This window comes from Scyliorhinus canicula, chromosome 17 (assembly GCF_902713615.1).
Source record: "Scyliorhinus canicula chromosome 17, sScyCan1.1, whole genome shotgun sequence".
In the NCBI taxonomy this organism is placed as follows: Eukaryota; Metazoa; Chordata; class Chondrichthyes; order Carcharhiniformes; family Scyliorhinidae; genus Scyliorhinus; species Scyliorhinus canicula.
The window spans coordinates 65,296,033-65,440,211 of record NC_052162.1 but is presented as its reverse complement, the minus strand read 5'-3'; the positions used below and the strand labels follow the sequence as shown (position 1 = coordinate 65,440,211).

The 144,179-nt window shown below is 46.5% G+C and overlaps 2 protein-coding genes across 3 annotated transcripts; both read right to left on the bottom strand.

Annotated features, from left to right (window-relative positions):
* Positions 1 to 40,064: 40,064 nt before the first annotated feature.
* Positions 40,065 to 74,956, bottom strand: zgc:158432 (uncharacterized protein LOC555281 homolog). The gene is made up of 7 exons (XM_038776306.1): positions 74,321 to 74,956; positions 72,651 to 72,747; positions 59,459 to 59,650; positions 55,591 to 55,714; positions 49,103 to 49,194; positions 41,335 to 41,506; positions 40,065 to 40,859 (listed from the first exon to the last, which is right to left on the bottom strand). Exons 1-7 carry the CDS (start codon positions 74,436 to 74,438, stop codon positions 40,734 to 40,736), a joined length of 921 nt encoding a protein of 306 aa, XP_038632234.1. The 5' UTR covers positions 74,439 to 74,956; the 3' UTR covers positions 40,065 to 40,733.
* Positions 74,957 to 86,067: 11,111 nt separating this feature from the next.
* Positions 86,068 to 134,555, bottom strand: LOC119952077 (ADP-ribosylation factor-like protein 13B). 2 transcript variants are annotated; one of them, XM_038775620.1, is made up of 10 exons: positions 134,347 to 134,553; positions 131,739 to 131,873; positions 128,677 to 128,747; positions 120,113 to 120,362; positions 116,620 to 116,725; positions 112,016 to 112,218; positions 100,318 to 100,438; positions 96,766 to 97,015; positions 91,074 to 91,187; positions 86,068 to 88,119 (listed from the first exon to the last, which is right to left on the bottom strand). In XM_038775620.1, exons 2-10 carry the CDS (start codon positions 131,795 to 131,797, stop codon positions 88,064 to 88,066), a joined length of 1,230 nt encoding a protein of 409 aa, XP_038631548.1. In that variant the 5' UTR covers positions 131,798 to 131,873; positions 134,347 to 134,553; the 3' UTR covers positions 86,068 to 88,063. The 2 variants fall into 2 exon arrangements, with proteins under 2 accessions (XP_038631548.1, XP_038631550.1); XM_038775622.1 differs by lacking the exons at positions 86,068 to 88,119; positions 91,074 to 91,187 and adding an exon at positions 94,669 to 95,174 and having other exon boundaries at positions 134,347 to 134,555.
* Positions 134,556 to 144,179: the final 9,624 nt, after the last annotated feature.

Below are 144,179 nucleotides of genomic sequence, written 5' to 3'. Positions count from 1 at the left end.
TCCAATTTTCCGAGCCGCAGAATATCAGTCCGATTCCCTACCCTCTATGGACTTAACAAAGGCTAAGACACTGGTCAGATAATCTAAAGGCTTGACAAGAGTATTTCGATATGACTTTCAGAGTTGTGGGGTAATGCATGACATAATTCATTGTATCTGCTTTGAGTTGCCTTCGATCTTTGTCAAAGGCTCGACATTTCACCTGCGTTACTGCCGAAAAGTCCTGGAAAAAGGAAATTCTTGCCTCCTCATGGAGCCAGGCCTCACCGCTCCTCGCCATATCCAGAATCCTCTGGCTATTTTTTAAATTGTGGAACTAACGATTACAGGCCAGGGACGTTGATTGTCCCTCGGCCTTGAAGACAGGATATGATGCGGCCTTTCCAATTTGACACCCAGCCTTCACATCCAGCTTAAGAAAAGAGCTTAACAGGAGCCCTACCCTCTGATTCTTCTGGCAGACTAACGACCCAAATATTCTTTCTCTGGTCTCTTTCTCCAAATGTTCCATGATTGCTGACATGCCACATAACTGGTTTTCCAAGGATTGACTACGAACTTCAGCTGGAGAAGCAACATTTTCGATGTTCAGGATTCTTTCCTTCATTTCATCAAGCCTTTTATTAGTATTCTGCAACTCGGCCTCATGAGCACTCATATTTTCTGACAACAAGCCAAGTCTCTGATCTGTTACTCGGGTAATGTCTGCAGTCGGCACCTCAGCGAGCATCGGGTCAAGAGACCGCTCGATGATCAAGTCGCCATATTGAAAATGTAGCTCCACCCCTGCCAAATCCGACTGTGTCCTTTTACCGCCAGATTTTTTCACGTTTTTCAGCACATTTTTCTCCAATACTTATCCAGAAGTCTTCCAACGACATACTACTAAAAATTAACTTTCGGATTAGGTGAGCATATGCCGGGCAAACTGGATAAAAGACGGATTATATAGCGATTGGTGCCAGAGCCCGCGGAAAAATCGCCACATTATAGGAGGGATGTGACTGCACTGGAACGGGTGGAGAGGTGTTACACCAGGATGTTGCCTGGGATGGAACATTCATGTTATGAAGAGAGGTTGGATAGGCTTGGGTTGTTTTCACTGGAGCAGAGAAGACTGAGGGGTGACCTGATTGAGATGTACAAGATTATGAGGGGCATTGGGCAGGGTGGATAGGGAACGGCCGTTCCCCTTAGTTGAAGGGTCGGTTACGAGGGAACACAAGTTCAAGGTGAGGGATGGGAGTTTCAGGAGGGATTTGTGAAAAAACCTTTTTACCCAGAGGTTGCAGATAAGCATCTGTCAGAACCAATTTTGGAAAAACCTGTTCTCACAAAATTGTGAGCAGATCCTTCATGTTTGACAAAGTGTCGGGTGCATTACATTCTCATACCTGATTTGCAGTTACCTTATAGTCACCACATATTCTTACACTACCATCTAACATTGGCACCACAACTATGGGAGTAGCCCAATTACTTTGTCCTACCTTAGAGATAATGCCCTCAGCCTCAAGTCTTTTCCAGTTATTGCTGTGCTTTCCTTTTGGAGAATAGGCTAGTGGATGAGGCCTGCAATAAACTGGCTAGTTAGCCTTGTATTGGTTGGCTGGTTTCACTAACTATCTGAGGGTACTTGTTGACCACATCACCTTGCATTGTGGATTTTGCTTTGACACAAAAATGTTTGTGTTAATTTAATTGAAGTCCTGCAAACCAATTTGTTCCTAACAAGGCTGGCTATTTTTTTCGCTCTTCACCACAATGATAGGAAATTTTGCATATTGCTCATGGTACGTGACTGGATTTTCCATTATTGAAATTTTCTCTCCTCCATAATTCATAATTGTTTGTGTGATTTTTTTTCAGCTGATTATAACTCAATGTTTCAAGATACAGTGGCCAGAATTCTCTGTTCATTTACACCGGCGGGAATCTCTGCTCCTGCTGCAGTGAATGGAGTTTTGGCTGCGTACCAAATTCTCCGTTCTAGCTGATAGCAGGACGAACTTGGATTGGAGAATCCAGCCAGGGGAATAATGCTAGGTGATGGACCGTGTCAAACTCCATGTCTGCCAGAGGTCCATCTAATGCTACTTGGGCCACAATGCCATGCAAATTTCCAACTAGACATCCTTGTGCTTGGCGTACATAGATCTTAATCAACTCTTCATTGGCCTGCTGCTGATCAACAACCACATATAGCCATTTCCTCCAGCCAGCGTTTTGTCCATTTGTCTTCTTACGAAATGCCTTGGGATGACTTTTCTTCTTGCAGTTGTAGCACTCTTCTTCACAAAGAGAACTCTGTGCTCAGTGTTGGCCTAAATGCCAATCACAGGACTTTGTAGTAACATTGCTACCACTAACTGCCTTTGTTGGTTCCTGTGATTTACTCAGTTGCTACATTTTTATTTCAGAAAACACCTTGTGAGGAGCATTTAAGAATTCTTGGATTACAATCTTTAAAGAGAAGATTGATTTTGTATTTAGTTAAAGTTTACAAATTGATACAATGTTCTTACAACCTCTACGCCTGTAAAGTTCTTTACTCGCAATTACAGGATTTTGCGTGGGCAGCAGTATGAACTAACGGAAATTTGGTTCACGTCTTAGACTGTTTTGCCTGATTTTGTTGTGAATGCTGAGAATGTATTGCCTTTTAGAAGACTTGTTAGAAACATAGTGTAATTTCTATGTATATGGCAGGCACGATCCAACAGCTATGCTGTGCCAGAAAAGCGGCTCGCCGCGGCGCAGTGTGGTGATTAAAAGCCGGGTGGCCCCACTCCTGGGATCTACCCGGCTCGGAAAGCCTCGTGAGGTCCAATATGATCTCGCGAAATGTTGTGATGTAAATCCCGCCCATTGTGGGTGTGACCACATTTTTGGAAAATCTGCATATTAGAGTGAGACAGCCAGCCTCACTCTAATGTGCAGATTCTCAAGGTACCTAAGGCATTGTGATTTGTTCCCCTTTGTCGCAGAGACCTTGGGTGAGTGCTATTCAGCACTGGTCCCCACAAATGGGGACCAGAGTCATCTGGCAGAACGCCTCATCACAAGAACTTACAAACAAGCACCAAGACCTAGCTTGGCTGGTGGTGGGAAGGGCCCTCTCCGTCAGATTCTTCATGTACACCTGAAGGCTCAGCACCGTTGCACGCTGCCCTCGGATTGGCTGTGGGGGAAATGAGTCGGTCACCCACCTCCTTGTGGAATGTGCCTTTGCAAAGAAGGTCTGGAGAGAGATGCAGTGGTATTTGTCAAATCTCTGAGCAGCTCTGTGACACAGGACTCTGTGCTCTACAGACTGTTTCCAGGGACACACACTGAAACATACAGCAACTGCTGCTGGAAGGTCATCAAGTCGGTGAAAGACGCTCTTTGGTCTGCCCGTTACTTGATGATCTTCCAGTGCAAAGAACTGTCCTCGACCGAGCTGCAGACTGGCACATTCCAAGGTCCAGGCCTACGTGCTGAGGGACGCACTCAAGCTTGGGGCAGCTGCCGCCAAGGCGCAATGGGGAAAGACCACTGTGTCAGGTCTTCCAACAAAGGTACACCAAGAGGTGGGTAACAGTGTAAAACCCCTCGGTATAGGTCATCAACACTCCAATGTACAAAAGAAATATGGCAATGTAAATATTTAAGAAAGATTTGTAACGTAAAGAGGGATATGTGTGTAATGTCATCCCAATTGAATGGACGAAAGTCAAGGGAATGTGTAACTTTGATGGGAATGTACAGTCAAGACAATTCAAAATGTTCTGTAATGTTTATTAGAGATTTTATGAATAAAGTATATTTTTGAAAAAAAATACTGGTCCCCACAAATGGGAACCAGATGAAATGGCACCTCTGGGGGTCTCCCAGGGAATTGGAGGCCCACAGCTGCACACCCTTTGGCAGGGTGGTCCCTTGGCAGTGCCATACTGGCATCCAGGTGGCACTGCCAAGTTGCCCAGGTGGCACTGCCAGCTGGAAAGGGCACTGCCAGGTTGGCACTGCCAAGGTGGCAATTTTTACATGCATGTGATCGGACGGTGAGCCTGGCTTGGGTCTTTGGGGGGGGGGGGGGGGGGTGGCTGGGCGGTCGGCCTCCCACAGTGCGTTCGGGCAGGGGGAGGTCAGGGATCGCTTCGGGAGCCTTGGAGATCAGGACATTTTTAAATGGCCTCCTGATCTCTCGCTACACTGGGGTTCTCCCGGCGAGCAGAGCTCACCACTGTACAAAATGGGGCATGAGTGGCCTTGGCCGTCCATTCCCCATTCAGGCCCCTTATACAACACGAGTTGTGTAGAATAGCCATGTGCTTCTCGTCACTGTGAGCATCGGGAAACACGCAGCTAAACGTACTCGCTGGAGCACTTTGTTGCCTTTTGGGTGAATCATGCCTGTTGTCTGATGTTGTTAATATTCTTGTTTTTAATACTGTGCCTATGTGTTTCGCAATGTAGGGCAATAAAGGTAAATAAATAAATAAAATCTATGTCACCCGCCCCTGATAAATGACCCTTCCACTAGGGGAAACAAATCTTTCCTATCTACCCTACCTAGGCCACTCATACTTTTGTACACCTCACCTTAGTTAGTTCCAACTTAATTAGTCAGCCATAGTTCTGTGAAGATCTGAAACAGACAATTGCATCTGTGCGCTTGCAAAAAGTTCTTTCCTATCTCATCAAGATGGCGGATGGATCATTCAGGGGTTAATTGGAACATTAAAAATTAATTACCTCAGCTAAAAAGGACAAGGGCTAAAGATAAGCTCCTGATATGGGTAAACACTTTCCTTCTAGAATTCACAATTGGTTCCTGTGAACTGCTGTAATCAAATGAGAGAGAGAGAGAAAAAGGAGGGGGGAGGCGTGTCATGTGACCCAGCTCCTTTGTATGCAAATGCTGAATTTGAACTTGCAAAAGCAGATTGATTCAGGACAGCAAGGGTAACTGCGTTTCCCTCCCAATCCCCGAGCTCTCTCTGAATCAAGCTTTGAGTCTTGTTTGTGGCTTGAAAATAGGCCAGAAAAGCTTCTTGCTGCAAACAGATGATTTTAAAAGGAAGAATCCAACCAAGGAACGGTGATTCCAGAAGATGAGGAGACTTACCAGATACCACTACGGTGCAACTGCTTCAGTGAAGAACCACATTCAGACAATCAGTGATTTAAAAAAAAGACAACTTCCTTTACCTTTTTTACTTGGCCTAGACTAAACATTTGTTACTCTAACACTTTATTTATTTTTCCCTGCTTGGCAATTGGTGTGTGATTTAAATTGCATTAGTGGGAAGAGGGGTGTATTTATACATTTAAAAAATATTCTTATTATTTTAACTGAGTGGGTTTTAGCAAGAAAATAAAGCAAGTCCTTATGCGTTTTATCATGATTGTCTGGCTTATTTCTTAGAAAACTGTTCATAGTCAGGTATACATTGAATTGACACTATCACATCCTTTTTTAATTCATACTCTGTCGTAACAAACACGGGAGTGGAAAAAGACAGGAGTCACTTCACCCCTCTACACCTGGTCGTAATAAGATACATCACAAATGGCCACTACAGTGTGCTTTTACAGAGGGGAGGGTGGAAATATGATCAAACCACTGAACTCATATACAAACATTGAAGAGTTGAAATTTGTCTCGGGCAGTGGTGCAAAACGAGCAATTTCAGAGCCGTCACCCATTATAAGCAGCAGCTGATATTCAGTACCATCGCTGAACTGAATCTCGGGTGTTGCATGTAACTGCAGGCTGGTCTGATTTTGCTCATTTAGTGCCCCAGTTACATTTGCTCATTTAGTGCCCCAGTTACATTTTCCCTCCTCTGTGTTGTACTCAAATAGAAGTAGGTAGTTGTTTTATTGAATGAAACCTCCGTTTGTTTACAGCCCTCAGTGAAGATTAATATTAGCTCGGACATTTTTTAATAATCGAGTGTTTGGAGTCTTTGAAATAATTCACTCCCGAATCTTTAAAATGAGCTGTTGAAGCCAAACAATTGCTTAGTTGGTGAGACAGAAAAAGAGAACCACCCTATCAGAAACATATCAGTAACCTAGTTTAGCACAGCAGTTGAATGTTCTGCTAAAATAAGGTGGTAGCTCAACATAACAATTAATGGAAAAATATATGTCAATTAGAGAATTACCATTATTTAATCTTCCAACTTGTCTGACTGGTTATTGCTAACAATTTCCAAACCCAGTACAAACAAAATTTGTCCTGTGAAATGCACCCGACATATGGCTTGAAATGCTGAGTGCCAGCTTACTACAGAAATGGTTATTGTTGTAAGGTATTGGAGACCATTTGCTAGGTCTTAATGAAGTCTTTGTTGTCAGCTATAGATATTTGTTAATGACAAGAACTGTGTACTTGTATGCAGTAAAGGGTTCAAGCTTGGAGCTGTCTCCATGCTTGCTTGTGCACACGGTTCTGTCCAACATTAGACTGACCCCAATTGCAGGTCAGGTGTTCTCTTACAACACCGTCTGGCCTGTAGTGTACTCAGGCCCATGTTAACCCTATGTGTGTCAGATCATTATACTACAGCTGGCTAGTATTGTTTGGAGTTCAGAAGAATAAGAAGTGTTCTCATTGAAATGTATAACTTTCTTTCAGAGCTTGACAGGGCAAATGCTAAGAGGCTGTTCCTCCTGGCTGGACAGTTTTAAAAAAATTTAGAGTACCCAATTCATTTTTTCCAATTAATGGGGCAATTTAGCATGGCCAATACACCTATCCTGCGCATCTTTGGGTTGTGGGGTGAAACCCACGCAAACACGGGGAGAATGTGCAAACTCCACATGGACAGTGACCCAGAGCCGGGATCGAACCTGGGACCTCGGCGCCGTGAGGCTGCAGGGCTAACCCACTGCGCCACCGTGCTGCCCTCACTGGCTGGAGAGTTTGACACTAGGGTTATAGTTCCAGGATAAGGCGTTAGCCATTTAGAACCAAAATTAGGAGAAATCTCTTTACTCAGAGGCTGGTGAACCTTTGGAATTCTCTGCCCAAGTAAGCTGTGTATTCTCCATCATTGTGTATATGCGAGAATGTAGGCAATAGATTTTTGAGAACTGAGGAAATTGAGGGATATGTGGATAGGCCATGAAAGTGGAGGTTGAAGATCAGGCATTAACATTTTGAATTGCTCAGCAGGCTTGAGGGGTCCCTGCTCCTTTTTCTTTTGTTCTCATGTATATTTATTGAAAATAATTTTACGTTATTTAAATCTCATACAGCCTGAAAAATATCTATTTGTGGAATAGAAGGTTGTTAGCAATGATTTGGCAGCAGACAATGCACACTGAATCTCTTTAATTGAATCACAATTTGAATTTAACTTTTAATTTATTGTGCCACATGATAATAGCTGAAGGAAATATTGGACTGGATTCTCCGGTCCCCCAGCCACGTGTTTCTCGGTGGCACGCTGTTCCCTGATGGCAGAATTCACCACTCTTGTCGCTTGTCAATGGGATTTCCCATTGAAGCCAGCCCACGCCGCCAGGAAATCCATGGGCGGGGCTGCACTGCCAGCAGAAACAGTGAATTGCAACGTCCAGAGAATTCCGGCCATTGTTTACTGGCTGAAATGTTACATGGAATATTTACTCTGTCTGAGCTTCAAGCCAATATTAAGATACTGGACATACCTGCAATACTAACTGACTGCAACTGTACCAGTCCTCGAATAAATTTGTGCAAGTGTAAGTTGCTCAAGCCAGCTGTCTGTGGCCTGTACAATACCTTAGCCATTCATTTTCTCGGGTCATTGATTAAGATTGGCCTCTAGGTGGAGGAAGCAAAAGGAAATCACCATTCTTACACTGTGTCTCAGCAGTTTTGGCTGCCTTCAGGATAACAAGACTAAGAGGGGAGATAAAGAAAGAAAAAGTGAATAAAATCCAAGCAAACTAAAAACCCGTAACTTGACTGTATTGCGATGAATGCTATGCTCTACAAACTGATAAATGAGAAACATCTTCAAGGTCACACATACAAGACGGGTAATCTCACAAACCAAACAGCAAGCTGTAATGAGATAGGATTCTAATGGCATGCTGGTGGGACCGCTAAGGTGTGGAAATAAATCTCAGTTGATTTTCAATTTATCACTGCAGTTTTTCTGAGGAGAATTGAGTGGCAATATATACGGTTATGTGAAGAGTTGTGGCATCAGCCAGGCCAAGTAATAAAAACCTTGTTTAGATGGCAGATGCTCAATGCTATAAGTGAAACATGAGAGAATGCTGCAGGAGAACTAGTGGGTCTATTCCTTTGTAAATGTAAACATTTTATCTTCCTTTCTGTTGATGAACTTTCAAACGTACAGTGCCAATCTGTCTTAATTTCTAAAATTGTAATACCTATATATTTAGTTGGCTGATTTAAAAGATTTACTCAACATGGTAGGAATTAGGGCGGTACGGTAGCACAGTGGTTAGCACTGCTGCTTCACAGTGCCGGGGACCTGGGTTCTATTCCCGGCTTGGTCACTGTCTGTGCGGAGTCTGCACGTTGTCTGTGTGGGTTTCCTCCCAGAAGTCCCGAAAGACGTGCCTGTTAGGTGAATTGGACATTCTGAATTCTTCCTCAGTGTACCCGAAAAGACGCCGGAGTGTGGCAGCGAGGGGATTTTCACAGTAGCTTCATTGCAGTGTTAGTTAATGTAAGCCTACTTGTGACACTAATAAAGATTATTTATTATTACCAATTAACTGGAGAACAAATAAATAAAACCTGGTAAATTCCCAATTCTGAATATATTTGTTTGCCACTGCCATATTTTTCCTGTTTTCAAGAAGAAAATGTAAATCACTTTTGGTTAACGTAAAACTGTTGAGTTATAAAATCCTGCTCTGGATACAATTGATGACGAAATATCGGTAAGTACAACTAAGACAATTATAATTGAGTTCAGTAGTACTCAATATGCCTGTGATTGGTTGAGGTAGTGCTGTTTCTAAGCTGAGAAAATCTTTACATGGTCAGTTTTCTGCTATTGGTTGAGTAGGAAGTGAAAAGCCAAGTAACCTCACAAAACCTTTGAGCTGAACATTCTAACTGTGAAAAGATCTGAACATATGAAAAGATGACAAAAGTCTTTTATGTTAGAGTAAGTTGGAATCAGATTTTGTCCATTAGAATCATGTCTGCTGAAAATCATCGTACAATAGGCATTGATAGCAATCATGAGGAATTCATAGCCAAGACTATTTTCCTCTCCTGCATAATGAGAAAGTACGTATGAAGGAAGCTTCAAAATGTTAACAATTGTAGGTTTCACTTTTGTAAATGTTTGGATGTGGGTTCCATTTTTATAACTGTTATGGCCCTTGGATCTGTCACACATATCCTAATAATGCTGAAACACTGGTTTATATCACATACATATATGTATAAAATTTAGAAATCTGTGTTGCCGCTAGAAGAATAAACCACTAAAGTGTGAGTAAAACTAGTTATGATAAAGCATTTTGATTTTGGATAACTAGATTCCAAATGACCATCGGCTGCTCTCCCCTTTGAGAGAGAGGGCCAATTGGTGGTGATTTAACCTGAGGATTGCCACATCTCAGGCAAGAGGCAAGGTTGAGAAGGTGGGGCCTTTATGAATTATCTCAGCTGGTATTGGAATTGAATCCACGCTGTTGGCCTCTCTGCATCATGAACCAGCTGTGCAGCCAACTGAGCTAAACCAACCTCAAAGCCGATGTTTTAGCAGTCTTTCCCTGCGGGTGGAATGCTATGGCCTCCCAGCTTCATGTTTCTTGGCAGTGGGTGGCAGTGGGGTACTCTGCTCCCGCCGCTGTCAATAGGAATTCCCATTGATACCAGCCCACGCTGCCGGGAAACTGGCAGGAGGCAGTGCGCTGGATCTGAGAATCCCACCAGTGCGAACAGCTGGAGAATTCAGGCCCGTATATCAGCCTTAAATACAAACAACCCTTCTGACTTCTCTGTGACTTATGTAGCAATGCAGGAGAGGAGTAGGTTGTTCAGCTCCTCGAGCCTGTTTCTCCATGGCTCACCTGTATCTTAACACCAAGATTAAGGCGGAATTCTCTGGCTGCGCCCGCTCGGTTACTGGAAATTCCAGCCCGAGGTCAATGGACCTTTACATGGTCTGCGTCCCGCCTGTGGCGATCGTGCGGCAGGTGGGGTTGGTAGAATCCAGCCCTAAGTTTGACATTGATCAGAAACAGATACTGCCCACAAGCTTTGTTCACAGAAAAAAGACTACTGGAAACTCCCTGTGAAGTGTTCTTGAACCTGTTGGAGTTTGCAGCAGTTTTACTAGACTCCTTGCTTAATCTGAATAGCAATTTAGGAATATTATCTCCTAGAATTAACTACAAATATTCTTTTCAATGCACATTTAATCTATCAATTCAGAGTCCAAAGTATTTTGTTTTTGGCAACAAATGAAAACAACTGCATGTGCAATATGCTGAGAATTGACAATTTGGGGTACAGATTAGGTCAACCAGATGGTCTGAAGTAAATGACTTAGCAGTAAAGGAGTGGGATTCCACATCCCGCCAGCCCCGTTTTCCGGCGGGTGCGCTCCCGCCGGCAGCGGGATTCTCCATTCCCGCAGCCAGCCAATGGGGTTTCCCATTGTGGGCCACCCGAGGGTGAGAAACGCGTGGGCGTGGTTGCGCTGCCAGCGGTGCAGAGGATCCGGCCGACGGAGAATCCCGCTCAAGATCTGTGAGGTTGGGAGATGGATTATGAGAATGTGATGACCCTCAGCTGAGAGATGTAGTAGACAATCACAGAGATGGATCAGAAAATGATTGTATTCCAATTGGATCCCAATAAATCCAAGAGTCAATTGCTGATTGATTTTGGCAATGTATTCACACTGTCTAGATTTCTTCAACCATCCAGTAATCAGACAACAGCTGAAATTCAGCATTTGGGAGACTAAGGCCGGGATTCCCGCTGCGCTGGTTGGGGGGGCATTGACTGCATTCCCCCCCAGTGAATCCCTCGGCCCCGATCGACCGAGTGGCCGATGAGTTTGACCAAGTTCCGCCGGCCTGGATTACTCACCTCCCACACGGTGGGACCTTGAAGGTGAGTGTTCTGTCCGGGAAGGGGAGGTCCAAGGGGATCCAACCCCGAAGGGGCCCCCCGCCCACAGTGGCCTGGCCCATGATCAGGGCCTATCGATTGGTGGGCGGGCTGGTTCCATGGGAACCTATTTTACACCGCACCGCGCCCCTCTAGGGCTCCGCCATATTGACCGGGGGCCGGCGCGGAGAAGGGAACCCCCGCGCATGCGTGGACCTCCGTCGGCCGTTCCGTGCATGCGTGGAAAGACGCAGGCCATTCCTTGCATGCACGGTATATGCTGGCCATTCTGTGCCGGCTTGAGCTGCGGGGACGACTCCAGCGGCAACCTAGCCCCCTAGAAAGGTGCAAATTCCTCACTTTCGGGGGCCACTGACGCCGGAGTCGTTGGCGCCGGATTTCTCGCCGGCGTGAGGACATAGCCCCATTATTAGAGAATCCCGCCCTAAGTGTTGCTGAGGGAATTGAATTGTGTGCGAATCATGTTCCTGTTGGGGGCGCTATTCGATAAGTGACTCAGGACATACAAATGAGCCAGCACTATGCCGTTGTGAATTCAGAGCAATTCCCATTTCCGCTGGCGTCTGATTCGCTGCTGCCAGAATTAGCACCGGAGAATCTGACAAGCTGGAGCTGCTTATACACACTCCACTCCCCACACAGTCCAGTCAAGATGATGGTTCCATGAAGACCTGCGCCACCCTTCCTGGACAGAAAGCTGGACAGAATGTCGCATGCAGTGGCGGAGAGAAGGGACACTGTCTTCCCCAGGTGGGGCAGAGACTAAAGCCGGCTGTAGTCAACAGGGCCTGGGAGGAGGTAGCAGAGGTGGTCAGTGCTGCTAGCCTAATGAGGAGGACTGGAACCCAGTACTGAAAAAAGATGCATGACCTCCTCAGGCCAGCTTGGGTGAGTCACCACCTCTGTGCTCCTGGGATCACTCCCATCCCTCAAAGAACAAAGAACAAAGAAAAGTACAGCACAGGAACAGGCCCTTCGGCCCTCCAAGCCTGCACCGGCTATGCTGCCCTTCTAAACTAAAATCTACACTTCTGGGGTCCGTATCCCTCTATAGCCATCCTATTCATGTATTTACTCTTCACTCTTCACATCACCCCCACAATCTCCTAGAGGCCAACCGCACCCCACCTTCCTACACCTTGCTTGCAAGCCACCCTTCACCAAAGCACAACACCTATGTTATACCCTTCCAGCAGGAGCCTTGCACACACATGTCACCAGCTCCAGAATCTGCCCCCGCTCCGTAGAACCTGCCTCCATGCATCTCACCATGTCCTTTCTGTGTCCCTGAGGACAGAGCGGCCCATGACAGGTAAGAGCGGCAGATGACGAGGGGGGTCATCCCTGACCTGCGAGTGCAGATCCCTGCAGAGTAGAGACCGATGGAGTTCCCCGGTGAGGCTGAGGAAAGGGCAGTGGCTGAACTAGAGTTCGGCATGCGGAAACAAAATGAGAGCCCAGTGCAAAGCTGATGTCCTTATAGCAAGTGAGCCATCCCTCTCCCAAGGCCTCACCATGAGTTTTGTCATTTGTCTTGCAGGATAACCAACAGATGGGGGTGAGAAATCTGAGATTGCTGCCCCCCAGTCATATCGTCAGCACAGCCCAGAGCACTCGTCCAGGGAAGACACCAACTTCTCGTCACTGCCATCACCTGTACACTCCACCATCACAGAGATTGTCACCGTTGGCCATTTTAGTGAAGAGGCTCCTGGGTCACCTTCTGATTTGCATGTAACACATACTGCAGCACATCAGGTGGAGGCAGCAACTCCCAAGGGAGCGGGCGATCTGAGGGCTGCCTGATCCCAGGAAACAGCTGGAGTCTGGACAGATGTCGCACTTCTGGAAGGTTTGATCCTTTCACTGGCAGAGGTGCAGACACAGAGGCAAGATTTACAGAAGGGGGTGTCAGCAACTTCCCAGCACCTACGGGTGTAGCTGGAGGAGTCCAACAGCCTTCGGGCACAGGAGATGGTGCCAAGAATGCATGGTACCTAGGCCAACACTGAACAGGTGGCACCCGCAGTGGAAGGCCTGGGGCAAGACATCAGAGCCATGGGTCAAGACGTCCAAGGATTGGGCACACTGTGTGGTCAATGGGTGAGGCACAGGACAGGGGAGCCCAGTCACAGGCACACAGGTACCAGACCGACATGGACATTGCTGTGGCGCTCCAGAACTTGGCCCAGTCACAAATGGTCATGGTTGAGGGCGCCGAGAGCATTGGCTGGGCACTGACTGACCTTGGCCAGCCGCAGAAGGATGTGTCACAGGTACAGAGGGTCTTGACACAGTCTCAGAGGGTTTTGACACCGTGTCAGAGGGACATGACCAAGGCAGTGACGGATATGACAGAGTCATTGAGGGACAAATCTCACTCGCTGAGGAACGTGTCCCAGTCTCAGTGCTCCATATTTGAGGGCATCGAAACCATGGCTCAGACAAGAGCAGGCCTCCAGGACTGGCAGCACCAGGTGAGGGTGGATCCTCCAGAGCTCATTCCAGCCTCACCGTTCCATGAAGTAACCCGGGGGCCATTGGGCTTCCTGAGGGAGGAGGAAGTTTTGGGTCCATGCTGTTGCGTACCGCAGGGAGGTGCATCTGATGGGCAGAACAGGGTGACAAATGGTCACCTGTGACACCCGGAAGTCAGCCGGGCCAATCCAGGTTCAGGTCCTTGAGAGGAAGGCCACCAAAAGCATCACAGGGCATCACAGGGCACCTGCACTTCTGACATGCTATCTGGGTAACACCTAGAAGGAACAGTAGGCAATGCAAAATAAGAAAATTAAAGAACACTTCAGTTGGCACAGGTGTAGCATATAGGTGATAGTTACGGGTCAGAGCACAATAATACTCACCATTAAACACTTTTGCCATCCCTCTAACCTCTGTGTGATCGCTGTTAGGGATGGGCTGGGCCTGGATGTAGAGGGTGGTGGTGGGGTGCAGGTGTGGTGGGGGGGGGGGGGGGGTGGAGGTGTGGTGGTCCAGAAGGATGGGGTGGGGCAGGTCCCCCATGAGACATGCTGCACATCTTTGGACTGTGGGAGGAAACCGGAGCACCCGGAAGAAACCCACGCACACATGGGGAGAAAGTGCAAACTCCACACAGTGAGTCACCCAAGGTAGGAATCGAACCTGGGTTCCTGGCATAACCACTGAGCCACCGTGCCGTGTAGGAATGTCTGATTTCAACATGCTTGCCTCAATCTCAAATAACTTAAATGCATGTGAACTGGTGTGATGTGTACCTGCATTAGATGATTTCAGCTTGATTATTTAAGAGACCAGATGGAATTGGAGGAGTCTCACTGAGTCTATGCGTTCTTCTTTCGTTCCTCCTTGCACTGCCCTTGTCCTTTTTCACAGCTGTCTGTGCCAGATGCTTCAGTTGCATACATTCTTGAAAAGTGTCACAAGAACACAGAAGTCATCCAGCACAGCTACTCGATAGTGAAATAACTCAGCAATCCATGCAAACACTTACATACTTACATGCTGCTCCGCAGCCCGCTGCAACAATCTTCAATCAGACGGAACTTTAAAAAAGTTCTTGTGGTAGTCGGTATTAGGGGTATTACGGTACCCTGGATAATGCTGTAAGACCATTGGTGTGGGAGGTACCTGAGACTGCTATGTCATTGGTGAAGCCTGCCTGCTGGTTCCACTCAGTAAGGCGGAGTATAAGAGCCCATGTCTCCCTAGCAGCTGCATTCTGTACCTGCGCTGCTGGGGGAAACATCTAGTACAATAAAGCCTTCAATTGTCGTCCAATCTCATTTCTGGAGTCATTGATCGAGCATCAGTTCTGTTCTATTATCCAAACAGCCCAATGCATCATTCCTCTTTTACATGGGAAATACGCTGAAAGTTCTTCAATCTCTGCATGCACTAGCCCAGGATGTTTTGGTGTATTCAGCTTGTTATGCTTGATCTTGTTAAAGGTACTTAATTCTGGTTGCATTTTTATGTTATTATTCTTCAATAATTTTAATTTTCCAGGAACATATTTTATTATCAGAGAACACTTCCATTTATGGGTGGCCCAGTTGTCAGCACTGCTGCCTAATAGCACCAGGGACCCAGGTTCAATTCCAGCCTTGGGTGACTGTCTGTGTGGAGTCTGCATGTTCCTCTCCATGTCTGCGTAGATTTCCTCCGGGTGGTCCAGTTTCCTCCCGCAGTCCAAAGATGTGCAGGTTACGTGGATTGGCCATGCTAAAATTGTCCCTTAGTGTCCCAGGATGTGCAGGTTGGCTGGGGTTGTGGGGATAGGGTCGGGCAGTGTGTGATCCTCAGCACCCACTGGCACCCACCAACACCAGCCTTTCATGCCCAGTTGCAATGCCCACACATGCCACCTGCTTTTGACTTCCTCCCTGATTCGTCAAGCATGGAGATCACAAATCCCTCCCTTTAGCCTCACAGGAAGAGAAAGCCCATAATAAGCAGGAAAGGGCCAAGACAAGGCAGAGTTCCAGAGATCCGAGTCCTCCCCCACATGAGGAACTGGCTATCACAGGGTTGACCGAGGAGAGAGCAGTCACCGACAGCGAGGTTTGTCTGCGCCACAGAGTTAAGGATCTGCTGCCCTTTCACTCAGATGACCTGCCTCAAGTGAGTTCATGTCAGACAAAATGATCCTTCCCTCTCACTGGCCACATGCCCATTGTCTCTCAGGATCTCCATTAGATGGGGCCGGACCATCCGGAGTCATCCCTCCCGCTACAGCCCACCTTGGAGGAGAATTCTGAGGAGACCCCATCGAGGCACGCACCTCGGAGGTTATAATTAGTGGACAGGCTTCTGGGGCACAATCTGGTGGACACCACACTGATGCACAGCCGGAACATCCAAGGGGGTCATCAGTTGGAGCTCTCCTGGATCCCAGGACTCTGCTGCGCCCCAGTCAGATGCCGAGCCTCTGAACAAGGTTATCCCAAAGCTCATGCAGATGCCAGGACACGGCCATGAGTTTCAGGAGGGGATGTCAGCGACATTCCAGTGAGTGCGTAGCTGATTGGAGGATTCCCAAAGGCTAAGGGTGCAGGAGATGATGCCGACAATGCATGTCACTGAGGCCACCGGTGGTGACCGCAGTGGAAAACCTGAAGCATGATGTCAGCATCTTGAGTGGTGGTGCCCAAGGCATGGCTCAGTCTGTGATGACCATAGCTGAGGGCCTCGACATCATGTCCCAGTCACTGAGGGATGTGTCCCAGACAGAGGTGGACATTTCTGGGGCACTGCAGAGCGTGACACGGTAACTTAGGAGCGGTAACTTAGGTAACTGAGGAACTCAGGGCCGCAACATCATGGGGCGGATAACGGGGAGGAATGGCAGTGCCAAATGACAACGAGGGGGCTTGTTCCAGCTGCCCCTCCATGCCATGAGGCCCTTCAGGAGGAGGAAGCGCTGGAGGCCGACTCGGGGCCTGCCACCAAAGAGATGATGGCAGTTTTCAGTTTTCCAAATCCCCCATCTCCAGGGCAGTGGGCAGAACAGGATGGCACAGAGACGCAGCGCCGGCCCTAGGGTTGCTGGCGCCCCGGGCAAGCTGAACTTCGGCCCCCTTGGGGGGGGGGGGGCTGGGGAGGGGGAGGGGGGGCGGGGGGAGGGGCGGGGGCGGGGCCGAGGGGGGGGGCCGGGGGGCTGGGGGGCAGGCCGGGGGGGGCCGGGGGGGGGGGGCGGGCCCGAGGCGGGGGGGGGGAGGGCCCGAGGCGGGGGGGGGGGTGGGCGGGCCCGAGGCGGGGGGGGTCGGGCCCGAGGCGGGGGGGGGAGCCCGAGGGGGAGCCCGAGGCACGGGGGGCGGGGACGGGGGGGACGGGGGGGGGGGGGGGGCGGGCGGAGGGGGCCGCCCACCGCGCATGCACTGTTTGGCACCGGCCCAACTGCGCATGCGCGGGACCCGAGTCTCTGGCGCCCCCCAGCACATGGCCACCCGGGCGACTGCCCGAGTTGCCGGTGCCTTGGGCCGGCCCTGCAGAGACGCCAGTGACACCGGTAAGTCGGCTGGTGCCTCCCAGCTTGGGGCCCTCCAGAGGACGTCCATTAAAGGCATCAAAGGCCATAGGGCACGGAAACCTACTCCTCTGATGTGAATCCTGGGGATACATCTAGACATAGCACTGAACAAGTAAGATCAAGAAGATTGAGGAGCACTGAATGGGCACTGGTTGTGGGCGGGGGGGGGGGGGGGTGTCACTGTGTAGCATGGGGAAATGGAAATGTCCAATGTTCACCTGATACATGTGAAGCCTCTGTCATGTTGATCTTCACAGCGGGCCTGCCTGCACCCCCACCCTCTGTTGCCCTCTACTCCCCCCATCTTCACCCCCGGCAAAGTGGTCCAAGATCAAATGCCCCTGATGCAGACCCCATTCTGTGGGTGGGTGTGAGAGTACTATCATCAGAAAGACAGGAGTCAGACTGGCATAAACTGAGGAGCACCAGAGCTTTCCTCACAGCGAGTGGTCATCACTCTCCTGCCTTTTATATTGACCCACTAACAGTGCCGACACAGGCCTATCACCCTGGGGTGATGTTACACAGACCCTGGGAGGGAGGAACAGGTTAGTTGGAGGGTGGGGGGGTGGAGTAGATGGGGGGGGGGGCGTGGGGGTGATCAGGCGAACAAAGCCTCGTCCTATGAGAAGTGGGCAAGGATGAGGGTCTCCTTGGTCCTCCGGGCATGCCGGACCCTTGCCGTTGCCTGCTCTCCATCCTCCGGCTCCCCTGCAGGTCCTGCCTTTGCTCATCCTCCTGTCTCCTCCTTTTCCTCCGCAGCCGAGGCCGCTTGTCCTTCCTCCTCCAGCAAGTCGGCCACTGCTGTGCCAGGTTGTGGAGGGCACAGCAGACCACCACAAAGCAGGAGACCCTCTAGGTGTAGTACAGTGCACCAATAGAGTGGACCAGGCAACCGATCCGTATATTCAGTGGTCGACAAAACCCTGGCAAATGGAGTATAATGTGGGCAAATGTGAAATTGTCCATTTTGGCAGGAGGAATAAAATGAAGCTTTTATTTAAATGGTGAGAGATTGCAAAGCTCTGAGGTGCAGAGGGATCTGGGTGTTCTTGTGCATGAATCACTGAAGGTGTAGCAAATAATTAGGAAAACTAATAGTACATTATTGTTTATTGTGAGGAGAATTGATTAAAAAGGTAGGGAGGTTATAGTTCAGTTGTACAGGGCATTGGTGAGACCACATCGGGAATATTGTATACAGTTATTGGCCTCCTTATCGAAAGAAAGATGTAAATGCATTAGAAACAGTTCAGAGAAGGTTGATCAGAGTAATATTAGGAATGAGCGGGTTGTGTTATGGGGAAAGTTTGGAGTGGTTATGTTTGTATCCACCAGAGTTTCGAAGAGTAAGAGACGACTTGATCGAAAGGCAGGGCTAGGTAGATTCTCGATTAACAAGGGGGTGATAGGTTATTGGGGGTACAGGCAGGAATGCGGAGTTGACATTGCAAGAAGATAAGCCATGAGCTTACTGAATGGCGGCGCAGGCTTGAGGGGCCAAGTGACCTACTCCTGCTCCTAATTCGTATGTTTGTGTGCACGTTCATATAATCATATGGTGTACAGGCACCCATTGGGAACATTTTTTTTAAAAAATTCGAGTCGCCAATTCTTTTCTTTTTCCGATTAAGCGGCAATTTAGTGTGGCCAATCCACCTAACCAACACATCTTTGGGTTGTGGGGGCGAAACCCATGCAGACATGAGGAGAATGTGCAAACTCCACACGGACAGTGACCCAGTGCCGGGATGCGGTGGGAACATTTTTCATGCTATGGCCTCTGCATCTCTGCGTGGGTAGTCATGGTCACTGGCACATGTTCTCTGGATAAGGACCTGGAAAGGTGGAGGAACAGGGGGGTGCTGAGGTGCTCTCAATACATTCAGCCTCCTCAGTGACCTGCGCAGCCCTGGATTGACCTTCAGATAGGGTTGATGGGGCTGGCTGCTGGTGTTTCCAGCAACTGTTAGGTTTCCGTTATCTTTACACCCCAACAAGGTAAATGTATTCAGTTTAATTTATCATTAGCTTAAGTCCTCAACTGAACAAAATTTTTAATTATCATGTGAGCTTAACCAGCTGTGCTAACTATTCATGTGGCCTCAAGATAGAATATCTTTCCTTCCAGGCGTATTTACACTATACATCGATAATTCAAAAAATAAAACATACATGGTACATTATAGAAGAATCTCTCCTATTAGAGAATAATGTCTCAGAATGTAGAATCTTACAATAAAGAATTCTAGGATCCATGAGGTTTACAGACTGAGTCTGTCTTTTATAATGGTTATGACATAATTCTCTATTATAAGCTTAAATCCTGAATTATGTTACAGTAATGTTTTGAATATCACAGAGTGCAAATGCAAAATAATGTAATTCATCGCTAAAAAGGAAATACAAATCAAATCCACTAAGAGAATAACAGTAGGATGTTCAAACAAATGCAAACTAGTTTTATACTTGTAATCGAAAGAATAAAGTGCTGATTTTGTTTCAGCAATGGGGAAACCTTTCTTCAGCCTCAAATCCATGATGTTCCTGTGAAATCTGACTGACCTGTGTGTGTATGTGTGTTGTGTGTGCGCTTATGTGTGCATGTGCGAGTGAGAGATCCGGGTACTGTGCACAAGTATCTCTTACTCTGACGTGATGACGTTTACCTATGCCACTGACTCCACATGCTCTACATCCCTTTGCATTGCTTGTATATGAGTTGGTGGTATGTGAGCTAGTATGATGTGATGCTGCCTACTCTGACATCTCTTCCTCAACTTGAAGCTCGAGTGATGATCTGGCCCAGTGAAGGAGCAGAGCTAGGACATGTGCGAGGCAAAGAAAGAGTTACTTAATGCATAGTGAAAGTATTGTCTGCTGAACGCCATTGCCTTAACCATGCTCATGCTGCCCTTCTGGCACAACTCCACCCTTGCACACCCTCTCATGCCAACATCCTGTTGTGCTCAGTGAACTAACCATCATTAACACCATGTGCCTAGATGATTTCAACACTGTCTTTATCACCTGGTAATGGTGATTCACCACCACCAACTGACAGCTGAACAGTCACCCTGCAAATCTCCAGGGCCATTTGTCCAACCGGTCAAATGTGTCTCAGCCAGGCTGCTCCATCCCCAGTCCGGGACATCTCTGTGGTGTTTTTTACCCTTTTCAACTGCAACAACAAGATGCATTTGTTAGGCTGATGTATATAGATTGAGTGCATGGAGGGATATTCTTTTCACTGTGGGGGCGATTCTCCTGGTCCCCCCGCTGGATCAGATGGGTGAATTCACCATCCTAAGCGCTTTTTTCAAGAAATGGGATGAAGAATCGAAAAATCAGGATGGGCGTTGGCGGGCGCCAATCTGAACTTGATGCTCCAATCCCCACTGGCAGCACGGCAGCACGGTAGCATTGTGGATAGCACAATTGCTTCACAGCTCCAGGGTTCCAGGTTCGATTCCGGCTTGGGTCACTGTCTGTGTGGAGTCTGCACGTTCTCCCCGTGTGTGTGTGGGTTTCCTCCGGGTGCTCCGGTTTCCTCCCACAGTCCAAAGATGTGCAGTTTAGGTGGATTGGCCATGATAAATTGCCCTTAGTGTCCAAAATTGCCCTTAGTATTGGGTGGGGTTACTGGGTTACGGGGATTAGGTGGAGGTGTTGACCTTGGTAGGGAGTCTGCACCAAGAGCCGGTGCAGACTCGATGGGCCGAATGGCCTCCTTCCGCACTGTAAATTCTATGATATCTATGATGATTGAGATTCATACCTGCGCGCCAGCGGGAGAATGTAAATTAATGCAAATGAATGCAAATGATCCATTTGCATCCATTTAGCGGGCCCGGAACCCTAATCTCCAGTTCTTTGTGATCCACTGGCCCCCTGAGCCGGAATCACATGGGCTGGGATTAGTACAGGTCTCCCATCAAATGTGAGCCTGATATGGTGGTCCTCGCTATGGGCCAAGGGGGTAACTCCTTAAAGGAGTTGCCCCCCAAAGTCCATCTGAGGGACCTCCTCCCCTCCAACAAAGCACCACCCACCCACCCCTTATCTACCAGATCCCTCCCATGCTTTCCCCAGAATCCCCCCAAAGTGGGAGAACTCTCCAAGAGACCCCCTTAATAAGGGGGGGGGGGGGGGGTCCACATTTGAGTGTGATGCCGTTGAGGGAACATAAATTGGTTTCAATTCTCCTCCAGTGGGAGAACATAGGGATGGATGCACCACTTTTGAGGCTAAGTGCCGACACTGACGTGGGAACTGTGGCGTATTACGACGACAAAATCGGCACCGAGCCCTCACTGATCTTGCAATCGATGAGGGACTAGCACCCGCGCCGGGTAAAACTCCCGGCTCCATGATATAAATGGCTGGAGAATGGCTGGGTCCGTGGGTGTGCATGCGTATGCCGACGACTTACAGCAGTCGTGCCATAAAACATGGCGCCAGCTGTGCGCGGACCTGACCTGCTAAATAGCGTCTCCCTGGCCACACCCTGTCCACCGCCCACCAGTTCCCCAGCCCTCGCGGAAGCCCCCCCCCCTCCCTCGGGCAGCAGAACTGCTTGGGCCGACTGTGGTGGCGCTGGACACAGTCCACAGCCGCCATGCCAGATTCCTGACTGCTGAGATCACACAACCCCTGTGTGGTCGGGACCTCGGCCCATCAGGGGCGGAGCATCGAGGGTGGGTCTTTAGGTGACTTGCCAACGCCGTTACAATTGCATGTGCCGCACGACACGATTACACCATTTAGGAGAGGGCGGAGGATAGAAAACTGCTGTCAAAACGGTGCAGCCCTGATTTGGGTATTGGCGGGGATTCTCTGCCTGATTGCCAATTACGATATTGGCATTGGGGAACAGTGAATCCCACCCATAGTCTCCCAAACGATGAATCCCGCCCAGGATTTCCAATCAGCTAGAGAATCCCGTGTTGAGGCAAAATTGGGATTTTCGCCAGGCAGAAAATCAATGATTCTCTGCACCTGCCCTGCCAGCCATAGCAGGTTTCCCAACATTCCAGCTGGTCTCACTGCCTAGACTCAGTGGGACCATGCAAATAACTCATTAGAGCTATTTTGCATGTCATTGGCGGACAAGAAGCACCATTCACAAGCCAGCTGGGATGCTGTGGCCCACACAGCCAAGAGTCTCGCTGGCGTGCAAGTATTGAGGAGAGTGGATCTGATGGCTTGTAGTCCGAGGGGTGCAAGGTGGTAAGTACCCTCTCAACAATTGCCACCAGGGTGCCTAGGGGCTACTTTATGAGAGGTGTGGGTCAGGGTGGCCTGTGCTGAGCTGATGGAGCTCAGGTCAGGGGTGTTTCTTGGGTTGGTGCTTCTTTGGTTGCTCTCCTCATCTGCAGCCATCAAACCCATTCATCAGTTTTCCATCTTAAAGTGAAAGTGACCCCCTCTGTACCCCTAGACCCTTTAAAAAGTCTGTCAGTGTGGTGTTTAAAGGTCTACCTCTTTGTTCTCAAGTGCTTCCCAGGAAACACAGTTGTGGGGGCTGCCCTTTCACTTTCTAGGAAGCACACGGGTTTAACGGCATGGTGGTTAGCATCAATGCTTCACAGCTCCAGGGTCCCAGGTTCGATTCCCGGCTGGGTCACTGTCTGTGTGGAGTCTGCACGTCCTCCCCGTGTGTGCGTGGGTTTCCTCCGGGTGCTCCGGTTTCCTCCCACAGTCCAAAGATGTGCGGGTTAGGTGGATTGGCCATGCTAAATTGCCCGTAGTGTAAGGTTAATGGGGGGATTGTTGGGTTACGGGTATACGGGTTACGTGGGTTTAAGTAGGGTGATCATTGCTCGGCACAACATCGAGGGCCGAAGGGCCTGTTCTGTGCTTTACTGTTCTATGTTCTATGTTCTAAATGGGAAGAGCTGCCAAAGGAGACCCCTGGTCTGAATCCCTCCAGCCCAGCACAAGTCTCCCTGACCTGTACCTCCCATGAAGGACCCTCCCTGGCACCCTGGGGCAATTGTTGGGAGGGTATTTAGCACCGTGCCATCCCTTTATCTGCAAGATGCCAGGTTGGCACCACCAAGGGACGGGGTCTGAGGGGAGATTGAGGGGCGGGGCCTCTGGATGTTGAGGGGCTGGGGGACACTGAATTGGAGGCCTGGGGGGAGAGTTGTAAGGGGGTCCTGGGGGGTGGGGGCCTTGCCAGGGATTAGGTTGGGCTGGTGCCCTGCCTGCAATCCAGAACGTGGGAGCTGCAGCAGCTATTTCAGATTGGAGTGCGCTGTGCAGAACCTGTCAGAGATTAGGTCCCACCCCTCTTTGTTGCAGGACGGTCCCCAGTATGCCATGGAATGGCACGGGAAAGACGCTTTCACCGAGTGCTATTGAATCGTGGGCAGCACGGTGGCTTCACAGCGCCAGGGTCCCAGGTTCGATTCTCCGCTGGGTCACTGTCTGTGTGGAGTCTGCACGTTCTCCGTGGGTTTGTCTGCACTGTCTGCGTGGGTTTCCTCCGGGTGCTCCGGTTTCCTCCCACAGTCCAAAGACGTGCAGGTTAGGTGGATTGGCCATGCTAATTGCCCTTAGTGTCCACAAATGTTGGGAGGGGGTTATTGGGTTATGGGGATAGAAGTGAGGGCTTAAGTGGGTCGGTGCAGATTTGATGGGCTGAATGGCCTCCTTGTGCACTGTATGTTCTGTGTGTATCTGTGTGAAAGGCACATCAACATCATTTCCAGCAGCAGCAGGAATCATTTTGGTTTTCCCGCTGGTGGGAGCACCTCGTCGATTTTTGTAATTATTCAAAATGAGCAGAATTGCCATTACTTAAAGTTTCTTTGTCTGAATGTCCTGCGCGGAAATATATAGGACAAGCAAAACCATCTCCAAATTGTCCCAACAGAGAAACTTCCAATCTAGATGAAATATTATAACGACCATCTAGTAAAGTTGCCATGCCCTGTGTCTATGCATCACACTGCTCATTCACATGTGTTCTGCGCATACCTACATGAGTAGCTTACACATACAAGCCTCAGTGCTGAAGCAGAGCTATATGCTGTGACTCACACTTTAACTGCAGCATGCAGATATGACCATCCCCTTGCAGCTCTGTGTGGCTGAGCCAAGTTACTTACCTTGCTGGAAAGCAGCAGGTCATTGAATGTTTTCCTGCACTGAATCCATGAGTGCTGATGGTCCCCTGCTGCAGTCACTACAGCTGCAATTTGAATCTAGGCCTCCTTGGTTGCTGCAGGTGTATGACAGCAGCCAGCTGGGTAGAGGACTGGTCTCCTCCTCTGGACTCCTTGCACCAAAACGTGAAGGTCCTGTTCAGGAAAGTGTGAGGCAGCTAGACCCACCCTTTCCTCCACCTCCTTTGTGTTACATTCTATCAATAAAAATGTACAGGGTAGTGAGTCACTCAGATTATAACGCTCTCTTTCACATTTGTGTGATGATATGCACTAACCATTTTCACCGTATCAATAATTATTACTGGGAAGGTATGGTGGATAAAATGGCTGTGATGCCAAGGGAGCATGTTGTGCTCTAATCACTGACAGCCCTTGTGGTGAGATAACCACTGTAGTTATGTGTACTGCAGTAGGGGGATGTATGCCTGTACCTGTAATACAGGTTCCTCCGGTCAGCCCCTGCCGGCTAGCTCCGCCCACAGGGAGCTTATGTATAAATGTATGAGAGCTGCTCAGACCCTTAGTCTACTGTTGCAGATGGAGGGACAACATCGTACAGCAATAAAGCCTCTATTGTACTAGTCTCTCGGCTTTGAGTATAATTGTTAGCGCCACAATTTATTGCTGTACGATTTCCCAGTCACCATGGACATCAGAGTCAAGCCTGACCGTCTGCAGCTGGATCCGCATTCGCCTCACGCCAGAAAAGACTTTGATCACTGGCTCGCAGTCTTCGAGGCCTACATCTCTTCAGCAGACCCTCCCCCGACGGAGGCTCAGAAAAAGCAACTCCTGTACTCCAGACTTAGCTCCAGCGTCTTTCCGCTCATTCGAGATGCGACCGACTACACCGCAGCTATGGAACTGCTCAAGGAGAACTATGCACCATCGGCGAACACCCTGTTTGCGAGGCATCAACTTTCTACTCGCGTCCAGCAGTCGGGTGAGTCGATTGAGGACTTCTGGAGGGCCCTTATACCTCTGGTACGAGACTGCGACTGCCGGGCCCTCACAGCCACGGAACATTCTGATTTACTCATGCGCGATGCCTTCGTTACAGGCATTGCATCGGACCCCATCCGGCAACGACTGCTGGAAGGGGTCGCCCCCGACCTCGCGGCCGCAAAGGCCCTGGCGCTCTCCATGACAGCCGCCTCCCGTAGTGCGCACACTTACTCCGCTAGCCACTCGGCCCACCCGTCCTACCCCTCGTGGACCCCGCAAACGGCTCCCCAGGCCCATCCGTCCTACCCCTCGTGGACCCCGCAAACGGCCCCCCCAGCAGCCGCCCCCTCGCACTATGCCTGCGTTGCCCGCCGCATCGCACCCCCTGGGGGTCCCCACTGTTACTTCTGCGGCCAACAGAAGCACCCTCGCCAACGCTGCCTGGCCCGCACAGCGACCTGCAAAGCTTGAAAGAAAGGCCACTTTGCAGCGGTGTGTCAGTCCCGGACGGTCGCCGCTATCGCGCCGCCGGTCCCCACGCCTCAGCCGCTCCCTCAATGGGCCCCGCCGTCCGCTTCCCCCGACCCCACATGCGATCAGTGGGCGCCGCCATCTTTTGCCGCCCCGCCACTTGCGCCCCATGGGCGCCGCCATCTTCATCCACCACAGCCATGTGCGTTCCATGGGTGCCGCCATTTTGTTCCGACCCCATAACGTGCGCTCCATGGACGCCGCCATTTTACCCACAGGTACTGCGGATGCCGCCATCTCGTCTCCAGGGGCCGCCATCACGGGACACGGGTCGCTACCGCTCCTCGTCGGACTCATCTGACTCAACCACCGACCAACCACTGCTCGCCTCCGTTACGCTCGACCAGTCCCGTCCTCGCAACCTGGCACCCTCTTCCACATCGGTGCTGGTCAACGGCCATGTGACCTCCTGCCTCATCGACTCCGGGAGCACCGAGAGCTTCGTCCACCCGGACACGGAAGTCCACATCCGGAGTGTCGCTCCCGACTTGGCTCACGACTCCAGGCCCAGTCCTTCTCCGTAGGCATGTACGGCACCACAAGGCGGAACCCCTGGTGGACAAAGTACGCCTTCTCCACGCCAACCCTCAGTATGCCTACGTGGAGTTCCCCGACGGCCGCCAGGACACAGTCTCGCTCCGGGACCTGGCTCCCTCAGGTGCCGATCCCATGCCCACACCCCTTCCTGTGCCAACCCCAGCGCCCCCCTATTCGTCCCCATCAGGTCCATCCCTCATCCCCCTGCCCATCCTGGAGGACAGGGAAGATTTCGGCTTGCTCTCGGAGTCATCCCGCCAGCAGCCAGCACCAACACCGCCAGCACCTGCACCATCGGGGCCATCACCGCCTGTGCCGACGTCACCACCACAGCTACGCCGATCACAGCGGAACGTCCGACCACCGATTCGGCTCAACCTGTAACCTGCTAACCGGATGGACTCTTGATTTTCCTTGTTGGACCCTCTTGTAAATAGCATCCTTTGTATTAGAGTTACATGTCACCCTCGCCGGACTCATTTTTTACAGGGGGTGAATGTGGTGAGATAACCACTGTAGTTATGTGTACTGCAGTAGGGGGATGTATGCCTGTACCTGTAATACAGGTTCCTCCGGTCAGCCCCTGCCGGCTAGCTCCGCCCACAGGGAGCTTATGTATAAATGTATGAGAGCTGCTCAGACCCTTAGTCTACTGTTGCAGATGGAGGGACAACATCGTACAGCAATAAAGCCTCTATTGTACAAGTCTCTCGGCTTTGAGTATAATTGTTAGCGCCACAGCCCTATTGGCTTCCTCTCTCTTAGTCACACTGTTATGCTATGACAGCGTGCAGCTGTGAGAGACCTGGTCAAGGGTCAACAGTGTGGGTGCATCCTAACGAATGGGTGTTAAGAGGCCAAGTGGAGGGGATAATTAGCAGTGTTCATTATTCATCCATCCTCTAATACTTGGCAGCTTAATTACATGACTGCATAATATCTATACCTGGTAGCAGAAGCAAGACTCTGCCATCTCCATATCTGTGTCTTCAGAATCCACTCCATTCTTTCAGTGGTCCAGCAGAGTGCACTTGGATTAGGCAGCAATAACAACAATTCCCCATGATAGGCCATCCATTACAGGATCTTGTAACAGTTGGCAACATTTACAGTTTTGAAACTCACCTGACAAGGCAATAACATCTCCTAGAAGACACAGACAGGGACTTCAACATTAATGACTGTTACAATAGGGAGATGTTAGGAAACTGGATCAAAGATGTGGTGGGCAATTTAGGGGTAAGCATACAGGGGGTAAAACTACTAGCAATGAGTCAGAGGTACAGACCCACGCCTAGCCTGAGTTACATTGTCCCATTCAGGCTTAAACTCGTTAATGGGAATAGACAGGATACCCCTATCCAGCCGGAGTGATTCACTCAAGATCCATTGTCCTCTGGGACACTCTGATCTGACCAGCCATTAGCCTACTACAGAGCCTTATGGTCTCATTTGTCTGTAAATTGGAGCATAATTGCATATTCATAGCATAGCCCTGTTCTTTTGTGTAAACGGGAGTGGACAATCAAAAGCTCAGAGAGCAATGTTGAATTCAAGTCTGGACACCCCAAGGCAGAACCATTGTTTAAGGGGCTCAGCAGAGCTCAGAGAGAGAAAACAAATTCTGTTTAAACAGGTGGGGGAGAAGGATTCGGAAAGCCACCAGCTGAAGTCATGAAAAGCTACCATGGAGACAGGCTTGCGGAAAGGGGTCTGAAAGAGCTGCATTAACAGCAGGAATATGTTCTGTAAATTGAAGTATTATTTTTGCCTGCGTACATAAGTGGAGTTGAGAGCTATATGTTCATTTTACGTGCTGTTTAATGGGAAATTGTGTGTGTTGAGGTTAAGAGATACATCTAAGCTGTTCTTGTTGGTTTAGAAAGTTTCAATATTGTTTTTCTTTTGTTTTGATAAAGTTTTGTTCGTAAAAATAACCAAGCCCTATTTCTCATGCAATCAATTCTGAAATGAATTGATCTTGCGCCCAGTAAACAAAAACATTGTGTTTCTGGTCCATTATCTGTGTCTTCTGCCACTGCTGGGATCTGAGCAGGTGTCTGTAATATGACCCCTACTACCCAAATGGGCCTTGCTGAAGGGCCACTTTTTATCTATGCCCAAGTTGCCCAACCACACTGGGCTCGCCTCTGACCCTCCTATACGTCTGCAGTTGGCAGCCCTAATTCCTATTCAAGCAGCTGGATCTCACTGGACCAAAAATCAGAAGTTCGGGCAGATATTTCTGGAGGTAAGGGAAGGTGATGGCATAGTGGTATTATCACTGGACTGGTAATCCAAAGACCCAGGGTCATTCTCTGAGGATCGGGGTTCAAATCCCACCAGGTCAGATGGTGATATTTGAATTCAGTGGCTAAAGATGACCATGAAAACATTGCTGATTGTCCTAAAAACTCATCTGGTTCACTAATATTGTTTAGGGAAGGAAATCTGCCATCCTCACCTGGTCTGGCCATAAACTGTCCTCTGAAATGGCCTGACGAGCCATTCAGTTCAAATGTAATTAAGGATGGGCAATAAATGTTGGCCTAGCCAGCGACGCACATATCCCGTGAATGGATAAAGAAAAAAGATCGGGTTTGCAGAATTGGGAATTCTCCTGCCCTCGTGCACTGGACCAAGGACCAAAAATCTAGACAAGGGAGATCGAATATCAGGGCAATGTCTGTAAAAATAGAGTGGCTTATACCCACCATTTGCACTATGGGCTTGGTTAATTCCCCTGGATTCTCCAGTCAGAATCTGTAATTTAAAGAAATCGACATATTGCTCTTTCTTGGCAATTTTAGTTTTGCTGTAACATGTCAGTTGTTGTTTCAAGGCAGCATCTGATCTAGACCCTTAATCAATATTGATTTAATCATGTGTTATTAAGAGATTCTTTCATTAATGCTGAAGTGCAGTATTCTTTATCCAGAATCCTTGGGGCCGATTGAAGAAAGGTCTTGTGCCCTTCAGTGGTATGTGTGGTAGTCACCACTGTTGTATATATATCACATATGAGGTGTAATATGGTAAGGCTCCTGTACTACAGGTATGGGGGTAGATCCCTGCCTGCTGGCTCCGCCCAGTAGGCGGCGTATAAATGTGTGGGCTCACCGAGCTGCAGCCATTTTAGCAGCAGCTGCGGGAGGGTACACATCTCTGCCTAATAAAGCCTCGATTACACTTGTCATAATTGATAGTGCATCAAATTATCAAGCAGAGATTTTACAACAATGGATCTCCGCATCAAGCCGGATTGCCTGCACCTGCACCCTCAAGTAGACAATGCCAAGTCGGCCTGCGCACATTGGCTAGCTTACTTTGAAGCCTACATCGGATCTGTGACAGAACCACCCTCAGAGGCACAGAAGCTCCAGATCCTGTATACGCGGCTGAGCTCCGATATCTTTCCCCTCAACCGGGACGCGCCTACCTACGCTGAGGCCATGGCGCTACTGAAAGAGAACCACACTCAGCAGACCAACAAAATCTACGCCAGGCACCTCCTGTCCATGTGGCATCAACTGCCCGGTGAGTCTGTGGAAGATTTCTGGCGTGCCCTGCACGCCCTGGTGAGGGACTGCGATTGGCAGGCCGTTTTGGCCGTTGAACACAGGGTCGGCATACATCCATCAGCGCCTCTTAGAAGGGGCTACCCTTGACCTCGCGGCGACCATGAAACTCGCGATCATACTAACCGCCCCCCGTGATGCACAAGCGTACACCCCCGACCGCACGGCGCCCCCCTCCTGGACATCATGGACCTCACCAGCGACCACCCCATTGTGGACCCCACCAGCAACCGCCCCCAGCCAACCCCAAGCCTGCGCCGCACGGCAGCCAACCAACCCCGGGGGACCCAAGTGCTACTTCTGCGGACAGACAAAGCACCCCCGGCAGCGCTGCCCGGCGCGGAGCGCGCTCTGCAAGGCCTGCGGGAAGAAAGGACATTTCGCTGCTGTGTGCCAGGCCCGCTCGATCGCCGCTGTAACCAGGCCCATTGTTCCTGCACCCCCCGCGCCGCCATTTTCGCCACCGCAACCTACGTGCGGCCTGTGGGCGCTGCCACCTTGCTTACCTCAGGATACGTGCGGCCCGCGGGCGCTGCCATCTTCCCCCATCAGGCCTCGTGCTGCCCATGGGCGGCGCCATCTTTAATGCCGCCCGCCACGTGCACCCCGTGGGTGGCGCCATCTCCCCCGCCTCAGGACCCCTGCTCGTCGGGCACCTCATCGGGCTGCTCATCGCCTGCAAAAGCCGCCGACCAGCCAGGGGCTGTCCAACACCAGCCACGCCTCACCTCCATCACGATCGACCAGTCCCGACTGCACAACCTCGCGACCACGTCGACGACAGTAAAGGTCGACGGGCACAAGACGTCATGCCTTCTTGACTCTGGGAGCATTGAGAGCTTCATCCACCCCGATACGGTAAGGTGCTGCTCCCTCGCGGTACACCCCATTAACCACAGATTCTCCCTGGCTTCCGGATCCCACTCTGTGGCTATCCGGGGGTACTGCACTGCCAACCTCACTATCCAGGGCGTAGAGTTCAGCGACTTTCGGCTCTACGTCCTCCCCAACCTCTGCGCTGCCTTGCTACTCGGCCTGGACTTCCAATGCAACCTGCAAAGTTTTAACCCTGAAATCTGGCGGGCCCCTACCACCCCTTACTGTCTGCGGTCTCACGACCCTTAAGGCCGACCCTCCTTCTCTGTTTGCAAACCTCACCCCGGATTGCAAACCCGTCGCCACCAGGAGCAGACGGTACAGTGCCCAGGACAGGACCTTCATCAAGTCTGAGGTCCAGCGGCTTCTACGGGAAGGCATTAACGAGGCCAGCAACAGCCCCTGGAGAGCCCAAGTGGTAGATGTGAAAACTGGGGAGAAAAACAGGATGGTTGTTGACTACAATCAGACCATCAATCGGTATATGCAGCTCGATGCGTACCCACTCCCATGCATATCTATTATGGTCAATCAGATTGCACAGTACCGGGTCTTCTCGACAGTGGACCTGAAATCTGCCTACCACCAGCTCCTCATTCGCAAAGCGGTCCGCCCGTACACAGCGTTTGAAACGGACGGCCGCCTTTACCACTTCCTTAGGGTTCCCTTCGGCATCACTAACGGGGTCTCAGTCTTCCAACGGGAGATGGACCCATTGGTTGACCGGTATGGACTGCGGGCCCCCTTCCCATACCTGAGGAGAGATTATCGGTAAGGTTATATTTGCTTTCGTTTAGGAGAATGAGGGGGGAATCTCATCGGAACCTATAAAAGTCTAACAGGCTAGACAGGGTAGATACAGGAAGGATGTTCACATTGACAGGAACGCACAGACAGGTTACAGAATAAACCAATTAGGATTGAGATGAGTAGAAATTTCTTCACCCAGTGAGTTGTTAACCTGTGGAATTCTCTCCCACAGAAAGCAGTTGAAGCCAAAACATTGTATATTTTCAAGAGGTATATCTCTACGGGCTGAAGGATATGGGGGAAAAGTGGGAACAGGTTATTGAGTTGGATGGTCATCCATGATCATGGTGGAGGGCGGAGCAGGCTTATAGGGCCGAGTAGCTTACTCCTACGCTTATTTGCTGCTTGTTTCGAGATGATTGCATGGCAGTTGTTGAATTGAACGTTTAATGTATCATAAACCTTCATTTGCAATGCCCATCTGGCTACCAAAGTCAGATTATATAAATGATAAGCAGGATTCTCCGACCCCTCACCGGGTCGGAGAATCCCCAGGGGCAGCGTGAATCCCGCCTCGCTGCTCCGACGTCGGCTGCCGTATTCTCCGGCACCGGTTTTCGGGCAGGGTGGGGATCACGCCACGCCAGTCGGGGGCCGTGGCAATTCTCCGGGCCCCGATGGGCCGAGCGGCTGTCGGTTTCTGGCCAGTCCTGCCAGCGTGGATTGGACGTGGTCGCACACGGCTCTCGGGGGGGGGGGGGGGGGGGGGGGGGGGGGGGATGTTGCGGGGGGATCTGTTCCCAGGAGGGGACCCCATGGTGGCCTGGCCGGCGATCAGGGCCCACCGATCTGCGGGCGGGCCACCGTGGGGGCACTCCTTCCTTCTGTGCCGGCCCCTGTAGGGCTCCACCATGGCCGGCGCGGAGAAGACACACCCGCCTGCGCATGCGCCAGAATATGCCGGCCGGTCTGCGCATGCGCTAAACCACGCCAGCGGTTCTGCGCATGTGCTAACACGCGCAGTCCCTTCGGCGCCAGTTGGCACGGAGCCAACCCCGCCAGCACCAGCCTAGCCCCCGGAAGGAATTCCGCAACTTCCAGTTAGCATGACGCCGGAGTGGTTCACGCCATTCTTGGTGCCAGCATCAGGCCAATTCACTGATTGCGGTGACTCTCGCCCAATATCTCCAGAAAGTAACTTAATTTGGTTCTGAATCAATGTGTGGGAAACAGTGACTTGTATAGCAAATTAATGACCAGAGGATGCATTCACCGCCCAAAATGGATGACAGGCAGGTTCTTGAAACTCAATGGCCAGTCAGAGGTCTTCGAGCTCGAAAACAGCAGCAGGATCTGGCATACACCATAAGTGAGGGAGAAGGTGACCCTAAATGGAAGTGCCCTCTCTCCAACAATTTATAAATTTAAAATGAAAAATGGATTTTGCAGCCAGGCACTAACACTGTTAGGAGGGGAGGGTGGCCTGCAGTTACTGCTGCACCCAAGCAAGCAGGGTGGGTCTGCCAGGAGCCCTGGCCTCCTACTGAGGGCGCCACCTGCAGGCAGAAAAAGTTATTCCACCTGCCTGACTGCAAAATCCTGGTCAAAGTCCTTGAATTTGCCTGAAGAGGCCCTGAACGAGCTTGCTTGGATACATGCTGCATGGTCCTGAGGCCCCTGCCAACCCTGCTTCACAAATAAGCTGAGGCAGGGACGATGCAGGGAATTAGCACATACGTTGCATTTGTAGCAACCGCCCTCTGCTTCCAGCTCCAGTAGGGGATAAAAATCAAGCCCCTGACCTTAAAGCAATTATATCGAATCAATGAATACACTGCCTTGGGAACTTGAATTTTGAAATAGCAACAGAAAATGCTGACAATATAAAGCAGGCACGCTCAACATCAGAAAGGTGAAAAGAAGGACAATGTTTCAGGCTGAGATGACTCTGCACAAAATGTTATTCCTTTTTAAAAATGAATGTGCTAATAGTCATTCTGTTTTGATCCTTAGTTGTGTCTAAAAGTGCATTCACATTGCATCCACTACCCTGAAACCAGTAAACATGGTCTGAATTTCAGCTCCTGAATGTGACTCCTGCCCAGGGTAAGGTTTGGTGCAAAATGTTTTACTCAGATCCATGGAACTCCTCTCCCAGTATTTTTTTTTTATAAATGTTTTTTATTGGATTTTTGAACAAAGTATATTTGCCGTTATGTACACAGGATATGATAAATAAATATATAAGAGAGAAGGGCACACACACACACAAATCACAAAGGGAAAGAAAAAATAAAAAAAAAGGAAAAAAGGTGACAACACGAGAGAAATACAAAATCAATTATTTACACACATAAGTAGGCATCTGTTTGTGGGGGGTGGGGGTGGGGGTGGGGGGTGGTGGGGAGACTGGGGCGGGGGGGGGGGGGGCAGATATACATTTGGGTGCCGGAGAGACAATTACGGAGGGCAATACGCGAATGGGTCTGGTGCTGGTGTTGTCCCTTGCTTCTCCCGGACGGATTTTGCTGCTGTTGGCGTTCCGTGCTCACTTCCGCTGACCCTCCGTCTTCGGACTGTATTCTCCTTTTTTTCTGTTCCTGTGGATGCCAAGTTTGTTAATGTTTCCCTGCCTCCCCCCCCCCCCCCCCTCCAACCCCCTCATCCCCCCCTCCCCCCCCCCCCCACCCCCTCACCTCTCGGCTCTCCTTTATTGTTCCCTGTCTCTTCCCTCTTCCCCCCCCCCCCCCCCACCTCCGCACCACCTCCCCCCCCCCCTCCCCCCCTGTGGTTTGCCTTTCCTTCCTCTTAGATTTAGCTCTCCCGTCCCCGTCCCCCCCCCCCCCCCCCCCCCCCGCCCCCCTCCTGGTCTATCTCTCCCTCTCATGCTTTAGCTACTTTCCGCTGGTTCTTGGCTACCTGGCTATTCTTCTGCTTGTTGTTGGTCCCGGAACAATTGGGTGAATGGCTCCCACGTTCTGTGGAAGCCGTCGTCTGACCCTCGGATGGCGAATTTGATTTTCTCCATTTGGAGAGATTCCGAGAGGTCAGACAGCCAGTCTGCAGCTCTGGGTGGTGCTGCTGACCGCCAGTTGAACAGGATTGTACGGTGGGCGATCAGGGAGGCAAAGGCAAGGGCGTCTGCCCTCCTCCCCAGAAATAGATCTTTCTGGTCTGATACCCCGAAGACCGCCACTTTCGGGCATGGCTCCACCCTCACCCCCACCACTTTGGACATTGCCTCGAAGAAGGCTGTCCAGTACTCCACAAGTCTGGGGCAAGACCAGAACATGTCGGCGTGGTTGGCCGGGCCTCCTTGGCATTGTTCACATCTGTCCTCCACCTCCAGGAAGAGCCTACTCATATAGGTTCTTGTTAAGTGGACTCTACGTACCACGTTTAGTTGCATCAGGCTGAGCCTTGCGTTAGTGGAGGTGGAGTTGACCCTATGTAGTGCTTTGCTTCAGACTCCCCACCCTATCTCGATCCCCAGGTCCTCCTCTCCTTTCATTCTTGTTGCTTCCAGTACGGTGTCGGCCCCTTTTACCAGTCGGTCATACAGGTCGCTACAGTTTCCTTTGTCTAGTATGCTTGCGTCCAGTAACTCTTCCAGTAATGCCTGTCGTGGCGGTTGTGGGTATGTCCTTGTCTCCAGTCGTAGGAGGTTTTTGAGTTGCTTATACCTTAGCTCGATCCCCCTGGCTAGCTGGAATTTCTCCATTGTTGCGATCCTGCTGTCCGTGTATAGGTCCCTGACTGTCAGTATCCCTCCGTCCTGCCCCAACTTTTGAAGGTGGCGTCAGTCAGCGCTGGTGTGAACCTATGGTTGTTGCAGATGGGAGCTTTGTCCGACATTTTTGTCAGGCCAAGTTGCTGCCGTAGTTGGTTCCAGGACTGGAGGGTGGCTATCATCACTGGGCTGCTGGAGTGTTTTTTGGGTGGGGATGGGAGTGCCGCCGTGTTGAGGGCCCAAAGGGAGGTCACCCTGTAGGAGGCCTCTCCCAGTATTTACAGTTTAACCAATTAAACATGATGCATGGCAGTGCCTGTGGTATTAGTGTTCTGAGGGTTAATGTGTCGGACTTTGTAAATAGCATATCCCTTAATGATGATGTAAGAGACTCATGACCAAGAGTTGAGAGGGGAGATATTCTTGACTTCAGCTGTATAACACCTAGTCATGTATATCTGTATGTAGTTCAGAAATATCTAATAAACAAGTTATTATTTAGACATACTAATGTTTCAGCAATCATTCCTCAGCCAGTCCAACCAAATACAACAGTGCCTAGACTTCTTAATGGTTAAATTAATCTCAGATAGGTGTAAAATGTGTCCAGGACATAGACTTTAGTCCCATTTTAAACTGCTGTCCCAATCTCTCCATTCCTCAATGCAACCCCCAAATCCCAACTCACTAATAAGGGGGTCCTCAGGCCCCCCCAACACCCCACTGCACCTACACAGGGCACCCAGGCAGTATACACAGTGCAGGTAAAATGCCAACCTGGTACCCTGGTAGTGCCAGCCTGGCATCCTGGCAGTGCCCCTGGCATTGCCACAAGGGCACTTTGGCAGTGCCAGGCTGGCACTCAGGTGGAAGTGTCAAGGTGCCCAGGTGACACCAGACATACCAGGGTGATAACCTGCTCAGTGGACAAACACCTGGGGGATTCCCTGGGAGACCTCCATGAGTGCCGTTCCCTCCGGTCCCATTTGTGGAGACCAGTACTGAACGGCACTCACCCGAAATCTCCAACGCGAGGGAGCTGGGTTCCAACGCCTTGGGTAGATCGTGGGAATGTATATTAGAATGAGACTAGCTGTCCCACTCTAATATGCAGATTTGTCACAATGGCGGATTCACATTGCGACGTCATGTGAGATTGCGTTAGATCTCTCGAGGCATGGCGAGCTGGTTAGACCCCAGATGAGGGATCACCCAGCATCTACCCGGTGCGATGTGCCACGCTGCCTTTCGGGCATAACGTGGCCAGTAGATCTCGCCCATTGACTGATAAGCATGCACTCCCTCTATGTCCCAAGTGTTAATATTTATTTTGTTTTTACCATTGTAAGTCCTATTAATATATAAATGGGGGGGGGGGGGGGGATGGTGGTGGTGAGTGATGTTGAGAATTTGAGGGGTGACAGGCAGAACTGATGCCTGGAGAGAGGTGATAACTTACCCTTGCAGCTCAGTGGAGATTGGTGGTCTTCTTCAGCCATTGGACACTGGTCCTCCTGGTCATGCTGCCCGCACTGACAGCTGCTGCCACTGCCTCCTAGGTGGTATCAGTGGCCCTGCTGCTGGCCCTCCAATCAAGAACACGATACCCCGTCTCCCGTTGACAGTATTGAGAAGCCTGTCCAGGTCGGCATCCCCAAAGCGAGGAACAGAGCAGCGCATTACCAAGCTTGTGTGTTGAATAGGATATAGTGGTGAGGGAGCGTTTAAAAGCAGCTCCCCCTTGTTAGCGGTGAGATGGTGAGGCTCGACTCTGGCGAATCAGATGGCCAGACAGCCAATAATGGCGAGGCACTTGTGAGTGGATAATTTCTGGCACTAAGTGTCGTTACATATGGGTTGCGATCTTACCAACACGGCCATCGAGAAACACCCCGTCAATCCCACCCAAAATGATACTTAGAAATGTTTCCATTCAATCATGCCCATTGGAGTGTATACATTTGTTTCTTATGGTCTTATCGATTCCACCTCCTCCGCTCTGTAACCTGTTTCGTTTTTGCATGCTAGTGTGCTTCTGTGTATATTGCGGAATTCGGTGTGCAATCTTATATTTCTACTTCAGTGATTTTTTAACATGAAAACTAACGCCTTGTTAACTCAAGAGACTGGGTCAGATTATTTCTTTGTACAGTTTTCATATGGTCAAGTATATTGGGAATTGAAAAATCAACATTTTCAACATTTCAAACTTCGTTAAATCCAACCTTAGTGGTGAAAAAGAGATGAATTTGTTCACCCCTCTGGATCTGGTCAGAACAGACTGTAGCGACTATTATTTTTCAGGTGAACAAAACAGCCAAGTCTCACATAGCAAGATTTCACAAAAAGCAATGGGATAAATAATCAGTCTATTTTTGGCAGCAGAGGTTAAGAACTAATTAACGGTTCTGAATTGGGTTGATAGCTGATTTTAATCAGATAAGACAGGATCTGGCCAAAGTGGAATGGAAAGAGCTACTTGTAGGAAAATCCACAGAGCAGTGGGAGTCATTCAGAAAGGAAATAGAGAGAGCACCATGCCATCATGTTCCTGTTCTCAAAATTCCAGAGAACCCTGCATGTCAAGGGAAATATAGGATTGAATCAGGAAAAAAAGAAAGGCTTATGGCAGATACAGAAGACTGAAAACAGTGGATGCCTTAGAGGAGTAGAGAAAGTGCAGGAGGGCACTTAAAAAAGAAATCAGGAGAGTGAAGAGGGGCATGAATAAACACTGACAGGGAAAATAAATTGAGAATCACAAGGTGTTTTATAAATATATTAAGGGCAAGAGGGTAACCAGGAAAGAGTAGGGCCCATTAGGGTCAAAAATGGTACCTTACCCAAAAGACTTAGGTGAGGTATTAAATCTATTTTGCATCTGTGTTCACTGTGGAGAAGGATGATGTGGGTATAGAAAGCAGGGAGGGGTACTGTGATATAATTGAACAAATTGACATTGAGAGGGAGGAGACATTAGTGGTTATAGCGGGCTTAAAAGTGGATAAATTCCCAGGCCCAGATGAGATGTAGCCTAGGCTGCTGTGTGAGGGAAGAGAGAAGATGGCAGGTGCTCGGATGTTAATGTTCAAATCTTCTCTGGCCACAGGAGAGGTGCCAGAGGATCGGATGGCAGCTAATGTGGTACTATTATTCAAGAAGGGAAGTAGGGAAAAAAACAGGTAAAGCCAGGTTATTACAGGCCAGTGAGTCTGACATCAGTGGTAGTGGTAGGGAAATTATTGGAAAAAATTCCGAGGGATAGAATTAATTTCTACTTGTAGAGGCAACATTAATCAAGGATAGTCAGCATAGCTTTTACAGGGGGTGATAATGTCTAACAAATTTGATTGATTTTTTTCAAGGAGGTGAAGAGATGTGCAGCTGATGTAGTCCAAATAGATTTCAGTAAGACTCTTGACAAGGTCCGCATGGGAGAAGACTGATCAAAAAGTTAAGAGACCATGGAATCCAGCGCAATTTGACAAATTGTTACTGTGAAAAGCTACATTCCGGCACCTTTTTGGGGAGGCTGGTACGGCAATTGAACCCATGCTGCTGGCATTGTTCTGCATTGCAAGCCAGCTGTTTAGCCCACTGTGCTAAACCAGCCTCTTATAATAATCACTTATTGTCACAAGTAGGCTTCAATGAAGTTACTGTGAAAAGCCCCTAGTCGCCACATTCTGGTGCCTGTTCGGGGAGGCAAGTAGGGGAATTGGACCCGTGCTGCTGCCTTGTTCAGCATTACGAGCCAGCTGTTTAGCCCACTGTGCTAAACCAACCCCGAAAGTTTGTCAATTAGAGGAAGCACCAAATGCAGATGGAACCATACCCCACTACTTTCAGGAAACAAGAAAGAAATTGTGATTAAAATGAGTGTGATGTGCATGTTTGAACAATGTAATTTTAATAGTCAGTATGCTTACAATTAAATACAATTACATTCAGAAGATGATAGATTTATTTATGGTTATTTAATTTGTATCAATTGATACTCATGCTTCTCATTGGTTATGTTGTAATGATTACATTGCAGCTCAAGCAAGAGATTAAACTATTAACATTTGTTAGATCTTAAAAAGGATTTACTTTTTGCAATTGCAAATTGTGACCTTGTTAAAATTTTCTTTGGTCAAGCAATAGTTTCATAAAAAAGGACAGCCTTGAAAAGAGACCAATGGCATTAACTAATGCAGCAAAAACTATTCATGAAAGAAAATAGGAGTTATATAATTACTGTGAATTTCGCCTACCTCCCCCACCCCTTCCCGAACACAGCAACAATATACTTTTTTCTTCGAGTGCCCAATTATTTTTTTTCCAATTAAGGGGCAATGTAACCAAAATTTGCCCAAAAAAAGGTTAGGAGGGGTTATTGGGTTACGGGGATAGGGTGGAAGTGAGGGCTTAAGTGGGTCGGTGCAGAATCGATGGGCCGACTGGCCTCCTTCTGCACTGTATGTTCTATGTTTTATGTTCAATCCACCTACCCTGCACATCCTTTTGGGTTGGGGGGGGGGGGGGGTGTGAGACCCATGCAGACACGGGGTGAATGTGCAAACTCCACATGGACAGTGACCCAGGGCGGGGATCGAATCCAGGTCCTCGGCACCATGAGGCAACGGTGCTAACCACTGTGCCACCGTGTCGCTCCGAGCAACAATATTCTTAAGAGTACATTTTAACTTTGTCATTGAGGCAGGAGGCTGACGACAGAAGATTGGTTGTGTGCTCTGCACCAGTCCAGATCCCCTTATCATTCAAGTATTTATCGTCATCTTTTTCCTTTCCATCTGGATTCTGAAGAGCAAGAGTACCCCTCTAGGCCCCACACGGAAAACCTGGGCCTTCCTACCCTAGGCTTCCCTCCCCAAACTGCAAAGGCCTCTTCACCCACCATGCCCTCCTAAACACATGACCGACTGCAATAGGCCGTTCCTCAAAGTGTCAGTCAAGCAGCCTCCTTCCTCCATAACCCTGCTGTCAACAGTCAACCAACTGGCATCTCCCACTGATGGACTCATAAACAGGTGTGGCTCATGGAGATGAAGCCCTGCAGCTAAAATTTCCCAAGCTTCATGCTGTGGAGGGGTGGATGGTTCCCCTTCTGTCTCAGGTCTAACCCAAACAGTTCCCATTGGAATTTGAAATTGATGCTTCTGTACCCAAAACGGCAAGGAATTACATTCCCGATGCTAACTCCTTCTTAATATGAGTGCATAACATGAGTGCAACGTTTGAAAAGCAGAACATACTGAAAATCTTTATTTGTCACTATTGATTTCATTAGAGCTCTGTTTCATGATCTCCAGCATGGCACTTCATTTCACAATCCCAACAATTATTGATGGTTCGTTTATGTATTGATTTTTAAAAATTGAATTAATCTGCTATGTGAGCAAGTGCTGCTGGCAATGCCTATGCTGAGGTCAGATTCCCTTATATATCGTATCTTCGCTCCTTAATATTGAGCCCTTCCATATCTGGCAGGGTTGTGGAATTGCTGATATCCTGGATCTTTCTGTAGTTGGCCCACTCCAAAACTTTGTCCAGATCCTATTGGAGGCAAAACCCTTATCCCGTTTATCTGCAAAGCAGAAAGACAACATGGTTTTCCAGAGCAACGCAGCATTTTGATTTTATGCCTTACGTTGTTTCTGAGGGAATAAGACAAATGATCAAATAGTGTATCTAAAAGTTCCATGGAGTGAAAGTCTCGGAAGCATTGCAGAGCTAGGCCTACCATTTGGTACTTTAATTATACTTGTGTTTTTAAAATTATCTCATGGCTTTTGCAGCACAGCACGCTAATATTTCTTCAGCACTGAAACACTTTTGTTCAAATTTGAAGGTAGCAAAGCTAAAATGAGGAGCATTGTATTTTCTTCAGGGTATATACTCAGCAGCCAAAAAATGCAACATCAGCATAAAGTAGGATTGATAATGCTTATCTGAGATGTCGGTATTGCTGTGGAAACAATGGTGTGGAAGATTCCAGGAATTGGGGCTAAAAGCAGCTCAGGTGCATAATACTAATGCAGGGATTGATTGGATTGACTTACCTCAGGCCTCTTAAAAGATATGGCAGGAGCTACCCAAGTGTCCTGCTCAGGATATCCATTCACTGGGCGGAATTGGGGAATGGAATGCTGATCTTCATAGTATGACGAACTTGCATGCCTCATAGAAGGTGAAAAATTCTCTTCGACAATATTTGGTTCGGGTTGATGGTAACTAAAAAGAAAGTACATATAGGAAAGGCTTACTGGAGCAAATATGCTTTCAAAACACTTTGGGCACGATCTCCCGGCCACTCAAAGCTGGAAAAGCAGTGGTAGCATGCCTACCGCTGGAACAGAAGCGCTGGGTTCAAGTCCAACACCTGGACTTATTGGCCACTCGAAGAAGCTTTTATATAGTGGTTTAACGGCTGATAATCAGCTCGGGAATCCTTCTACCGCTTACCCCCACTATTCCCCAAAGGGTAAAACACAGTGTAGGTGTGAAGATATGCTAAAAGAAAATAAACAAGATATTAGGTCAGATGACCAGAAGCTTGGTCAGAGGGTAAGATTTTTAAAGCCTTAAAGAAGGAAAGTGAGGTAATGAGCCGGAGAGGTGTAGGGAGGGTATTCTAAGGCTTGAGACCCAGGCAATTGAAGGCATGGACACCAATGGCAGAGCAATTAAAATTGGGGATGTACATGAGGCCAGAATTAGAGGTGCGCAGATATTTTGGAGACTTGTGGGGTTCGAGTAGGGAAATTTGAAAACAAGGAAGAGAATTTTAAAATCAAGGTGTTGCTTGACCAGGTGTCAATGAAGGTCAGCAAGCACAGGAATGACAGAGAAATGCCATTTGCTGTGAGTTAGAGACAGTAGAGTTTTGGAAGACCTCAAGTTTACAAAGGACAGATTGTGGAAGACAAGTGATGAATGTTTTGGAATAGTCAAGTCTAGAGGTAATGAACGTCTGAATGAAGATTGCAGCATCACACACTCTGAAAAAAGGAGAAAGCCAGTTATGTTACAAACAAATATGTTGTCTTTGAGATGGCACGAACAGGAGACCAGAGACTCAGCTTGGGATCATATATGAATAGAATGTTTCATTTCAGACTGTTGCCAGGCAGAGGAATGAAGTCAGTAGCTACGGAACGGTATTCGGAATGTGGACTGTAAACAATGCCTCAATCCTTCCAATATAAATTGGAGAAAATTTCTGCTCATCCAATAGTGGATGTCGGATAAGGAATCTGATAATTTTGCAACAATGGACAAGCGAGAAGAGGTAATGATGCGTTACAGCTAGGTGTCATCGGCGTATATGTGAAAGCTAACTAACATTGTACCTTTGGATCTTGTTGTCGAGAGGCGGCATGCAGATGGAAAATAGGAGGGTGCAAAGGATAGATCCTCAGAAGACATCAGAGATAAATGGTTTGGGACCAAGAAGAGAAGCAAGTGCTTCTCAGGCTATGATTAAGTAGATAAGAATGGAACCACTTGAGAGTAGGCCCACCCAGCTTGGCAAGGGTGGATAGGTAGAGGAGAGGAGGTTGGACCCCCCCACCCCAAAGCCCCAACTCAACTACAAGGGGGTCCTTAGGTCCCCCCCACCTCACATGGGAAGGCAGCCCACTAACCAGATCCCCAGCATGGGAAAATGCTATCCTGGTACCACCAACATGACAGTGTCACCTGGGAAGTGCCGCCTGAACAGTGCCAGGCTGGCACCAGGTGGCATTGTTGGCCTGCCAATATGCCCAGGTGGCATCAACAGTGCCAGGGCCCTACCCTGCCCAGAGGCCAACCACCTAGAGGCCTCCGATCGCCTGGGATTCCCCCCCCCAAAGTGTCGACCTGCCTGGTCCCTGGTTGTGGGGACCAGTAATAAATGGTGCTTGCCTAAGGTCTCCGAGGCAAAGGGGTTAGATCCTATGCCTCGGGTGGATCAGGCAGGCTGCATATTATAGTGAGACTAGTTACTCATTCTAATATGCAAATTTGCCAAATACTGATCCCACCCACAATGCACGGGATCCAGATTGCAACGTCTTGCGAGATCCCGTTAGATCTCGCGAGGTGTGGCGATACGGGTAAACCCCAGAAGAGGCATCTCCCGGTATCTACCACCCCCATTCGCGTCCTATGTGTCTTATATGAAAATAATGTTTAACAATGGTGCAGTATTATATTCTGCAAATCAAATTTGATGTTAGTGTCATGCAGAAATTCACCACCAGAGGGTAATTATTCAGAGGGACTGAGATCACTGAATTTTAGCAGTGGCAGGTTTTCAAGGCGATCTTAAATAACGTGGTCACCATTTAAATTTAAATTAAGAGATCAATTTCTGCATAACCTGTCCGTTGTCTTTATTCAACTGAAGTAAACTAATTATTTCTAGGGAAAGGCTTTCAAAGTGAAAACAGTAAATAAAAAACTTCAGGACCAACTGAATGAAACTGTCAGGAAGCAGATGTAATTGAGTGGATTTAATTGAATGTTTCTGGGTAATAAAGGATAAAATTCGAGTTGGACTCATGTTAAACAAAGGTGTTTTCATGTATGAGGGCTTTTGACTTCAGTTCACACTGTGCTGAGAGATGTGAAAAGTAAATACGAGCTTGGAGAAGAAATATTGCTTAGAAACCAGGGACCACTTTAGGAAAGACAGACCTTGTGATTGATTTTAACTAAATTCATAGCATTTGGAGCTAGGAAGCCAGACAGTGAAAAGCTCCCAGCTCTGTTGGAAGCAGGAACGCCATACAGTGGAGTAATGGGCAAGAAAGCAGGTTCCAGACTTAAAGGACAGCTAACTCTACAAACTAGAGAATGAAGAGAAGTTTCCGTGAATATTAAATTAAAATAGGAAATAAGACCTGGAGCAGCATACCATTCATTAAAGACTGAGCTGGGGGAAATCATAGCCTACAAAGCGCAAAGAGATAGGGAGGAAAGGGTGGCTAGGCAGAAGCTGGTCGACTCCATACTGGAGGTAGACCATAAATACTCCGAGGCCCCGACTGTAGAACTCCTGGCGGAGAGAAAAGAATTACAAAGGAACTTGACCTGCTCTCCACCAGGAAAGCAGTACACCAACTCCGCCAGGCACGCGGGGCCCTATACGAACACGGAGACAAAGCCAGCCGCCTGTGGGCCCACCAACTGAGAAAGCAGGCAGCCTGCAGAGAAATTGCGCAAATCAGAGATACCAGAGGCACGTTGGAAACAGAACCAGAGAGGATTAACAAAACCTTCAAGGCCTTCTACCAAGAGCTGTACACCTCAGAGCCCCCAACGGGGAAGGCTGGGATGAACCGGTTTCTTGACGGACTGGACATACCAGTCGTGGGAGAGGGCAGAAAACGGGATCTGGAAGCACCACTAGCACTGGGAGAGATCATGGAGAGCATTAGCTCCATGCAGGCGGGGAAGGCGCCGGGACCGGACGGATTCCCGGCGGACTTCTACAAAAACTTTGCGACAGCGCTGGCCCCGCACCTGCGGGAGATGTTCACAGACTCGCTAGCTAGGGGCACGTTGCCACCCACGTTAGCACAGGCCTCAATCTCGCTGATACCTAAGAAAGACAAAGACCCAACGGAATGTGGGTCATACAGACCCATATCTCTGCTGAATGCAGACGCCAAAATACTGGCCAAATCCTAGCCAAAGGCTAGAAGACTGTGTACCTGAGGTGGTCACAGAGGACCAGACGGGCTTTGTCAAAGGTAGACAGCTTACCGCGAACATCAGGCGCCTGCTGAACGTGATAATGACCCCCTCCGGGGAGAGAACACAAGAGGTGATCGTCTCCCTGGACGCAGAAAAGGCCTTCGACAGAGTCGAGTGGAAATACCTCACAGAGGTACTGGAGCGGTTCGGGCTTGGAACAGGGTTCACCGCTTGGGTAAAGCTCCTGTACAACGCTCCCATGGCGAGTGTACAGACCAACAATACCAACTCCCAATACTTCCAGCTGCACAGGGGCACCAGACAAGGATGCCCACTGTCCCCGCTGCTGTTCGCACTAGCAATTGAACCGCTAGCAATCGCGCTCAGGGCAGCAAAAAATTGGAGGGGGATCCGAAGGGGAGGTAGAGAGCACAGAGTCTCACTCTATGCGGATGATCTGCTCCTCTATATCTCGGACCCACAAAGCAGCATGGACGGAATCATCGCGCTCCTGAAAGAGTTTGGAGCCTTCTCGGGCTACAAACTCAACATGAGCAAAAGTGAGATCTTCCCAGTACACCCGCAGGGGGGGGTGGGGGGGGGGGGGGGGGGGGCAGCACTAAAGGGGCTGCCGTTCAAACAAGCCCGACATAAATTCCGCTACCTGGGGATCCAAATAGCCCATGACTGGAAAGGGATCCACAAATGGAACCTCACCAGCCTGACGGAGGAAGTTAAAAAGGACCTGCAAAGATGGAACACACTCCCGCTCTCCCTCGCGGGGAGAGTTCAGACGATCAAAATGAACGTACTGCCCAGGTTCCTCTTCCTGTTTAGATCCATTCCGATCTACATCCCCAAGGCCTTTTTCAAAGCGCTGGACAAACTCATCATGGCGTTCGTATGGGGGGTAAAAATGCTAGGATCCCAAAGAAGGTCTTACAAAAAACAAAAACCAGGGGAGGGTTAGCCCTCCCGAATCTACAATTCTACCACTGGGCAGCAACAGCCGAGCGAGTAAGGGGATGGATCCAGGAGCCAGAAGCTGAGTGGGTGCGTGCGGAGGAGGCCTCCTGCATGGGAACCTCCCTCTGGGCCCTCGCCACGGCAGCACTCCCATCCCCACCCAAAAAACACTCCAGCAGCCCAGTGGTGACAGCCACCCTCCAATCCTGGAACCAACTGCGGCAGCAACTTGGCCTGACCAAAATGTCGAACAGGGCTCCCATCTGCAACAACCATAGGTTCACACCAGCACTGACTGACGCCACCTTCAAAAGGTGGAGGCAGGACGGGGGGACACTGACAGTCAGGGACCTATACACGGACGACAGGATCGCAACACTGGACGAACTGACAGAGAAATTTCAGCTAGCTGGGGGAACGAGCTACGGTACCTGCAGCTCAAAAACTTCCTACGAAAGGAGACAAGGACGTACCCACAACCGCCACGACAGACACTACTGGAAGACCTACTGGACGCAAGTATCCTAGAGAAAGGGAACTGTAGTGACATGTATGACCGACTGGTAGATAGGGACGACACCGTACTGGACGCAACAAGGAGGAAATGGGAGGACGACCTGGGGATGGAGATAGGGTGGGGACTCTGGAGCGAAGCACTGCATAGGGTCAACTCCACCTCCACGTGCGCAAGGCTCAGCCTGACGCAACTAAAAGTGGTACATAGAGCCCACTTAACAAGAACCCGTATGAGTAGGTTCGTCCCGGAGGTGGAAGACAGATGTGAACGGTGCCAAAGAGGCCCGGCCAACCACGCCCACATGTTCTGGTCTTGCCCCAGACTCGTGGAGTACTGGACAGCCTTCTTCGAGGTTATGTCCAAAGTGGTGGGAGTGAGGGTGGAGCCATGCCCGATAGTGGCGGTCTTCGGGGTTTCAGAACAGCCAGATCTATTCCTGGGGAGGAGGGCGGACGCCCTTGCCTTTGCCTCCCTGATCGCCCGCCGTAGAATCCTGTTTGGCTGGCGGTCAGCAGCACCGCCCAGAGCTGCGGACTGGCTGTCCGACCTCTCGGAATCTCTCCAAATGGAGAAAATCAAATTTGCCATCCGAGGGTCGGACGACGGCTTCCACAGAACGTGGGAGCCATTCATGCAAACTGTTCCGGGACCTATTTGTGGCCAATGTACAAGAGGAAGAATAGTCGGGGGAAGGTAGCGGGGGGGGGGGGGGGGGGGGCTACAGGTTCGTTACGGGGGTTCGATGGCTAGCTGAGGCCCAAAACCAAACTAAATAAACTGTTGGGGGGGGGGGGGGGGCGCCAGTTACTACTACGAAGATGCTTACCTGTAAATGTGTATGTTAATTTTTGCGTGTTTGTTTTTTTTTTCTCTCCTAACAATTTGAAATTTGTTCAATATAAAATATGAAAACTGAATAAAAACATTTAAAAAAAAAAATTAAAGACTGAGCTGAAAAGTGAAGCAATTGGTGAAGTTGACTTGTGACAATCCCGAGATATCTGAAGTGATCGTATGGTTTGTGATATTTTACTACAGCCTGTGAAGCGATAGTAAAAGCAATTGTGAAGCCACTAGTGGCTGGATCTAAGAGTGAGTGACAGCTTGAAAGCAAAGAAATACTGAAAGGAGAGTTGTAAAATCCTGGAAGTGGATCATTGCTAGGAACTGCTGAGGGAAAGCATTGTTTGAAGGAAGATTCTAAGGCTTGTATTTTTGAGGGTGGCATTTGGAAAACCTTGCGTGGAAGCCAGAGTCCGTGAGATCAGTTGGCCTACAGTATAATAATCATCTGGGGGGATTTGGGGAGAAATCCACAGAAGATCGATTGGGTGGTTTCAGAGTAGGGTGTATCTGACCACAGTTAGCCTGCTGGGTTACAGGAACTGTGGGCGGGATTCTCTGATCCTGAGGCTAGGTATTCATGCCGTCGTAAATGCCGTCGCATTTCACGTTGGTGTCAACAGGCCCCCAGGAGCAGCGATTCCAAGCCCCTCAGTAGGCCAGCATTGCACTGGGGTGATCCATGCCACTCCAGCTGCCGATACTGGTGTCAAATGGGTGCCGCGGGTCTGCGCATGTCGCGCTGCGACTGGTGCGATTGCGCGCATGCGCAATGGCTTCCTTCTCGCTCCGGCCCTGACACAAACATTGCATGGGGCTACAGGGGCCGGCGCGGAGCAACAAAGAAGCCCCCAGCCCGAGAGGCCGATCCGCCGATCGGTAGGACCCGACCGCGGGCCAAGGCCACAGTGGAGGACCCCTCCGGGGTCGGTCCCCCCTCATCCCCTCCCACCAGGCCGCCCCCGGAAGGATTCATGCTGAGGTCCCGCGGGTAAGATGGGCGCAGCGGGACTCAGATTTATTTTGCGCCCACTCGGCCCATCCCGGGCAGAGAATCAGCGGGGGGGGGGGAGGGGCGCTCCGGCCGCGCCAATGGTGCGATTCTCCGGTCTCCGGAGAATCGGCGGACAGGCGTCGGGGCGGCGTTGCGCAATTCGCACCCGACCTGGCGATTCTCCGGCCCGGCGTGGGCTGGGGGAATCCCGCCCTGTGTGTTTACTGAAAACCTTAGCATATTTTGGAACCTGTGCTTTCCTTCAAATCGGTGTAGATTTGTGAAGGTAAGTAGGGCTTGAAGGAGTATTGTATTAGCATCAAACTTTTCATGTTTAATCATTTTTTTGTTGTTAAAGCTAATTGGCAGTCCTGTGACTCTGTTCATCCGCATTTCTAAATAAGTAGAAGTTACAGTCTTTTGAACAGGGTTCCATTCTGGGATCTTCCCATCCAGTACTATCAACTGGGATTGTAATTAAACCATCTGTCTGTTTTAAAATTTGCACTTATCACCTTAAAGTACAGAAACTACATTGTAGTTTAAACCATTAATGACAGCAAAAACATAATAGCAAAATGTTTCCAGGGCCTATCAGCACAATTTTGATAATGGAATTTAGCTCCAATACCAAAGGGACTTCACTGAACTAGTTTCTTGGTTACATTTCCAAATGAAGTCTTCTGTAGGATGTGTACATGCTTATAATGATTTCCCTCTCTAAATTCAATGCATTATTAAGGAGATGATGCAGAGATTAATAGTTACAATTGTGGATCAAATTTTGCATTACAAAATGACACACAAGACACAAAGATTTCCAAACCTGAAATTAGCTTTGGGGATAGGCATAATTTGGGTATTACGGATATGTTCCATCTGGCCTGTATTCGCTTTTGGAATTCTTGGAGGATAAACCTTGTGACAAAAAGAAGCATTGAACATGGAGTGACACTTTCAGTACATTTTTCACAACTGCATCTTAATACAGTAATTATCCAGCCAAAGGCCTAACAAATTGAACAGTAAAGTGCCTCTTCAGCATCAATGATCACAATAGGATAGCTGTTACATTCTGGTTCCTCATGACTCAAGGGGCTGGATTCTCTGATCCCACGCCGGGTCGGAGAATCACTGGAGGTGGCGCGAATCCTGCCATGCTGCTCCGACCCCAGAACGTGCCCCCCCCTCCCCTCCACCAGCGATTCTCCGCGCTTGACAGGCTGAGTGTCCGCCGAGTCCCGCTGGCGTCGTTCGCATGTGGTCCTACCGGGTGGGATCTTGGCGTTCTGGCTGCGGGGGCCGTCCTAGTGGGGGGAAGGGGGGATCCGACTCTGGGGGGGTCTCCACGGTGGCCTGACCCGCGATCGGGGCCTACCGTTCGGCCGGCGGGCTCATTCCGGAGTGGGGGGGGGGCTATGTTCCTCTGCGCCAGGCCCCTGTAGGTCTCCGCCATGTTGCGTGGGAGCCGGTGCGGAGACAGCAACCCGCCAGCATGCGCGGACCCGCGCCGGCCGTGGCTCGCATGCGCGGACCCGCGCCGGCAGTGCTGGGGCCCGTATCGGCAGCTAAGCTGTGTGAACCATGACAGGTACCGGCTTGGAGGAAAGAAGGGCCTGTTCCTGTGCTGTATTGTGCTTTGTTCTTTGAAACCCATGGTGACACGGGCAGAATGTGCAAACTCCACACAGACAGTCACTTAAGGCCGGAATTGAGCTCGGGTCTCTGGCGCTGTGAGGCAGCAATCCTAACCTTTGTGCCTCCGAGCCGCCCAGGCCCATCTACTTGTGACGTTGCGTGTCAGTCTGTCTGATGAGGCTCACAGCACTGACTGCCTTGACCATCTCTGTCCAGGCCCAGTTGATGACCGTGGGCGGGAGCCTCCTGGCCACCCTGGGGAGGTGGGGATCCCGCCGCCCCTCTACCACATCCATCATCGTATCGAGCTCCGAGTCGGGTAAAGTGTAGTGCTACTTTTCAGTAGGCCAACACCTTGGCTGGACTGAAAGTATGTGGAGTGGAGTGCTTCGAAGCTGCTCCAGCTTGTCAAGTTCTCCAGTGCCAATTCTGACCATATTGAATCCGTTGGCGGCGGGAATGAGAATTGCTCTAGGTTAACGTGGGCAGAGTTCTAGTCCATTAGCATGTCCTGAATTACTCCATAAATAGCACCCCCAATGGGAACGCAAACCACATGAAAGTCAGTCCTGGCCTCAGCATTTTGTGTGCGATATAACAGAAAAAGCCCCTCTCACCCCACCTCCTTTGCCGATCCCCGCCATGGGCAGGATGCCAACTGACCCCTGCCAGCCTGACAGTGCCACCTGTACACCTTGGCACCATCAGGGTGGCACCTGGGTGGCACTGCCAGGGTGTCAGACTGTCAATGCCAAGGTACCCAGTTGGCATCAACAGTGCCAGGGTACCACCTTGCCCAGAGGGCAACCACCCAGGACGTCCGATTTCCTGGGAGATGCCCCCAAGTGTCATTCAGCCTGGACCATGTTTGTGAAGCCAAGTGCTAAATGGCGCCGACTCAGGGCCTCTGAGGTGAGGGGATTCAATCCCGTGCGCTGGGTACATCCTGCGTAGACATATCCAACTGAGGTTACCTACTCACTTGAATATGCAAATTGGGGCCCTGCCCATTTTGGGCGAGATCCAGATTGTGATGCCTCGTGAGATTCTGTTAGATCTCACAAGATGTAACGAGCTGGGTAAATCTCACGAGATACACCAGCTGCGTCGCGTCATGAGTCAGGCAAAGCATGGCCATTAGATCACACCCATAGTCTCTCGAAAGGAGAATTTCTTTTTGTCTCTATCCCCATTTAATTTGGTGGTTCCCATTTAAATACAGAACTGTTTACAAATCTTAAAATGCTTTTCAGTATTATGCAGGGCATTTCTACTTTTAAATACCTAATTACTTTTATATACCAGCAGTGGGTGTTTTAATGCTATTAAATCACGTATTTTTTCTCTATTTTCAAACTCAACCTTCTGCTTCCATGCAACCTTCTTTGTCACGACAGATTCAGCTCCACAGATGGTGACAATCCACATCTTCCTTTGGTACCAGAGTAACTCTGAATGGTAGGAGAAGGGCAGCAGGGTAGCATGGTGGTTAGCATAAATGCTTCACAGCTCCAGGGTCCCAGGTTCGATTCCCGGCTGGGTCACTGTCTGTGTGGAGTCTGCACGTCCTCCCCCTGTGTGCGTGGGTTTCCTCCGGGTGCTCCGGTTTCCTCCCACAGTCCAAAGATGTGCGGGTTAAGGGGCATCTTCTTGATTACTATCTCCTTCCACAATTGCACTATTATTCTGTGATTCAATCATTCCCTAATTCAGGCATTGTCAAACTCAGGGGCGCGACCCACGGGTGGGTCACGGGAGGGTGTCGGGATGGTCGTGGAGCCGTTAATAATGCCGGCTGTGAGCGGCCTTCAGACTGGCCAGGAACAGATAAAAAAAATTCGGCCGCACTGCCCATGCATGTCCGATCATCGGCCCGCATGCACACCGAAGATCGGGCACACATCTGCAGTGCGGCCACATTTATTTTTATATGGTCGCAGCATTTTTTTGTTCCAAGTTCGGGAGGCCAATGGGACCATTGGGGCCAAAGGGACCCTAAAACCATTTCCTCCATTTTTGTTAGCAACAAACAAGGTAAAAGAAAATGGTGGGTCGCGCAGGTCAGCCGGTAGGTAAAAATGGTCCCCGGAAAAAAGTTTGAAAAACACTGCCCTAATTGACCCAGCAACTAGCATGATACTTACTTGGCTATTCAATACCTTTGAACTACGTATAAGAAATTGTTCATTAGCTTAATATACTTTTAATAAAATAGAATAACCTTGAGAAATTACTGTAGCAACTCTAGTTTTTCAGTATCTTATTTCAGCAGTGTGATGAAAAAATATTGATCTTCGTCGAAAAGCATATGAAAAGTATTCAAAGATGAACACTGACCTCTGCATAAGTTACAATCATATAGGTGGGAACTTTGCCAGTTGAACCCACAGATTGTGGAGTGTGATTGGCAAAAAATTGTCCGTTCAGGAACTCATATGCGAGAACAATTTGAACACTGTGGCAACGTCACCCTATTAAAGGGGCGGACCTAGCAGCCCATGTGACTGCCTCGGGCCAATGGGAGCGCACAAACCCCGACCAAAGGCGAGTGAGTGGGGGGCCCTGCCACCAGGGACTTGGGCAATGTGGATCCCAGAGCTGCAGTTCTAAGACCCACCCTTAGTGTTCTGTGTCTGTTTATATACCAGCCTTTGTCTTTTTTAATAAACACCTTTGTTACTACTGAAAGACTCCAGAATATTATCTCGAGCCATCATAGATGTATTTGAATTGCAAATTTGTAGTAAACTTGCTGTAAGATAAAGATTTTTACTTGACCAAAAGCAAATTCATGTCAGGTGCAACCATGATATTCATGGTTTGTGCATTGCTTGGATAAGTAATGTATCTAATGAGTCCAAAGTGCTCAGGTGGGAAATCCCCTGAGTTTCTATTTTACAAACTCCACCTTTGCTAACTGTATAGAATCTTCCTCATATGATCCAGATATACTGGACAGTAATGTCCTCAGAGCAGCCCTGGCTCCACATTCTAATGTAGCCAGACACACGGTAGTCACTTTTCTACATATCTGATAATTTCCATACATTGCCCATCACCTCCCAGCCCACGGGCGACCCCAGACTGATGGCGCCCAGCCCCCGACCAGTCCCTTGCCCCCCCCCGGGCTGCATGCCCAAAATGGAGATGGCTGCTCACCTCCACCGATCCCCTCAGCAGCCATCATGCTAGCTTCCCATTTTTAAATGGGAGTGCTAAACGGCACCCGAGCGACCTCTCACTGGGGAGCTGGTTAATTCCCGGGAGGTCGTTGGATAGGGCACCGATATCGTTAATGAGATGGAGATTGCCCTGAAATGGTGACAATTGGCGTCTTGACACATCTGGGCGGGAACTGGAACCCGCCAACGGGTGCGTCCAGTTAGATCGCGAACCGATCTGCATCCACTGTGGATCCCAATTTCAGCCTCTCCAATGATTTAACCGGCACACGTGGATCCGTGCCAGGCGCAACGCGGCTGTTAAATCACGTCCCTCATCTACTCAATCTCGCTTCATAAGAAAATACATTAATTTCAGGAAACAGTTATCACACTACCTCGAATCAGTGTTTTTCTTAGGTAGGGAGATTAAAAGCATACACAGCACTCTTGTTGTGACCCCATTAATGCCCTGTATAATTGTCGTAAAATTTAATTTACTTACATATTACAATCCCTTTGTAAGAAAAATGAACATACTATCTGCCTTCCTTTTGCTTGGTGTATCTTGATGTCAACTTTGTGATTCATGTTTAAGGACATCCAGATTCCTCTTATGGCAAACTTTCCCTAGTCTCTCACTATTCAAACATAGTACTTAAAAAAAAAATCAGACCAAAGTGGATAACTTCACATTTCACCACATAACATTCGAAGTGTTACTTTCTTACCCACATACCTCATCTGTCTATTTACCTCCAAAGTTGCTTTGTGTCCTCCTCACCACTTGCTTTCCCATCTAACTTTGCATCATCAGCAAACATGGATGTATTACACTCAGTTGCCTCTCAGTCATCAATATAAAGTCAAAATAGCTGAGGCCCAAGTACTAATCTTTGGGGTGCTCCACTAGTTACAGACAATTAAATGACCTGTTTATTCCTACTCTCAATTTCCTGTCCATTAATGAATCGTCAGTCGATGCTAAAAATTCACCTAACCCATGAATTTGAATTTTGTGCAATAATATCCTGCGTGGCACCTTATCAAATGCTTTTTGAAAATCAAAACACATTATATCCACATTGGTTCCCCCTTATCATCCCACTAGTTACATCCTCAAAAAGCAGATTTGTCCAATTCAATTCCCTTTCAACATATGGTTAAGCAGAATCAACACTGATTTATGATTTTCTAAAGGCCCTGTTGCCACATCTCTAATAAGAGATTACGGTATTTGCCTATTACTGATATTCAACTAAGATGCCCATCTCTTTTTCCTTTCTTAAAGAGCAGCACAATGATTGCTGCCTCCCATTTCTTGGGAATGGTTTTAGAATTCCAGGAATTCTGGAACATCAAAACTAACGCATCAACTATCTCTGCAGTTTCCCCTTTTAAAACTCTAGGGGGCAGATTGTCAAGTCCTGGCCATTTGTCTCATTAAATTCTCCAGTATTAATTATTTTCTTAAACTGATTTATTGAATTCCTCACTGGACCCTTTGTTGCATTATTTCTAGAATGCTTTTTGTGTCTTCTGCTGTGTTTCTTTAATGTCTCATACATGTTATTATTCCCTTTTATAAATTAACAGTTTCTGTCTCAATGCGGCCCCCATTAATGTTCGTTGATCCTTCCTATTTACATACCTCCTGAAATATTATGTCCCTTACTTGCCTACTCTCATAGTCTCTTTTCTCACTAACATCTTGGTCCTTGATCGTTTGTTGAATTATTAGGCCTCACGATACTCATGTTTATTACTCTTTTGGGCAACATTATAAGCTTATTTCTTTGATCTAATGGTATCTTTAATGGGGAGGCAGTGGCGTAGTGGTTTTGTCACTGGACTAGTAATCCAGAGACCTAGAGTCATGTGTGGTCCCAGGTTCAAATCCCGCCACTGCAGATGGTGAAACTTGAATTCAATAAATATCTAGAATTAGATCATAGAACCATTGTTGATTGTCGTTAAAAACCCATCTGGTTCACTAATGCCCTTCAGGAAAGGAAATCTGTCATCCTTACCTGGTCTGGCCGACATGTGACTCCAGACTCACAGCAATGTGGTTGACTCTTAATTGCCCCTAACAGGCAATTAGGGATGGGCAATAAATGCTGGCACAGCCTGTGATGCCCACGTCCCATGAATGAATAAAAAAAACATCTTTAACTCCCCTTTTTAGCCCTGGCTGGATCATGTTTTCTGCAAGGTTTTAATGCCTTAAAGAAAAGTAAATTAGTTGGAAATTATGCATTAGTTATTTAAATGCTACCTATAGCTTGTCTACTGTAATTTTTTTGGTGTAGTTTCCCCATCTACCTTAACTAAAGTGTCTCTCATATCTGCATAGTTTGCTTCGTTTAGATTTAAGATCCTAATTTTGGACTTAACTAAATCACTATCAAATTCTATCATATTATGGCCAAGTCTCCCTTGAGGCCTGTTTCTATATGGCTCCCAGCACCTTTGGGACATACCTCTACCTGAACTAATGCCATTGATGTCTTACCATAGTTTGTTGTTGACCACTCAGAAACTGGTAGTCGTCTTCATCATTCAAAAAAGCTTTGTTCTGGTGATTGCTGATGACCATGGGATGCTTAGGTTTGGTTTTACTTGCAGTTAATTCTTGTCTGTAAGTAAAATTGCATTTCTCATTAAAAATTGATATCCACTTATTAACATGGAAAAAAAGATTGAAACATAACCACATTGTGCATAACTTTCAGAAAGATTTCAATTTTGCTACTGAATTGCAATTCTTTCCCAATTTCTTGCATTGGCAAATTAAATAAAGATCCTCTGCATCTAAATCTACATTTCTAAACACAATTGCAATACTACTTGTTTATTCTGCATCACCAAAAAACAAATATCTATATGCCAGATGCCTGCACTTGCATTGTTAAATCTGTCACTTTTATTCCAAAACAGTGTAACTAGCTGCAGAGTAGAACGACAGAGGCCCAGACACCGTGGAAGCTTTCCTGCTCCTTCAGGTGCACAAAATAATTTACTGCTTACCTTTGCTGGGCGCCTTCAATTGTGTTGCCCATGGAGCTGGGTTGGAATATAGATGGTTCATCTTTTGACCAGTTCAGATCAAAAAACAGAAATCAAGGTCTTCTCGTGGTGAAAGCACCCTGATTTTCAATTGAAAGGGGGGCTGTGTTCTGAAGCCGACAAGCACAAAAGTACAGGCAGCTGATTACCAATGTTTACAATGCAGTAAGACTACTGATTTGAGGTCCCTGTTTATTAATCCCTGTTCAGGCAAAGCAATGAAAATCATTCCACCACGAGGTAATCCCTCTGATTGAGAGGTGTGACAGGAAAAATAAATTATGCACACACCACTCCCAATTTGTATTTGAACTTGTGTAAACCACAAACAGGCATTCATCTACAATTTGCACTTTATTTTGCCATTGAGATGTGCAGAGCTAAAGGTCACTGCCACAGGGTGGCACAGTGGCACAGTATTTAGCACTGCTGTCTCACAGCCAGGGACCCAGTTTTGATTCTGACCTTGGGTCACTGTCTGTGTGGAGTTTGCACATTCACCCAGTGTCTGAGTGGATTTCCTCCAGGTGCTCCGCTTTCCTCCCACAGTCCAAAGATGTGCAGATTAGGTGGATTGGAAATGATAAATTGCCCCTTAGTGTCCAAAGGTTAGGTGGGGTTACGGATTTGTGGGGGAGTGGACCGAGGTGGGGTGCTCTTTTAGAGGGTCGGTGAGGACTCGATGAGTTAAATGGCCTCCTTCTGCAATGTAGGGATCTATGATTAGAGTTGCAAGCATTGAACCCTAATGTTCATACAAGAGTTTACATCACACAGGATTCACTGATTTGAACCTGAATTAAAGTGCTTCATGTTGAAGTCTATCTTCACTCACTTTGTTATAGATCATGATGGGGGGATTCTTTGAGGGTTGAGGGGCTGGACTTTCTCAGGAATCCTCATCGCTCACTTTGGTTTTCATCTCTTTTCAGTGCACGATTCTGGAGAATCATAAAGTCTGTCGAATTGGCGTTTCTACAACTTGCCACTGAGCAGCAGCAGAGACAGCGATATGCCACTGCACATAGCCAGGACCAGGACACTGCTCAAGAGGGGCAGGTTGGGCCTACAGCTGTACAGCTGCACAACAGAGATGTTTGAGACTGTACTGGCAAAGGGTTTTCTGACGTTGGACTTTCTGCTACAGATAGCCAGAGAAGCATGTGCCTGTCCCGAGGGATGGTGAACCACCTTTGCCATGTCCTGCAAGAGCTGGGACCACAAAGGATGGGAGGACAGTGGCCCTTAAAGTCACCACCATCCTGAACTTGTATGCAAACAGCCCATTTCGGGGCAGCACTGGTGATCTGTGTGGCATCGCCCAGTCAGCCATTCCCAAATGCATTAGGGCGGTGACAGATGCCCTCTATGCGAAGGCCCACATTTATATAAACTTAGACCAGGACCAGGTGAGCCAGGGCCATGGGCTTCACCCATTTAGCAGACATGCCCCAGGTACAGTGTGTGATATACTGCAGTCTCCATGGCACTGTTGCCAATTTGCACCGGAGACGCCAATAATGTTGCTCTTTTTAATGGGTGAAATACTATCCCACTAGCGTCATCAATAATATTGCCAAATTAACTAGATATGGCGAGTTATTAATGATAATATTGTTTTTCAGACTTGCCAGGTATCAAATGATACCACCACAAGGCTTTACCGGATATCGATCAAAGACCAAACAACCAGTTAGTCAGTTCAAGTTCATTGATAGTTTATTTACACACAAGGATTACTTCGACATGCAACATAAAACACTACAAGTTAAACTACACCTAACAATTACAATAACCTATACTTAACTTCAGGGCAATTGGCTCTTTGCAGATGAACAAGGCCTTTGTTTGGACCTTGCGTGGCTGGGTAGAAGAAGTGGCTTCGTTTCTGCTGGGCTCATCCGTCTGGTAGCGATCGTTGGTCTTGAACTTGTCTTCTGGTCATAATGCTACACTTGGTTTTAGGCGTAAGCTGGGGCCAAGAGAGACCGAACACATGGCTGTGTCTCTATCCCTCTGGGATTTTGCGCTCTTTGGGGTGGTCCTTAGCTTTGGACCCAATAATTTGACAGGCTTCGATCACTGCCTTCGATTTTGGCCAAGAAAGGGGCGGGTGCCTTGATGGCTGGGCGTGTCCTGAGCGGTCATTGACCTTGGCTGTTTGGGCTTTCTTAGCAAAGGGAGTGACGCCGGTTAGTCTGCATCTGTATCGGTTACCTGAGTACAGTCCTTTTGTTCTGGGGAAATGGGCCATTAGAATGCAAACGAGTGGGGGGTTTCGATCGCGTCTAGCTATCTGGGTTGCAAATACACACACAAGCTTTGAGTGTGTTTGAGTCCTGGGTTGGCCATAATTCCCATTGTCCTTTGCAGTTGGCCATCTGAGATGGCTACAGCACAATGTGGCTCCGCAAGGGATTCCACTCCCTCAACGTCCAGATCGTCTATGACCACATGATGCAAATCATGCAGGTGTGTAACAGTTTCCCAGGGAGCATCCATGATGGTTACATTGTGGGGTGCTCACAGATGACAGGCGTTTTTGAGGGAGAGTAGTGTCTGGAGGGATGGCTTCTCTAGGAAAAGGGGTACCCAATAAGGAGGTGGTTGATGATGCCAGTGCAGAGGCCACAAACTGAAGAGGAGACTCGCTGTAATGATGCTCATGCTTCAACGGCTGTGCTGGTCGAGCAGATGAGTGGACTGCTGAAGATGTTGTTCCAGTGCCTGGATTGGTTGTGGGGTGCAGAAGGAGGCCACTCAGCCCATCAAGTCTGCATCAACCCCCTGAAAGGGCACCTTGAATCAGTCCCCCAGACTTGCCCTGTAACCCCACCTAACATTTTGGACACTAAAGGGCAATTTATCCTGGCCAATCCACCTAACCTGCACATCTTTGAACTGTGGGAGGAAACCGGAGCACCTGGAGGAAACCTACACAGACACAGGGAGAAAGTGCAAACTCCACACAGTCACCCGAAGCCGGAATTGAACCTTGGTACCGCTGTGAGCAGTGCTAACCACTGTGTGATTGAGCCGCCCAAGTCATGACTTGAAACGTTTTCCCTGTTTCTCTCTCCAGATGCTGACGGACCGGCTGAGTACTTCCAGCATTACTGTTTTTATCTCAAACCTCCTGGCGGATTTGGGGATTTTATTTCCCCTGGGCTGTAAGCGGGAAAGCTTCAAATTACTTTGTAAGCTCTTGGAACATATCAGATTTGATTATGTGAGACATTCTACTGGTCTGGAAACAATCCCAGCATTGACAATCCTAATTAACATACACGTACCACTAATAATATTTGACTCACCTTTTCTGGGCATTTGCCTGATGCTTCCATTTCTTGCAGCTGTAGATACAGTACGTACAAACAGAAATAATCAAAGCGAGGCAAATCCCAGGAACTACAGCTACGAGAATCAGATCACGGGTATTCCATTGCTGCTCACATTTTGGTCCCAAATTCCAGTAATCCCCCAAGGGACCTTTAAAATTTGTACACCTGGAAAACATATTTTGAATATTTTGCAATCATGTAGCTTAAATTAACACTGCAGTGAAGTTACTGTGAAAAGCCCCTAGTCTGGATCCCGTTACAAGTGTAGAGATTATAAAAAGGGTTGCATTTGCATTTATGTTGTACTGTTCACAACCTAATGATTTCCTAAAGCACTCGACAGCCAGTGAAGTACATTTTCAATTGGAGTCACTGTTGCAATGTATGTAAGTGACAACCAATTCACACACAGCAGGTTTTCACAAACAGCAACGTGATAATGGTCAGACAGAGGCCCAAATCCTCCGATCAGCATGGGAACAGTTGGGTCTTGCGCTGATCAGTCAGGAGACCGCCCACTTACCTGGTTACATCTAAAAGAATCTGACTTCCGATGCAGCAGCCAGATGAAGTCTCCCAGCGCAGGAATCTAAGCGGAGACTGATGGAGAGGATTAGTGTAGAAGCCATGCTCCTTTTTCACTGCACAAACTGCCGTATGGAAAGTTTAAATGTGCAGTTTGAATGGATGAATGAGTGAGGTAGGCTAGTGGGTGAGGTAGGCAGGGTACGTAAATAGGGTAGGGGTGGGTGAATGAGGTGGGCAAAAGGGTAAAGTGGGTGAAATGAGTTAGTGGGTCGTGTGTGTGAGTGAGGTGGGCAGGCACAGTTGGGTCAGATTGGGGAAGATTAGCTGGATCAGGAGGGTTGTCTGGTGTTTGGAAGGGTAGTTGGGTGGGCCAGGAGGGGTAGTCAGTTCGAGTAGGGGTAGTTGGATGGCCAGGAAGTCATGTTTGGTCAGGGTGTAGAATTTGGCCCTTACAAACTATAGACCACAAAATATAGACCTTACAAACTATAAGCGATTACACGACCGTACTCACCCAATCAGCTGCGTGGACTTGCCTGCATTCCCATGCCATGTTATTGGCATAGAAACCTCAGTCAATTATTGAATTTATATTTTGACATGGTCATTGTTAACATAACCGCTATGCTACAGTACTTCCAATTTAGAATGAGATTTCAAAATTGAGGCCCCATCTGCCCCCTCCTGTGAATGTAAAAGATCCCAAGACACTACTCGAAGAAAAGCAGGAGAGTTCTCCCCAGAATATTTATCACTCAACCACCACTAAAACATATTATCTGGCCATCATCATATTGGAGTTTGTGAGATCTTGCAGAGCACAAATTGGTTGCCACGTTATTTTGGAATAGACAATAAATGCTAGCCTTGCCAGTGATACGCACACCTTGCAAACAAATTAAAATAAGAGACAGCACCTCTAACATAGAACATAGACATAGAACATAGAACATTACAGCGCAGTACAGGCCCTTCGGCCCACGATGTTGCACCGTCCTGTGAAACACCTCTAAAATCCCTCTACACTATTCCCTTATCGTCCATATGCCTATCCAATGACCATTTGAATGCGTTTAGCGTTGGCGAGTCCACTACTGTTGCAGGCAGGGCATTCCACGCCCTTACTACTCTCTGAGTAAAGAACCTACCTCTGACATCTGTCCTATATCTATCTCCCCTCAATTTAAAGCTATGTCCCCTCGTGCTGGACATCACCATCTGAGGAAAAAGGCTCTCGATGTCCACCTTATCTAATCCTCTGATCATCTTGTACGCCTCAATTAAGTCCCCTCTTAACCTTCTTCTCTCTAACGAAAACAGCCACAAGTCCTTCAGCCTTTCCTCATATGATCTTCCCTCCATACCAGGCAACATTCTTGTAAATCTCCTCTGTACCCTTTCCAATACTTCCACATCCTTCCTATAATGTGGTGACCAGAACTGCACACAATACTCCAAATGCGGCCGCACCAGAGTTTTGTACAACTGCAACATGACCTCATGGCTCCGAAACTCAATTCCTCTACCAATAAAAGCTAACACACCATACGTCTTCTTAACAACCCTCTCAACCTGGGTGGCAACTTTCAGGGATCTATGGACATGGACACCGAGATCTCTCTGCTCATCCACACTACCAAGAATCTTACCATTAGCCCAGTACTCTGCCTTCCTGTTATTCCTTCCAAAATGAATCACCCCACACTTTTCTGCATTAAACTCCATTTGCCACCTGTCAGCCCAGCTCTGCAGCTTATCTATGTCCCTCTGTAACTTGTAACATTCTTCTGCACTGTCCACAACTCCACCGACTTTAGTGTCATCTGCAAATTTACTCACCCATCCTTCTACGCCCTCCCAATGCAGCACCTACTCAGTATTGTAATTAGGTGCCAGCAGAAATATTTGTTCCCAATTTTGTCTGGAAACATTGGACAATAGGAATTCTAAACTATAGGGTGTAACCAGCTGGGACAGTTTTATGAAACTTTTGGCACATTATCTATATGGAATCAGCTTAAAATGGCTCCATCAGTACATTCATTCTACCTACTGAGCTGAATTGTCATTATAGTTTAAAAGTTTGTCACTTTAACTGGGAAATCTGTAATATATTTGTTCGTTGCTGGGCTTTCGTTTTATTTTCTATATTACTACTTACCCGATTTTTAACTTTAGAATAGGGAATCATTTTATTTTGGCTATCGTTCTTGCTTTCGCTTTCCATAGACTATATTGGCCGCGATTCACTGGAAAAATGTCGAAGTCCGGTTTTGGGCGTGTTTGGCAGGGTGTTTCGTGACAGCTGCAGTGCCGTTATTGACACCGCTATTCATCAGAACTTAGCCATTTTTTAGGGCATCAGGGTGTTTCATCAAGGCCGCACTTTGCAAGTTTTCTGGCACTGGGGAACTGAGCTTGTCACAGATTGGGGAGCCATTTTGAGAAGCTGTCCCAATCTCTACACCCATCCCTTTCAGGACCCCACCCCCTCCACTTTTCCACAGCCCCTTCAATCCCTCCTCATCCCTCCCTTTCATTGGCATGGGCCCCAGGCCCCAATTTCTGGCAGTGCCAACTTGGCACCCAGCCACCATGACACTGCCAGCTTGGCACACTGGAGGTGCCAACCAGGTAGGAGTGGCAGTGCCAGGGTAACCGGGTACCATGGGGAATGCCAGAGTACTACCCTGCCCTGTCGATGACCATCTGGAGGGCTCTAATGGCCTGCCAGACCGCCCCCCCCCCCCCCCCCCCCCCCCGGGAGGTGCCATGATGCCTGGTTCAGGATTATGGACAGCAGTACTAAACGGTGTCCGGTTGAGGCCTCGCAGGCGTGGCCGTTGACTCCTCGGTGCCAGATGAATATGGCATTGGGATATTTAGATGAGCCTAATGTCCCATTTACATATAATTATCTGGATCGCACCCAGTGAGGGCGTGAGCCGGATCGTGCTGAGCTCCGCGGGTCAGGTGACTCATGCGAGGTTTAGCGCCTGGCGTGAAGCCCGATATGGGTACGCCATTTTGGACTTCGATGAAGAGAACTTCATCACTCAGGATGGTGAACCTATAGAATTCTCTACCACAGAAGGCTGCAGAGACCAAGTCACTGAATATATTTAAGGAGGAAATATTAAAAAAATTCTAAACTCTAAATGTGTCAAGAGGTATGGGGCGAATGCAGGAGTATGGCGTTGTTATGTATCTGGGAATATATTCTTGCTGATTCTGCATCACGTGACGTCTGGTGACATCAGCAGAGTGTTTGTGCGTGCTTTGGGCAGATCACCATCTTGATTGTATGAGCAACATCATTAACATACCTCTTATCGTATTTTACAAGAATCCATTGTTGGCATCTCCATACCCTTTCTTTTTGCAGCAACAAAGAAATATAACAGGAGAAAAAACTGGCAATGAGGATTGAGGCTAAAAATTTGTTGGAAAGAAGATTTTCATTGACGAATTGTGGAAGGGTATTGGGAGCAATGGATGATTCTTCGGACTGGACTCACACACACACATACACACAGGCATCAGGTGAAGCACTGCCACCGATGCAAAAGTTCAACAAAAGCTTTCGACAGCAACTGTGAGTAAGAAAACCGATAATCAGGAAAGACTTGCTTACGTTGAAGTCTGGGACGCACACATGGTATAGCTACATGGGCTGCAGGAATTTTGAAGACTTCTGACTCTGCACGGATCACCACTTTGGAGAAAAGTCAAAATATACTCAGGTATAAAAAGGGAAAGATTCCCTTGTTGCTTGTTCAAGGGATTGTTTGTGCCACACTTAATAATAATAATTACTTATTGTCACAAGTAGGCTTCAATGAAGTGAAAAGCCCCTAGTCGCCACATTCCGGTGCCTGTTTGACACAGTCAGAAGGTAAGAAGTGCAGACATTAAGAGCCGGGATCCCAAAAATGGCAGAAGAACATACAACATAGTCACCCTGTCTCGTCGGGTATGATCAAATGTTGTACCAGGGTCAACATGGCAGAAGGAGGCCATTTGGCCCATCGAGTCTGCACCGACCCACTTAAGCCCTCAGTTCCACCCTACCCCGTAACCCAATAACCCCTCCAAACATTTCTGGTCACTAAGGGCAATTTATCACGGCCAATCCACCTAACCTGGGCATCTTTGGACTGCGGGAGGAAACCGGAGCACCCGGAGGAAACTGACGAGACACGGGGTGAACGTGCAGACTCCACACAGACAGTGACACAGCGGGGAATCGAACCTGGGACCCTGGTGCTGTGAAGCCACAGTGCTATCTACTTGTGCTACCGCGCTGCCCAAAATGGGGACCATGGATGTGTTTGATGGGAATTGTGAAACACAAAATTCTTATGAAGAAAAAAAGATTCCAATTGTTTTTAATAGCTAATCAGACACTGGAGGACCTAAAGATCATAACATTTTTCAGCTCAATTGGACATAAAACATTTATGCTACTACACAATCTTATTCACCCAGCAAAACCAGGAGACAAGTCCTTCAGTTGTCTTAGAGGGACATTTCTCTCCAAAATTGTTATTGATTGCAGAAATGTTTTGCTTCCATTGCTGTAGTCAGGAAGAAGGTGAAGGTATTTTACAGTTTGAAACGTGTTTAAGAAGATTAGCTAGATATAGTGAATTTGGTACAACATTTGATCATACCCGACGAGACAGGGTGACTTGTGGGTTACTCAGTAAAGCCATTCAGAGGAAACTGCTGACTCAAAGTTATTAAATTCTGAAAGCTGCTGTGAAATTTGGCACATCTTACAACAAAGGAAGCTTCAAAGATAGGGCTGGAGCAAAGATCCACAAAACGGATACCTCAAGGAACAAATCTGTAAAGGTGCAAACATGTAACCATTGTACACAGGTTAGACAATCAGTGGGGGAATGCTGGAGGAAATCGAATATGTGGAAGACTTGTGGCAAGAAGGGCCAGATTGCTAAAGCGTGTTGGGCTCAGAAAATGTCTTCTACACAAAGAAAGTAAAAAAAGAACAACATAAGTAAACAATCCAGTCATACCTACAAATTAATGGATGATGCGCAGCATCACTCAAATTACAGCAACCGTGTTACTGCAAGAGCTGAAGCTAGGTGCTTTGTCAATGAGGGGTAACCAACAATGTTTTTGGGCATAGCCAAAACTTGAAGGTCATAAAATTAAAATTGAAGTGGATACGGGCACAGCAGCACCTGAGACAATTTATTATCAATAGCTGAAGCATCTGCCTTTAAAACTATCAAATGTGAGTATAAGGTTGCATACTGAAGCATTTGTACCATTAAAAGAATGCATTATGGTGAAAGTAGAAGCAAATGGGCAGATGGCGAAGTTGCCTTTTCATGTTGTCAGTGGAACCTTCATGCTCTATTTGGCAGAGCATGGTTGGCCAAGATTAGACTTAACTGGGAAACACTCAGACAATTAGTGGATTAAAAGAACAATTTGCAACAACCTCTGAAGAATACGAGGTGGTGTTCGAAGATTCACTGGGCCAAGGTTTCATGACCCGCGGTGGGTAGCGGGCAGGTGTTGGGAGAATCACGGAGCGATCGGTTCCCCCGTTCCTGTTGTGATCCTGATCGTGGGAGAAGCGCCCAATAGCCGCTACTGGCTTTTACATCGAGAATTACGGCCACTGCCTCCTTTTAATTTGAGACATATTAGTCTGTGTGGAGTCTTCCAGCCAGAAGTGGCAGCAGAGAGCAGATCATGCACCCTGTACGTAGAATTGATGTGAAGCGCTGTCTCGGTACAAACTTTCAGTGCTAAAACACGGAGCAGAGTTATTTCGATTTTGAAGCTGCTGTCAAGCAAGGAAAGTGAACTTTGAAGATCAATGATTTTCTTAAAAGTAAGAAACGGCCAGACTCAAAAAGGCAGTTTACCTATTGGACAGGATCTCACAACAAATAACGCTGGAGAGAGCTGCGCAGGAGAGTCCATGGCAGTACAGAGCAATGGTAGTGTTAGAGCTCCAGGGCCTCTGGTTAACGCCCCTGTAAAAAGAAGCTTAACTCAGAAAAAATAAGTATAAAGGTGATTTCTTGAGGTATGGTTCTGTCAATTGTGACAATGCAATGCAGATAAGGAGGCAAAGCCTGTGTGTGTTATATGCAGAGAAGTACTAGCAAATGAGAGAAGTTTCAGTATTTGAAAGAGAAGTGGTATGTGAAAAATTCCTTTTCAGGTTGAGAGCCAGATTCAGTTATTAACTTAGAGTTGACTCCAAATTAAAAGACTACACTGCTGCAGCTTACCTGTAATATCACGTTAAAAACATGCCAAAAGCTCACGGATCTGTTAGCATTCTGGTGTAGCACCCGCAGCAGAATCCAGTGCTGAGTAAACAGGCATTTTGATGCTATTGCCCTTCACGATGACCTAAAGATGAAGACAGCAAAAAGGACCTCACTGAAACCTGCACCTGTTATGTGCATTGCCCTCTGCTCCTTTGAATTGGATTCAAGTGAGTTCTTGAGATCTTGAGGACAAAGCAGGTTCCTTTTTTGCATTAAAAAGTAAGTGAACATGGCGTGTGTCATGAAGATTGGTCAGCATGTGACGTGAAGGTTGGCAAGTCTGGGTTGTGAAGGTGGTCGGTGAGGGTCCCAGAGGTTGACCGGTTGCCAAAAGTGGGTCCTGGGATAAAAAGTTTGAAAAACATTGTACTAGGCTACATGGCTTGAGTTGAGATACATCTAAAAATCAAGCCAGACAGCACATTCAAATGCTATAACCATACCAAAAGAAAGATTAAGAACAGGAGTCATTGAACCTGTTGCTGCAAGTGATTGGGTGACACCAATCATTCCTGTATTAATACGGGATGGCTCAGTGAGACTTTGGGGATATTTTAACCAGTTTTGTGTGTAGATCACTGTCCATTGCTACTCATTGAAGACTTGTTTGCTAGGCTTGCTGGAGGACAGAAATTCAGTAAAATCAGTTATAGCTACAAATTAATGTAGCTGCCAAATCACAGCCACTACTCACCATTGTAATGCACAAAGGTCTGTTTCATTACAGAAGACTTCCTTTTGTAATAACGTTTATGCCTGCTCTTTCAAAGGTCCATGGATCAAATTCTCAGTGGATTGAATGCAGAGCAATGTTATTCAGATGACAAACTCATCAGGGGTTCGAGTGAAGAGGAACACTTGACAAATTTGTCCTGAAGCAGTTACAGAGCCACATTCTGTGTTAAAAAGGAAAAGTGTGACTTTTACAAGTCATCCATAAATTACCTTAGTTATATTATAGACAAAGATGGTTTACACAAAGAAACAAGGAAAATGCCAGCAATCTTAGAAGCACCAGGTCCTCAAAATGTGACATATTTAAGATCGTATTTGGGATTGATCAATTATTATGGTAAATTTTTGCTCAATTTAGCAACAAAATTGAAGACTTTACACATGTTGTTATGTGTCAAACAGGCATGGCACTGTCAGGAAAATGTGAAATTGCAAACAATGAAGTGAAAGAAGCTTTACTGAAGTCAGAGCTGTTGGTTCACTACAATCCAGAAATGAAGTTGCAATTAGTTTGCGATGCCTCACCTTATGGGGTTGGTGCCGTCATCTTGCACACTATGCCTTCAGGAGAATACAACCGATAGCATTTGCTTCACAGACTCTTACTAGTGCAGAAATGAATTATGTCCATCAAGAAAGAAAGACGTGGGCATAATTTTTGGTGTAAAGTTCCACCATTACTTTTCTGGGCTTCATTTTACTCTTTTGATGGATCATCGACGCTTGACGACAATCTTTGGGTCCTCTCAAGGTATACTTTCTTTGACAGCTAGTAGATTGCAAAAATGGTCACTGATAATGTTGGCACACACTTACGATACCCAGTAACCCATGTCTGAGCAGCAGGCAATGTTGGTGCTTTATCACGATTGCCGTTACAGGTCAAGCTTGACCAAGAAGAGAATTTTGCCAATATTTTGTATTTCCTGCTTGTGGATATTGTACCTGTGACTTCATCTCAAGTTCAAAGATATACGAGAACCAATCCAGTGATGGGAAAGGAGATGGACTTGGTCCAAAAAGGAACGCTGCCAGGCATTCAGAGGAAAAATCCGACTTCAAGCCCTTCATCACACAAAGACTTGAGTTGACAGTACAGAATGGAGTTCAATTGTGGAGAATCAGTTTAATTATTCCTTGATGTTTACATAGAGTCCTTCACAAACTACATGAGGGACATCCTGCTGTGGTAAGGATTAAGGAATTGACATGCAATTATTTTTGGTGGCCAGCATTTGGTGGATGCTCAAATTGAAGAGAAATTTGAGCAACCCCAGTCATCTACAAAGCTAACTCCACCACTGCAACCATTACATCCGTGGGAATGGCTTACTCAGCCATGGCAAAGAATACACATTGATTACGCTGATCCACTGGAGGGACATAGGGGGCAGCATGGTGGTACCGTGGTTAGCACTGCAGCTTCACGGCACCAGGGACCCGGGTTCAATTCCTGCCTCAGGTGACTGTGTGGAGTTTGCAATTTCTCCCCCTGTCTGTGTGGATTTCCTCCGGGTGCTCTGGTTTCCTCCCAGAGTCCAAAGAGGTGCAGGTTAGGTGGATTGGCCATGCTAAATTGCCTCTTAGAGTCCTAAAAGTTAGGTGAGGTTACTGGGTGGTGGGCCTAGGCAGGGTACTCTTTCCAAGGGTCGGTGCATACTCTTTTTAAAATAAATTTAGAGTATACAATTCATTTTTTCCAATTAAGGAGCAATCTAGCGTGGCCAATCCACTTACCCTGCATATCTTTTTGGTTTGTGGGGTGAGACCCACACAGACACAGCGTGAATTTGTAAACTCAACAAGGACAGTGACCTGGTGCTCAGATTGAACCTGTATCCGCAGTGCTGTGAGGCAGCAGTGCTAACCACGGCGCCACCTTACCGCCCTTGGGTCGTTGCATATTCGATGGACTGAATCGTTTGCTTGCGCATGGTAGAGACTCTATGATTCTAGGTTCTTAGTGATTGTGGACGCTCACTTGAAATGGCCAGAAGTTGCAATAATGAAGTCAATGATGACTGATTAGACCGTTAAAAAACTAAACAAAATATTCGTAACAGATTGGAACAGATTATCAGCTATAATGGTACTTCGAAGGAGTTTGAGGACTACTTGAAAGGGAACGGTATACACCATATCAAGTCAGCTCCATATCATCCAGTAACGAATGGATAGGCTGAAGTTTTGTTCAATCATTGAAGCATTCTATCAAAGCATCGAAGGACTAGGGAACAAAATCAAAAAGAGTAAACAATTTTCTAATATCTCATCGGAACACTGTACATGCTACCACACAAAGTTCACCAGCAAAGTTGTCGTTTAAAAGGAAACTACGAGCACAGATTGATTTGGATACATTCAGAGATTTTCAAATGACAACAGTAAGCACAAATTGCAAAGAAATCTCTAAAAAGCGAGTATTCAACCAGGGAGACAGTGCGAGCTAGGAGTTGCACCACCAACGATGATACGGGCACCAGCTACGATCCTAGTGAAGACAGGTCCAATATCATACACCTTATAGATGGATAATAAAGAGTTTGGTGATGTCATGCTGATCAGTTACTTGCTGCACCAAGTGAGTTTGCAGAAACTTCTCAAGAGGTTCTACCTTTAGAAGATCTGGAGAGTTATACTTCGGAACAGAGAATAGAGATGGCGACAAGTTGAGATTCTGTTTCTGATTCTGTTTCAATGTCTATCGTGATAGATACTAAAATAACTATTCAAGAAGTGAGGACACTTCTGAAGTCACAAGTAGCCAAGTTCAAGAACGCCAAATTCTAGCAAAAAGGAATTGATGTCCAACACAAAGACTGACTTATTAAATTGTATATATGTATATAAATACCATATCAAGGGATCTGTGTACAAATGTTAATTGTTGCCATTGGACTAATGAAGTAAAGAGGGAGGGGTATATGTATCTGGGAATATATTCTTTCTGGTTCTGTGTCATATGATATGAAGTGCCGTCGGCAAAGTGGGCTTTGAGCTGATCATCATTTTGATTGTATGAGCAACATGTGTTTTATGAGAATCCAGAATGTGGGCATCTCCATAGTCTTTCTCTTTGCAGCAACAAAGAAATATGACACGTGTGGAGATAACGGAATGAGCCATGATCATGTGGAATGGTGAAGCAGGCTCGAAGGGTCGAATGGCCTATTCCTGTGTCTATTTTCTATGTTACTATGTTTCAGTTCAAGGGGAGTTATGGATAGGCAACAAATGCTGGTCTTGTCCATGAAAGAATGGGCAGGTTTATTAGCTTCTCTTGAATTGATACCATTTACCTCAACTATTCCTTGTGGTAGCAATTTCCACACTCTCGTCATCTCTGGGTAAAGATGTTTCTCCTGAATTCCCTATTGAAATTATTATTGACCATCTTATATTAATTATTAACCCAGGTTCATCTGCAAGTAGAAGCATATTCTGTTTGCATACCTGGTCAAACCTTTCATAATTTTGAGGACCTTTATCAGATCACCCCTCTGTCTTCTCTTACATTTAGTTCCTGCAAATATGTATTCTGCCGGTGCACTAAGAACCCTGACATTTGTCTCTCTGAAAGGTTTTTACTTTATCACAAGTTCTGAAAGGACATTTTCAATAGGCCCCATCTGTTAGTCTCATTAACCCTTTGGAGCTGGCTCCAGAGTATTGTACTTACAATGACTCAGAAGTGCTCATTTTAACTTGGTTTTACAGTGGCAAACAGGGGGAATTCAGGAACTCCACAGCGTGAGGCCTGAGCCATTTTAACACCCATGCTGAATTGCGTGCGCTCATCTGCCACCTGAAACCATCTGGAAAAATGTCAAGGCTGGCAGGTGGGGATGAGAATTGAAGAGAGAGTAGGGCTCTACTGTGTAATCATGGGGCAGGCCCAGTCACAAAGTAAATGTTGACAGCGAGATATTTGAAGAACTCATACCACTCATGGGAGAAAAAGGCAAGGTTGCGGCAGGGGAGGTAGAAGGAATTCCTTGTGAGGCTCAGAGGACCAATCCTGCTTCTCTTGGCCCCCAAGGACTCCTTCAAAAATATTTTTCTCACTTAATTAAGTTGGTACCTTCTGGCCATGCTGCTACCTTGCTGGCGGTTTCGTTGGTGGCTGTGGTTCTTCGCAAGGCTCCCATGACTCTAGGTTACAATCATTGCACCATAGCAAAGACATTACTGGGCCATAACTTTTATATTTTAATTAGCCCCCTCGCTGGAGGGCAGAGTGCAACCAGCCAGAACCCTGGCAGTTAAAATGACAGGGGACAGAAACACTGTGGATATACAACGACTTCCACCAGGCGACCATTTTACATTCCACCTTTAGCGTTCCCACAAACTATTATAATCGGGACTGACATCTTAGCTGTACTGTTGCTTCCGTGGGTAAACCTCAGTTCAGTCTTTCACAGAATGTGTATGGTATGGTTTATAGGACCAGTTCTCTGTGGGATGTCAGCTGCAATAAAATTCCTAGGGGATGATTTCCAAAGATGTGCAGAGTAGGTGGGTTGATATGTATTTTGACTGGAATGTAAGGAGTTAACAAGTTAATAATGCTTCTTACCATGAGAGAACCAGAGAACAGTCATATATATATCATGTGACTTCTGGGATTCTGGGTAGATGATAGTTAGGCATAAGAAAGATCAGTTGTGTACTTGAGAGTTCTGTAGTTAGAGATAGCATAGTTTAATTCAATAACTTTATACTTTAGGAATACTTACAAATCTTATTTAGTAGTGTTAATAAATTAGTTTTGCTTGTTAACAAAGGTTGTTCATTGTTCAGCACTACGCATCCAAGCCATCCAGGTAAAACAAAGCTGAGAACAACACAGGCCCATACTAAATTGTCCCTTGTGTCCAAAGGTTAGGTAGGGATATGGGGTTACAGGGATAGGGCTGTGGATTAGGCCTAAGTAGGGTGCACTTTTGCAGGATCCGTGCAGAATTGATGGGCCGAGTGGCCTCCTTATGCTGTAGGGATTCTATGATTTTACTGGTGTACTTTAGGCACAAAAAGCCTCTGAGTGGCTAAGCTGGGGTCTTAGAGTGGCAACATCTGATTAGTTCAAATTAAGTGCTAGACGCCATTTTTGTGAAGGTGTTGAAGAGTGAGCGTGGAACAATCACCCAGAGGATCATCACCCGACTGTCACTTAACTTGCCTGCTAATGCTCGTAATGAGGAGACTACACAACATTTTGGTGGATATTGATTCATGTGCAAATGAGGCAACCTCGTTTGAATCATGGGGAAATAAGTGCGACAATCTGTTTTCATAAAGTTAACAGCAGAGAGACATGAATTGGCCTGCAACTTGGGGCAATTTGCAATTTATGGAACATCCTTTCTTCACGGCAATTTGCAGCCATTAAGGTGCTTTGCAGCAAAATCTGGCGAGTGGGTACACTACCCAGAGGACAATCTGGATATTTCATGGAATGATAATATAAATGATCTCATGTCAACATTAACCAATATTCACTTTAGGAATAACATTTTGGGGCAGTACTTAGTTAAATATTCATTTTCATTAATGATATCCAGTTTGAAATATATATTTACCGGCAGTATTCTTTTTCCTCCTTACAATAGCAGGGCATATACCCTGGGCATGTGTTCTTCAAACATGGCTCAAAGTCACGGATATTTTTGCAATTTTCTGAAAGAAAATATGAAAAGGTGTTCAGAAAAATGTTAAGAGAAAATATAGCTTCCCTAAAAAGTTGTGAAGAATGAAACATCCCCTAGTGTTATCAACTTGAGACACTAAGACAAACATAAGGCTGGATTTTCCAGCCTCCGATGCCTCGATCCTGTTTCCTGATGGGACGGAGAATCGCGCAAAGGAAAATGAAGATTGATGGCGGGCGTCAACCCGATCATGATGCTCTGACCTCCCGCTGGCGCTAGAATTGAGGTCCACGCGGCAGTGGGAGGCTGTAAATGAGGGAAAATGGGTCTTAATAACCCTTTTGCATCCATTTAGCAGGCCTGGCCCCCTATGCTCTGGCCCTCTGTGATTCTCTGGTCCCCGGGAATCACATGGGCGCAGATCACTTGTGGTCTCTACCGGCATGACCTTGGCGTGGTGGATCAGGTAGTGGGTCAAGGGGATAACTCCTTCAGAGAGTTTCCCCCAGAATCCATCTGAGGGCTACCCCCCCCCCCCCCCCCCAGTGTGCTACTTGCCCACCACTCCGCTACCAGATTTCCCCCCACGCTCCCCCACCTTGCCAGGGAGGCCCCCACCAGAGACTCCATAAATAGGGAGACCCACCCCAGGACCCCATGAATATGGAGACCCCCAGGGACCCCATGGCTATGGAGACCCCCCAGGACCACTTGAATAGAGACCCCTCCCAGAAACCCTAACTAAAGGAACCTCCCACAGGACTCCCTAACTAAATAGACCTTCCACCTCCCCCGACTAGAGAACCCCCCACCGTCCCACACACAGACCACCTGCAAAAACATGCTGCCCGCTCCCAGGAAAGAAGCCCCTGTTTGGAAGCTAAAGAGCAGTCCTGACAGGGGCAGTGAAAAAAACTACAGCTGTAACACTTACCTGGAGGATCCACGTCTCCATTCCGAAGGACAACAGCTGTGGCCTGTGTTTCAACCCCAAGATCTATTAAATGTCCTCAGGGATGGGCAACAAACGCTGGCCCAGCCAGCGATGCCCACATCCCAATAAAAAAATAATCAAGTGGCACCAAAAGCTGCTGCCTTCTCACCCATCACAGATTTTGTTCTGCTGGTTTCGAAGCACCCTCCAATCCCAGGTAGGATTCCAATTAATTATATGCTAACTGGAGTCCAAACATGTCCATAAGGTTCAGATGGAATTTGAATGTTATACAGTTAGGGACACCCACCATATCAAAGCTTATTTAGGGAAGAACTGGTGGCCTGAAATGCAAGTTATTCTTAATGCGTTAACATGCTGTTATTTTACTGCAAACTCTGTCCCATAGGTACACTACCTAGAGTGCAATCCTGATATCGTGAAATGATCATCTAAATTACCTCATGCCATTAACAAATATTCACTTTCCATAACTTTATTAGGAATAACATTTTAGCGCAGTACTTTTTTGAAATATTCAATCTCACAGGAGGAGTTATTTTAACAGATCTTTTGTATACTCCCCAATCTGAAACTTGTGCGCGTAACAAAGCCCTCCAATGATACTGAGAGAAGAAAACACTTTCCACACCAATGATGTACTCACCCAATGTTGTATTGTCCTTGACATTGAGGGCTGAAGATAGAGATTCCAAAATCTGGCCAGCAGTTGTACTAGCCAACAGCATCAAGATGACTGCAAGTATAACACGGAGAAACAACATTCTTGGACTTTTTGTAACAGGCCTACACTTTACGGTCTATTTCTACCCAATGTTTCACTCGAATGGAAATGGATATCTGTGTGCATTAAAATTAGTTTAAAGTCCACAGAGTTTATTACTCCCCACGTGATCATAAAGGAAATTAACTTCAGATAATCTTTTGGGAGATGTTACAATTCGCTCCACCCAGGTACTGTGGAATGTTTATAGCTTGAAGCTCCACCTGCAGGTCCACACGTTCCAAAAGGTATCTTAGCTCAGCCTTTAGACTCTTAAAAAGGGCACCCTTTTAGAGTGAGAAAATGTAGTTGCAATTTCCACATCATTATTTTAAAGATACCAAGGAGATGAGGTTAGTTTTCACCCTACCCATTGCTGCTCTTTAAAGTCGCCAATATGATGTTATGTCCCAACAGCGTCGCCAAAACTGTGGGTATTTCTATTTATCTTAGTGAATCACAAGCCTTCCCTTATATCGATCAAATGACCACACAACCAGTTAGTTAGTTCAAAAGATGGTTTATTTACATACACAAGTTACCTCGTCATGCAAACACAATATCTACTATGAGTTAAACTACACCTATCAACTACAATAACCTATACTTAACTTCAGGGTGACCGGCACAGTGCAAATGGATAAGGCCTTTATCTAGATTTCACTCGGCTGGTTCGAAGAAAGTGGCTCTGTCTCTGCTGGGCTCATCCATCAGGTAGCGATCATTGGTCTTGAACTTGGCTGGCTGTTCCTGCTACAGTTGGCTGGCACAGGCCGGATCCAAAAGAGGCTGGCACAGGCCAGGTCCAAAAGAGACAGAACACATGGCTGTGTCCTCTTTTATCCCTCTGGGATTTTGCGCTCTTTGGGGTGGTCCTTGATCTTGGACCTAATAGTTCGACAGGGCTCTGATCACTGCTTTTGATTTCGGCCAATAAAGGGGCGGGTGCCTTGGGGGCTGGGTGGGTCCTTAGCGGTCATTGACCGTGGCAGTTGGGCTTTCTGAATAAAGGGAGTGGTGCCAATCAGTCTGTGGCTGTACCGGTTTTTTGATTGGAGTCCTACTGTTCTGGTGAATGGGCCATTAAAATGCAAACAAGCGGGGGTTTCGATGAGGTCTGGCTACCTGTGTTTCAAATACACAGAAGCTCTGTATCTGTCTGAGTCCTGGGTTGGCCATAATTCCCATGGTCCTTTGCAGGTGGCCATCTCAGATGGATACATCAAATGCTTAAACATATGGATCCTCTGTGAACTCCTGTGGGATTTTAGTGAAGGGGTTATTAGAATTATGAGGAGTATAAGATTATGATGTGGAATGTCTTTAACTTAAGGTAAAATGAAGAGGGTCATATTCTGTGTTTAAACCCCTCAGATCCTGTAGCTGCAAGCCATTCATTCATTTCTAGTAGTGGACTGTGATTGACAGCTTCCACAAAACAGCTGCAGCCTTGATTCAGTCATCTTCCTTCATGGGTGAGTGACTCTAAGTGCTGGAACACCAATGTTTACAAACATCAACCACATCAATCACATGCTTGAGTGATTAGAATGCACCTGGTGATTGGAATGCACTTACCTCTCTTTGATGTGCATAGAAACACACATGAAAATAGAAGCAGGAGAGGGCATTCAGAGGATCAGGTCACCCCCATACTTGGGGGAAGAGGGGGCACCCAGAAAATCTGGGGATGGGGGGGGGGTGTTGCTTTGCAATGCTGGGGGGTGGTTTGGGGGCCACTTTGCAGTGCAAGAGGGCGGGTTGGGGGGGGTGTGCAGCATGGGACTATCGGGCCACCCACTCAAAATGATTCCTCCTATTCTGAATTCCTTCCTGATTTGTGCTCCTGAGGGAACAGAACAGAACAGAACAGTACAGCACAGAACAGGCCCTTCGGCCCTCGATGTTGTGCCGAGCCATGATCACCCTACTCAAACCCACGTATCCACCCTATACCCGTAACCCAACAACCCCCCCCCTCCTTAACCTTACTTTTTAGGACACTACGGGCAATTTAGCATGGCCAATCCACCTAACCCGCACATCTTTGGACTGTGGGAGGAAACCGGAGCACCCGGAGGAAACCCACGCACACACGGGGAGGACATGCAGACTCCGCACAGACAGTGACCCAGCCGGGAATCGAACCTGGGACCCTGGAGCTGTGAAGCATTTATGCTAACCACCATGCTACCGTGCTGCCCATACATAAATCGGTCGGACTTCTCCTCCGGCGGGACAACAGAGGGCAGGATTCACCTTCGCCCGATGGGAGATAATGTAATCAGCCCAAATCGGGGGCCTGCTGGTTTGACGCCGGTTTTCTATTCTCTCCCCCCCCCCCCCCCCCCCGAAATGGCGTAATCCTGTCGCGCGCTGTACGTTGTTGGAATGGCATTGGCGGATCACCTGAAGACCTTCCCCTGATGCTCTGCCCCTGATGGGCTGAATTCCTAAACATGCGGGGAACGTGTAATCTCAGTCGTCGGGAACCCAGCTTGGCGGCTGCGGTCTGTGTCCAGCGCCTCTACAGTCGGCTGAAAGCTGTGCTGCTGGCTGGGGGAACTTCCGCGAGGGCTGGAGGGGAATGGTGGGCAGTGGCTAGGCCATTCTCCAGCCATTTTTGTCGTGGGTGACGGGAGTTTTACCCAGTGCGGCTGCTAGACCCTCACCAGTCCCAGCATCGATGAGGGTTAGGCGCCGATTCTGGCGTCCAGCCCATAGTCTTCCAAATGGAGAATCTCACCCAGCATCTTGCACTAAACATGGGCTCATATGACTTTCCAGCTCAAAGCCCCTTCATGGTTAGGTTGGAGGCACTTTAATACTTATTGGGGAGGTGGTGGCTTAGTGGTATTGTCACTGGACTAGTAATTTAGAGACCCATGATAATGATCTGGGGTGCTGGCTTCGAATCCCACCATGGCAGATGGTGAAATTTGAATTCAACAAAAATCTGGAAATCAAAGTCTAACGATGACCTTGAAACCATTGCCAATTGTCATAAAAACCCATCTTGTTCACTAATGCCCTAAAGGGAAGGAAATCTGCTGCCCTTACCCGGTCTGGATGATGTGACTTCGGGCCCACACAGCGATGCGGTTGGCTCTTAACTGCAGCCCACTGAAAAGGTCTAGCAAGCCCCTCAGTTTACGGGAAAATAGAGATGGGCAACAAATGCCTGCGACGCCGCCATCCCCAAAACAAATTAAAATAAATGAACCCACCCTCCCACACCCCATCCCCACAAATCTCTGGTCAGGAAGACCAAACAATAGATACCTGGTCAGAGTTCTCAATGTAAGATGTTCAAATAGCTTTGTTCCAACCAGGAAACCTTCTACACTGGTATCGATTGTACCCAGGAAAATTTAGCCGCAACAGAAGTTGCAGAGAACAATGACAATCACAAAGCTAAACATTACCTGAGGCCTTTCTGACATATATCAACTAAAAATTTGGTGGTGGAGAGGAGGGGATGGGTCATCTTAAAGAGGATGCCAATCTCTAGTGGATAGGTTTAGCTGGACGGGGTGGGAGGGTGATGTTTGGGTCTTTGGGAGGGAAGAGGTCATTTGGTAGGGGTGAGTAAGTTTGGGGGTCAATCAGATGTCAATACCAATAGGGAAGAGAGGGGACTTATTATTATGTTGGACAGCAGTCTTCATTAGTTTGTGTTTCTGCGAGAAGCTTTTATTGAACTGATCTCAAAATGTTTGCCTCCTGAGGCAGAGAAATGGCATAGCACATGACCATGGAAAGCCTGAGGTGTCAATCAGAATGGTTACATTTCAAAACCCAAACACCCCTCTTTTCATATTTAACTAAAGATACAAACATCCCCTTTTTCCCAGCGAACAAAAGGCACATCTGCAAGCAAGATCCTGTTACCCACTATCCACTCACTGTTCTTATGTTTTAACAACTGTTTGTTCTACTAGTCAGCCTCTGTATATGCATTGCACACACTTTGAGTTGCCAATTGTGTAATTGTGAGTCATTCTTTACTCCTGGTACCATTGTGCTGTCTTTGAAATTTGTTTGGTCAGATCTCACACAATTTGGTTCATTGAAGACTTCAATTTATCATTCGTTTTTAAAGGCATCGACTCAACTGGAATCTTGCCCTTCAACTCTTCCAGTTCAATTCCAATGTGAACATTTACATTATGGCTGTGCATTTCATTGCACTGATGTGGTCAGGAACCATCTAGTGGTTTGCTTGAATATTGTCTCCCTTTCTCTGGAGTCGTTCCCCCTCCCTGGGGCCTTTTTCTATCCATTCTTTGTGGTCTTTTGTTGCCCTTTTTCTGTTAAGATGTTCAGGGTTACCAGCCCAAGCTTCGGACTTTCTCCAGCTGAGATGAGTGTCCGTTGTGTCCCATCTATGACCTGGAACTCTAGATCTTCCTTCTTACTTTTGCATTGGGCAGTCAGACTAATTTGGCCTACCATGATGAGGATTGTGCTATAACATAGCCGCAATCTTGCTTTCGAGGGCTTCATTTTTGGATCACCATGTTAAGCCATTTTCCACAGATCAGTGAAGTTCATTATTTTGCATTCTGCACCTATGTTGTGTGATGTAGCAGAGTACACCTGACACTTTTTATTCACTTGATACTTTCCTTCTGTGATCCTCATTGTAACAGTCACAATCCGCTTGACATCTATGGACTTGACTGAACCAACCTGTTGTATTATGTATAGATCTTCATCAATTCATCTGCTGAGCCAACCTGTTGTATTATGTATAGGTCTCCATCAATTCATCTGCTGAAATCTTTTCATTGGTCATCCAAATAGGCTTGTTTTGCATTTTTCTGGCCAAGCATTTGTGTGTGTAACAAATTTGCTTCTTGTCGTTAAAACACTGCTTTCCCCATGCTGGGCAGTCCTTCTTTTCCTGTGCGTGCTCTCCTTTGCAGTATTTACCCTTTGTCTGAGAATGCTCAGCTCTTTCAGCTTGGACTGTCTCTCAGAATAATATGCCTCCTCGTCTGCTCTGTCATATGGTTTGGCTGTTGTTTCACATATTCAGCATTTTGTAACACACCTATCACTTTCTTTGGCGTCAGTATCTCATCTTTCAGACGTGGGTCGTGGTCTCACTGAGGGGTCCTTTATGCCTAGGACCAATCTATAATCAGATCATCCTTCAGCTCTCCAAGATCACATGATTCTGCTCCCTGTGTTTTGTTGCTGCGATGTACCAACATGTCTTGATTTTGCTCTGCACTCTCGCGTTTCATACACATATTTCATATATAGCATTCATTCGGGGTTCAAAATGTTTGTTCAAGGCGCTGTCATCTTTTTTATTTGCCCGTCAGTCAGATATAGGGTATATATACTTTGTAGAAGTCCCTCCCTAGCAATGTTAAAAGTGTAGCTACTCTGATCATTTCAGGCTTCTTAATTAAGAATGTTGGAATCTCATAGTTTTGTCATTGTAATTGGAATAACTGTCAGTTTTGCTATGCATAATTTTTCAATTGGATAAGTGATGTGATTGGAAAATCTACTGCAGCCATTCTTACTCACTCAGTATTTACTTGCAGCTTTTATCTGTGGTTCCTTTTTATCTGCAGCCAGTAATTTCACTTTAGCCTGTGTCTACTTTTCTTTTGTCATACTTGTCTATTTTCCTTTGCTCTTTTCAGCAGCTGTTCGCAGATTTTTAACCTTTGTGGGTTCTCAGTATCTTCTCTGTTCCTTTTGCAGATTTCAAAAGTCTATTTTTTTCACCAGTCTCTGAAACCATGTTGAAAGTATATGGAAAGCGGTCTTCATATGTGTGTGTTTCTGTGAGAAACTTTTATTGAACTGATCTCAAGATGTCTGCCTCCAGGGGAAGACACATGGCATGGTCATATGATTATGGAAAGCATGAAGTGTCAGTCAGACTGGTTACATTTCAAAACACAAACTGGATCAGAGGCTGGAATGGGGGAGTGGTGTGATTTGAGGCTAGGGACGGGGGATGGAAGGTTAATTGAAGTTGTGAAGTAAGGTTGGAGACCTCATGGTGGGATCAGAGGCCTTGGGTGGGGGGGGGGGTAAGGTTAGTGGAAGTAGGTCCAAAATGCAGAGGCTTTTCAAGCAAGCAAGTGTAAGACAATGACCTCCTGAATCCACTGAGCTTTCTTCATGCTCGCAGCATGCTTAACTTTCCAATTTGTCCCCTTAGATTGTGTTGGCACCCACCCAAAGCCTAACGTAGGTGGCGAGAGACGGGTTTGGGAACTTCAAACTCCCACCTGACACAAATCCACCTATTTCCTAAGTTAAAAGCAAATTACTGTGGATGTTGCAATCTGAAACCAAATGGAAAATGCTGGAATATCTCAGCAGGTCTGGCAGCAACTGTGGGGAGAGAAAAGAGCTAACATTTCAAGTCCAGATGACCCTTTGTCAAAGCTATAAGACATAGAAAGTGGGAATATTTACACTGTGAAGTGACATTGAAAGATGAGTCGTAGCCACAGAAACCCAGGGAAACGGGGTGCTATTAGCTTCAAAAAGCAAGGGGAAAGAGTGCTAATGGCCGTCCCCAGAGAGAACAAATGGTGTGAAAGGCCAAACTGCATAGAAAGTAACATCAGAGGGTGAACCGTGACAGATGTAGATGTGGGGGGAGGGGAAAGGGGAAGTAAAGGGGAGAACGGGTAACGAAAAGTGGATAAGATGGGGTGCGAATATAGATGAAGAAAGACAAGAGAGAAAGAAATGGTAAAAAACAGTTAAAATGAAATTGGATGAAAACAAATGGGTCGAGGTAGGGTAGAGCTAATCATCTGAAGTTGTTGAATTCGATGTTGAGACCGGAAGGTGAGCTGTTGTTCCTCCTGTTCGTGTTGAGCTTCAGTCGAACATTGCAGCAGGCCAAGGACAGACATGTGGGCATGGGAGCAGGGTCTTGTGTTAAAATGGCAAGCAACGGAAAGATCAGGGTCCTCAATGCGCACTGACCGAATGTGCTTAGCAAAACGATCGCCCAGTCTGCGTTTGGTCTCTCTGATTTCCTAAGTTAAACTTCTGGCCTATGTCTCTAATTGTACAGTCAAGGATCCCCCATGACTTGAACGACCTTTACACTTGTGCTGCCAACTTTGAAGAACTTCCTCCCCCAAGATTTATTTTATGCTTGTACTCCCTTTAAAACCATATCACTTGGTTTGTATTACCTTTCCTCATTCTTCCTAACAAAATGCATCCCTTTCCACTTCTCTGCATTAAATTGCCTCAGCATGTTCATTTCATCAATCTGTTTGGGTACCTTTGAAGTTTGCTGCTATCCTCAATATTTATTAGATTTCCAATTCATGTGTCACCCACAAGCATTGAAATTATGCCCTGTATACCAAATTCCAAGTCATTATACTGACCCCTGTGAGACACCCCTCTAACCTCCCCCTCCAGCTTGAAGAAACAACATTTAGATTGTTACGACACCCTGGGCTAGTGCATGGTCAATTTCAGCCCACGTACCCCGAAGTCACAACACAAGTGAATTAATCCATAATTCATATAAAAATACCCAAAGTCTTTGGCCTCTTGCTGCCCAATAATCCCGGTCACCAGGTTTTAAATGTAAACACGATTACTGCTTATTTATACCGAGAACTATCATGAAATATGCAATACGTACAACTGATCAATGACAAGCTAATAGTTACTACCCACTTTAAATGTCCCACCCTCTACCCACACACACATGACAGACAAATACAGAGGGAGAGGAGGGGTGAAAATAATAAGGATGAAAGTCAAAAAATAAGAGTCTTTGTTTCAGATGGTGCTCCTTTTAGTACACTTTCTTCACAGCAAGGTTGCAGATTTGAGTCTTCAGACCGGTAATGGTCTTCTTGGTAGATTCATTAACTTAGGGTCCCTGTAGCTTAGAAAAGACAGTACTCACAGGCAGCAGGCCACCTGGTAAGACAACCTATTGCTGTTCAACTTTTCTTTCAGTTTGAGGGTTGCATTCAGGCCTCTATCCTTCTGCAGAGAGAGTTGGTCAGTTCTGCCTTTGCCTTTCAGGAGTGAGAGTTGATCAGTTCTGGAGTTTGCCTGTATATAGATTCATCCAGGCTCTCTGCCAGTTCAGAAAGATAGTCTTTTTGGAGAACAACAGAGAGGAGAGGACAGCAACCTTCCTCGGGGCTGCACGATTCAAACTGATATCAAACTCAACCTTTGAAGCCCTGAAAAAAAAAATCCAGTGGGATCAGATCTAATCACCACCTGTTACCGGGCAGAAAACACCCTTTTGGACCAATTCATTGGCCACCAATCAATCAATCAAACCAAGTCCTCACTGATGCAATCACCAGTTTAAATCAGCAAAGCCTTCCGGAATCTTCTATTTGCATTAAAGGTACAGGTTTCTTACAGGCTGCTTGCCTTAAAGTGAGATGTCCATCAATCATCCATAGATCAAAAGTGCAACAGCAAAATAAAAAAAAGGGGAAATAAGGGACTAAACGGGGAATAAACAGGAAGTACCCTTACATCTACTCGCTGCTTTCTGTCTTGTGACTTTTCTTTTGAAAACCTGTGCCATAAGATAATAATAATAATATAAAAGTGATGTGTCGTGCAGATAATTTGGACAACGAAGGGTGAAAATAAGACAAGAAAATGTAAAGATAAGGGATGAGAGAAAAACAAAAAATAGACTCAGAAACAAATCCGGAATATCAAATGTGAGATGGACGAAGAGAAAAATGTTGCATGAGGAAAATTTGTTTTTCCTGTCAGAGAATTTATTCCCACATCTTGACAATTAATTAGCTGTGATGTTCTTTGAATGTTTCAGTTGTGTTTGTACATTTACAAGGAAGTACACAGGAAAATTAGCAAGATTAATCTGAAGTCAAGTTAAGAACTGGGAACATTCACCTCATTTGTGAAAGATGAGTCATAATGCATCTTGCATAATTTCTTCTTCCTTTTCAGAAAGTGACATGCAATGTTTCATTGGGTTTTCCAAACCCTTTTTACATTAGGCAAACGTCCTTCTTCATATATGGGTGCAGACAGCAAACATTGGCAACCATTCACTAAGAGAGTGATGTGATATCCCATAAATATGTAACATAAATATGAAGCTTTAAAAGAATTTGACGAAAAATAAATGGAACAATTGAAAGTATGATGCATGTAGAAGATAAACTTTTCATGTATAATTAGCTAGTTTATTTGTGAAATCTCATTGTTAGGGGCTGGTTTAGCTCACTCAGCTAAATCGCTGGCTTTTAAAGCAGGCCAGCAGCACGGTTCAATTCCCGTACCAGCCTCCCCGGACAGGTGCCGGAATGTGGCGACTAGGGGCTTTTCACAGTAACTTTATTGAAGCCTACTCGTGACAATAAGCGATTTCCATTTCCATTTCCATTAATTCTGTTACAACTGAAATTGAGAAATATTAATTGCAGGATTTTACCAGCAAAGCATAATCACCCTTCTGCTATTCAACAGAACATTTCTTATATTTGCCAGCTCAGTGGTAGCCCTTTCATCTTTTAATCAGAAGGCCTTGAATTAAAGCTTCACCAGATTTCTGAACACACTCTAGGCGGATACTTCAGAACAGTGCAGGTTGTGTTCTGCACCATCAGAGTCCGTAAAGGAATAAGGTTGAAAAGATATGGCCATATTGCAAGAATATGAGGTGAAAAATAATTATTTCTCTGTAAACTTACAGGGTATTATTTATTTTTAACAAAAGCCCAAGACAGCTTACAAAGACAAGGTGGCTTAGCCCCCTTAAAAACAATGCAAATGCGCAGATAAGAAGCTAAAAAACTGGCATCATGGCTGGAATTTTACAGTCCCACTAAAGCCAATGGACCTTTGAATGGGTCACTGTGTTTTCCGGCCCAGTTCCGATGGGACCATAAAATTCCACCCTATATATATTTTTTATCTTATGCCTACATGTGACGAGTGCAGTGAAGGCACTGATAACTAAAACCACGATCAAAGAGAACTTTAGGTTCCTTGCCAAGTTATCTCGTATGAAACCATTCATTGACAAAGGGAAAATGGTGACCAGCATTACCATCAGCTAGGCCTTGCCATCCAAAGACAGGCCAGGCCATGAATTTATGGAATTGGACAATTACATGAATTATAATAGGTTGTCTTTTTTTTAACCAATTATGAACATTAACAGGGGTAGCTTCATTATAAATAAAAAAAAACTTATCTTTGTAAGAAATTATACAACTTCAGAAATTCAGTATGGCCTCATCGTGCCCGGTGCAGTAACAGGACGAGCCCATTAAATCTCGTGAGAGGCCTCTTGCTAGTATTGCGATCTGCGGAACGCCTCCCTAGGTCAAATGAGATTTCGCTAGACGTTGCAAACTAGATCTCGCCCTCACTGGGTGAGATCCAGATGAACATGTTTAAGTGAACCATTAGGTTCACTTGGCTAAACGTGCTCAAAACGGGACTCTGTTTCATTGCACCCATTGAATTCCATGTTCGGTTCATTAATAAACTTTTATATATTTTCACATTCTTACTCTCTCATATAGTTTTCCCTATCAAAAATTTGTAGAACCCAACTCGAGACTCCCTTCAGGTGAGGGAAGTACATAACTGAAAGGTTTTCCCCCGGACTCTTACAACATCTAGAAAAATTCCAATCTGGCTGTAACTTACTAAAAAGTAAAAGACTCTCCATAAAAGCTTATAATCGACAGGTGCTTTTTCTTTGTGAAGAGATGGATCAAGTTTTGCAGACCCAGTTAAGTAACTTTGAATTCTGGCTTTCTCTACCTAAAGTTGAAAGGGGTTATTGTGAGATTCTCCCAATGTAAAATAGCCCCAAAAGGAGTAAGGGCTGTACTACATCACATCATCTACCCCAGGGGTGGGCAAACTACGGCCCACGGGCCACATGCGGCCCGCCAAAGGTCTTTATGCGGCCCACCAAGTCATTAAAAAAAAAAAAAATTTTTTTTAAAGGTTAATTGGGGGGGGGGGGGGGGGGGGGGGGGGGGGCTGTTGGGTTACTTACTGGTATAGGGTGGATACGTTGACTTGAGTAGGGTGATCATTGCTCGGCACAACGTCGAGGGCCGAAGGGCCTGTTCTGTGCTGTACTGTTCTATGTCCAATATGAGGCACCCAGAATCATAACCGGGTGAAGTAATTATTTTACTTAATATACTATGCGGCCCTTTAAAATTGTGAATTTCTGAATGTGGCCCTTGCACGGAAAAGTTTGCCCACCCCTGATCTACCCCCTCAGATGGATGCAAAGGTTTAAAAAATGCTTTTGAAGAAGCCTGGTGATTTTCTCCATTTTACCATTTTACCATCTTGTGGATGGCACAGGCTGTAATCATGGTGTGCCTATGGCAAAGGGAATGGATGTCTGAGATGGTGGTTAGAGTGCAGATCAAGTTTTCCAGTCAGTGATGAATGAACTGTGCCTGCTGTTCATTGGATTGTCAATTGAGCAGGGCGAGTCAGAACACATCTCTTCAACCAATCAGAAGAGTTCCCATTAAACCAGGAAGCCCGAGTTAAAATATTTAATTCAATGTAAAACTATGCACATAACGCAAAATTAAGAAAGGGAAAGAAAAATAGAAATAAAAGAGACCAACAAATTAAGAAAGAAAAAGTTAAATTTTTCAAAAATCTCCAGCAATCAATACATTTTGGAAGAATGATACTCTACACTTCTAAAAGTAAATTCTTTAATGCTAAAGAGATTATTTGCCATTAATTAAAAAATCATATAACAAAATTCACTAATAACTGAATGGGCTAGCTGTAACTTTAGCTGGTATGTTTTGTGCATATCTGGTGGATATGTTTTGCAACTTCATGCTCTCTGTCAGATAGCAGTGTAAAGACTTTTGTGGTTGTTGAAAAGATACACTGTCACCTTGCTCACACAGATTCCAAATCCATTGTAGAGGGAATCATGCTGCAAATGTTCTTATTATTGATATTGATACTGAAAAACCCATGAAATATCTGTAGCTAGCTGGAATTGAAATGTACATTCAGTTCATATTTGATACAATCTGTTATCTAAGGATAAATGATCGATCTTTGAGCCAATAAGGAAGTATGTGCAATCCTTAATCACATGTGGTTTAAGATGGAATATGCCTGTTGAGATCAAAGTTAATTTTTTACTGCTGCTGTATTCAACAACATGGTGTAAGCGAACTCTAAATAATTTAATGATACAAAACCATTTTGGCCTTGGATGCTTTCAAACTATACATTTGGGAGTGAATTAAGATGTTCTCAACATTCCTGTCTCTTGAGTAATCATAGCATGGAATCATAGAAGGTTACAGCACAGAAGGAAACCATTCAATCCATCAAATCTGTGTTGGCTCTCGGCAGGAACAACTCAGCTAGTCTCAATCCCCCACCCTTATCCCAGGGTTTATAATTTATTTCTCTGCAGATACTTCTCCAATGCTCTTTTGAAAGTCACAATTGAATCTTCCTCCACCATGGTCTCAGACATTGCGTGCAGGTTATAACTGCTCACTGCATGAAGATTTGCCTCATATTTCCTTACCTTCCTTAAATCTGTGTTCTCTGGTTCTTGAGTGCTCTGCCAATGCAAACAATTTCTCTCTGTTGACCTTATCTATACAACTAATTGCTTTGAACACTTCTCTCAAATCTTCCCTCAACCCTACCTTCCCCAAGGAGAAGAACAACAGTTTTTCTAATCTATCCTCGTCACTAAAGTTCCACATTCCTGGAACCATTCCCATATATTTGTTCTGCATTATCGGACATAATGGCACTTCCAGCTAGTTACAGATGTTTAATGGATTTTTGAGTGGCCTCTCTCGAGCCTTCATATCCTCCCTGAAGTGCAGTGTTAAGAATTGGATACTGAGGGAATGAGGGAATGAGAGACACCAGTAAAGTTTTAGATACCTCTCTTTCCAATTTCAAAGATGATGCAGGTTAATATTTTTCCCTTCATTCACATTAAGCCAGAAACAAAGAATACAAAATGTGACAGGTGAAAGGAAAGAAACGGCAACATGGAATGGAAAAGATGTGTTCCATAGAACATAGAACGGGGGGCTGGTTTAGCTCACTGGGCTAAATCGCTGGCTTTTAATGCAGACCAAGCAGGCCAGCAGCACGGTTCAATTCCCGTACCAGTCTCCCCGAACAGGCGCCGGAATGTGGCGACTAGGGGCTTTTCACAGTAACTTAATTGAAGCCTACTTGTGACAATAAGCGATTTTCATTTAATTTCATAAGGGAATGTCATTGCAGTGTCATTGAATCACAATCTGATGTGGGTAACAGCCAGGATCTCAAATCTCCTGCTTTCTGAGGAATCATAGAAAAATACATTTGTCATGGTTCTGATTACTAATTTTCATGATTTGTCAATATTTTCATGAAATCCTACAGAGAAAACTGTTTGATGCATTGACTTAAAGATATCTATGCTACCTAACCAATTCCAAGATTGGCATAGTTTAAGAAAGCATGGGCTTCCGATGTACTATCAATTGTTCATGTGCTCTAAAGTGAAGAATATCCAGTGACTGAAAAATCCTGTGATACTCATTTGGATATTCATCCTTACAGTTTAAGTGAACAAAGTGATTAGTTGTTAGCTCGTGGTCTGGTCTTTAATGCAAGAAGTGCTTTTCTGTAGAGATCTAAAAGAGATAAAAAAAAGGAAAAGAAAATGATTGGAGTCTTCTCAATTCATTAGCACTTAGCATTGACATTCATGCAGGGTTTCACTGTTTTATAAATGGTCTTCTGAGCAGCAGCAATGATTATCTGAATGCTGCATTGCGCAAAGATTACCCCAACTTGACGCTGCTGCACATTTCTGCTGAAACCTTCCGAGCTTGTGTAGCACAGCATCATCTGGCGAATTCTGTCACAATGGTGTCGAGTTGAGGGAAGACAGGACATGCCCCCCCTTTACGACACTGGCTGTTGTTTGATTTGTTGAAATAGCCAGTCTTAATGTTGGTAAACGGGTGAGTGAATGGGCAAGTGGGTATGGTGGATAAGTGGGTGAGGTGATTGTCATGATATGCAAACATGCAACCAATGAACACTCAGAATAGGACACAACCAATGGGCAGTCAGGACACTCAGAGGTGGCATCACCACAAGGGGGCAGGACATAAACACTATAAAAGGGATGAGGCACTCACACTCTGCCTCTTTCCACAGATAGACATCTCGCGAGTTAGGCACACCCCAGCACGTGGCTTAGAGCAAGCTGGCACAGTTAGACTGAGTTACGACAGTTAGATTAGCAGGGAGTCAAACGCATTTGAGAACTGTGTTAATAGTTCAATAAACACATTGAACTCATTTCAGAGTCTGGAGCATCCTTTAGTTAAGACTGCATCAAGTAGCAGCCTGTGTTATCCGAAGCAGCATAACACAACAGTGATAGGTTGATCAGTGGGTAGTCAGATGGCTGAGAGGCATAGTTAGATCTAATTGGGGGGTAGTTGGATAGTCAGAGAGGTTAGTCTAGTTGGGTCTGGTCGGAATGGTAGTTGGGTAGTTGAGTCAAGTTGCTGGGGTAGTTGGCTCAGTCAGGGGCAGTCAGATTGTCGGGGGCATTGAGCGGTCAGGGGCATAGTCAAGTGAGTAGTTGAGCAGTCAGAGTGTGAAGTCAAGTGATTGGGCCATGTTGGGTCTGTTTAGAAGGGTAGTCGGTTAGGCTCTTTTTAAAAATAAACTGAAAGTACCCAATTCTTTTTTTTCCAATTAAGGGGCAATTTAGCATGGCCAATCTACCTACCATTCACATCTTTGGGTTGTGGGAGTCAGACCCATGGGGAGAATGTGCAAACTCCACATGGATAGTGTGGAGGCCAGGATCGAACCCAGACCCTCGGCACCGGGAGTCAGCAATGCTAACCACTGCGCCACTGTAACGGCCCCACTGGGTAGGTTCTGAGTGGTAATCAGGTGATTGAGGATAGTTGGGGATGTAGGTTGGTGGTGGTGGTGGGGGTGGAGGGGTCAGGTGGTTGAGGTGAGTAAGATCGGGGGGGATAGTCAGATTGGGCTGGGTCAGGGTAGTCGTGTGGTCAAGGCGCAGTCGGGGTTGGGGGATTGTCAGGTCTGGTCAGAGGGGTAGTTGGGTGGGTGGGGTGATGTAGTAGGGTCGAATCAGGGCAGAGGGTTAGTTAGGTGGGCAAAGTGGGATAGTCAGGAGAACGGAGTGTGATTGGGGAATCAGGGGCATATTTGGGTCTGGTCAGGTGGGGCATTTGGGTCAGTGGGGGTGGTTGGTTAGTTCAGGCCAGGGAGTGTAGTCAGGGCATCAGGGGTGGTGATTGAGGTGGGAGAGAAATCAGTCATATGGTTGCCCAGATGTTAGACTAGATTTATTGCTATCTAACCTTTCCTGTGTAACTATTTAGGTCAGTCCCACAGAACTGCCCAAAGTCTCCGACTCTAAACCTATTCACAGAGAATCTCGGGAACAGGGCAATTGTCCATTGGAAGTTGAAGCTTTCTAGTCACTTCCTGTGTAGGCCCATGCGTCAAGATTTCAGGAGGGCCATGACACAAATTTTCACTCATATGTCAGGTTTCCTACGATCTGCACCACAAGAAGATTTGGCCCTATGAATAAAATTGTCTCTAACAATCTTTCAGCTTCCTCCATCAATTGTATGCAGTTATATTGTTTAAAGTAGTGGTAATTGTTTATGCCCATGAGAGTGGGAGTGAACAGCAAATATCAGAAATAACACGTTCCGGTCAGGGTCAGCTCTTCCTGCACAGTTACGTGAAACAGGAATAGAAAGGGTCAGAAGCAGGGTAACGCTCTTCCCTATTCTCATACAATATACCTTATCTAAATAATTAAAATAAACTCAACTCAAACTCTGTCCCGTTCCCTGGCAATTGTCTGAGGCTGAAACAAACATTGTCAATCTTCGTGCCAACCACATATAAGTACCATCACTAAGCCCACCTATTTCCACCTCAGCAACACTATACGACTCTACTCATCTCAGCTCATCTACTGCTGAAACTCCCGTCTATGGCATTGTTACCTGTAGACTTCACTATTCCAATGCATTCCTGGTTGGCCTCCTACGTTCTATTCTCTGTAAACTTGAGGTCACCCAAGATTTTGCTCCGCCCATGTCCTAATTTGCGCCAGATGCCTCTCTGTGCTTGCTGACCTACACTGGCTTCCTGTTATCAACATCTTGTTTTCAAATCCCTCCATGCCTGCACCCCTCCCTTTATAATCTCCCCCAGCCCCACAACCCTCCAAGGTATCTGTACCCCTCTAATTCTGGCATCTTGAGCACCCCTGAACTTGATTGCTCCACCTTTGGTGTCTGAGCTTTCCCCTATGCCCCAAAGTTTTGCAATTCCCCTCCCGTTACCTCTCTGTCTCTCGATCTTGCTTTCCACTTTTAAAATACTCCTTAAAGTTACATCTGCCCTGATATCTCCTTCTATGACTTTGTGTCCTTTTTTTAAAAAACATAATGCCCCTTTGCTTTGGGGTTTTTTATTTGTTAAAGGCATCATATAAATACAAGTTGTTGATGTTGTCCCACTCATTTATCAACCTTTTAAATCAAACAACTAGCATGTGCTGTGGCCTTACCCAGTGGTGCTGTCAAGTCCACATTTCTGGAAAAATCATCTTCGGTGTCAGCGGAATTGATTTTATTTTTGCTTTTCTTCTTCAATTTCTTCCTTTTGTTTCTCTTTTCAGAATCTACACCAGATTTTTCAAAAGAGATAAAAATCACAAAATCTGGCCATGACCTTAAATCCAAAGCAGAATGTTCACCCTGAATTTTCAAGCACTGTCAGGTGGCATCATAATAATTAGACCTCTATCTATTAATTCAAAATAAGACTGAGTTTTCAGGACTTAACCTGGTTTACAATGCATTCCCTTCTCCGTTATTGTCTTGACCCCGACACATAAACTTGGTGACAAACCTCCCTCATTATAAATGGGTTACGAGTTCAAAGAGTAAATTATAGGATTTGCACCAATGGACTTTGAATTAGCTGATGCCACTAAACTACAAGTGTTATGATTTATAACATCTATAGAAGTTCTCACTTATTGTGCGGATCCACACACACTCCCTACACGGTACTTTAACCAGGAAACAAAAATGGCAAGCAGGAACTATTATGAAGAAAAACAAGTTGTTGTAAAAATTATTTTAACAACGTATTGAACTGAGGCAGGTATAAGCATGACTTCAATAAATTTGGAAAGGTGACAGTAACTCTGGGCATCAGAAACATCAATGAGAGTCCAGTTTGCCTTCGCATTTAACAACAGCTGGGTTCTTAACGCTTAATGTGAAAAAGCATGACATAGTACTTTATAAGAATGGACTCAGTCAAAAAGTGACACTGAGTCAAAGAGAGAAGGTGACTAAAAGCTTGGTCAAATAGATCATTTTTCAGGAGGGTCTAAAAGGGTAAGAAAGAGATGAAGATGGAGAGATCTAAAGAGGAAATTCTTGAATTTAAGGATTAACCATCTGAAGGCATGGCCACGATTGGTGGAGTAAAGGGATTGGAGGAAGTACAAGAGGTCAGAGTTCAGAGAAGTGCGGAGTTCTTGGAGATTTGAAGGGTGGCAGAACATTATAGAGATAGAGAGGGGTAAGGATAGGAGGGACTTGAACATGGGAATTAGAATGTTAAAATCAAGGTTCAGGACCCAATGTAAGTTAGAGACAGGCAATGTTATTGAAGTGGAAGTAGGTGGTGTTTGTGATGGAGCGTGCAGCTCAGTGTCAATTAAGACAATAGGTTTAAGCAGTCTGGTTCAGTTTGAAACAATGGCCAAGGAGAGAGATGAAATTAAATACATGGGAGCAGAGTTTGCAAAGAGAGAAGAAACTAATTGATTTGGTCTTCTCAATGCTACACTGAAAGAAACTGACTCACCCAAAAATAGATATCAGACAAGCGGTCCAACCACTCAGAGAGAGTGGAGGGGTTAAGGGAGGTAGTGATGAGGTTGAACTGAGTGATATCAGTGTACATGAGGATCATGATCTCATGCCTTTAGATGATGTTGTTGATGATGTTGATGTAAATGAGACATAGAAGTGGTGAGTCCTTGAGGGACTCCTGAGATAACTAAGTGCAAGTGGTTAGTGAAGTCATTGCAAGGGATTCACTGGCTATGATTGGGTAGGTATGAATGGAACCAGATAAAGGCAGTCCTACTCAGCTGGATAACAGAGAAGAGACATTCGAGGAGGTGGGTGTGGTTGAGTGTGTCAAAGGTGGCAGAGAGGTTGAGAAGCATGAAGACAGAGTGTGGACCATGTTTACAAGTCACAGAGGAGCCTAAAATTTCATAACGGCTAATGGGGCTGAAATACAGCTTTCATGAGGGCGAGAATAGGGCTGGGTCAGGATTTACATATGTGCATTTTGCAGAGACAGCTGCCCATATAAAACAGCAATTGTCTCCCATCAAATCTAATTTTCATTAGCCAGGAGTGGAAAACATGACCTGTGCATATTCGGCCTGGTAGGAGCAGGTATAAACTTTGCAACCTCCTTTGGAATGGTGGGATACCCTTTTGGAGAAGTCGGTATCCCTTTGGAGGAGGTCTGGTGCTCTTTTGAAGAGGTAAGCTTCTCTTTGGGAGATGTAAGGTACTCTTGGGAGACTAAGCCACGGAGCTGATAAAAATGAAGGTGAATATGTATTAAAAAAGACAGGAACTGTCAAAAGTGTCAAAGCAACTGTCAAGCTGTCAAATAATCTAAAACTCCTGCCCTTTCATTCTTTGAAAAGATTGTGTGGAGTGTTAAAAACAAATCATTGCTTGCAATTTCACCCTGTCTGTTGACATACGTCCAAGGGCTATCATTACTGGATTTGTGTTGCATGACTGATTTCACAACCTTCCTTTATCACAATGGGGATGCCTTCTATTTCAAAGTTTGACTGACAGCTCTAAGTGCTGATGGACTCTCTGAAGTGGGACTATAAATTCCAATGCTTGTTTTGATAAGGGATTAAGCACTTGAATTAAATATTTGTTCTTATAAGCGGTTGTGTTGTCAAAGTTATGTAAATAGAGCGAATGGGTTCTAATGAATTAGTGTTTTTAAAAAAAATAAAGTCTGCAATAGATACCTAGAATTTTATTTCATAATGCATAGCTCCTAAGGTCAGTCCATAATGGGTGAGTTGGCATGGTGTGTGCAAGGGAAAAGGATGGTGGGTAGGGGGCATGTGTTAGTATGAGTTGGCACTAAGTAGACATAGGGGCTGTAAAGGGATCTTAGGTGGGTGGATGGGAAACATTGAAATAGGGGTTATATAAGGCCATGGAGGTGGGTGGAAAGCATAGGTTGGCAGGAACGATATAACAGTTATGAGGGTTGGGAGAGGAGATATGTTGGGATGGAAGATATGAGGCAGTAGAGGTCATGGGGTGGCATGGGTTGTCATGAGTGGGGCATAGGGAGTGTATGGATGGTACGAGGGTGAGGGTTGTTTTATGTTTCAACGCTTCAAAAAAAAAAAAAATCTTTGACATAATACTGGTGCACCAAGGCAGGCCTTCCACCCAGACCACCTTCTCATTCAGCAGCTGCTGCGTTCATTCTGGGGCCATCTGGCTCAGTTCCCAGAGAACCCTGCAACCCCGGAATGAAACTCTACCCTCTCAAAACGAGAGCTAAAATTCAGGTCGGCATTCCATTTGCGACTTTGATTACAGCGAATTATTTCTCTTCTAAGCAAGGAAAATGAAAACTAAAAAATTATATTTCAATAAGTTGGGATAACTAATTTACTGATTAACGAAGACACACCCTGGTAAACAGCAATGCTGCTGTAATAGCCCGCACAGGCCTACGTGGTGGGAAGGTACGAGCTCCCGAAGCTCCCCATGGTGGCACCCCTTCATCCTTGGGAGTAGCCGGGATACCTTTGGAATCGTGCACACACCAATTTCCTGGGTTCAATGGACGGCCACTCAAAGTGACTGGATCTCGGGTGACCATCGAGCGATTGCGCATTTCATTTTCCACCGGACAGAATCCCTGAGGTGCTCGTGACAGATTAACGGCCTCCTTCATGAGTGAAGAGTTTGCCATTTTTGTGAAAAACAACAGGATTCTCCATGTCCGCACTGCTCCATACCATCCGGCATCGAATAGCTTGGCAGGGAAGGCCATACAAATGATTAAATGGGGGCTAAAGAAACAGACTTCAGGCTCGATGGACACCAAACTGGAAAGATTTTAATTTTCATTCAGGTGCACACCGCAAGCAGTCACTGGGATGGGCCCCACTGAGATGTTACTGGGACATAGGCTTCGTAACGACTGAGCTTGATTATTCTGGACACCGGCGTGAAGGAATGCTGTAACCAAGATTTGCAAGAGTGTTGCCCAGGTCGCCATGATCTCTTCGACACTTCGCACCTGATGACGCGGTGTTTTGTTCGTAACTTCAACAGCAGTTCTTGCTGGCTGCCTGGGATTGTTGGCTGTTAAACAGGACCAGTGTTTGACCAAGTTGCAGTCCGGGGGCAACTATAGTGACAGTATTTGGATCACATTCCCTCACGGAAGTTACTCCCTCGTGAGATTCCTCAAAAGAAACCTGTCCTGGATCCTCCAGCTCCATTGTTGGACCAGCCTGCTGTGACGCCTCCAGTCTCTCTCAACACTGACATGCTCGATGTTGTATCTTCCGACCCTGAAATGGTTGACACAGGTCTAAGGTCTCGGACGTCCATCAGCCACCTCCAGCATTACTGCCGCAGATGGTGATCACCAGAAAAATATATGCTGACTGATCCGACGACACATCAGCTACAGGCTGTTTAGCGCAGCCGAAAAGAATCCTACGCTCTCCGCCTGCTCCTCCTCCGCCTCAATGATCGTAGAGGGGGACTTTAGGGAGGGGGTAAATGTAATAGCCCGCAAGGGGCATATGGGGAGGCAATGATTATCTTCCCCATTGTCCTTGTGGAATAGGAGCTCCCCTAGTAGGGTGGGGGATCTTTGTATAAAAGTCAGCCAGTCAGGCACCAGTGAGAGAAGGAACCTGGTAATGTCTACCGGGCATTGTATGTATTGTATTGTAAATAAAACTGTTTCTTTATTTTACTCAGTGTGGACTTCCTGTGTCTTTATTAAAACTGCAAAGCAATTTTATTATGTACTGAATTCCTACAATCACTGTGTGGATTGAGTACAGATTACACCGGGAAATAATGCACACCTGATTTAATGTTTGATATATGTAAGCCCTGGGTGTAGCACACTTAAATGCGTTATCTAGTCTGACAGTCAGGGCTGTTGAGCACTGAATTGTTCGAGCTGTTGACCTTCAAATGGCAATTAAAACAAGATCTCCTTTAGGGTAAGGATTAACGGAATGAGGAAATGGAATTGAAATAAAATATTACAACATGCAGAAATTGGGGGCAATAAAGAAAATATGTCCTTAAACTCAGTGAGTCAGCAAAACAACATAGGGTCACAATATTAAAGATTGCTCTGATAGATCTTATTGGGTTGCACGGTCCAAATGCTGCCACTTTAGTTGCCCCCGGGCCCACACTGGTCAGAGACTGGTCCTGTTTAACAGACAACAATCCCAGACAGCCAGCAAGAACTGCCGTTGAAGTTACAAACACCGCGTTGTCAGGTGCGAAGTGTCGAAGAGATCATGGCGATCTGTTTGCACATTCTCCCCATGTCTGCATGGTTCTCACCCCACAGCCGGAAAATGTGCAGGGTAGGTGGATTGGCCACGCTAAAATAGCCCCATTTTAAAAAATATTATAGATCCACTGGCACTATTTAAAGAAGGGCAGTGAGTTCTATTTGTAACTCGGCAAGATACTCTTCCCTTAATCAACACCTGCACAAACAATTTAACTGGCCATTTGTTTCAATGCTGTGTGCTGGATCTTGCTGTGTGAAAAATGGCTGCCTCTGTATTTGCCTACTTAACAGTCTTCCAAAATGCTTCTCAGAGACACGGTAAACTTTTATATAAATACAGGTCTTTCCAACTGATTAAATTGTTGCCAACTGTTTTCCAAAAAATCAATGTACTATCCATCCTCGAATATTCCAAAGAGACAAATGTGACCCCATTGAATTTCTAAGGACCAAGCATCTCCCTGTTTGACCCAATTTGATAAGATTTTAATGTATCAAACCCAGTGGCTGTGCATTGGATCTCACATAAGGGAGACTTGCGCACTTCCTGTTTTATAAAATGTTTTTTTTACACTAGATTTCTGGTGTGCAGCAAGCAGGTTATGCTATTGTACCTGTGATGGTTTCTGTGTTTAAAGAGCCTGGCGTCAATGTATTGCTCTCTGCTGGGTGAAAATTGTCTAGCTGTACATCTCCTCTCTCCCTTCTAACTTGGTCTGGTGTAGAGTCACTGTTACTCATTTCTGAAGGGGAATCGCTTCCGTTGGGCAACCCTCTGGTCCCAGGCAAAGTCACATTACTTCCACCGAACCTGAGTTTTTTCTTTCTCTTAGTCACAAAGGCATGCTTGATTTTTTCTTCATCCTGTTAATAAAATGGAGAAATACTTTGAATTACAGCATAACAGTACGATGTACATTTATTGTAGCCTCAGCAGTGGAATATGTTGAATCACCATGAACACTAGGTGCTGAATTTATCATTAACGGGGTGGGTAAAAATATCACCAACGCTGAAGTAAAAATAAACCTCCACCTGAAAAACATAGAAACACCTGTCTTCTTTAACCTTTGGCACATTTTCCACATTCTCACCTTTTGAGGTACCCTTGAATCACGTTACAATTGTAGGCTTTTGTAACGGTTGAGCAGTCTTCTTCAAATTGTTAACCCCACTGTGGTGCTAACTACCTTTGAGTAACTGTGAGGCAGCAATGTTAACTGCTGTGCCACTATGTTGAGTCGTTTAATTGCCCACCACCATTTCGGCTGGATTGGCAGGACTGCAGATCTTAGATCTGATGGGTAAATTGAGGAATCGCTTAGCTCTGCCGATTACTTGCTGCGTCTGCTGTTTGACACACAAGTAGTCCTGTGCTGTAGCTTCACCAGGTTGACACTTAGTTGGTGGTCATGGTAGAATGGGGGATATGCCGGACCAAGAGGTTGTAGATTGTGGTTGAGTACAATTCATTGTTGCTGATGGCCCACAGTGCCTCGTGGATGTCCAGTCTTGAGTTGCTAGATCTGTTTGAAGTCTATCCCATTTAGCACGATGGTAGTGCCACACAACACAATGGAAGGTATCCTCAATGTGAAGACAGGACTTTATTTCCACAAGGACTGTGCAGTGGTCCCTTATACTGATACTGTCATGGACAGATGTGTTTGCCGCAGACAGGTTGGTGAGGATGAGGTTAAGTATGTTTTTCTCTCTTGTTGGTGCCCTCATGTCTGCTGCAGTCATAATCAAGCAGCTATGTCCTTTAGGACCAGGGTCTATGGTAGTTTAGAGCCACTCTTGGTGATAGACATTGAAGAGCCCACCAGGGTATATTCTGCACCCTTGTCACCCTCAGTGCTTCCTCCAAGTGTTCAACATGGAGGAGTACTGATCCATCAGCTGATGGTCGACATGTGTGGTAATCAGATGGAGGTTTCCTTGCCCATGTTCAACCTGATGCCATGATACACCATGGGATCCAGAGTCACTGTTGAGGACTCCCAGGGCAATTCCTTTCCACTGTGCCGTTACTTCTGTTGGATCTGTCTTGCCGCTGACACAGGACATACCCAGGAATGGTGAAGTGGTGACTGAACATTGTCTGTAAGGTATGATTCTGTGAGTATGACTATGTCAGGCTGTTGCTTGATTAGTCTGTCAGATAGCTCTCCCAACTTTGGCAAGCCACCAGACGTTAGTAAGGAGGACCTTGCAGTGTCGACAGGGTTGGGTTTGCCGTTGTCATTTCCAGTGCCTGGGTTGATGCCGGGTGGTCTGTCTGGTTTCATTCCTTCGTGTCATTCCAAAACGTCTCAGGAAACCCTCCTTGGAAGTCCCAATGAACTAATTTGTGGGATTTGCCAAAGAATTTGAACTTCCGATGGACGGTCCCCCCATTCCGCAGGACACTCTGACAAAGTCTCCAACTTGGAGTTAGTGTCGGTAACTTTGGACAGTTCTGACTTACTTACCTGAATAGTTACCTGGGAAATAATAACAATAATAATCTTTATTATTGTCACAAGTGGGCTTACATTAACACTGCAATGAAGTTACTGTGAAATTCACCTCGCCGCCACATTCCAGAGCCTGTGCGAGTACACAGATGGAGAATTCAGAATGTCCAATTCACCTAACAGCACGTCTTTCGGGACTTGTGGGAGGAAACCGGAACGCCCGGAGGAAACCCACGCAGACTCGGGGAGAATGTGTAGGTTCCACACAGACAGTGACCCAAGCGGGAATCGAATCCGGTCCCTGCCTCTGTGAAGCAACACTGCTAACCACTGTGCTACAGCCTGACATAGTCTATGTTAGACATAAAAATCCTTGTGTATTGCCTGGGTAACTATTCAACAGACTCTTCTCTGAACACCGCCCTCCCCCTTCACCCCTGTGATCTATCCTGACTAGCTCCACACCACCTGACTCCTCCCTCGACTCACGTCACCCCATCTAATCCCCTGACACGACCTGGCCTCCCCTCAGCACCCTGTCCAACTACCACCTTACCCAGCTGCCACCCTATCCCCTTACGTCAGCCACCTTGCAACACTTATTCACTCACACTTTGAAAAGCTGTTTAAATGCCCCATAGTGGATGCTAACCAGAGTTACAGCAGTTAGTGCCATTAAAAGGGGGCATTTATCTGCACGGGTCCCCTTCTTTGATGTCTCCGAGGTTTCCTGAATTGACTGAGTTATGCAGGATCCTCCAGAGGAAGACTGGCCAGAAAAATTGGAGGAGGGCAGCAAAGTGGTGGAGTAGTTAGCACTGCTGCATCACAGCACCTAGAATCCGGGTTTGACCCTGGCCCTGGGTCATAGTCCATGTGGAGTTTGCACATTCTCCCCGTGTCTACGAGGGTCTCATCCCCACAACCCAAACATGTGCAGGTTAGGTGGATTGGCCACGCTAAATTGCCCCTTAATTGGAAAAAAATAATTGGTACTCTAAATTTAAAAAAAGAAAAATTGGAGGAAGGTAAATGGGCATATTTTTGTCTGATCAAGGTCAGAAATAGCAGCCGGGATTCTACGATAATGGGGCTAAGTTTTGATGCCATTGTAAACACTGTACCATTTTACGACGGTGTCATCTGGCCGCTAGGAGCAGCGATCCCGCGCAGCACAGGGGGTCAGCATGGCACTGGAGCGCCTCACGCAGCTCCAGCAGCCGATACGGGCGCCAGCAGCGGCGGCGGGGGTCCGTACTTGCGCGCCATGGCTGGCACAGGTCCGCGCATGTGCGTGGGTTGCTTTCTTCGCGCCGGCCCCGGGCAATATGGTGGCGCCCTACAGGGGCTCGGCGTGGAGGAACATGCTCCCCCCCCCTGCAATTAGCCCGCCTGCCGATCGGTTGGCCCCGATGGCGGGCCTGGCCACCGTGGAGGTTCCCCCCCCCCCCCCCCCCACCCCCACTGGAGTCAGAAACCCCTCCCCCCACTAGGACGGCCACTGCAGCCAGAACGCTGAGATCCCGCCGGGTAGGACCACACGCGATCGACGCCGGTGGGACTCGCCGGCCATTCAGCCCGTCAACTGCGTTGAGCATCCCCCTGATCCTGATTGGGAGATTCGGGCCAGGGCATAACATATTAACCAAATGATACACGTGAAACCGAATCGCACAGCACAGCAGTTAATCTCCTTTATATTCATACCTGAGCATTGATGGTATTATTTATACGCTTCAACGGGGTGATTTTTGGGTGAGGTGTGGCTGCATGGTCTTTCAGGTGTTGTCTCTTTTGCTTCTCTAATCCAACTCTGGTCCGTCTTTTCCTGTGAAATAAAATAATCTGAGCCTTATTGGCTATTCTGCAGAGTACTCCTCAAAGTCTGAAAGTAAAACCCAAGCTGACAAGTGACCTGAATTAGACATCTAAGTTCTTACACAAAATGTTGATGCAAAATTAAAGTGACTGACCCAGGATAAAATCAAGTGATGGATAGTCACTGCTCAGTGATCCTGACCTGCTTGACAGTGATCCCGGTCTGCCTCACAGTGATCCCGGTCTGCCTCGCAGTGATCCCGGTCTGCCTCATAGTGATCCTGGATTGCCTCACAGTGATCCCGGTCTGCCTCACAGTGATCTCTTTCATGCCAAAGAGCACATAAGGCAAACTGTTTCTTCCACTGACTTTATATCCAGTAGGTTGTGCACGGATTATTTCATAACCTAATTAGCTTAGCATGTAAGCACCGACTACATACAATGGTGGGTGGGGTAGGAGGCACAGGGGTTGCTGGAGGTTTAACAGATTTCAGGTGTTGTCTCTTACCATCATGCAATGGTAGAACATGATCCTCAATTAGAGTCGCCAACCCTCTAGGATTGCCTGGAGTCACCAGAAATTAAACATTGACTTTCTGGACATTGCTTTGCGTACCCAAAAAATAATAGCCTCAAAGAATTCTGTTTTATCACTTCCGTTTCACACTTTCATTTGTTTATTATAAAAATATTGGAGATGGAAAGAAAGGTTATTTCAACAACATATGTGCAGGTGAAGATCTAAGAATCAGTCCAGTCACTAAATAATAGAAGAATGACAGCACAGAAGGAGACCATTGGGCCCATTATTTCTGTGCTTGCCCGGTAAAGGACCAACTCACCAAGTGCCACTGCCTTGCCTTTCTCCCCCAGTCCAGTAAATTATTCCTTTTCAAAAACTGACCTAATTCCCTTTTGAATGACCTGATTAACCCTGTCTCCACTCCATTGTCAAATTCAAGGTCCATTTCCTGAGATGGGCGAAGGCGCAGAGCATACTGGGTTAGACCCGACAATGACATTTAAATGCATGCAATTGTTGGTTTTGCATGCCACCGCTGGCACGGCGTGCATATCTTGTTGGTGTCACCAGTGATGGACCAGAGCATGGCTTTTGGTTTGGCGCCAGGCACCAACCTCTACTTTGGCCGGTGCCTGATTCTCTGTCCAATCGCAAATCTCGTTTCCACAGTCATGAGGAGGCGAATCCGGCTATTGTGTGCTTCCCTTCTTCTCCAAATCTCCAAATTCCCAATTAAGCCACTCTGTTTAGATGCCACTCCATTTGCAGTACTACTCTGTTTAGAACCGTTCACTGATCCTGACCTGCTTGACAGTGATCCCGGTCTGCCTCACAGTGATCCCGGTCAGCCTCACAGTGATCATGACCTGCTTGACAGTGATCCCGGTCTGCCTCACAGTGATCCCGGTCTGTCTCACAGTGATCCCGGTCTGTCTCACAGTGATCCTGACCTGCGTCACAGTGATTCCGGTCTGCCCCACAGTGATCCTGACCTGTGTCACAGTGATCCCGGTCTGCCTCACAGTGATCCCGGTCTGCCTCACAGTGATCCCGGTCTGCCTCACAGTGATCCCGGTCTGCCTCACAGTGATCCCGGTCTGCCTCACAGTGATCCCGGTCTGCCTCACAGTGATCCCGGTCTGCCTCACAGTGATTCCGGTCTGCCTCACAGAGATGCTGACCTGTGTCACAGTGATTCCAGTCTGCCTCACAGAGATGCTGACCTACGTCACAGTGATCCCAGTCTGCCTCATAGCGATACCATCTACTTCACATTGATCCTGACCTGCTTCACAATGATCTTGGTATGCTTCAAAATGATTCTATGGTTTGACCTGGTAACTCTATCCTTCATGCATGCTGTTTACAGAACGCCATATTTCAGCTGCTGGTAATGTAGTGAAGTGTCAAATAATGAACAGCCTCGGACCCATAATGGCGGAGGAAAAATGTCATCACGCCTTTTAAAAACCTTTTTAATGCATCTCCTATTGAGAGATTATTGGGCTCGAAGCAGATTGTTTATCTTGGGAAATGATTTGTCAAAAATTAGAAAACAGGAAACACAAACAAAAAGTCATCCTCGATTGAGTCACATGAAGTATATACCGTATATACTCGCGTATCATGCGATCTCGCGTATCATGCGACCCCTAAATTTACGTCCCCAAAACATGATTTTATGCTATATCTCATGTATCATGCGAGTCACTTTTTTGGAAATTAATGCCCAAACTAAAACTTCCAAATGGTATCATTGTCTGTGGATTCTGCAGAGTGGATTCTGTTGTGAAAGCTGTTTGCGAATCGAACAGCTTTCCAGCTGGCTTTACAAGCGTCGTTCTGCCACTTGACGTTTCCATTCATAAAAACGGCAAGTAAAACACCCGCGAATTCTGTATCGGAAAAAGACAGCCATGTATTGAATAAACTACCCATATGATAAGGAATTTCACAGATTTTGACCACAGCATTCTGATGGGAAGATGTTCAGCCACTTGACGTTTCCATTCATGTTTTTATGAATGGAAACGTCAAGTGGCTGAACATCTTCCCATCAGAAAAAACAGCAAGTAAAACACCCGCGAATTTTGTATCTCAGCTATCATGCGACCCCCCAAATTTAGGTTACAATTTAGGTCTTCAAAAGTCGCATGATACGCGAGTATATACGGTATATTTTCTTTAATAACTGCCCCATTCATCAAGGTTTTTACTGTGCCCTCCATTGGAGGTGTACACCATCGGAGGCAAAGCAAAAAAGACCCTGATGGGAGTTATGCAGAAGCCCCCTAGCAATAGTTAGGACATGGGGCAGAAAATAAATCAAGAGATAGAAAAGGCATATATGTAAGGCAATATGACAATAGTCATGGGGGAACTCCGATATGCAGGTGAACATTAAAATCAAGTCAGTAGCGGAACCCAAGAAAAGGAATTTGTGGAATGTCTATGAAACGTTTTTTTGTAGCAGCTTGTGGTAGAGCCCACTAGGAAACAAGCAATACTGGATTTGGTAATTGTAATGAGGCAGACTTGATGAGGGAACTTAAGGTGAAGGAACCCTTAAGGGCAGTGACCACAATATGATAGAATTTACCTTCCAGTTTGAAAGGGAGAAGTTGGAATCAGATGTAATGGTATTACAATTGAACAAGGGTAACTACAAAGATATGAGGGAGGAGCTGGTCAGAGTTGGTTAGAAGGGGAGCCCAGCAGGGAAGACAGTTGAACAGCAATGGCAGGAGTTTTTGGGGGTTATTTAGGAGGCACATCAGAAATTCATCCCAAGGAGGAGGAAGCATGCCAAGACGAGGACAAAGCAACTATGGTTGACAAGAGAAGTCAAGGACAGTATAAAAGCAAAGGTAAAAGCATACAATGTGGTGAGCATTAGTGGGAAGCCGGAGGATTGGGGAGTCTTTAAAAGTAAGCAGAGAACAACTAAAAATGCAATAAGGGGGAGGAGAAGATGAAATATGAGTGTAAGCCAGCTAGTCATATAAAAGAAGATTGCAAGAGTTTTTTAAAAATTCTATAAAAGGCAAGAATAGGCATTGGACCACTGTAAAATGAGGCTGGAGAAGTAGTAAGAGGGAACAAAGGAATGACAGAGGAACTGAATAGGTACTTTGCATCAGTCTTCACAGTGGAAGCCACCAGTGCTATACCAGAACTTCAACAGAATCAGGGGGCAGTGCTGATTGTAGTGGTCATCACTAAGGAGAAGGTGCTGGGGAAACTGTAGGGTCTAAAAGTAGATCTATCACCCAGACCAGATGGATTACACCCCAGGGTTCTGAAGGGATTGTGGAGGCATTAGTGATCTTTCAGGAATCACTGAAGGCAGGGAGGTCCCAGAGGACTGTAAAATGGCTAATGTAACATTGCTGCTTAAGATGGGAGGGAGACGGAAGACAGGAAATTATAGGCCAGACTTTGGTTGTTGGCAAGATTTTACAATCCATTATTAAGGATGAGATTGCGGAGTACTTCGAAGTACATGGTGAAATAGGACTGAGTCAGCACGGATTCATCAAGGGGAGATCATGCCTGACAAATCTGTTAGAATTCTTTTAGAACATATCGAGGGAGTCACTAAGTGTCTTTAAGACAGAGATAGATAGGTTCTTGATTAATAAGGGGATCAAGGGTTCAAGGGCGAAGGCAGGAGAGTGGGGATGAGAAACATATCAGCCAAGATTGATTAATGGAGTGGACTCGATGGGCCGAGTGGCCTAATTCTGCTGCTATGTCTTATGATCTTATGGACTGAGATCCCTGAAAAATAAATCCAAGGCAATAGTCAAACTACTTTCATGACTGGCCATTCATATATCATCAGGGAAAAAAATAGTTATCCATCACAATAAAGTATTTATTAGTCATTTAGCAATCCTTGACCAATTTTCTTATCCATTTGTGACATGCTTATAGAGATGACCACTAGATGGAGTTGTACAACCACTCTGCCCAGGAAAAATATTCACTGGAAAGAATCAACAGCTTGTTCACTTTTCCCAGTCTGGCATCAATGGAAATCAGCTTTCTGGAATTTACTTTCAGAAATTCCTTTCATGAATCCCTCTGCTGTTCAACTTCTCTCCCCATCTTCAAAGCCTTGTCTAAATATATCTCTTTCACCATTGTTACAAGCTCGGTCGAGACCAGTAACATTTAAAAAACAAAGAAAAATCCAAAACCCCAGTTGGAACAAAACATTAAAGGAGTTTTACTGAAAAGAAAATCAAATAAAACAAATGCTAAATATTATCTTGGGTAAACCCTATACTCTAAAACCAAGATCAACACAAGAAATGTGAATTAATAGGCAAATTGCAGTTGAGTATATGTTTCACATTAAATAGCAGACACAGCTAAGACGAAGGCAGATCTTACAAATTGGTTTGGTATTTCACTCAGCCTGTGTCATTAATTTCAGTCACAATATCCTCCAAAACTCTACCTTCCTCATGAAGAATTTCAGCTCCTCTTCTGTGGACTAGCCTGATCACCAGCCAACAGCAGCCCATAAGCAGCCCCAGTTCAAGGGACTCGATCTTCTCCTAAAATGCAGAACCTCCTCAATTCTGCTTGTAGCGGTCTGGATGGCATAGATAGGGACATAGGGGCAGGAGTAGACCATTCAACCCATCGAGTCAGCTCCACCATTCAATTAGATCGTTGCCAATCACCTACCTCAACAACACTTGTCCCCACTATCTCAATGTCATTAGTCTCCAGAAATCTATCATTGAGCTTCCATAGCTTTCTGGGGCAGAGAGAAATCCGAATATTCACCACCCTCTGCGTGGAGAAATTCCTCCTCTTCTTAGCTTTAAGTGGCCTATCCGTTATTCTGGGCTAATGTCTCCTGGTTTTAGACTGACCAGCCAGGGGAACCATCATATCCACACCCACCCTGTAAAATCCTACAAAAATGTTGTAAGTTTCAATGAGGTCACCCCTCATTCTTCAAAGCTCTACGGAATATAGGCACAATCTCCCCAATCTCTCCTCCGAAGACAACCCTGCCATCCCAGTGATTAACCTAATCAACCTCCATTGCACTTCCTCTATCACAAGTACATACTTCCTCAGATAAGGGTCCAAAACTATACACAATACTCTAGGTGAGGTCTCACCCAGGCTCTGTACAACTGCAGCAAGATATTCTTACTCCTGTACTCACATCCTCTCGTGATGAAGGCCAAGGAACCATTTGACTTCCTAATTGTTTCTTGTCACTTTTAGTGACTCATGAAGAAGGACATCCAGGTCTCTTTGGACGCCCACACTTCCCAATCTCCCACCATTTAAGAAATATTCTGCTTTCCTGTTTTTTTTTCTACCAAAGTGAATAACTTTACACTTATTCACATTATATTCCATCTGCCACGATTCCAGCCCATTCACTTAGTCTGTTGAACAAGAACAAAGAAAATTACAGCACAGGAACAGGCCCTTCGGCCCTCCCAGCCTGTGCCAATCCAGACCCTTTATTTAAACCTGTTGCCTATTTTCCAAGGATCTACTTCCCTCGGTTCCCCGCCTGTTCATATATCTGTCCAGATGCATCTTAAATGATGCTATCGTACCCGCCTCTACCACCTCCGCTGGCAAAGCATTCCAGGCACCCACCACCCTCTGCGTAAAAAACTTTCCACGCACATCTCCCTTAAACTTTCCCCTCTCACCTTGAAATCGTGACCCCCTTGTAATTGACACCCCCACCCTTGGAAAAAGCTTGTTGCTATCCACCCTGTCCACACCTCTCATAATTTTGTAGACCTCAATCAGGTCTCCCCTCAACCTCCATCTTTCCAATGAAAACAATCCTAATCTACTCAACCTTTCTTCATAGCTAGCACCCTCCATACCAGGCAACATCCTGGTGAACCTCCTCTACACCCTCTCTCAAGCATCCACATCCTTCTGGTAATGTGGCGACCAGAACAGCACGCAGTATTCCAAATGTGGCCTAACCAAAGTCCGATACAACTGTAATATGACCTGCCGACTCTTGTACTCAATACCCCGTCCGATGAAGGCAAGCATGCTGTATGCCTTCTTGACCACTCTATCGACCTGCGTTGCCACCTTCAGGGTACAATGGACCTGAACTCACAGATCTCTCTGTACATCAATTTCCCCCAGGACTCTTCCATTGACCATATAGTCTGTTCTTGAGTTAGATCTTCCAAAATGCATCATCTCGCATTTGCCTGGATTGAACTCCATCTGCCATTTCTCTGCCCAACTCTCCAATCTATCTATATTTTGCTGTATTCTCTGACAGTCCGCCTCGCTATCTGCAACTCCACCAATCTTAGCATCATCTGCAAACTTGCTCATCAGACCACTTATACCTTTGTCCAGATCACAAACAACAGTAGTCCGAGCACTGATCCCTGTGGAACACCACTAGTCACCTTTCTCCATTTTGAGACACTCCATTCCACCAGAACTCGGTCTCCTGTTGCCCAGCCAGTTCTTTATCCATCTAGCTAGTACACCCTGAACCCCATACGACTTCACTTTTTCCATCAACCTGCCATGGGAAACTTTATCAAATGCTTTACTAAAGTCCATGTATATGACATCTACAGCCCTTGCCTCATCAATTAACTTTGTCACTTCCTCAAAGAATTCTATTAGGTTTGTAAGACATGACCTTCCCTGCACAAAACCATGCTGCCTATCACTGATAAGTCTATTTTCTTCCAAATGTGAATAGATCCTATCCCTCAGTATCTTCTCCAACAGTTTGCCTACCACTGACGTCAAGCTCATAGGTCTGTAATTCCCTGGATTATCCCTGCTTAAACAAAGGGACAACATTAGCAGTTCTCCAGTCCTCTGGGACCTCACCTATGCTCAATGATGCTGCAAAGATATCTGTTAAGGCCCCAGCTATTTCGTCCCTCGCTTCCCTCAGTAACCTGGGATACTCTTGAAGCCTTCTTGCATCCTCCTCACAACTTACGTTCCCACCCAGTTTTCTGGCACCTGCAAATTTGGAGATATTATAATCGGTCCCCAGTCCAAATCATTAATATGGATTGTGAACAGCTGTGGCCTCAGCACTGAAGTTTGTGGTACCCCATTAGTATCAGTCTGCCATCCTGAGAATGATACGTTTATTCCTACTCTTTGCTTTCTGTCTTTTAACCAGTTTTCAATCCACACCAGTATATTTCCCATGCGCTCTAATATTATTTACTAACCTCCTGTGCAGGACTTTATCAAAAGCGTTCTGAAAATCCAAATACACCACATCCGCTGGTTCTCCTTTATCCATACTGCAAGTACTTTTCTCAAAAATTCCAAAATTAGTCAAACATGCTTATTCTTTCATAAATTCATGTTGACTGCCCAATTCTACCATTCTTTTCTAAATGTCCAGTTATCACATGGCATGTTAGCACAATGGCTATCACTGTTGCATCACAGTGCCAGAGACAGGGGTTCAATTCCCGGTTTGGGTCACTGTCTTTGCAGAGTCTGCATGTCTCTTCCATGCCTGCATGGGTTTCCTCCGGGTGCTCTGGTTTCCTCCCACAAGTCCCAAAAGACATGCCTAATAGGTGAATTGGACATTCTGAATTCTCCCCCAGTGTACCTGACGACTAGGGGATTTTTACAGTAACTTCATTGCAGTGTTAATGCAAGTCTTTTTAAAATAAATTTAGAGTAACCAATTATTTTTTTTCTAATTAAGGGCAATTTAGCATGGGCATTCCACCTAACCTGCACATCTTTGGGTTGTGGGGGTGAAACCCACGCAGACACAGGGAGAATGTGCAAACTCCACACAGACAGTGACGGGATTCGAACCCGGGTCCTCAGCGCTGTAGTCCCAGTGCTAACCATTGCACCACGTGCCGCCCTGTGTTAATGCAAGTCTACTTGTGACACTAATAAAGATTATTATTATAGATTCTAACATTTCCCTTACTATTAACAGTTCTGTAGTTCTTCATTCTTCCTCTTCCTCACTTCATAAGTAGTGGGGTTACATATGCGACCTTCAAATCTGCAGGAATTTTGAAAAATAACTACTTAAGTATCCACTATCTCTCTAGCCACCACTTTCTGGGATGAAGCTGAAATGAAATGAAAATCGCTTATTGTCACAAGTAGGCTTCAAATGAAGTTACTGTAAAAAGCCCCTAGGTGTCTGTTCGGGGAGGCTGGTACGGGAAGCTCATCTGGCCCAGGGGATTTATCAAATTTATGTCCAGTTAACTGTTGAAGTATTACCTCTTTACTGATCCTAATTTCTTATAGTTCCTCAGTTTCACCAGTACCTTTGTCACCTTGTATTTCTGGGAGATATTCTACATCTTCCATGAAGACAGACATCTCTCTGTTTGCCACAATAAATTATCCGATCCCCACATGTCATGGACCCACATTTGTCTGCCTTTATGCTGCTCGCTAGTTTGCATTCATAGTCTATTTTCCCTTTCTTTATCAGTTTCTTGATCCTCCTTTGGATTCTAAATTGCACCCAATCCCCAGCTTACCACATTTCCTCATTAGCCACGTCCTTTGATCTAGTGCAATCTTTAACTTCTTTCGTTAACCTTGGTTGATCTACCTTTTCCTTTGGGTGTTTGAGCCTTAGAATATGGCTTAGACATTTAGGAGTCAACCATATTGCTGTAGGCCAGGATGGCAGATTTCCTTCCCGAAAGGGAAGATGGGTTTTGTATGACAATGGCCTGATCCGACTATTAATTATTAGACTTTTATTTCCAGATTTTGTTACTGAACTCAAATATCACCATCTGCCATTGTGGGATTCAAACTTGGATTCCTCGACCACTATCCTTGGTCTCTCTTCCTGCACATGAGCGCTAATTTTGTTAACCAAGTCTATGTTTTTTTAAATTGAAGTTGCCTATTTGAACCCATGTAACATGCATTCGTGATTCATACCATGGCCAACAGTAGCAGTACAGTTTGGTGGCCGATAAACAACCCCCACTAATATTTGCTGCCCTTTCCTGTTTCTTAGAATACTGATTCTACATCTTGATCCTTCGATCTAAGATCCCCTCTTACTACTATACTAATCTCATCCCTTATTACGAGTGCTCCCCACCTCCTATTCATTTTTTGCCTATCCCTCCTGAATGCCACACATCGTTGAGTATTCAGTTCTCAACCCTGGACACCATCCAGCCATGTCTCTGAAATGGTAATTAAATCATACCCATTTACCTCACTTTGTGTATTCAAATCCCCACCCTTTTGCTAATGCTGCATGCATTCAGATAGAGTACCATTAATTCTGCTTTTTAAAATCTTTATTCTCTATTCTAATCCTATTTGATGCTTGCCTATGCTTCATCTGTCTTCTATCTTTGCTTTCTACTTCCTATTACCTGTTTTGCTTCGCTCAAATCTGTGCTCCCTCTTAGGTTCCTATCCACCTGCCAGCTTAGTTTAAACCCTCCCTAGAGCATCTCCCTGCAGGGATGTTAAAGCCGGTCCTGCTAAGATGCAGCCCGTTCATCTTGTACATGTCCCATCTGTTCCGCCTGTCTCAGAACCGGTCCCTATCCCCAAAAATCTGATGCCCTCCCTGCTACACCAGTTCTCCAGCCACATGTTCAATTGCTGCTTCTATGCTCACTGGCATGTGGAACTTGAGGTATTCCTCAGATTGCTGCTCGAGAGGTCCTGATTTTCATCCTAATTCCCCAAAATCTTCTTTCAGAAACACATCCCCCTTCATAGCTAAGTCATTTGTACCGACGTGGAGCACAATCTCTGGCTGTCCACCCTCCCCCAAAAGAATATCCTCCAGTGGCATCCTTGATCCTGGTACGAGGGAGGCAACATACCATCCTAGAATCAAGACTATGGCTACAGAAATGCCCGTCTGTTCATCCAACTATTATTAAACCTCACTGTACTGATAAATATGAGTAATGCTTAACACACTTTATGAGTTGAAATAAACATTACTTAAAGCACCTCCTTCTCCTGTGTAACAAATTCTCATGTGAGCCTAATTCATGACTCACTCGGTCTCCGTCTTACTCAGATACTGTCCACTGTCTACTTGTGCACCTATTACTGACCACTGATCCATTACCATTATCTCCTAGTAATAGAAACAGCAACAACTGTATATTTGCTTATCTTCAGATTCTGGATTCCCTGTCCTCTTCAAACTGTCTATATTGCACCATTTGGATTATCATCTGAGCTTAGACAATTCTGCTTCATTTTATAGGGTTTCAACCAGTTTCAATCTCCACAGAAGTTTTGGTTTCCAATCTCAGCTTCAGGCTTAGTTTCCTTAGAAACCAGAAGGTTCGGTGGGCGACATGGTGGCATAGTGGTTAGCACTGCTGCCTCACAGCACCAGAGACCTAGGTTCAATTGCGGCCTTGGGTGACTGTCTGTGTGCAGCTTGCACGTTCTCCCCGTGTCTGTGTGGGTTTCCTCCAGGTTCTGTGGTTTCCTCCCACAGTCCAAAGAAGTGCAGGATCGGCAGATTGGCCACGATACATTGCCCCTTAGTGTCCAAAAATGTGGAGGTTAGGTGGGGTTCTTGGGTTACGGGGATAGTGTGGGGTGTCGGCCTAGGTAGAGTGCTCTTTCAGAAGGTTGGTGCAGACTCGATGGGCCAAATGGCCTCCTTCTGCACTGTAGGAATTCTATGGCTCAGTTTCCTTTCTCAGCTTCCTTGTTTAATTAAGGTCAGTCTAAAAAAATACAAGCTTGAAACCATGGATTCCATCTCACCATCCCTAACCATTATAAGGTCTTGGTTAACAGATTACAAGCTGACCCTGATAGCACAAGAACACACCTGAACACACCTGCTCTATTTTGGACGGTGTCATGGAATGATTTAACCCCATCAGTTTAATGTCTCACCCCCAAAAAACGCACCACACAGTGCAGCATTCCCTCAGTACTACACTGAAGTGTTAATCAAATGATGTGACCAAGTCTCGGAAGTGGGGATTGAACCAATAACTTTCTGACTTAAAAGTGTAAGAAGTACTACTGGGCCACAGCTGACACAAATACTTTTACCTTTCTCCTTGTATCCTGCGTATTGGCAGTGCTCCCTCTGATTGTTCCTGCTCTTTGATCTTTGGTGCCGTACTATCATGGAGCAGACGTGTACACAGATTGGCGTAGTCCTTGGCGATCGCACGCAGGAGCCACCGCAGCCCCTTCCGAATGGTCTTGTCTAGTTTCTTTTCAGCATAGTCCAAAGTAGCTGAGCACGGTTCCTTAAAAAAAGAGTGCTCTTTCTGCAAATTCATATCATTATGGCTTGACACAATACTTTGACATTAGGTGACAGCTCATCCAACAAAAACTAAGTTGCTGAATGTTTAACTTTACACACTCATACTTCACAATTGAAAGAAGTTCCCTGTGTGTTAAGCTGTAGTTTTTGCCTCAAAAAATGTCTTCTTATTCTTTTTCTTCCTAATCTGGTTTTAATTCCTGCCTTACAATTCCTTAGTCCTTTGAATCATTCATTGTTACGGAGAATGGCTTTTTCCTTGAACTCTGTCAATGTCTCACTGAAACAAACTATTAACAAGAATTGCCTGCGGGGGCACTCCACTGTCAGGCCACTCAGCTGCCACAGCAGATGAAAAACACATGAGATGTCCCTGTTCACAGCCTTGTGCCGTCAAGCATGGATGCCACCAGATCATCTTGTACATTTGAAACTTGTCTGAGGCCTTTGCAAAATTATCGGACTCACTCTCCCGGGTACATGGCTGTAATAGGAAGATTGTGCACCAAATCCAATCCTAGTGAGCAGCTAGATAAATAAAGGTTACCAGAAAGTAAGAAAATTATGATATGCCCCAGGAGTCATATAGCCAATAAATCATGTCAATGCAGAAGTATTTATGTACACTGTATATAATTAATTTTCTGGTATTCACTGAGAATTTATTTTCCACCTTAGTGATTGGATTTATACAGTATCAACCGTATCAAGATAGCTGGAGTACCATTTTGGAATGCAAGATTTATTACATTGATATTCGAATAAATTTTGTTTTAAGAACAACTCATGAGGTGCAAAATAACCTTGAGGTTCTTTATTATTCGTGGTTTTGTTACATTCTGCATTTCCTGTTTTCTGAGGTGTGTAGAGAATAGCGAGAATGAGATACATTGGTTAACCTGATAAATAGACAACAAGGGCCATTCTTGAACAGGTGTTCTGTTCATACCACACTGTAGGGAATAATGTTAAGAACCCCATTGATGTTACCTGTGAGAGTGGCTCAAAGCCCCAGAGGATAACTTGAAACATTGGTTCATAGTGCCGTATATTTGTTTGGCATAATGTGAGGAACAATGTACAATCCTGTGAGGAACCAGTCTAGTCATTGTGTAAACAATTAATAAAGAATATTTATTAAAGTGAAAGAAAAAAAACACACATAACAAAAGACTAATATACACTATGACACATACGTATATGAATAACTAAACACATTGTTTTATCTGAAGTTACCCCTTGTTCCCAAAATACACCCATGTTCCCTGAACTCATTGAAACACCCCTTTTCCCAAGCAACATTCAATTTTAGTAATTCCACAGGTCAAATCCAGTTAATAGTTACCACACAATAGCGCTTAGGTGACCAAATCTGGGAAACCATCTCATTAAGGTGCAACAAAGGCACAAACCTACGTCTTTTAGAGGAGAATATCTGCAATCTGCTGTGGCTCTAAATGTTCAATGGAACAGGTCTCCATAGCTTAGATCACAGATGGAACTCTATTGGCGGGATTCTCCGACCTCCCTGCCAGGTTGGAGAATCCCAGGGGGGCGGCGCGAATCCTGCCCCGCCGCCCCAATGCCGGCTGCCGTATTCTCTGGTGCTGTTTTTTGGGCGGGGGCGGAATTCACACCAGTCGGGGGCCGTTGGCAGCAGCCCCCCAGGCATTTCTTCCTTCCGTGCCGCACCCTGTAGGGCTCCGTCATGGCCAGCGCGGATAAGAGAACCCCCTGTGCATGCGCAAAATACGCTGGCCGGTCTGCGCATGCGCGGAACCATGCCGGCGGTTCTACGCATGTGCAAGAGCACGCCAGCCCTTCGGCGCAGTGTGACCTCGCGCCATCCCTTGGCGCCGGCTGGAACGGCGCCAACCATTCCGGCATCCACCTAGCCCCCAAAAGTGTGAAGAATTCTGCATTTTTGGGGGCTGGTAACGCCGGAGTGGTTGGCACCGGTTTTCCCCGCCGTCGTGGGGACTTAGTCCCCAGAAGGGAGAATCCGTCTGTGTCTCGCTGCTGGATGGAGAACTAACCTCCCTTCCCAATGTGGGTGCAGACACTATTATACTGTTCAATCTCTTTGATATTCCCCTCTGAGGATTCTTCTGTCTACCTGTGCAAATTCTTTGCCTTTAGAAGTTATCATTTGTATGGCCCACTGATCTCTGGTACACAATGTTTCTGATATGGCATTCGCAGCTCAATGTCTCTAGACTCCTGCTAATCTTGTTATTGGGCAAATTGCATCTCACTATTTTTCCATGTGCCGGCTAATTTTGTTACTTGTCTGTTATTTTATTTTAATCTCAATTTCACTGTTAATCTCATTACCTCCCCACATTCCTGGCAATAAAGACAATAAATGCTGCAACTTTTAATCTTACATGGAACTAAATTGACGTGAAAGATGTGACGTGATTCTCTGTTCAGAAGCTATCTTTTTTGATAATGCAAAAATATAAAACTTTTGTGTTAATGCAAAAATATAAAACAATATACTAAGAGATGCTAATTATAACAATCTAGCCCATATTATAAGATAAGAGCATAGTAACGCTGAACATCTTGTATCCTCTGTATCTGATCAGACCCAAAGCCACCTGGATTGGTGCGTTTAAGCCATTTGTGTGGCCCTGATATGCCTGCAATGTAGGCACTTTGCATGGACTAGAAACAGAGTTAATGTTTCCACTCTACATATGGACTCAAAACATTAACTCTGGGCGTGGTCGTGCAGCTATGCTGCTCCCAAAAAGCAGTGTGCCACGGAGATAGCAGCCTGGAGACCCCTCTCTCGGAATATCTCCGGCTCACAACGCCTCACAAGATTTAACGTGATCTCGCGAGACGTTGCGATGTAGATCCCGCTCATTGTGGGCGGGATAATTTTTTTGCAAATCTGCATATTAAGAGTGAGACAGTTAGTGCATGCCCTTTGGGCAAGGTGGGGAGTTGGCACTGCTGGGGCCACCCAGGCACCCTTGCACTGCCAGCCTGGCACTGGCAGTACCACCTGACACTGTTAAGGTGCCCAGATGGCATTGCCAGCTGGCAGCGGCACTGTCAGAGTACCAGGTTGGCACTGCCATGGTGTCAAGCTGGTATTTTTTGCACAGTGACGATCGGGCCGGAGGTGTCCTGCATGGGTGATTTGGGGGGGGGGGGGTGCCAGGGACTCCTTCATAGTGATTTGGGGCTTGGGGGGGGGGATGTGGGGGTCACGTTGGGGGCTCCAGAGATCCAGAAATAGTGTCCCAACGTCTCGCTACACTGAGGCGTTCTGGCGAGCAGAAGTGATTCTCTGTTAAGAAGCTATCAAACATTTTTGGGTGTATGCAAAAATATAAAACAATACACTCTGAGATGCTAATTATAACAATCTAGCCCATATTATAAAACAACAGCATAGTAACGCTGAACGTCCTCAGCGGACCTCCTCAGTGCAGAAAACGGGGCAATGTGCTCCCTGCTGATGCCCCCTATCTAACCCAAGTACCATTCAATAGTTTTGTGTTTCTCAGCGCTGCGAGCGCTGGGAAACATGTGGCTAAACGGGCTCGCTATGGGACTTTGTTCCCATTTAGATAAATCGCGTCCTCTGTTTCCCTCTCAACAGATGCTGCCAGATCTGCTGAGACATTCCAGCTTTTTCTGTTGTTAAAATTCCAGAACAACCAGAAGGAATCCTCATCCCTTTTCCCATGCTTTTTAAATATAAATTTAGAGGACCCAATTTTATTTTTTTCCAATTAAGGGGCAATTTAATGTGGCCAATCCAAATACACTGCACATTTTTGGATTGTGGGTGTGAAACTCATGCAGACAAACTCCAACACGGACAGTAACCCAGAGCTGGGATTCGAACCTGGGGCATCAGCACCGTAATCCCGGTGCTAACCACTGTGTCACCGTGCTGCCCTTACCATGCTTTTTGTCAGGAAGAAGATGCATTCACAAGAAAATGGTGGGTTAACAATCCTGGCTAAAAGTTATGTGTTAAATAACTCACCAGTGACTACAGGTCTTGATGTAACCACGTTCATGTATTATGGAGGTAATATAGCTGTAAATATAAATATGCTGGGGATAAATATCATGTCACAAGTCTTGCTGTGCTTTCAAGCAGCCTCATCCAAGCGTGGGAATAACCTATATTAGGAATGTGTCAGGCCATACAAATGGCCCAGGGCAGGAAATGTGTCTTCTCCCCTTCTCTGATGGGTGTTGTGCACCTCTGATATGGTGTACCTGACATGTTTCCAATAGGTGGATAGAGGAAAATCTGCTCTAACATTTTTGGAGAAGCTGGGAATAGAAAGCGCAAGGTATTAGAAAAGCGAGTCGCATCTCAGCAACACACAAACGTTATTCAACTTACAATGTGACAGATGGATTTATTTTCATTGGCCAGTTTCCCCAGGGATATCTGCTCAATAATATCGAACTCTGGAAGAGCCTCAGCTTTATCCTGCTTGTTTGCTAGTCTAAATAAAAAGTGAAGGATGAAACATTCAGTGTGAGAAAAACAAATGGGTATTTGAAGATTTAAAGAAGGAAACAGAATATTTCAATGAATTGTCAGTACCTGTTACATGTTGAAAGTAAACCTTGCATAAAACCTCTGTACGTACATACAAATTAAAGTCTGCTGAATCATTCGGACTCCTATTCCAGTATCAATTTACATACATGCATATAAGAAGTTACGTGAGTTGCAAACTCACAGTATCAGAGGACAATTGTGTTTGACAATGGGTGAATTGTCAGAACAATCACTCGTTCTAACTCCAGTTAATTAATGGTGGTTGACTTTCCAATGAGATGACAGATTGTGGCGGGATTACGTTGATTGTCACAGATTATTGCTATTTACATGGAATGTCTTTGACACATTAATATGAAGTAGGTTTCCAAAAATAAAATACATGCAGGGGAACCTCAACAATGTATATGTACTTGTTCAGCAAGATCGATTTCAGTAGGAAATTGCATATTTTTTCTATTTTTAACAGTAAGCATTAGTATCAAGGGCAATTACTTTAGGTAAACCAAATATCATTAAATATGGAGGACAGCATCCATTGCTTTGTAGCTTCTATTATAGATGGATCAGATACAGACTACATTTCCTTATAAATGGTCTGATTAAACACTCCCACATTAGGTTAAGCTTATAGTAAACGCAAAGCAAAGCTTTCTCTACACTTTTTGCACTCATGAGAATGGGAATATTGACCTCTTGGGCTGCACAGTGGTTAGCACTGCTGCCTCACAGTGCCAGTGACTCTTTTGTTGAATCGGTGCAGACTTGATGGGCCGAATGGTCTTCTTCTGCATTGTAGGGATTCTATGATTTATATCTTAGCAAAATATAAACATGGGTGTGAAGCAAAGTTTCTTCTTTATTTTTATATTTGCTTTTTCCATTAAAATCAGTGACCAGCTGAAATTATACACAGCCTCATTTATCAAACTGGAGAGGGTCAAGTTTTCCCGAAGGGGATCAGTGCAAGGGTTCTTCCGGCGGTGGCAGCCGTTTCTAGACTTCCTGACGGAGCATTAGGGGATGGTCAATTTCAGCAGCAACCTGGGGGGGGGGGGGGGGGGGGGGGAGGGAGGGGGATGGGCGGGGGTGTTCTTTACTGGGTATGTGTATTTTGTTTCCATGTTATTTAATTATTTTTGTTAATTTATTGCTTCTGTATTTGGGGGGGGGGGGGGGGGGTGTTACTGTTTTTTTCTCTTTTCTTCCGTTTCATTGGTTAAAATTTGTTGAAAATTTGAATTAAAATTATTTTAAAAAAAAAGAAATTATACCCAGCCTCGGTACAGCATTTACTTTGGCACCAAACCTGAACAGGGAAAAGATGCAGCACGTGATTCAGTGAACTCAAGTTAAAGTCCGCTGAACAGCGCATTTAGCGGGGTGTTTCTCGGACCCCGCTATTCAATAGAACTTGCCAATATTTTTGGCCTCGGCGAGGAATTCCCCATCAAGGCCACTCTCTAAGTCATGGTTTTACAAAGTCAGGGTCGCGGCTCATGTGTGAGCCGCAGGCGGATGTTGGAAGGGTTGCAGTACTATAGGTCCCGCCATTCCCGTGGCAGTCCTGATCGCGGGAGAAGGCTCCAACAGCCGCTACTGGCTTTTACATCAAGCATTGTGGTCACTGTCGCCTTTTAAATGGAGATACATGATTAGACTGTGTGGCGTCTTCGGGCCAAAAGCTTCAGCAGAGAGCAGGTCATGCACCATGCACCCTGCATGTAGAATTGATGTGAAGTGCGGTCCAGGTGCATGCTTTTGGTGCCAAAGCAAGGAGCAGAGTTGTTTCGATTTTGCAGCTGCTGGCCAGCAATGCAAATGAACTGTGAAAATCAATGTGGTTTACAATGTGGTAAGAGATGGTCAGGGACTCAGATAGGCAGTTTACCTATTGGACAGAATCTCACAACAGAATCTGTTTGAGAGAGCTGCGCAGGAGAGTCCAAGGCAGGATTGAACAGTGGTAATATTAGAGTTCCAGGGTCTCTGGTTAACAGCCCTGAAAAAATAAACTTAACTCGGAAAAAATAAGTAAAGGTGATTTCTTGGTGTGGTTTTGTCAATTGTGACAATGCAAATAAGGCAGGCAAAGCCCATGTGTGCTGTGTGCAGAGAATTACTGGCGAATGAGAGTTTAGAATTTGAAAGAGAAGTGGTGTGTGGAAAATTCCTTTTTAGTTTGAGACCACAGAGTCAGTTATCAACTTAGAGCTGACTCCAAATTAAAAGACTACACTGCTGCAGTTTACCTGTAATACATTAAAAATGTGCCAAAGGGCCACGAGTCTGTCAGCATTCTGGGGAGTAACTCGAGTAAAACAAACATTTTGTTTCCATTGTCCGTCATGATGACCTAAATGTGTGAGGTTGGATTTTCCATTTTCACAAAGATGAAGATGGCATAAGGGAACTGGCTGAAGACAGCACCTGATATCTGCATTGTCCTCTCCTCCTTTGAACCAGATTCAAATGCGATTGTGGACACGGCAGGCTTCCCATTTGCATTAAAAGGAGTGTGTAGCATTGCCCGGACAGCATATGTCACAAAGGTCAGTTGGCATGTGTTGCTAAGGCCGGCCACCATGGGTCCCGAAGGTAGGCTGGTTGCCAAAAGTGGGTCCCGAGAAAAAAAGTTTGAAAAACACTGCTTTAAGTCATCTCCTGTACTGGATCAGTCCAGCTCAGTTTGCCTGTGCAGGAAGGCTACTCACGGATTGGGGCACTATTTTTAAAGGCAGCCCCAATCTTTCGACCCACCTGTGCCCCACTGCGGCTTCAGGACTCTCCCACTTCACTCAACTTACCTCTTCCACGGCACCCAAACCACCCCCGCCCCCCACCCCCTCACCCCAGCTCTTATGGGTAAGGACCCCAAGGCCTGACCCCTCGCATGGGCAACCTGGCACCCTGGCAGTGCCCTGACCAGCATGGCAGTGCCATGGTGCCAGGCTAGAAGTGCCAAGGTGCTAAAGTGCCAGAGGGAATGCCAGGAAGCCACCCAGCTCTGTCTCCAACCACTCGTGGGCCTCAACACCCCAGTGAGACCCCCCCCCCCCCACCAATGTGCCATCATGCCATCACAAGGTCATCTCAGTGGAACTTGTCTGTATTTGGAAGCCAGCAAGGCACGTCAAGGCTGTTAAATCGTTCCAAACATATAAATGATACAGTGGTTTTGCATGTTGATACCGTTTGCTCAGCTAAGTTACATTAAAACAAAACAATAAAAGTTTTACCCAGCACTTTGTTATCAATCTTTTCACTCCTTTACTCTCCCAATCATATTTACTATCAAATTCAGTCTTCTATGGTTTTCAGGACTTACACGAGGACAGGCTTCCCAGACATCTCCTGATGTTTCAGTACTTCTGACAGAGCATTTCCAGCTTCACCCATTCGCTTCACATCTGTCGAGTCAACAACGAAAATAAAACCATGCGCTTCAGGATAATAATTCTTCCAAGTGTTTCGGACTTTCTCTCCACCACCAAGGTCAAATATTGTCACGTTAAACCGATCTACCATGAGGTCAGTCCTGGAAAATCCACCATTTGGACGAATTAAGAAAGGAGATTCTGGTGGGAAAAATAGTAAGGATGTTACAAAATGTTCCTATTTTTTACTGGAATACTGTAACGGGGTAAAATGATTTTGACATTGCCTCAGAAATGTGCCTTAAACCTAACCTTAATAGAAATGGAGTGTTCAAACCTTTCCTCCTCATTGGAATAGAAACAGACTGTCTGAATGTAGGAAACACAGAACCTTTTAATGTAATGATTGCAGCACAGGAATCACAGCTCACTTGACTAGGCGGCTGGTGTGTGATTCATAGAATTTACAGTACAGAAGGAGGCCATATGGCCCATCAAGTCTGCACCGGCTCTTGGAGCACCCTACCCAAGGTCAACACCTCCGCCCTATCCCCATAACCCAGTAACCCCACCCAACACTAAGGGCAATTTTGGACACTAAGGGCAATTTATCATGGCCAATCGACCTAACCTGCACATCTTTGGACTGCAGGTGGAAACCTGAGCACCCGGAGGAAACCCACGCACACACGGGGAGGATGTGCAGACTCCGCACAGACAGTGACCCAAGCTGGAATCAAACCTGGGACCCTGGAGCTGTGAAGCATTTGTGCTATACACAATGCTACCGTGCTGTAGAACAATGCCAACTGTGAGGGGTTCGACCTTTGTTCTGACTGAGCTAGAATTGAGGCCTGCCTCCTTGTCCTCCCCTGTTAAAAAAAAATCACACCATAAGTTGTGGTTGAGTGACCCTTGAATAATTGAGAATGCTGCCTGGAAAAGAGTACAGTAAGAAGTCTTACAACACCAGGTTAAAGCCCAACATTTTAGTTTCAAACACTAGCTTTCGGAGCACTGCTCCTTCCTCAGGTGAATGAAGAGTTATGTTCCAGAAACATATATACAGACAAATTCAAAGATGCCAGACAATGCTTAGAATGCAAGCATTTGCAGTAATTCAGTCTTTACAGATCCAGGAATAGGGGTAACCACAGGTTAAAGAGGTGTGAATTATCTCAAGCCAGGACAGTTGGCAGGATTTCACAAGCCCAGGCCAGATGGTGGGGGGAATGTAATGCGACATGAATCCCAGGTCCCGGTTGAGGCCGCACCCTACCCAAGGTCAACACCTCCGCCCTATCCCCATAATCTTTTCACTCCTTTACTCTCCCAATCTTTTCACTCCTTTACTCTCCCAATCATATTTACTATCAAATTCAGTCTTCTATGGTTTTCAGGAACTTAGCTATAAGTTTTCTGCTCAGCGATTCTGCGTTGTCCCGTGTCCTGAAGGCTGCCTTGGAGGACGCTTACCCGGAGATCAGAGGCTGAATGCCCTTGACTGCTGAAGTGTTCCCTGACTGGAAGGGAACATTCCTGCCTGGTGATTGTCACGCGATGTCCGTTCATTCGTTGTCGCAGCATCTGCATGGTTTCGCCAATGTACCACGCTTCGGGACATCCTTTCCTGCAACGTATGAGGTAGGCAACATTGGCCGGGTCGCACGAGTATGTACCGCGTACCTGGTGGGTGGTGTTCTCACGTGTAATGGTGGTATCCATGTCGATGATCTGGCACGTCTTGCAGAGATTGCCATGGCAGGGTTGTGTGGTGTCGTGGTCGCTGTTTTGAAGGCTGGGAAGTTTGCTGCAAACAATGGTTTGTTTGAGGTTGCGCAGTTGTTTGAAGGCAAGTAGTGGGAGTGTGGGGATGACCTTGGCAAGATGTTCATCTTCATCGATGACGTGTTGAAGGCTGTGAAGAAGATGTCATAGTTTCTCCGCTCCGGGAAAGTACTGGACGACGAAGGGTACTCTGTCGGTTGTGTCCCGGAATGTTCTCTTCCAGTCGAGGAACACTTCAGCAGTCAAGGGCATTCTGCCTCTGATCTCCGGATAAGCGTTCTTCAAGGACGCGCGACAACGCAGAATCGCTGAGCAGAAACATATAGCTAAGTTCTGCACACATGAGTGCGGCCTCAACCGGTACCTGGGATTCATGTTGCATTACATTCATCCCCCACCATCTGGCCTGGGCTTGCGAAATCCTACCAACTGTCCTGGCTTGAGACAATTCACACCTCTTTAACCCTGGGTTACCCCTATCTCTGGATCTGTAAAGACTGAATTACCTGCAAATGCTTACATTCCAAGCATTGTCTGGCATCTTTGAATTTGTATATATGTTTCTGGAACATACCTCTTCATTCACCTGAGGAAGGAGCAGTGCTCCGAAAGCTAGTATTTGAAACAAACCTGTTGGACTTTAACCTGGTGTTGTAAGACTTCTTATTGTGCTCACCCTAGTCCAACGCCGACATCTCCACATCATGCCTGGAAAAGAAGCAAGACAGGGATTGTGGCTCAGCTGAAGCCAAATTGTACACATTACTGCAAGGTTGTGGCCAAATGACAATGAAATGGCATGTAGGAAATTCGAACAATCCAATACATTAAAGTGAATTCACAATAGTAATCTCATCGAGTGATTCTAATAGTGTGATATACCACACTGACATTTTAGAATAATTTAAGTTGGACATGGAATGATCAATTTGAAATTAAAACTTATTTATCTGTATTATTTAATGTAACACAAAGCAATGAATATCTACACTGGGAATCCCCTTGGGGGTTCTTCCAATCAGCTTCTGTAACCTGTATGGTCAGTGGAAGGGCTGCTTAAAGAGTGTATCTGGGGTTTCTGTTGGTCTTTCATGGAAGTTATGGTAGCTGCTTGGTGGGAAGGGACTTCAATCCATGGGAACCTGAAGAGATCAGGTATGCAAATATCCTAGCATTTGGAGTGAACTGGGTCACTTACATGCCATGCATTATAATAAAGAACTTTTCAGTACAATATATTAGCCTGGATTTTGTGGCCAGCGGCAAAGCAAGGACACTTGTCTATAAACTCGAAGCTGCACCGAGAGTTCTCGTGATCTCTGTGGCGAGTACTTTACCTCCCTTGCTGTGCAATTGATTGTGGTATTGTTTAATGGGGATTGTCAAGCTGCAGTGAAATTGTCAAGCTGAACAAGCAACTAATCACATTGATGAATTCTCACAGACAGCCAATTTGAAAATGAAAAACACTAATAACCAAATCACTTCTTAAAAGTTTTACACCAGTTAAAGGTAGAGATATACACATGGGTGAATTTAGAAGTGAAAATAGGAAACATTTTTAAGTTAAAAAAAAATTCAATAGAATCCTAGTAATTAATCATAACTGAGATATTTGATAATGGGTGGAACATATTTGTTCAGGGCTCGAGCAGGCGTTCAGTGGTAGTTTAAAATCTAGTTGAACCTCACTGAACAAATCTTAATTTTTCATGTTTATAACACTGATATATGAGCAGAAAAGGAGAGGTTCTTGCTTGATCAATTGATTTAGTTGATGACTGTGTGTCGGATGAGTCCACAGCCCAACCTGTGTGAAGCAATGAATGGCAGGCCCTAACTGAAAGATTTCCATGTTAATCTGTGCTTGCATGAAATCCTGAAACTCCTGTCAGAATACAGGAGGGAGATAGAGAACCTAGTGGAGTGGTGTAGCGACAACAATCTCTCCCTCAATGCCAGCAAAAGTAAAGAGCTGGTCATTGACTTCAGGAAGCAAAGTACTGTACACACCCCTGTCAGCATCAATGGGGCCGAGGTGGAGATGGTTAGCAGTTTCAAATTCCTAGGGGTGCACATCTCCAAAAATCTGTTCTGGTCCACCCATGTCGACGCTACCACCAAGAAAGCCCAACAGTGCCTATACTTCCTCAAGAAACTAAGGAAATTCAGCATGTCCACATTAACCCTTACCAACTTTTACAGATGCACCATAGAAAGCATCCTATCGGGCTGCATCACAGCCTGGTATGGCAACTGCTCGGCCCAGGACCGCAAGAAACTTCAGAGAGTCGTGAACACTGCCCAGTCCATCATACGAACCTGCCTCCCATCCATTGACTCCATCTACACCTCGTGCTGCCCGGGGAAAGCAGGCAGCATAATCAAAGATCCCTCCCACCCGGCTTACTCACTCTTCCAACTTCTTCCATCGGGCAGGAGATACAAAAGTCTGAGAACACGCACGAACAGACTCAAAGACAGCTTCTTCCCCACTGTCACCAGACTCCTAAATGACCCTCTTGTGGACTGACCTCATTAACACTACACCCTGTATGCTTCATCCGATGCCAGTGCTTATGAAGTTACATTGTATACCTTGTGTTGCCTATTATGTATTTTCTTTTATTCCCATGTACTTAATGATCTGTTGAGCTGCTCGCAGAAAAATACTTCACTGTACCTCGGTACACGTGACAATAAACAAATCCAATCCAATCCAATCCAAATCCCGGACAGGTATTTGCCATCAAAACCCTGCCATTTCCAGGCCAATATAATTAACCAAATTCCTTTGAAATAATTGCTCCATGTGTTGCAAAATCATAAATGTATTAGTGATAGACATAGTACACAGAGACTCCCTCACTGTACACATTCAGCCTCCCCGGACAGGCGCCGGAATGTGGCGACTAGGGGATTTTCATAGTAACTTCATTGAAGCCTACTCGTGACAATAAGCGATTTTCATTTTTTTCAAATGAATAAAATTTTTAGATTAAAATATAACTACAAGAACAACCACGTATCAGAATGTACACAGGATAGTATCTAGCCCCAAATCGCTAATATCAGTATTGGAAAGCATGTTAGAAATATATCCATAATACATTAAAATGTTTCATCTTAGTGCATTTCCTGTCAATTTTTTCCATTGTAAATTCCTATGTCCATGTTTATCATGGGACCTACATACAAAATTATCACATTGGGATTATGTCCTTCTGCTAGTGGAAGTGCAAGATGAAAATCTGTCCACAATGTATAAAAAGGACATTGCAAAAAAAAAACAACAACATCTGTATGCACTATCTGTCAACTTTTTGCATCAAATGTTTCCGCAATCATAATATGACTGTGTTCGGATGGGTCCACAGCCCAACCTGTGTGAAGCACTGGGTGACAGACCCTAACTGAAAGATTTCCATGTTAATCTGTGTTGCATGAAATCCGAAATCCCAGACAGGTAATGATAGCAAGTGCCACCAAAACCTTGCAATTTCCAGGCAGAGTCATAGATGTTTACAGCACGGAAACAGGCCGTTCGGCCCAGCTTGTCAATGCTGTTTAGTTTCTATCTCTAAGTTAGTCCCACTTGCCCGCATTTGGCCCATATCCCTCTATACCCATCCTGCCCATGTAACTGACTAATGGAAATGGTTCATATAAATTTCTTACATTGTAATTATATCTCCCCTATTTGGGGCACTGAAGTTTTAAAATCAGGGCTTGACTATAATTGCATACCCTGATCCAATTTTCCCGCAACCTCTACCCCAACCTCACCTCAAAACTATCCCTGCTTTTATCTTCCTTTATTCAACATCCTGAGGGTTACCAACATCCAGAAGCTTAACAGGACCAGCCACATAAATATTGTGGCTATAAAAGTCAGTCAGAAACCAGTTATTCTGAGGCAAATGGCTCACTTCCTGACTCCCAAAGAGCCCTAGGCATTCCATTAAAAGTCTTGTTATATTCCAGCAACCCTCCTCTCTTACAAATAATTCAAAAGTGGGAAAAAATAGAGACTCCCTCCAGCCCACCATCTTTTATTAATTGTGGGATATGGGTATTACTGGCAAGATCAGACTTTTACTGCCCATCTCTATTTGCCTTGGGAAGGTGGTGATGCTCCAGTCTGTGTGGTGTAGGTACTCCCACAGCGCTGTTATGGACATAGTCAGGTAATTTTATACTTCGTAGGACAGATGCTGTGTTGTGATTGTACTGGAACAGCTTGGCTACAGATGTAGCTAGGTTGGGAGCACATGTCTTCAGTGATAATTGCATATTAATTTAGCGTTTAATTATAATTTGGTGGGCATTAACAGGGAATTCACCCGTGTTCATACATACACAGGAGCAGACTGACACTGTGGCTGTTGGGTTGCAGGAGCACGATCTGTAATGTGTCTTTGTAAATAAAAGCTTGACAGTGTTTAAAGACCAGACTCCCATTCTATACATCAATGTCTGGCTATTTGAGTTCTATCATTTAGCAACACAGCCAGAATGTTCTCAAGATCCACAGCCTTTGGTGTACCCAGTGCATTCATCCATTTCTTTATATCAGAGGGAATGAATTAATTGAGCTGAAGACTGGCTTCAGTGATGGTGGGAACTTCAGGAGGAAGCACTGCTCACTGAAGTTTGGTTGAAAACACTTCAGTCTTATCCCCAGCGTTACAAGATAAGATTCCGTCCGAGGACGAGGTAGGAGAGGGCAGGATCTCGGATACGGGGAACCGATGGAGGGAGGGGGTCCTCGTTGGAGGAAATAAAGTGGACATGGAAGTGGAGCTGGGAGGGGCATTAGAAGCTGGACAATAGAGTGAGGCCTTACAAAGGGTAAACTCATCCTCCTTATGTGTGAGATGAAGTCTTATTTTGTTTAAGTGGTGCATGGAGCACATATGATGGTATCAAGGGTGAGTCGGTTGTTCTCGGGGGTAAAGGACAAATGCAGGAGGTGCGGATGTGGCCTGACAAATCAGGTCCACATGTTTTGGGCATGTCCGAAGTTGGAGGAGCTTTGGGAGGCTTTTGCGGGAACCATATCAATGATTCTAGGAGGTGAAGGTGGCTCCAGCTCCGAGTCCTTGGGCTGGATTGTTCCGCCCTGTCAGCCACAAAATCGCCACGGGCGAGACGCGGACCGTGTAAACGTTATTGATCTCGGAGGGGAATTTGTGGTCACCAGGTGGAGTGGCTGGAGAATCCCACCTCATGGGTGTCAGAGGATCCAGGAGTGCAGGTGGGGAGAGAGGCTGACGTGTTGGCCTTTGCCTCCCCGATACCCGGAGGCGGATATTATTAGGGTAGTGGAATTCGGAGCCACCTAAAGCGGTGGGGTGGACGAGTGACCTGGCAGAGGACCTGCACCTGGGAAAGATAAAGTTTGGTATCATGGGTTCAGAGGAGGGGTTCTTCTCGAAGTTGAGGTTTTTCATCGACTTCTGTAAGGAATGGTAAACGTCAGCCAGCAGGGGTGGGGGAGGGGGGACGGCTATTGGTGCTGTGTTTTGCTTTTTAATAATTGAAAATGCTTTGAATATAAACATGTAAAAAATGAAAGCACTTCAGACTTGACCTTTACGCTCGCACACTGGGTTCTGCCATCATTGAGGATAATGATGTTCACGGAGACTTCCTCTTTCTAATTTATCATCACTATTTGTTTTTCACTATTGCACCTGTGTGTTCCCTGAACATGAGGGAGTGGTTAAAATCTTAAACGCATACTCAACCGGAAGTCTCCTAGATTCCTATTCTTGAGGAGTTTATTTATTCAATGCAAGATTCGTATTCTTGAGGAGTTTATTCATTCAATGCAAGAAAATAGATGGCTCCTAATTTCTTTATAATTTGATCTTACAATTTTTGAATGACTCCTCCTGATCAAGGGCCAGAATTGATACACCCCCACCCAGCAGCATGTTGGAAGGTGGGGCAGGGTGAAGAGTGTAAAATGAGATGGGATGATGGGGGTTGTCATGCCTGTCACTTTCCCATCACCACTGGTATTTTACCAGCGGCAGACCAACATGCCAGCCGCTCTCTGACCTGCACTCCCGGATCCTTCCCAAATATTACCACCCACAGGCTCGGAGCCACCTTTACTTATGCCAATTGAGGCCTTTAGTGCCTAAGTATTGGCCACTTGAGGGCCTCTTGCAGCTGTGGTTGGTATTTTACTAGTGGTAGATTGGCACTTCACCAGCTGCGAAGGCTACCGATAAAATCCGACTGCCTTCCTGCAGACTTGGGTAGGAGAGTTCCTCCTGATTGAGCACCCAGCAGGAAGAGCCACCCCTGTTGTAAGTCCCGGAACCCTCACCATCAAGCTCCTTTCTCTGGGCTCTGGTGAGGCCCAACCCATTTTACCTGCCCTCCAGCCTTCACCATCATTGCTGATCCAGCTCCTGTTGTAGCTCCTGCTGTGGCTTCCGCTCCTGTTACCACTGGTGGAATTGAAAAACTGCTGGCCCTCTGATGGGCTGGCAGATCTTGGAGGCTGAACACCTTGCCTCAGCAGGACAGAAACCATGACTGCGGGCAACTAATGACCTCAACAAGTAAAATTGACTCTGAATTTCTGGTTGGTAGGGAGCCCACCACTTCCACGTTAAAGATTGGCCAACATTTCTGAAAGTGACTCTCTCTCTCACTAGTGGCACAGAAAAAAAAAGTTGTTTTTGTGCGCTTTGAGTAATAATTTCTTTACCTTTCTGTATTCCTTTCAATATTGCAGTTTTCCCTGCATGGTTCAGCCCCAGGATCAGCAGAGTGACATTCCTGAAAATGAAATGAAGAAGTGCATAGACAATCAATAGATTACTCAAAATGGGCCACAAATCAGTGCCTGAAAATTAATGCAACATCTGTAATAATGGTGCTGAACTTGTGTACCTCGAGTGACTGGGCACTGTCCTTAATCAAAATCGACATTGATTCCAAAATTACACTTTCATGCTCAACAGTATTTTTCCTTCAACAAAGGCATGTCCACTCAGTTGTAATTACAGCTTTGTTCTAATTATAGGTCCCGTGATTTTGTGCCTTATTTCCAAACTTCTGCCAATGCCCGGTTGTGCTCATAACAGCTGGGAGAAGCATAATTGCTCTTTGCACCTGTTATAACCTACCTGGATCCTGTTGGCTGGGGACAATTAGATAGCCCATGAGGTATTTTGGAGTCCAATCAACTCAAGTAAGAAAGCAAATAAACTCAGGAACAAATAAAAAGGGGTCGCTCCTTGTAGGGGCACTGCCCAAAAATAACAAAGCACAACAGAAGCCTATCAACATCAAATCATAATGTGAAAAGAGGAGTTGATAAAACAATCCAATCCCTGCGGTGTCCACCAGGCACAGGAGACGTCGTGTGTGCCCGTGGACCCCGCATGCTCCCTTTCCAGCTAATAAAGCCTCGGAAGAGGGGCATACAGTCTGGCCGGACAGCCCCCTCGGTCACCCGCTGCCTGAACCTGTTAATGGCGAGTCTCGCCGGGCCCAGGAGAAGGTTCGCGAGGAGGTTCTCCACCTTTCCTGCCCCTTTCCACACCGGGTGCCCATAGATCAGTAGCGTGTGGCTGAACTGCAAACAAAAGTGCAATAAAAGATTTTTTAAGAAACCAAAAAGAGAGTTCAGCCTAGGACATTCAATGTAGACATGGTTCATGGACTCCACAAGACCGCAGAAATGGCAGAGCTCTTGGGCATCCGCGAACCGGTGCAATCGGTGGGTGCACGGTATTGGTACATGCATCACTCTCCACCCAAGTTCCCTCAGATTGAGGGTGAGGACGCCTCCATAAAGGGACCTCTCCAGTGGGGACCTCTGCTGCCTGATGGCGCTGAGGCACACCAAGGAGTGTCTGGACAGCGGGCGAGGGCAAAGTGGTGGAAGGTGTGTAGCAGCAGCGTGTAGCAGCAGCATGTACAGGCAAACCATCTGTGCAGTGCAAAAAAGCATGAAGGGTATTTCCACGGGCGGCTGAGGGAGGATTTGGGACCAATGTAGAATTCCGTCCGAGCAGAGGTCCACTGAGATAGGATGCCATGGCACACCAGCACCTCCTCGATACTGTATGAGGCCTTGGAAGGCATTGACCACAAGCCACACGGATACAGCTGTGCGCTTCGTGAACTCCTTGGGTGTCATGGTTACCCCATGATGTACTATAGGGCCATTCAACTAAATAGAAGAACAGAAATGAACTGAGGGGTAAATTAAAAGGGGTCACTCCTAAAAAAAGGAGCACAGCCCAAAACGAACAAAGAGGAACGGAAAATTAAAAAACATTAAATCAAAATGTGAAAACCAGGGTTGATAAAGCAATATAACCTTCAGGTGCCCATCAAGCACGGAAGGCCAGTTACCCCATGATCCATGAGGATTATGAGTTCTTTCAATGAGGGGGTGGGGTAATTAATAGTAGTGCAGCTGTATAAATAGAAGCTGACCAGTGTGGTACCGGCTAGAGAAAGAACCAGTAGTGAACCACTGGTACTGTGTACGTATTGTTGTCAATAAAGTTACTTTCTGTTTGATTCTATAAACTCATGCTGGATTCTTCATGGCCCTCACAAAAGCACCATTTAATTTTCCCTCCTCTTTCAAGGGCCAAATGCAGGGGATTGAGCTTGTGTCTTCTCATTTTATGCTGTTACACAATGGAGCACCAACAATGCAATGTCTTTGTGACACTGCCACTCTGCTCCTAAATCTGATATTAATGAGTATAAAGTTCAGAAAAATTTCCTGTTATAGAATTGTACAAGCACTGTCTGAAATTATATAATCCATCTTTTTGACATGGAGTTTAATTTGACTAATACTTGATTTATGTACAAAATCCCCATTCACTGCTGTTTCTGACTCCTCGTTAGCACAGTGTCAGAGCTCAGGCAGCAAAGGATGAACGTTTTCAGAGTGCTGGCAAACATCAATTTTGATGGGAAAAATCAAAAGACGGTGCTGTAATGAATGCTGTCACTGCCTGCAACCCCACACCTCCTCAACCCAACTTCCCACCCATCCCCCGATCAACTTCTTTTGCCTCCATGTGGCAAAGAATGATTTAAAGTTGTTCATAGAACATACAGCAGAAGGAGGCCATTTGGCCCATTGAGTCTGCACCGGCCCACTTAAGCCCTCACTTTAACCCTATCCCCGTAACCCAATAACCCCTCCTAATCTTTTTGGTCACTAAGGGCAATTTATCATGGCCAATCCACCTAACCTGCACGTGTTTGGACTGTGGGAGGAAACCGGAGCACCCGGAGGAAACCCACGCAGAAACGGGGAGAACGTACTGACAGTGGCCAGCGGGGAATCGAACCTGGGACCCTGGCTCTGTGAAGCCACAGTGCTATCCACCTGTGCTGCCCATTCTCTGATTCTCTGCAGTAGAGTTCATTGCAAAATGATTACAAAAGAACCAACTTATGTGTCTGAGTTAAATGCTGTGTGCGCTTAAAGTTAGGGTGTTGATATGAAGGAATGGAAGAATTTTTCCCTCATTCAGAGTTAAAATCAAGCTACCACCGCCCCCACCCTGCCCAAACAATGTAGCTTCCTCCCAATCTCAGGATTTTTGAGAGTCAGTCCCTGGATCAAACCATTCTGAAAATCTGTTTTCACGCAAAAACATCATGCTGGGCTTTGTGGCTCAATGAGTGTGGAATATGCTGATGATTAAACTGTGAAATGGTGCATTGTTGTTTGGTGACACCTCTTGTAAGATGCCTTTCTTTAAATCAGCAAGGCAGAAAGAAACTCACCTGATAGGCTCCTGAACTTTCCGAGCCCAGGTGCAGCAGTTTGTAATTAGACTAAACATGATGGAATCGCCGGGAGGTGATGGCTGGTCAGAACATGTAGACTGGCAAACTGACTGACGGACAGCTTCACAACCACTAGATCAGAGGGCAAAAAAAAACACATCAGGATAATGAGTTAAGATTGGAGCAACACAATAGTTAGGGACATTCTCTCCCCACCTATTGTCAAAGCATTCTTTTCTTATCTACTTATTTTGCATCTGGTCTGCTTTTGTCAGACATCAATCCTGATAGATATTGAGATAACTCCCTTTACTCAGACTCTTGGCAATACCATTCCTGGGTAGTGAACAGATGATTTAGAGGCATAATCCATTTAGCAGTGATTAACCTTCCAAACAATCTCTTCTTTGTGAAAAATATTGGCCTCAATGTCGTATCTCTGAGAACAGTGCCCCTCAGATTGATAATCGTTCTGTGGAGAATGATGCTTTTAAACTCCCAGGGCACAACTCCAAAGAAACTTTACTGCTGTGCTGATCCTTGTTAAATACCAGTTAAATATTCAGGACGTAATTCTCAAGCAAATCAACCCTCAAAGAATTTAGCACTCATACGTCCCGTAATGAACCCAGATGCCATTGTGAACCAAATTAAAAATATCCAGACAGTCAGTGAATTACAAGGCGCTAAAAAAATTACCCAACAGTTATGTGGAATCGAAAGCTTCTATTGTAGTCATTAGGTAGCAGGGGAGCCAGTCGTGAAAAGTCAAACTATTTTAGAAGGTGCTATATTTAGAATAAACCTTCTACTTCCCTCTCAGTATGCACCTCAATTATCAAACTCCAAAAAGCCCTTTAGTTATCAGCGTACAATGGTTCTATGAACTCTCTGAAATCAATACAAAACTGTACTCCAAATCAATAAAAGCATCAATAAAAACTGTGGTTCTGGAAATCTGAAATAAAAACAGAAAATGCTGGAAAAAATTAGCAGGTCTGGCAGCGTCTGTGGAGAAAAAACAGAATCAACATTTTGAGCCCGGACGATTCTTCTTCAGAGCTGAAGGGAGGGAGAAATGTGATGGAGTTTATACTGTTTATGATGGGGTGGAGCAGGGAATTTACTCCAATCATTGTATTTCTGAGCAGTCAGGCTTAAAGATGAAAACAAACTTATTAGTCGAAGGGTCCTTTACAGTTTGAATCAGCTTTTGTGTCTGAATAATGCTGTTGATCACAAATTTTTGCCCCTCACCAAGGAGGGTTAGTCAGAGATTCCCTCTCTCTTTAAAGATAATAACATAGTGGAGGAATCTCTTTCTGCAACAGCCAGAGAGGATAGTTACATTTTTCTTTTCGTTTTTTAAATGATTGGCACAGTCCTTCACTAAATTTTGCCATCTCTATATCTCTGTCGCATAAACCAGCAAGGAGATGGGGCTAATTCAGTACAGCAGAAAGACGGTAGCACAATGGTTAGCACTGTTGCTTCACAGTGCCAGGGACCCAGGTTCGATTCCCGGCTTGGATCAATGTTTGTGCGGATACTGCACATTCTCCCCGTGTCTGCGTGGGTTTCTTTTGGGTGCTCTGGTTTCCTCCCACAAGTCCTGAAAGACGTGCTTGTTAGGTGAATCGGACATTCTGAATTCTCCCTCAGTGTACCCGAACAGGCGCCGAACAGGGGATTTTCTCAGTAACTTTGTTGCATTATTAATGAAAGCCTACCTGTGACGCTAATAAAGATGATTATCATTAAGTAAGAAGAAATTAAGAAAGTTCCAGCTATTTTGCCTTTGAGTTGAAAACAATAGCACTTCCTCACATCTCAGCAATATCTCAAGGTGCACCATATACTTCATTCAGTGCCCTTTATGGAATGAAGTCATGCACAAATGACTGTCACATTTACCAAAAGCAATCTGCACATTAAAATAAATGTGAACATAAGACCAGAAGATAAGAAATAGGAGTAGGTCATCCATTGAGACTGTTCTACCATTCAAGAAGATCATGCCGAGCTTCCACGTCAACTCCACTTTCCCGCCCTAACACCATATTCCTTCATTTCCTTGTGTGCCCACAACTCAAGACGGAGCCCAGATTCAATTAATTACTTCAATATGAAATGACTGTTGTTTTTCAGTAAACACCGCAACCTTTCCTGTCGGGCCTCAGCTTGCTAACAGCATTCAATGACCATTCAGCTCTTGGTATTATTTGTTTCCCATTGGAGTAACAATTATTGAAGGAAAAGCAAGTCTGCTGAACAGAATAGTCTTTCTGTGATGGAGGAGAAGAAAGTTGAATAAGATAAATTAGTTACCCAGCAACCTTGCCGTGAAATCATTTGGGACACACTGCACACTGGTAAATCATCTGGTAAATCATTGGTGGATTAATTCTCCCAGTAAACCCCTCCCCAATAGAATAATATTTATTCAACCACATCCAAGGTAAAGAATAACCATAATTAAAGTCCTGAAGTACTTCATGCAACAATTAGAAACAATTAGAATGTACACATTGGTGCATTAATTGCATTAGCTTATTTTTCAACTCGGCAAATGTACAACTCTAATTTTACAATCAAGTTAGCTGACCTGTTTAAACTGCTGCAGCACGGATAATCATGCTGAATGCAGTCTCAGTCTCATTGTTGATCCAAACACAGCAAGAGGTGATCAATTTAGACATATTCAAACAAATTAGATTCATTCGTCATTTGGGAGCCTTGGGAATATTGCGGCCGTAATCCCGTTGTCTGTCTGCTCTGAAATTTTGACCCAATCTTTTCCTGTTGTGCTGACTCTAATCCGGATTTAAATAATTCCCTTGTTAATTCCACTGGGGGAGGGGGAGAAGGAACTTGCACTCAGGCGGAGATGCACCCTGGAACCTGCCGTTCTTTTCTTTCTTTCCTGTTGCTGAATTATACAAAAGATTTCACATTTGCTGTTGGCCGCATTGAAATTCGTAGACAGAGAGGAGTAATCACTCACATGGCTTTTTCTCTACCTGCATAGTGACAACTAGTGGCAATAGTTTACTACAGAGAAATTGCTGTGTTACTGTCGGGGAAGCGGCTGGTCATTAGTTTAGATTACATATAGGTTAGATCACATCACTTGACAATGGGTTGTCATCCTTATCAAGTCCAAAATAAAATGGAGCAAGGGGAGGAGGGTGGTGCAGGAACTGAAATCCTGTCTATGTTTTGAGCTACTTTGGCAAATAAAAACATAGAAATGTAGAAGGTCGGAACAGGAGTAGGCTACCCATTCATCCCTTTGCCTCCACAAAGAATTTTGTGGGCGGGATTCTCCGTTTCTGAGACTAAGGGCGCGATTCTCCGCTGCCCTCCTGCTATTCTTCCCCCCCCCCCTCCCCCACGACACGAATCGCTGCTCGCCGTTTTTTACGGCGAACAGCGATTCTCCCCAGGCCGATGGGCCGAGTTCCCAGGCCTTTACGGCCGTTTTTATGAACGCAATCACACCTGCTCTCACCATTCGTGAAAACGGCCGCAAAGTGCTGTCCCGGACAACCACGGCACCGATTGCACGACCGCACCGCGGCCGTGCCAAGGGTGGCATGGGCCTGCGATCAGTGGGCACCGATCGCGGGCAGCGGGTCCGATACCCGCGCACTATTTGTTCTTCCGCCGCCCCGCAGGATCAGTCTGCGGGGCGGCTGAGGGGCATGATGGCCCGCGCATGCGCGGGTTTGACGCATCTGCGTGATGACATCATCCGCGCATGCGCGGGTTGGAGCCGTCCAACCCGCGCATGCGCGGCTGACGTCATCGTGCGCGTCAGCCGCCGTTACGCTTGCCGCGCGGACTTAGCGATGGTCGTTAAGCCCGCGATGCCGTGCTTCACGGGGCCGCGCTGCTAGCCTCGCCCGGGGGGGAGAATCGGGTCCTGGGAGGGGGCGCGGAGTCTGCCGTGAAACACGGCCAGTTTCACGGCAGCCTATACGACTCGCCGCATTTGCGGAGAATCGCGCCCTAAGTGTTAACGGCGACACAGAATTTGTGACACATTCACGACAGCAAAACTGGTCCCACACTTGGATCGATTCAGCAACTCTGGAGGGGCTAGCACCAGTGTCAGGTGGAACACAATCGATTCCAATGAAAAATGGTGGGGGATTCGCCAGGTCCTTGATTTGACACTCTGGAGGCTGACAAGCTGCAACCACATATACACATTGCAATCCCCACACACATTCATCCCAGCCAACAAGGTGACACTGGTTCTGTTGGAGCATGCCCATACAACTGATGGGTCGGCTGGGCCAGAAGGCACCTGGGGGTGGAGGGTGGTGGTGGGGGTGGGGGGTGGTGGGGGGGGGGGTGTATTGTGTTCACAGTGGGTTGTTAGCAGTGTGTGCAGCTGCATGGCTGCCTTACCGGCCGAGGCAAAGATGTTCCATGTCTGTCCACCCCGACTCCACAGCTCACCTCCTGGCCACCTCCCCCATTACTCCCCTCAGCCCCAGCAGAAACCTCCCACCAGCGGCACAACTGTCAGCGCACTATGGTGCTATTGGACCCTTCCCTTACCCCCTCGCTCTCCCTCAGCAGCTATGACACCAGCTTCACGAATTGCACCATCTGGAACCCGGCCCATTGGAGGCAGAGCATCGCAGAGGCCCCAGAGAATACTGGCTCAGGCCTACTAATGACATGCAAACAGTGTTTACCGTACGTACGCTCCAGACCACATTCTTTTTCTTGAAATTTTTTTAATTGGCTTTTCTCATATTTCTAAACAATCGTGTATATACATTATATTTTTCTTGCCCATGCTAATAAACTTTATTTTACAGAACGGTTTATTTTGTCCTTCATTTAACTAACTCTATGTACATTTAGTTGCCCACTGGATCGGTCTATGATTCCCCCCCTTCCTCCTTCCCCCCTCCCCTCCATTGGCTTCAACACCCTTCCTCTTCTCTTGTGGCTTCCCCATCTCTCCCCCCCCCCCCCCCCCCCCCCCCGGGGTTGCGCAGCCCTTTGGTGTCATCAGCAAACTTGGAAACGTTGGGCTAGATTCTCCATCGGCGGGATCCTCCATTTTGCCGGCAGCGCATTTACGGCCACGGACTTTCCAACAATGGGAAACCCCACTGGCCAGCTGCCGGGATGAAGAATCTCACTGTTGGCGGGTGCGCGCTGCCCCAGAAAACATGTGCGAGGGAACGGAGTATCCCGCCTGTTATAATTGGTTCCCTTCTCCTGGTAATTTATATATATCTTTAGCAGCTAGGGCCCAAGCCCTGATCCCTGCAGTACCCCACTGGTCACTACCTGCCATTTATTCCCACTCTCTGTTTCCTGTCTATCAACCAATTCTCGATCCATGCCAATACATTACCCCCTATCCCATGTGCTTTAATTGTGTCCACTTAAGAGCAACCTTATCAAAAGCCTTCTGAAAGATAAGTATATCATATCCATTGGTTCTCGCTTATCTGTTCTACCAGTTACATACTCAAAGAACTCCAGTAAATTTGTTAAAAATTATTTGCCTTTCATAAACCCATGCTGGCTTTGTCCAATCCCTTAATGCTTTCTAAATGTTCTGTTATCCCCACCACTGATGTCAGGCTAACTGCTCTATAATTCTCCCTTTTTTCTCTCCCTCCCTTTTTAAATAGTGGAGTTACAATTGCCACCCTCCAATCGAGAGAAACTGCTCCAGAGTCGATAGAATTTTGAAAGATGACCACCAATGCATCCAGGGTAACTTCCCTTAATACTCTGGGATATAAATGATCAGGCTCTGGTGATTTGTTAGCCTTTAACCCAATTAATTTCCCCAGCTCCATTTTCTTACTACTACTGCTTTCCAGGGCGGCATGGTGGCATAGTGGTTAGCACTGCTGCTTATGGTGCTGAGAACCCAAGTTTGATCACAGCCCTGGGTCACTGTCGGTGTGGAGTTTGCACATTCTCTTTGTGTCTGCGTGGGTTACACCCTCTCAACCGAGAGATGTGCAGGCTAAGTGGATTGGCCACACTAAATTGTCGCTTGATTGGGAAAAAATGATTGGGTACTCTAAATTTATAAAAAGAAAGAAAAAACATATACTGCTTTCCTTCAATTCCACCCTCTCATGAGACCCTTGGGTCCCTAACATTTCTGGGAGATTATTTGTGCCCTCTTTTGTGAAAAGAGAACCAGATTACGTATTCAATTCTTCTGCCATTTCTTTGTTCCCCATTCTGCACTGTATCTTCTATGTTCTATGTTCTATTATAATTCAAGGAAACACCTACAAAAATAACATTTGCACAGATGTCTGATTTAAAACTTGAGCTTAATATGTCCTGTTTTGTTAGGGAATGAATGTTTTTATTGTAAATGTATGAGCTATTCCACAAGATAATAAGTGGGTGAGATATTTTTTGGCTTCAATGGGAATTAAACATTCAATGATAATGGACATTACCAGTAGCTAAACATAAGCAGTGCTAACTATTATTAATAATAATTGCACATTTACTTATGGTCACAATTGCCATAAAAGGTCATGAAGAATTCATTGCATCACAGTTTTCATGCTCAATATTAAATGGTTGGCAGACCTTGTTGAATTCTGAAGTACTTATTCTAACATTCCTCTCCCTTGTCCCATTATTCATTTAATTAGTATCACTTTTAACAAGAAGGCCTTCAGCGCACCTAATTGAGGCTTTAGCTTGACTGAGTTGTCAATCAAATCATCGACCGGGAGACAGTGACAGCGGGGCTAGACTTTAGGTATCACTTGACCACGCTCCTCAACAATGTTCTCAGCTCTCAAAAGGAGAGCTCCATTAGCCTGTGAACTAGCTCACCAATGCACAGGCTATGGATGATGATGGTGTCTCATCAAACAAACAAAGTCTGTTTTTGTCTGTTGAAAACACTGATCTTGTTTTTCAATTCCAGTGAAATGAAATGGACATGGTCCACCTTCCAACTAAAAATCACAGCAGCTTGAAAGTCATAAACTAAGATAAAATAAGTCAATATCAACCTGATTTTTACAGTTCTCATCTCACAATATCAAGACATCCACTCCTGATCACACTGTTCAATCTAGAATAGGTAGGTGGCCAGCCAACAAGGTCAAGGATGAGGACCATGGAACATGTACAAGACTCAGTGACCCTGATAAGGTTTGAGATGGTACTCTCATATACCAATATCTGCCAGCCTATTTTTTAAAACTAAATTACGACTGAAACCACCATTAGTAATGGACCCACTGCAGTCCCTGGTCTGGGGAAAACACCAGGCAGTCCTATGGATTAGGTTCAATCTGTTGTGAGTGTATTAACATCAACAATTCTAAATTTTTATTTTATTTTTTTTAAAATAATTTTTATTGGAATTTTTGACAGAAAATATAAAATATAACAACAAACAATGAAATGCAACAAAATAACCCATAACAACTGTAACACCCCCCAGACCGTATCAACGCATGTATCATATCTCCCCCACCCCCCCAACCCCAACAAGAGAACTTAAAAATAAATTTAAATTAAATAAACAAACATAGTCATCATCCCCCCCCCACCCCCTCTTTTCCCTCCCCCTTCCCCCCTCCCCCCCGGGTTGCTGCTGCTACTGTCCCAGTACCCTATCGTTGAGCCAGAAAGTCGAGGAAAGGTTGCCACCGCCTAAAGAACCCTTGTACCGATCCTCTCAGGGCAAATTTGACCTTCTCTAGCTTAATAAAACCCGCCATGTCATTGATCCAGGTCTCCACGCTTGGGGGCCTCGCGTCCTTCCATTGTAGCAAGATCCTTCGCCGGGCTACTAGGGACGCAAAGGCCAGAACACCGGCCTCTTTCGCCTCCTGCACTCCCGGCTCCACCCCAACCCCAAAAATCGCGAGTCCCCATCCTGGCTTGACCCTGGATCCACCACCCTTGTCACCGTCCTCGCCACCCCCTTCCAGAATTCCTCCAGTGCCGGGCATGCCCAGAACATATGGGCATGGTTCGCTGGACTCCCCGAGCACCCCGCCACCACCGGACTCGTGGTATACCTTTGTCTTCACCCCCAAAGAACCTACTCATCCTCGTCTCAGTCATGTGGGCCCGGTGCAGCACCTTGAATTGGATGAGGCTAAGCCGCGCACACGAGGAGGAAGAATTAACCCTCTCCAGGGCATCAGCCCATGTCCCGTCTTCGATCTGTTCCCCCAGTTCCCCCTCCCACTTAGTTTTCAGCTCCTCTACTGACGCCTCCACCTCCTGCATAACCTTGTAGATATCAGATATCTTCCCCTCTCCGACCCAGACCCCCGAAAGCACCCTGTCACTCACCCCCCTCGCGGGAAGCGAAGGGAATCCCTCCACCTGCCGCCTAGCAAATGCCTTTACCTGCAGATACCTGAACATGTTTCCCGGGGGAGCCCAAATTTCTCCTCCAACTCCCCCAGGCTCGCAAACCTCCCATCAATAAACAGGTCCCTCAGCTGTCTGATGCCCGCTCTGTGCCAACCCTGAAATCCCCCATCAATGTTCCCCGGGACGAACCTATGGTTCCCCCTTAACGGAGCCTCCATCGAGCCCCCCACTTCTCCCCTATGTCGCCTCCACTGCCCCCAAATCTTGAGGGTAGCCGCCACCACTGGACTCGTGGTATACCTCGTAGGAGGGAGCGGCCACGGCGCCGTTACCAGGGCCCCCAGGCTTGTATCTCCACAGGACGCCCTCTCCATCCGTTTCCATGCTGCCCCCTCCCCCTCCATCACCCACTTGCGCACCATCGACACATTGGCCGCCCAGTAGTACCCCGAGAGATTGGGTAATGCCAGCCCCCCCCCCCCCCCCCCCCCCCCCCCCATCTCTACCCCGCTCCAAGAAGACCCTCTTCACCCTCGGGGTCCCATGCACCCAAACAAAGCTCATGATGCTGCTGGTCACCCTTCTAAAAAAAGGCCCTAGGGATAAAGATGGGCAAACACTGGAAGAGGAACAAGAATCTCGGGAGAACCGTCATTTTGACGGACTGCACTCTACCCACCAACGATAGCGGCACCATGTCCCACCTTTTAAATTCCTCCTCCATCTGCTCCACCAGCCTGGTAAAATTAAGCTTATGGAGAGTCCCCCAACTCCTGGCCACCTGCACCCCCAGGTATCTGAAACTGTTCACTGCCCTCTTAAACGGGAGCCTCCCAATTCCCTCCTCCTGATCTCCCGGGTGTACTACAAATACCTCGCTCTTGCCTAAATTTAACTTATAGCCCGAGAAGCCCCCAAATTCCACCAACAGCTCCATCACCCCCGGCATTCCCCCTTCTGGGTCCGCCACATACAACAGCACGTTGTCCGCATACAGCGATACCCGATGTTCCTCCCCACCCCGCACCAGACCCCTCCATCTCCCTGACTCCTTCAACGCCATAGCCAGAGGTTCAATCGCCAGTGCAAAGAGCAAGGGGGACAGGGGCACCCCTGCCTGGTCCCACGGTAGAGCCTAAAGTACTCCGATCACCTTCCATTTGTAACTACACTTGCCATCGGAGCCGCATAGAGCAGCCTCACCCATTTGATGAATCCCTCCCCAAATCCGAACCGCTCCAGCACCTCCCACAGGTACCCCCACTCAACTCTATCAAACGCTTTCTCTGCATCCAGCGCCACCACTATCTCCGCCTTCCCCTCCACTGCCGGCATCATGATAACATTTAGCAGTCTCCGCACATTCGTGTTGAGCTGCCGTCCCTTGACAAATCCTGTCTGATCTTCGTGTATCACCCTTGGCACACAATCCTCTATCCTGGTGGCCAGGATCTTCGCCAGCAACTTGGCGTCAACATTGAGGAGCGAGATAGGCCTGTATGATCCACACTGCAAGGGGTCCTTATCCCGCTTTAGGATCAGAGAGATCAGTGCCCGCGACATCGTCGGGGGCAAAGCCCCCCCCTCCCATGCCTCATTGAAGGCTCGCACCAACAGGGGGCCCACCAGATCCGCATACTTTTTATAAAATTCCACCGGGAACCCGTCCGGCCCCGGGGCCTTACTGACTGCATTTGTCTAATCCCCCTGACTAGCTCCTCCAACTCTATCGGCGCCCCCAGCCCCTCTACCAGCTCCTCTTGAACCCTTGGGAAACATAGGGGCAGCAGGGTAGCATGGTGGTTAGCATAAATGCTTCACAGCTCCAGGGTCCCAGGTTCGATTCCCGGCTGGGTCACTGTCTGTGTGGAGTCTGCACGTCCTCCCCCTGTGTGCATGGGTTTCCTCCGGGTGCTCCGGTTTCCTCCCACAGTCCAAAGATGTGCGGGTTAGGTGGATTGGCCATGCTAAATTGCCCGTAGTGTCCTAATAAAAGTAAGGTTAAGGGGGGGGTTGTTGGGTTACGGGTATAGGGTAGATATGTGGGTTTGAGTAGGGTGATCATGGCTCGGCACATTATTGAGGGCTGAAGGGCCTGTTCTGTGCTGTACTGTTCTATGTTCTATGTTCTATAGCCTGTTCATGAAGCTCTCCATCCCCCCTCTCCCCATCGGAGGTTCCGACCGGTACAGTTCCTCGTAGAAGTCCCTAAAGACCCCATTTATTTCTGTCCCCTTCTGCACTACATTCCCACCCCCATCCGTCACTCCACCAATTTCCCTAGCAGCATCTCGCCTACGGAGCTGATGCGCCAACATCCTGCTCGCCTTCTCCCCATACTCATATACCGCGCCCTGCGACCTCCTCCACTGTGTCTCCGCCTTTCTGGTGGTCAACAAGTCAAATTTGGCCTGCAAACTACGCCGTTCCCCCAGCAACCCCTCCTCTGGTGCCTCCGCGTATCTCCTGTCCACATCTAGGAGCTCCCCCACCAGTCTCTCCCTCTCCTTCCTCTCCCTCCTTTCCCTGTGGGCCCGGATGGAGATCAGCTCCCCCCGGATCACTGCTTTCAGAGCCTCCCAGACCATCCCCAGCCGGACCTCCCCCGTGTCATTCGAATCAAGATACCCCTCAATACTTGTCCGGACGCTCCTACACACCTCCTCATCAGCCAGCATCCCCACATCCAGGCGCCAGAGCGGGCGCTGGTCCCGCACCTCCCCCATCTCCAGATCAACCCAGTGCGGAGCATGGTCTGAAATCACTATGGCCGAATACTCGGCATCCTGCACCCTCGAGATCAACCCCTGCTCAGGACGAAAAAATCTATTTGTGAATAAACCCTATGGACATGAGAGAAAAAGGAATACTCTCGCGCTCTCGGTCTCCCAAACCTCCAGGGATCCACCCCTCCCATCTGGTCCATGAATCCCCTCAGTGCTTTGGCCACCGCCGGTCTCCTGCCCGTCCTTGAACTGGACCGGTCCAGTGGGGGATCCAGCACTGTGTTAAAGTCTCACCCCATGATCAGGCCCCCTGCCTCCAGGTCCGGAATGCGGCTCAACAAGCGCCTCATGAAGCCAGCATCATCCCAATTCGGGGCATATACATTAACCAGCACCACCTTCTCTCCCTGCAGCCTACCCTTCACCATAATATATCTGCCCTCCTTGTCCGACACCACCTCAGCCGCCTCGAACGCCACCCTCTTCCCCACCAGAATCGCCACCCCCCCGGTTCTTCGCGTCCAATCCTGAGTGAAAAACCTGCCCCACCCACCCCTTCCTCAGACGGACCTGGTCCGCCACCTTCAGGTGGGTCTCCTGGAGCATAGCCACGTCCGCCTTCAACCCCTTCAGATGAGAAAATACCCTAGTTCTCTTAACCAGCCCATTCAGCCCCCTCACGTTCCAGGTAATCAGCCGGATCAGAGGGCAACCCGCCCCCCCTCCCCCGCCGACTAGCCATAGCTTATCAACTGCTTGCCCCGGGCCAGCTCGTCCCGCCCGACCCGTTCCCCATGGCGATAACGCCTCTCCTCTACCTCCCCGGCCCACACCAGCTCCTTCCTGACCATTCAAGCAGCAACCCGGTATCCCCCCTCCCCCCCCCCCCCTTCCCCCCCCCGGCTAGGACCCCTCCTAGCCGCGACGCACCCTCCATGGTACTTCCGTGAGTCAGCTGACTTCTGCTGACCCCGGCAGCTCCCGCCAAAACCCATCCCCTCTTGCCACACCTCCTTGGCACCGCTTCAGTGCGGGAAAGAAAACCAGTAGAGGCCACGCCCCCACCTCCAGCTCCGCCCCCCCGCCCCGCGGCGCGGGAAACCAGAGGAAAGCTCGCGCTTTCACACTGCCACACCCCACCCTTCTGACGCAGCTCCCCAAAATTGGATTGGATGGATTGGATTTGTTTATTGTCACGTGTACCGAGGTACAGTGAAAAGTATTTTTCTGCAAGCAGCTCAACAGATCATTCAGTACATGGAAAGAAAAGGGAATTGAACAGAATTCAAGAAAATACATGAGAATACATAATAGGGCAACACAAGATATACAATGTAACTACATAAGCATTGGCATC

What these genes read in the sequence shown, in the direction of transcription:
- zgc:158432 (XM_038776306.1), bottom strand. Translation starts at nt 74,438, where the DNA reads ATGTTGTTTCTCCGTGTTATACTTGCAGTCATCTTGATGCTGTTGGCT. An exon ending in GAGGAAAAAGAATACTGCCG is followed by an intron (nt 59,651 to 72,650) that starts GTAAATATATAT and finishes TATGTTTTCCAG; the next exon opens with GTGTACAAATTTTAAAGGTC. An exon ending in TATCTTTTAAGAGGCCTGAG is followed by an intron (nt 40,860 to 41,334) that starts GTAAGTCAATCC and finishes TCTGCTTTGCAG; the next exon opens with ATAAACGGGATAAGGGTTTT.
- LOC119952077 (XM_038775620.1), bottom strand. Translation starts at nt 131,797, where the DNA reads ATGTTTAGTCTAATTACAAACTGCTGCACCTGGGCTCGGAAAGTTCAG. An exon ending in ATTGAAAGGAATACAGAAAG is followed by an intron (nt 120,363 to 128,676) that starts GTAAAGAAATTA and finishes TTTTCCCACCAG; the next exon opens with AATCTCCTTTCTTAATTCGT. An exon ending in GGACTTGACAGCACCACTGG is followed by an intron (nt 88,120 to 91,073) that starts GTAAGGCCACAG and finishes TATCTCTTTTAG; the next exon opens with ATCTCTACAGAAAAGCACTT.